Source organism: Triplophysa dalaica, chromosome 8, assembly GCF_015846415.1.
Source record: "Triplophysa dalaica isolate WHDGS20190420 chromosome 8, ASM1584641v1, whole genome shotgun sequence".
NCBI classification, from domain to species: Eukaryota; Metazoa; Chordata; class Actinopteri; order Cypriniformes; family Nemacheilidae; genus Triplophysa; species Triplophysa dalaica.
The window spans coordinates 1,961,055-2,105,233 of record NC_079549.1 but is presented as its reverse complement, the minus strand read 5'-3'; the positions used below and the strand labels follow the sequence as shown (position 1 = coordinate 2,105,233).

Sequence of the window (144,179 nt, the reverse complement as noted above, 5' to 3'; positions counted from 1 at the left end):
TCATGAGTCATGTGATTTGTTTTCAGCGCAGCGCGTCGTTTGACAGTCGCTGGAGTTGAGCGAAAAGCCTTTGATCGGTCATAAGTGAATTGTTTCCTTTAGTTTCTCGACGCTGGTGTCAGATTGAGAAACAAATATGACAATATAATTTAGTGGACTGGACCGAGCTGACATACCGGAGAAGAGATAACAAGCATTCCAACATATAAACTGTCTCGTCCTCAACTCAAATTTGATTTTTTACAATTTTCATTGTTACAAAGCAGCTGTACATGAAACATATGAACTTTAAGCAATACATTACATTTATAAGTAAGATATGAAGAGCAAAGTGAATAAACACACTCCCATTCACACAACATGTCCTCTGTGGGTATATTATGTGTGTACTCATTGCGTGTTTGTTTGTGTAAACTGGCGGACGCTGTAAAATGAAGACGCTGTGCTGGAATGTCATTCTGCATTAGGTCATCATTAAAGGAAGTGAAGTTTACTGCCCATTATTGGACACAGATGAGCCAATCACAGACACACTGCTATAAATGAGTTCATATTCTCAGAATTTACTACTTTAACATAGTAAATCCTTAAGTGGACTACAGTATTTACAGTTTCTCAATTCACCATACTGTAGTAAACATCAACAAAGTGTAGTCTTCACTGTAATATACTACAGAACTGTTTAGTAACATGAACTATTGTTAGCTGACTTGTGTTTTCTGTTCATATTAAAATTGTAACTTATTTTTGGCTCCCGATAGTAAAAAGAAAAGGTGATTCAGTAAAACACATCAGATTATTTATTATTAATAGAATTTATAACTGGTTCCTCGATCAAATTTGTTTAGCGCTCCTTTCCATTCCTTTGAGTGATGCATTGTGGGTAATGTTGGCTGTTTTATGGTAACTATTCTGACATGACTTTTTATGGTGTCTCATATGTTTCTGCTTAAGGCAACATTTTTTTTACCACACGGATAATAAATAATGTTGTTTCCATTTGTATACTGACAGTTTCATATCAGCTTTCACATATTGCAAGTCGTGTTTTATGTGGTCAGAAAACTCTGGTGTCTCTTAGTGAGAAAATAATTGTTGTACGGTCAACTAATTCAAAATAAGTGCAGCACTTTCACAACATACATGATACTTGGCAATAAAACATTTAGAGATCAATGTCTCAACCACAAAAATCAGAATTTTACAAAACAAAATGCCTTGTTGATGCTCTTTGCAAGTTATAAATTCATTAAAACAATAGAATTAATTCAAGCAAAAAAACTGACAAAACATGTGTTGGGAACACTTACAATTTACAGTGTCTACAGACGGGCATTAAATGCAGACACAACCAAAGACAAACATGAAAAACAAGATCGTGCTCAAACAACATCATTTCCAATGATTCATTGGCGTATGTCATATGATTTGAATTATTCTGCTGGCATCCAGTCCTTGGGTATTTGTTTTCTGAGACTTTTAAAGTTTTCAGTCTTTGATATTGTATGGAAATGAGACATTTTAATGGGAAATGAAAACCATGTGAGCTCACAGCTGTGATGAGAAGAGATTGAGGGGTGGGGCTGAGTTGAGGGGTGGGGTTTTTGGGGGCGGGGTTGTCTGGTTTGGTGCCACTCATGGACGGGGACACTAAACAGAGTTGCTCTTTATGGAAATATATTGAAGACATGCAGTAAAATGCTGAGTGTCCTTACAGCGGTGAGGGAGGAGGACACTTCCTCTAGCTAAAGAAACACTCTCTCTGCACCTGATCTGAGAACAGTGATGCTCTCAATGTAATTACATGTGCCAGTCGCTGCCGAATTGATAGCTCATGTAGGTCTGGATTGATCATTAAAACAAATAAATACTAACCATTTAATATAAATAGTAAATATTTTCGGACCCATAAATATCTAATAATAATACCCATGTTTGTATAGCGCTTTATATAACACTAATAGCTTTAAAGCAGCTTGAGAGAATGAATAACAAAAGAGTGGTTCACATTACAAAAAGGCAAGACTTTATTTTAGGTTATTTTTATTAGTATTAGTCAATACATTCGTAATTGTTTTACCCATCCCTTAAACATCCCAGAATTGTTTTAAGTATAACAAATAAAACTTGATTGTCATGTGTTACCAAATAAAATAAAAGAATTCATGAAAACAATTAGAATTTTTATTTCAACATGGGATGCTAAAAAATAGCACCATAGAAATGACAGTTTTTCATGCAGCTAGTAAGCAAACAACATAATTTTTTTAAGGGTTTTATGTTAAATGCTTAAAATGGTCTGTGGATATTCAACGATATAAAACACACCAGTTATGGTTTTATAAAGCGTTAGTGTTTCTAATAAGCGGCTAATGAGTTGCTTAATGCGACTGTCGGGGACGTTACTCGTGATCATGCATAAAAACCAATGCAACATGGGCACAAACCTCTAAAAATATTGATGTAGATTCATTCGCAGATTACTTATTTAAGTTATCAGGGAACACGTTTTCAATAAAGTTTACAAGTGTTGTCGGCGGCTCAGCGGTGGTGACGTTGATATCGAGCGACCATGGTGTTGTCTGTTTGTATCCTCACGTTAGCATTTTACTTCTAGCGATTGTACTTATGCTTCAAAACTCATAAATGTTATGTTAGCTTGTAAAGATTATCTTGATAGACAAAATGTGTGTCATTAACCTTCATAAGTCTATGGGAAAAATCTATAGGCTTGGGTCGAGAGAACCCATTCAGCAATAACCAGGTTGGCCTACAAAAATGTGTCTTCCCTGCGGACAAAATAGTGCAACAGTTTTCCCTTGTGCAACATAGACATTCTGCCAAACATTGTTCTTTGTGTTCTACATAAAAAATGTAGAAAGGCTAAATTGGCGAGACACGTCATAAATAATGCCAACTCTTTTAGTGTACTGTACCTTTAATGAATAATTAAGAACTATTTGACATGATCTGTGTTTCTCAAACAGTTAAGCATGTATGCTAATGCATTACGCTGTGTCTGACACAGTTTCCAAATCAAGTGCCAAAACTTTTCTCTTTGGGTTTTTGAAGGCCATGTGAAGACATGAAGCTCATCCGACGCCCAGCAGGGAGCGTCTCTCAAGCTTTCAGATCAATATCAACTGACATTGATGTCATTCGTTTCTCTAAACTAATGCATTAAGATCCCCACCAAACCCAGCATGCACATTAGGAGCTGATTTGCATAGCAGAAGCTTTGCTGTGAACAGTGAGATTTTGACTTTAAACGCAGATAAAACGGCCAACCTGACGCAGGGAATTAATAATTTTGAGTGGAACATCAAAGGCTCACGTCCTCTCTGCTCCGGTGGGGACAGCAGCGGCCGCGTCTTCCTTCTGCACGTTACGTCCTGTTTGGGATTAGAGACCAATGAAGAAGAAACCATTAGAGAAGATGAAACAGAGTTTCGGAACAGCGGGATGCTGGGTAATTATTTCCTAAATGCACGGCATCCTGATGTTGCGCTGAACAATGTGGCTCCCTTGCAGTGTGCGGTGAACAGGTATGACTGAGATGGCATGCACGCTCTCTCTCTCTCACACACACACACAACCAAAACATATACACACTTCTGTGAAATGAAAAGCAGATGTTTCACCGCAGAAGCACAGTCCTGTACAAACAACACAAACGCATCTCTCATGAGATGTTTACTTTTGAGACTACCGAAGGCTTAGCGTGAAGGATTACATTGTTGAGTTTTTAGATGTTATGCAAAGGGGTAGAAACAGTAAATATGAAGTTAAACTGAAAGGAAAGAAGCGATTGTGCATGGTCATGAAACTGTAAATGTTTAGTATGGTCTTAGTTATAGCTGGTGTGGACTGAAGAAAATAAATGTTTATGACAACTGACAGTTAAGACTCTAAATTCTCGATTCTCATGTGCCACACAGGAAAAATACAAGGTGACGTTTAAATTATTATTATATTATTATTAAAGTATAAATTCATAGGATGTTAACAAGCAGATCATACGGTAACATTTCCCTTGAAGCATGTGTGTATAATGCATTATAAAAGTAGTTGTAAAGCATTGTAATGCACCTTTCAATGCATTGTAATGTCTTATAAATAATTGTCATTACAGTTAATACATTATAACACTTAGCAATGCATTGTTACACTACACATTTTAAATTGGAAGATTTATAATTATGAAGAATTATAATGCTTTATACCCTTTAATAACTCTTTATAATGCATTATACATACATGCTTCAAGGAAAGTGTTACCAATAATACAACCACCTCGTAAAATTGTTACAAATTGTTATGAGATTATGTTGAAATAGCTATTAAGGTTGTTAGCTATAAACACATTATACTGTGTTTCATTATTGCTCACTAACTTGTATCTACATACATAACTGTGTAATGGAAGATGTTTTTTTTACTATATATATAAAACAACTGACCCAATCCAGTGAACAAATAATCTAGGAGAATTTTACAGAATTAGGGGTGCATTGTAAAAAATTCAAATTTTAGATTTTTTTTTACAGATTTATCATGTCTCGTGTATAAAAACCTGCAATTTGCAAAAATTACAGCAACAACATGACAAATGTGTAATTTTGTAAAACAAAACTGGTATTTTACTGGCGCCCCAGAAGGGAGAAAATAACCCTTGTAAATGGATTTTTAACAGTTTATTTTTTTAATATTTTTTTAATTAAAACAACGTAACTGTAAATCACTGAAAATTTACAGCAACAACATAAAAAAAATGTTATTTTGTAAAAACAAAACTGTTATTTTACTGGCGCCCCAGCTGCCGGAAATTGCTTTTTTTTTACCGGATTGTGGGCCAGCAAGCAACCACCCAGAACACCTTAGCAACTGCGTGGCAACACCTTGGTAACCACCGCAACTGACACTGATGCAAGCACCACTGATTTAATCGCATTTCCATTAACCCTATATTTGAACGCCCTTACTGTACTAAAATGACCACACTAGTCCGGTCTTTATTTCTTTGATAAAGATGTAGCACATGTTATAATACCGCACTACAGAAGCGAGCAGAAGACATTCACTCTGTTCCTGTCAACTTAACCTCCCCTTCATAAAAACATTGAAAAAACCCAGACCCCCTCCTCCAGGCTCACCCTTCCCCACACTTCACAATCCCTCGCTCGCTCCATTTGAAAGGAGGAGAGGATAGAGAGACTGCCACTGCTTCAATTACACAAAGACTCAGTGACCCCCAACCGGTTACATTCACTCTTCCTGTGGTTCTCTCCGCAGGAATTCTAAAGACCTTTTAGCCATGCGGACCGAACACGGGCCACCCTTTCCTCCCCTCTCTCTCTCTCTCTCTCTTGTTCAGATTAATCATGTGTGAAATGGAGGCTGCAAACTGTCGATGTCACAGGTTGAGCCGGTGGCAGGTCGGGCCCATCAGCTGGTGGAGCGCTCGGTTAGGCAGGTGTTAATAAAGACCCACAGGTCTGCCGGGGTCAAACACGCATGCAGGCGTGCACAAACATACGAACCCACAGATGCGCTCGCGTGGCTCTCGTGCACACGCATGCAGACACACAGCGGCAGAAAATGCAAACGGTAGTCGTAGATGTTTTGTTAGCTTTCTTTCACTCAGTCTCAGACGGGCCGGAGTGACCCACCCTGATCCCGCAGTAATTTGACTGTGAATGCAGAGGTGATGTATTGTTCTGTAATTGGAGGCCGTGAAATGAGGCCTGAATGCTGTTTTATCACATCTAATTCAGTCATTACTGCATCTGATCACGGCTCACCGGATATAATATTCCTCAACCTCACATCATCTCAAACAAAAAAGGGTGAAGGCCAAAACAAACCTTGAAGTTCACAATGAAATCTGATTTTTGATGGCAAACGATGGCAAATCTACCCATAAGAAAGAAAATATCTATATTATTTTTCCTAGACCTCGGTGAGATTAAAGAGAGAGCAAAATGCACAATTTCGCAAGTGCAAATCTTACATTCTTCTTCTGGAGACCCAGAAATGTCACAAACGTCTCAAAGGCATCCACATTTCTCCAATGGTGTCACAAATGTTTTGAATTAAGCTCCGATTAAAAATCTATATTATTAAATATCTCAGTATGAAATCCAACATTTTTCATCAAATCGTCCCGAATCCAGATTAATTTGACCCTACTGTCTACATTCATTTGACATCTTTTCATGTGTTTTAACAAGTACAGTCACATTTGCTTATATTTTTCAATTTTAAGTTCAATGAAATAACATAACATTTTCTTAGTAATGTAGTTTTGATATTGTTAAGGTCTCATCTGAAACTCCAGTCTTTTGAAAATACGCAATCTGTTTAAGAGAGACGATTGAGATTGAAAAATAGAAAAAAGATTTTTCCCATGGATCCTCTGTGAGAAAGTCACTCTTAACTCATTTAAACTGAGAGTTTAATGAGGTCATTGAAACCTCACTACCATCAGACTTTAAGTGAAACCCGTGCAAACCAAACAGTCAGAGAGAAAAACAGAAAGCGAGAGACAGTTCACAGGCTAGATGACACAATCTGGAGGAAACAGTTTGAAAGATGTTGTTCTTCGCTCTTCTCTGACTCCCCCGAGACGGCGGCGGCGGCGCTTCTCTGAATGTGTCAAATCTCTCTTTAAGAAATTAATTACCGCTCCTCCTCTTTTCCTCTGCAGAGCTTTTGATAGGGCCTTTTTCGGCGCTATCTAAAGAGGCTCTTCCATAGATTTCACTTGGCACCAAGTGCACACAACATTCGGCAAGAAGTAATGTAGATCATTTTTATTCATTGCCTCAAATTGTCTGCAATTATGTGCGTCAGTGGCCACCTGCTTGTTCTGAATGGCAGCGGGTCTGGCGGAGTGTGTGTGCGTGTGTGTGAGACGGGATAACACTAACAAGACGCGTACAAGGCCTCTAGTTGCAGGTGAAATGGCCCTTCTTGTTAGGATAATGAGTGGTCAGAGGCTGTGTGTGCCCGGGCTGCTTGAAAAGCAGGATTATCAGCCCCCGGCCCCCCACAACACACACGTGCATGCACGCAACAAAACCCTGAACAAACTGGGGTCACGACAGACGGCGGCCTCGACACGGCTGGCACACGACAGAACACAAGCGGGTGGCTTTCCAAGCGCTGAAAAAAACCACACACAGATACATAAATCACTGCTTCATTACCTCTGAAATGTTTTCATTTTCCTCTGCAGACTGATGGGAATAATAGAGCCTCATTTCATTATTTCATTACCCTGGAAATAGAGTAAAAATATAGATAGATAGATAGATAGATAGATAGATAGATAGATAGATAGATAGATAGATAGATGGATGGATGGATGGATAGATGGATGGATGGATGGATGGATGGATGGAGGGAGGGAGGGAGGGACGGACAGACAGACAGACGTACAGACAGACAGACAGACAGACAGACAGATGGATGGATGTGATGGATAGATGATAAATAGATAGATAAATAGATCGATAGATAGATAGACAGACAGACAGACAGACAGACAGACAGACAGACAGATAGATGTGATGGATAGATGATAAATGATAGATAGATAGATAGATAGATAGATAGATAGATAGATAGATAGATAGATAGATAGATAGATAGATAGATAGATAGATAGATAGATAGATAGATAGATAGATAGATAGATAGATAGATGATAGATACATAGATAGATAGATAGATGGATGGATGGATGGATGGATGGATGGATGGAGGGAGGGACGGACGGACAGACAGACGTACAGACAGACAGACAGACAGACAGACAGATGGATGGATGTGATGAATAGATGATAAATAGATGGACGTGATGGATAGATGATAAATGATAGACAGACAGATAGATAGATGGATGTGATGGATAGATGATAAATGATAGACAGACAGACAGACAGACAGACAGACAGACAGACAGATAGATGTGATGGATAGCTGATAAATAGATAGATAGATAGATAGATAGATAGATAGATAGATAGATAGATAGATAGATAGATAGATAGATAGATAGATAGATAGATGATAGATAGATAGATAGATAGATAGATAGATAGATAGATAGATAGATAGATAGATAGATAGATAGATAGATAGATAGATAGATAGATAGATAGATAGATGATAGATGATAGATAGATAGATAGATAGATAGATAGATAGATAGATAGATAGATAGATAGATAGATAGATAGATGTGATGGGATGGATAGATGATAAATGATAGACAGACAGACAGACAGACAGACAGACAGACAGACAGACAGACAGACAGACAGACAGACAGACAGACAGACAGACAGACAGACAGACAGACAGACAGACAGACAGACAGACAGACAGACAGACAGACAGACAGACAGACAGACAGACAGACAGACAGACAGACAGACAGACAGACAGACAGACAGACAGACAGACAGACAGACAGACAGACAGACAGACAGACAGACAGACAGACAGACAGACAGACAGACAGACAGACAGACAGACAGACAGACAGACAGACAGACAGACAGACAGACAGACAGACAGACAGACAGACAGACAGACAGACAGACAGACAGACAGACAGACAGACAGACAGACAGACAGACAGACAGACAGACAGACAGACAGACAGACAGACAGACAGACAGACAGACAGACAGACAGACAGACAGACAGACAGACAGACAGACAGACAGACAGACAGACAGACAGACAGACAGACAGACAGACAGACAGACAGACAGACAGACAGACAGACAGACAGACAGACAGACAGACAGACAGACAGACAGACAGACAGACAGACAGACAGACAGACAGACAGACAGACAGACAGACAGACAGACAGACAGACAGACAGACAGACAGACAGACAGACAGACAGACAGACAGACAGACAGACAGACAGACAGACAGACAGACAGACAGACAGACAGACAGACAGACAGACAGACAGACAGACAGACAGACAGACAGACAGACAGACAGACAGACAGACAGACAGACAGACAGACAGACAGACAGACAGACAGACAGACAGACAGACAGACAGACAGACAGACAGACAGACAGACAGACAGACAGACAGACAGACAGACAGACAGACAGACAGACAGACAGACAGACAGACAGACAGACAGACAGACAGACAGACAGACAGACAGACAGACAGACAGACAGACAGACAGACAGACAGACAGACAGACAGACAGACAGACAGACAGACAGACAGACAGACAGACAGACAGATAGATGGATGTGATGGATAGATGATAAATGATAGATAGATAGATAGACAGACAGACAGACAGACGGATAGACGGACAGACAGACTTGGGGATCGTAGGTGACCCACAACACACGGCCCTTTCCCAGAATGCAAGTGCTCCGAATGTAAGCAGTGCTCTGAATGTGAGTTTTACTCCAGATGAAAAGCTGCTGGTGGAGAGACTTTCATTAGCGTGGAGCGCTGACCCGGGTTCAGCTGCTGTGTTAGTATCTCTCTGCTAATGATTTCTACAGCGCAAAACCCTCTGACCTGCCAACATTCTCAATTTCCACAGAAAAAGAAGAGAAATGGGCCACCGAGCGGAGGGGGAGGGGAAACGCGGGTGAGAGGGGGAAGAAAAAAACACAAGAAAGAATACATATATTTTTCAGATTGGAATGGCATGAGAGAGCGGTGATTTGAGGCATGCTGGGAGGGTGGTGCATGCTGGGGCATTGACTGCTTGTATGTAGTTGCAGTATGACACACAAGCCGAGCGCTGCTGTGTGTGTGTGTGTGTGTGTGTGTGTGGATGATCTGTCCAATAAACCCTCTCAACCTTCAGACTTATAGATTACATCATTCACCATGAAACACATACCTGCAAACAAACACTCACAACTGTAAAATACCGCTCTGTTAAATTTAGTTTCCTGTCTGTGTAAGAGCCAACACACAAACGTGCGCACGCACACGCACACACACACAAACGTACACACACACAAACATGCAAACACACGCACACACACACCTACACACACACACACTATTAAGAAGCTTTAGTTTGTCAGTGCACGAACACACATACTCATATGTACTCAATGACATGTACACAAATGGAAAACATTATTTTACAAAGAAAACAAATGGGAAAAAAGAATAGAAGAGCTTAAAATAATTTAGTCTTACTTCTTAGCATTCTTCTTGCACGAAAATACATAAACAAAAAAAAACAATAAAACATAAAAATAACTAAAAACATATCAACAAAGCTCAACCAGACGCAATGAAACGAAACAAATAAAAAACAATGAAGCAACACAAAATAAAAATAAAAAACACACCGACAGTGAATAAAATGTGCAAACCAATGAAACAACAAAAAAGCAAAAAGAAACAAAAAAAGTTCTCATTAAAATACTGCAACAGACGACCTATTTCGTAACATGGTGGTGTCTGTACACACGGGGTTGTCGGTTGTATACAGTATACATTCATGTGAAAGAGAAGGCAGTATGGGTGTAGGGTCCTCCGATCATAATCAGGGTGTATTGTGGTGGGTCGTCCTGGTCGTGATTAGATAATGAATCTCTCAGACACTTAAGGTCTGATTCACTACAACCATCATTATATGCCAGGGCTGCTAGTCCACAGACAGACAAAAAGCTAAATTGTGATTGGTGTGGGATGAGAACCAATCACTGTCTGTGATCCATGCCTTCTCAAAGCTAATGACTCGCATGTTTGACCACTCAGAAGCGCTCGAAGGGGGTCACATGATTTGAGATAAAGTTTTTACCATTTCACGGAAAGCCCTCTAGCTGTGTACAACAGTGAAATCATCATTACAAAACACCATACAAAACACAGAGAGAGAGAGAGAGAGCTAGTTGCTACGTGTATGCATTAAAAAAAATTGCAAAGATACTTACTGAGGACTGCCTGAATTCATTAACCTTGTCATTCATAAATCACAGATGACGATTTCCGAATTGTGAAATGGGGTTGGGGGGGTCGTGAGTGGCTATGATCGGTATTTTGCGAATGGCCTGAAGGCATTTGGACGGACACCTCCCTGGAGCCGTCTGATGACAGCAATACGTCATGACAATTATCCATACTATTCATCTTAAATGTCACTTATGATGTCGAACAAGTTTGAGCTGGAAAATATTGATGATTCACTAACCTAAACAATGAAACACAACTGCGGTGGGTTTTTAGTAGAAGTTTGATCAATTTCTCACCACAAAGCAACTATAAAACAACTAAGCTTCACTTTCAACATTATCCACTAAAAAACCTTCGGTAACACTTCATAATAAGGTGGTGTTAGCTAACATTAGCTCACAATGAACAATTTCGTCTTTCATGATTTATTAAACTTTGTCATGTCAATACAGTTATTCATGTTAGTTCAACATTTGATTTTAATAATGTATTAGTAAATGCTCAAATTAACATGAATTCATATTAATAAATGCTTTTGAAGTTTTGTTTGTTGTTAGTTTATGTTAGCTAATGCAAGCTAATTGCAAGCTAATAAGCTAATTGTTAACAAATACCATCTAATTGTAGGCTAAACCTTTTTGACAGATTATTTCTTGTTCATTATTTTTCAAAAGATCATTTTAAGTGAGTCTTTAGAAAATATAATTAGGAATTAAGTGTAAACTACTAAGCTAATTCAACACTATCACAATGTATTTTTGCATATTACTGTAAATAAAAGGCAACACTTTACAATAATGTTGTATTTGTTAGCATTAGTTGATGCATTAGCTAACATGAACTAATGATGAACTACTGCATTTACACATCCATTTTTAAATTTAATTGTTATCATCAGTTAATGCACTATAACTGAACAAAAATGAATATCAACATCATATAACAAACATCAGCAGAGATTAACAATGACAAAAAACAGTACTGCTTATTGTTAGCTCATGCTAGCTAATTCATTAAATAATGTTCACAAATACAAGCAAGTGTAATCAAATAACGATCGATTTTAATTGTATACAATATTAATGTTTTCTCATTTTATTTCTGTGAAGTGTTTCCATATTTCCGTGATATTTATATCGTTACTTCGCCTGTAAAGCTGTCATGACATGTCCTGGCTGTCCTGTAGAAATGAAGTTATTCAATTACAGTGCAGCTAATGAGGCTGTTTTGGTTGCTCTGCTCTCTCTGAGGTACTCCACAGTATAAACAGTTCACTTACCCCACACAGAAAGGGGCTAATCAAGGGAATTATTGTTTTCCTGCTTCAATTTGCCGGCTCCCAGTTCTGCGGTGATTGGGAAGAAAATGTCCTATTGTTCTCTGCGTTAATGCTTGAACTTTCAGGAAGAAATGACACGAGTCGCTCTTGGATGTACGGAAGTATGTACATTATAATATATCTGCTCTTTTAAACACTTTATTTGCATACTGAATTTCTGATAAGAACGTCCTAGCTACTATTTGTTTTTAATCATTTGACAAAGGAATTGATTAAAACATGTCCAAAATCTGGCAATTCTGGTTGGGCTGATATAAGCAAAGTTCTTTGCATGCATAATTTTGACATTTTTCTGTGATTATATTGACAGATCGTTTTTAATAGATAATACAAATAAGTATTTAGTAAGTATTTAATGAGAAGTATTCGATTTTCAACTATTTCAACTGTCTGCTGTTTTTTTTAAGGGACTTAAGAAAAATCTGGGGGGTGCAATACCCCCTAGACCCCCAGACCCTCCCCTGGTGATGCCTGATGTTTGCTTATATTTAAACATTAAACATAAAAAAGATGTATTTGAAAATCACAAAATTAAATGAATGCTAAAAGGTGTGCCATAAACCAACAAAAACTTATTATTCAGTCAGTCCTGCATCTAACACCCTGTATTTCACACAAATAAATATTTCGCCGGCAGCGAAAGCGTCTGGTTGATGTTGGAATCAACAAAGATCATTTCACACAGCAAGCCGAGGGGAAATCTCCACAATTAGTCCTTTAACAACAGGTTGGGTAGAGATCTCAGAGAAGCCTGCACTTAGAAGGGTACGGCGCCACAGCCAGCCGCAAGAAGAACCGTAAAAAAAGATTCTCTGGAGGAGGGAGAGAGCGAGAGCGCCTCTGAAGTCCAGTCTATCTGCCAATTACCATTTTACTGCTGTTCTTTAGTTACTGTATGTATGGAGGGGCCATTAGCAGGTGTGCCTGGGCTGTGTGACCCGACACAAGCCTTCATCTTTAAAAGAGTCAAACTGACAAGAGATGTGTAGGACCACAACACCAGAGACTACAAGTGTGCAAACACACAAGAAAACAACATAACAGATTATTTATTTCTGAACTATGTACAGATTTACCTATTTAACCACACAACTATGAGTGTTTATGGAAGTAAATGCTACTGGACCTTAAACAATCAATGTTAAATATATGGGTAGCACTTCATTTTACAGTCCTGTTTCCCATGTACATAGTGTCTCCTTATTACAGTATATACTGTATAATAACTGGGTGATAACAACCTGCCTCTTAATCTAAATGTGTACCAATTAGTTACCTTATACTACCCAGTACTTTCTTAGGTAAGTAAACTGTTAGTACAATATAGGTACACGTACTGTAAAATAATGTGCAACCAAAATAGGACGTAATGTACTGTAGGTTGCAGATATATTTTCCATCAATGAATTTTAATGTATTAATATTAAATATTTTTCATATCCGTCAGCACAACATGTGGGTGACCAAGTATATTAGACTTATATTTTATACATATTAGGATAAATGTAGGTTTCGCAGCACCGTATATTTTTGCAGTTACTGAAAATGTGTCATTGTAGCTTCTTAGTGCAACATTCGTACGTAGCCTATATGTTGTATAAACATTGTCAAAATGTAAAGGAAATGTACTGGAAATGATAAAGATTGTTTGACATACTAGTTGATTTTTCATTACAGTTATTCAGTGACTGTTCCAAAGCCGAGGAATGTAAATACACACGCACGCACTCTGTATATAAGACATTGGAGACAGACTGTGATCATGCTTCGACTGTATCTTTTGTTGTTGATGGCTGCGAGATCATGTGATCGACATCATTCACTCAAATTACAGGACTCAGCGGCAGTCCGCTTCCTGTGCGTGTTCTCACACGTGAAAGGGGAAGAGCAAATCGAGATCACTTGCATTCCTTGGCTTGCTGTTAAGATGTTCTACACGAATGTGCTTCTGCAATTGCCTTGGTATTCAAGGCCGTAAAAGCTTTTTTACGAGCGTGTCAAAAGAAGCCCTTCGTCTCTTCACAACGGCGAAATAATCCGCTTATATGCGCAAGCATAATACGCTCGCCGGGATTCTGCCGTGTTTACGGGACGTTTGGAGTCGTCGTCTCACAAATTCATTTGAGGGGTGAACTGCGACGCCGCCTTTCAGATATCCAACAGCCAAAATTTGTGACGGGGCGAGCAAAGGCAAAATATTTTCGTCCTCACAAAGCCACCACCGATCTTTGTCGAAATACTTAATTAAAATAATATTATAGGGGCACAGATGAGACATTGAGTGGTTTCACTCGACGGGCAAGATAACCTTTCAAACCGTCTCCGGGATTCACGCAGTCAAAGAATAGATATATCAGGAGAGTCCCAGATTTCATTAGCTTGGAGAGACAATAATGGTTTTCATTCGTCTTTCGCGCGAGCTCTCTCTGTCATTTTCCTGCCCCTGGCGCGTTCGAGTGCGGCTTGATTGAAAGGAGCCATCATATGCACATCCGTGTTGTCCCACACCATTCCGAGAGCAAACCGTTTTAGATCCTTAACTATAGCCGCTGCTGTGATTGCTCAGTCGCCGGCAATTTCCTAACCAACCACCACCTGAACAATGATGTGTTCAGCCCTCCGCGCTCCAGGCCTTGTGAGGGGAATCATTTCGCAGTTTGGAACGAGATCTCCATAGCAACTCCTCTTTGAGGGGTTTAGAATCACCATCCCGTAATTCTATGATCATCAAGCACAGCCTTTCCCAACCGTTTCTTTTCACAGTGGACACAGGCGGCTGTGGTGGTGAGGGGGTGGCAGGGGGCTTGTTGAAGCTGCTCTGAAATTCTACAGTCTATTTCAGGCAATTCATCCAGCCAGCCAGCCTCCATTAGAATTCAAAATATTTCGACCTTCAATCACGGAGCGTGTTACGCGGAACCGCCGCGATCTCAAGTCAAGACGGCTGACCGTTTTAGTCTAATCACCCGGGACGAGCGAAGACGGAGAGAAACTCCTCAATCGCAGCCTAATCAAAATGCTCACTTTAAACGGTGACAGTCTCTCCGCGCGGGCCGTAAACACACGCCGCTGGATCGTGGACCCCTCCTCTCCGCCGGTGCCTGGAAACGCCGCTCCAAATACAGTAGATTTTCTCACCGACTGCAATCACGTAATTCATCATGGTGATGGAGTGTGTAAACGTTGGCGTGTGTACTGTACGACGAGAGGATTTCTCCTTGATGTTGTGCCGTGACATCGGTGTGTAAGCTAAAAGCTTCACATGTGTGCACAAAAACGAACGAGTACTTACAGTTTCTCTATCCTGTGCATCATAACATTATGCTATCAATTAGAGAAACGAGTTGGAACCGAAACGGAGGCTTGTGCCAAATACTTCATGGGTTTGGATAATCCATTATTTTGTCAAAGTTACAAACTGTGCCTTCTATCAGCACACAGTCTCAGTGCTTATAGTTCACAGATTTAAGGAAGTCTATATAACGCACATCAGCAATATCTCCAACGTGTTGTTGTCCATGGAAATTCACTGTCACATGTCTTCTACGTTATGGATGGTTGGCAGGACATTCTTATGTGACTGCTGGTGGTTCCTTTGTTGATTTAAGATTAGAGAGCCCATCCACAAGTCTCTATGGAATTCGGCGCCCTGGTCCCTTCTTTAACGTGAGTTTAAGGAATTGTTGTTTGTACGTTTTAATTGAAATCCATGCTAAAGTTTAATCTATTATAAAAATAGCAGTGCTAACAATGATGCTAACCTTACCAAGAAACCCTGATATTAACCTATAAAGTTTCCTTTTGTGTTTTGGATGGAGGTTTGCTGGTGTCCACACCTGATTTTGTTAAATAGTCTACTCTGAGAGCGCTTCTTCAACTAGAGACCTTGCTAGTTGACCGACATACATGCCCCATACACTTCTCAAACTGCTCTTGAGAGATAAAAACGAGCTGAATGATATATCAACAGCAAAGAGATGCATGGATACGGTTGCTGTTGCACAGATAGTTATAAGACAAATATCTCTGTTAATTATACCGCCACTTCACAGTGCATCTCCCACATAACGTCTTATGAACTTCCAGAAGCTCAGAGGTATCGGATACTGAAATTCAAGAATTTGTGGTAATTTACTGCAAGAATCAGGTCAGGGTGTGACTCCGTGCCAGTTAGAACATCAAGCAATTGGAAATCAAACGCGCTCGTTGTTTGGCTTAATTCCAGCTCTATGTAAACAGAAAAGGATTTCTCTACTACATAACAGCCATCGTCCACAGTCTGGCATTTTCCAGCAAGCGTTGTGCTGAATTGCCGCGTGCAGGTGCCGGAGCCGCCAGCGATTAAAGAAGGTGTCGGATTGGAGAGGCCAAGCACAACAGCCGCAGACCAAATGATCAGCCGCATGCAGCACATGTGAAAACGTTGAGCTGCTAATGGCAGTTGAGCAAGAAAAACAGTGTGGGATGGAAAGAAGCTCATAATGTGTACCAGACTAAAGCAACTGAGAAGAACGGAGAGGAGGAGAACCGCAGGTCTTTCGGCTGAAGTATTCCATTGGTTAGGTAGCGTGAACCTCTTTCTGAACACGAGGCACGCTGAGGCTTCGGTTTTCAACCTAAAGATCCCCAAACTCTTCTCAAATAGTTTTTGGAAGCTTGCAGTGAAAGTGAATCCACTGTTTACACAGCTTTTTTGGGAAATCATTAGAGGAGCAGAAAATATATCTGAGGCGCTCACGCACACACGCTGGGTAGAAGGTTGAGAAACATTTCCTTGTACTTCAAAAGTCTCTGCGAGAGGTGGCAATTCCAGTCCGACCGCTGCCTGGCTCCAATCGCTCGCTGATAAAGCTGCGCTCTGTCTGGTTACAGCCATGCTTCCAGCAGCGGTTCAACCCATGAAACAACCTCGGCTATCATAGCGAGATACAATTGCTCTGTTCCAAAACCTAGTGAGCTGCCAACAGAGGAAGAATTTTAGGGCGTCTGCTGTGCTGCTGACTCAAAGGCTGTTTCGAAAAAAGAAGGAGTCTCGGACACGACAATCTTAGATTGGATGTATTGCAACAAGCCTACATAACCTACAGTAAGATGTTCATATCTAGTTGGTTAAAGTCTTCCAAGTTTACTACAAATACACGGATTGGGATTGTAATAAGGTTCATTAAAAGGAAGGAAGGAGGCGGGAACCGGCAGACATTAAAATAAAGTTTTAATATAAATAATAACAGCCGGCGGCCCCTCACGGCCGACCGCGGGCGAACAAAACAGATCACAAAACACGGAAGTAAAACACAAGAACATAAATATAAACATAAAACATGTCCGGGCCCGGTCCTCTCACTTAGAAGGTCCGGTCACTCGTTCTCTTATATGCTCCCGATCTCCTATGTGAATTCGAGTGTGCCCCGCCTACTCCACTACAGGGATCATGCAGAATAGTTGTTGTTGTAAAGTACTTCAAATAAATGCTGTGCAGACTTTTTTCCAGGAAGCCACAAAACCGTGCCAAATTCATCATGACCTTTGACCCATCTCAATGCACTGCCATGCCCTCTCTGACCCTCGCCAGACCCCAGCAAGCATCTTTACTGTGCCCAAAATCAATACGGCCATGGCGTGATATGTGAAGCTGTGAAAATGCCCGTTCACAATCCGCATGGTTTTTGTGCAGTTATATGTAGAACGCTCGACACGTTTTGGCAAACGTTCATCTCGATGCAAGAAAAAGCGTGTCCCCACTACCATATAATCAGGAGATAAAAAGAAGAGCCCTGGATGTTAGAACATGTCCCTGCTGACGCCGGATAAAACATTTCTATAATTACAAAACAAAGACAGAAATTGTTAATGGTTAAGTGGTGGAGGAGCCATTTATTCTCAGTGGAATCTGTTCAAGGAAAACAATGGACGAGTGAAAACAGTGAGCCGTAAATTCATAAAAGAAAAGTGTCTGTTTTATGGGCTGGTTTTCCACTTCCATTAACAGGCTTTGTTTATGACGGAGATAAAAAAAAGAAACGGGATATGGCTAAACATACACGCAGCCAAAAAATACAGCAATATCGAAATTAGACCATTTCATCTCTTTAATATGCAACAAGAGTATTGTAGACAAATCTACACTATAGACTAACTAGAGTCTGAAAAATAAGCGCTGCCTCTTGCAAAACTCACTGGGTTGTTGCCAGGGTGTTGCTACGCAGTTAAACAGTGTCCTGTGTCATTGCTAAGTGTCTCTATGACATTCTGTGGAGTTTGATTGATCACCATTTGTAAAACCATGGTTTTACTACGAATACCAGAGTTAAACTGTTGTTATGGCAAAACCATGGTTCATTTGTGGTTACCATGGTATAACTATAGTAACCATGTTTTTTTTTTAATTTGTGGTAAAACCATGGACAATTTTCTTGCATAAGGGTAAAAACAGAGACAAGGTGATTCACAGCGATGCCATATAGAAGAATCGGTTTTAGTTCCACAAAGAAGAATTAAGTCAAAGGTTTTTGAAAGAACCATCTCTTTCTTACCTTTTTATAATCGTAAGAACCTTTACTTCGCCACAAAGAACCTTTTGTGAAACAGAAAGGTTCTTCGGATGCTAAAGGTTCTTTATGGAACCAAATAAGGTAATTCTATGGCATCGTAAAGCACCTTTATATTTAAGAGTGTGATACAAGTAATATGCAGAGTTGAACACAAACTTTCGTGGATTTAGAGTAAAACCTGTCTGATCTCACAGGAATTGGTGACTATTTTATGAGGTGGCAAATTCGTAGGTTGTGAATAATATTAAAATGGACGATTAATCGAAAAAAACATTCTGAAGCCCCTACCTTAACCCAACCCTAAACCTAACCGTACTAAATCAAAAACTAAAACATATTTATGAGAATAATGAGATTGCACGAATTGGCGTTAGATTGTGTTGTTGATACAAATCAAGATTATTCTCAAACACATGCGGCCACATATTGCGATCTGCTGCATCCTGTGAAACATCTTCATTTAACACATTTAACAGCAACACAGTTTATGTCTTTGCATATTCCCTGCGGGGAAGCTTCAACAGTGATTTGTAGTGTGTGAGGAATTTACTTGCCATCAGATGACACAACGGATGAGTGTTGAAATGTCTTGAGTAAACCGAGACAAGGCTCATTTGATTGATTTCATTCGATATTATCTTCGTACATTGATATTCAGAGTTTGTAAAGACATGTTATGGATTGGTACTTGACAACTACAGAAAATACGCATCACATGCTCGAAAGATTGTTGATTATTGCGCACAGCTGACATAAAGCAACACGTCTGCAGATTGCCATGACAACGACAAAATCTGATGGGCTAATGTCATTTACACAGATGAACAGCTGCAAGACAGCCACCTCTGATAGGCCTACTCGGGGCTGAGCCATTCAATCTTAATACAGGTTTATAGTCGCATTACTAATTTAAAGTAGCCATGCTACAACTTTTCCAGTAAGGAGTTACCAAATTTCCTGTGGAAATCCATGCGATTATGTGGCTTTTACTCCTAAATTCTATTTATGTCATGGACATGAAACACATCAGACTACACTTTGCTTCCAGACCAATCAACTCTTGCCATTTTTAATCATGTGCGTGATGTCAGGAAAATGAAATTAGCGACTGACTTGTGACTGAACCCAACGTGGAAGACATAAAAAAATTCATCATGCTAGTCTTTCTGTCAGGACGCTGTAATGCGAGAAAAAAGATAATTTGATTGATTCTTGTGTCAAATAGAGATTTTATAAATCAACACGACGACTCCCTACGTCAAAGATTGTGCCAAAATTGGGGTAATATTGTGTAGTATTGAACCCAGTCAAGCTATAAAATTAAAACCCCTAGATGAGACGTCATTATGCAGACAATTTATATGTTACACATTTTATTAAGATATTTCATAATATAACTGTAATATTACAATTAGTATCATTTTACCAATTACACGTAATTAAAGAAATAAGTAAAATTATCATTTTTGATTAATTCTGTGACATTCCTCCCAAATTATAGTTTATATTTGAATTAGTTTGCAAACTGGTCAAACTACCAAAAATGGGCTTTACGTTGTTTGCAGATCTTGAAAACGCATCTGCAAAGTAGATAAACAACACAATTCAAATGTTTTCACAGGTATTTTAGGAATAATTCAAAAATGCAAAAATGATTAAATATGCCTGCTTTTCACAACTTTAGGTGTCTTTAAATTCTGTCAGTCTTTCACATGACTGTGACTGTAACCCATGTCATTCGTGAGGTTTGTTTCTGCTGAAGTTCAACAGAGACTGGACTGAAATTACAACAATACATGCAGAAATGCTAAATAAATGCAATCCTTTCATTTTTCCTGCGGCTGTATGTAGTGATAAGCTGCAGTTCATCACGGTTTATACTATGTTTAGAGTATGGATTGTGAAGAACACGGTTCAGCCGTCTCTGTGACACCTTCATTCCGGCGTCCAGAGATAATGTTGACCAGAAAGACACAATAAGAATAGTGTATTGTAACCGTGTCTCATGCCCCTCTCGCTCGTGGCACATCCACTAATCAGAGCCCTTCTGCCGTAATGGGAAAGTCAATAGCTGCATACAATCAGTAAACAAATTCTGCTATTTTTAAAAAGAGCCTCCGTCTCCATTTTAGTGCCGGCAATTTAAATTATTCTACTGTGTAACACCTTAATTGTATAAGACAAAGACGATGTCGAGAGCACAAAAGAGACATGAGAGGAGCGTAATTTCTGTGCTGCCATGAAGAGATGACATGTGATAAGCATTCAGCGCCGACCGCTCCGCCGATACCCAATGACAGTTTGTAGTTAGTCGCCATAATAAGGCTGAGACAAACAGTTTGTCTTTAAGCTGTTGTGAATGTCAGCTCTTAATGAAGATAAAGAAATGCCGTTAGGGGCATATCAAAGTCGGGACGTGACGAATTCTCCTGTTGGATTTCATCACCGACAGTTTCATGTTCAGCATTTGAACATTGTGGATCAGCTTTCAAAGATATTGATTGTCTAGAGAGACATTTCTAATCAACTCTTTTATATGAGAATGTTGGAATTGTCTATTTATTATGCTGTTGGTAGTGACTTATGAAATCTTAAATTGACTTTTAACACCAAGCTTGGAGACCATATGTATGTTTGTGTACAGCTGAAAGATGACAAAACAGTAGTTGAGAAGCTACACGGTTTTACGCATTCTAGTGAAAAGCAAATTTTGGTTCATGGCTGTTATGTAAACCAAATGCTATTGTTGTGTAGAAAAGAGAGGGAGCATGTCCTGGCCTAACTTTCAACTTCTATTTAAAAAAGAAATACATCAATACTGGAAATAAATCTGTACTTATTATGCTATTGTTAAAGTAAGCGAATAAAGTTTCTTTCTTAATATTTGCCTCTGTATCGCCATCTCTGTTTGACACATAAAATAGCAACTGACTTTACATACACTGGAACTGTTAAATTCAAGGAACAAATTGCCAGTTGGGTAAATATGAAACATACATTAAATCAACGAGACTGCAAAAGATTTTTACACATCTTATTTACATTATGTGATTTGTTTAAGAGGTTCGATATACAATGTTAAATGTAATGCAAAAACGTTGAAGCTCAATTTCTCCAGACTGGTCAGAATGCAGATAGAACCTTTTAATTCCAAGTTGACAACGTCACAAGTCAAATGACGTCAGAATGACATTTCCCACAAAATCCTTGCCATTATAATCGGGCATTAGGCAAGGAGAATGTTTTAACAATTTTATAATAACAACTCAACGTGTTTTGTTTATTTTTAACTAAAGGTTACGGATTGCTCATATATAACACATTTCTTATCATGGAACATTTTTACATCTTTAGAAAACACCTCTGTCTACACAATTTCGGATGGAATATTTTGGGACATCTTTATATATTGGAAATAAATCTGATCAGCATCACAGATGGTTTTTATTTTAGCACATTTTTTGTAACGCTAGTGATGCACTTTCGTGCTGTATACGGGGTAAAGGAAAGTTCTCCAAGCCCCAGATGTGCTCTTACTCTTTAACATTGACCAAACGATCTTAACCTACTCTCTCATAATGACTCCTGGTCTTGTGATTTTGTGTTAAGTAACATGCCAGCATGCGGTTGCTCATTTTTCAGACATGTTTCCTGCGTGCCGCTGTGATCACGACGATGAAGCAATAAAACTTTAGAGAGTCACAGCATTGCTCACGGTTGCTGTGATAAATGTGTGTGAGAGGGAACAGGTGCGGTCCCATCCAGACCTGGCCAGACAGACGCTCTCGTGCATGACTCAATGCAGAACAGAAAACTGTTGCGTGACTGAAAGCCTTTACATACCACACACACCCCCCATAGAAAAAACATACATTGCATACATCCTACAGACTCGACAACATAGTTCAAAGAACTACATCTAATGCAATGACATTGTGGTGTGGTTTCGGAATAGATTAAGTCAAGACTAGGCCTTAGTTAGATCAAGACCTTTAAGTTGATTTTACAAACATGCAATACTGGTGAACATCTTGAGACAAAACATGGGCACTGATGTATTTTAAGATGTGTCAGTGCATGTTATTTTCAGTTAGGACAGCTCAAAACTGGATTCTAGTCTTAGACTAGGTTAAAAAGGGATATTTTACAGGAAGAAATTTGGAAGAATGTCAGATCTCACCCCCAACTTACTGCCATTGTAGGGAAAATAAAAACTATGGTCGTCAACAGGGGGCGAGATTTGACAATCTTCCAAATTTCTACCTGTGCGTCCAGCCGAAAAAAGAAATATATACCGGTTTCGAACAATTTGAGGGATGAGTAAATGATGACGGAATTTACATTTTTGGGTGAATTGTTTCTTTAAACTCTGTCCAGTAGCTATATGTGTAGAGGAGTGGGCCATCGGGTGACCAAAAGGAAAGAATATTTGTCAGTTTTTAATCACGCTTACGACCTTGTAACATGTCACGTAAGAAAATAGACTGCAATATCTTCTCATGGCCCCAAAACCCTCTTGCACCGTAAACTGTTTCAGGCGCAGGAACAATATGTCTATTTACTCTCAACAGAATACAGACAGACAGAAGCACACCATGAGACAGACGAACGCCGTACCTGGCAGGTGTGCGTGTGTTTGCGCGGGCGAACAGCAGCGTTGGTGGTGCCTGAATTCAGTGTTTTCATCTGGCTCAGCCATGCGAAGTGAAAACCTGGAGATGCAGCGTACCGTTGTGTCGAGCAGACTTCCTGCAAATAGAGACACGGAGCACACAGACCAAAACATGACCAGATCAGACCCGCTCAAACATTACAGACCATGAATCCCATTTCCTCTAAACAACGAAAGACAAAGGGAAAATCATATACATTATGCCTTGAATGTAAAGGATGCCCTGCTACTATTCCAACACAAAGCCTGATAACAAGGAGTTTAATCCCATAATTGTTCTGTTGGGTTTGGGATTCGGGGGTAAATTGTTTGTGCGGGTGCAGTGACGGTGTGAGACCGCGGCCCCATGCCGAGCTGAATGAACGATTTGCTCGGCAGCTGAAGAGTCCTTCACTCTGGAACGGTGACCGCGAGAGCAGCTGTCTCCACCTCACCTGCTGCTGGGAATGTGAATGACTGCCTGGTCGAAACTCAAAAAAACCAATAGGGCTGAAATTGCTTTAGATTGATGACACAGGGCTCGAGGTCTTTCGCTGCCCACAATAACGCATCCAATCTGACAGCAGAATATAATTCAAGGGCACTTTAAGGGTGACCTCTAACGTACTGCAGGAACATCTCTGTAAACAGCTGAATGAAATAGGTTAAGGTCCATCAAAGCACTTTGAACTTGCTAATGGGGAAGACCTATAGAAATTACAATTTCACACTCCTCTAAATGTTTCATTTGCATTGTCTCAACAAGTTTAAAGAGTCATGACCTCCCTTATATGAGACATACAACTCCATTCCAGCAATGGTATATTTTGAGTCAGGCCATCACAGTACTGGTTCACATACAAATACTGTGACATTCAAAATGGGAAACCATCATGGCAGTGGGGAAACCCATTGTGCATTTTGGTTAAGAAAAAAATGCTTCATCTGTATGATAATCTTCATTCTTGATATCGGCCGTGTATTCAGCCTGTACTGCAATCTTAGACTGGACAGAGCAGATCCGTCAGTCATGAGATCTCTGCAGAGATGAGCAGTGGTGGACCACACACATCTGCGCCAGAAATTACAGGAGAGGGGCTCGTCGTGTAGAGTTTGAGCCGAGACTGTGCCGTGAGTCCAGGGATGTTTCACTGAGCACCTGTTGGCCCGTGTGTTTATCTGAGCTGGATCCTCTGCGTGTCACAGACACGACAGAGCCCAACTCTGGAAAACCCGAAGCGTGGCATTAAACATAAAAGTAGATAAAAGAGTATTTTATAAATAAAAAGAAAAGAACTAAAGCTTGTGAAAAATAATATCAGAATCCTAAAGATTAAGTGAAAAATAATGCGCATTATAGTTTCCACCAATGCGCAACAGCGAACAGGACAAAAGCACATGCTATACACATGCAAATTTACAAAAAGTAGGCATGCATTACTGCGCGCAGTGTCACTGTTGCTTTATTGTGACACGAGCATCACACACGCGAGAATAATAGATAACATTCACCGGCCACTTAGCAACAAACACGACATCATTCGCCGTGACCTGCACGCTGCGTGTCAGAAAAAAAACACCAGAGGGTCTTCAAATGTCTAGAAATAATGAAATCATAATGTGCACGAATAAAATCATACAGGTGTAACCCTGTTTTAAATAACGCTGAATGATGCAAAGAGAGAGCAGAACTCTTTTCATGCAAATGCACCTGACACTGGACTTTACAGTTTGTTATCAATAAACAAATAAAAAAGTTGGTAAATTCGGGATTGGTTTTTGAATGGTTTAATTGTGTAATGTCAACAATTATTCATAGCTGTCGTTGTGTAAAATTGGACTTTCACGGGTATTGCAGGTTCATTGTCCATAATGCGCGAACATTGGGAGCTGGATGCCCTTTATTTTGGCCTAAAAACAATGCTTAAATCAAAAATTAAGGTATTATTTGGGTATGAATAAATGATTTAGCAAACCGAGACAGAATTCTTCATAAAAGCTTTATAAAAGGCCATTTTCTCAAATCATTGAACTAATATATCCTTCGATCTAAGACATGTCTTCGGTTTTTTCTAAACCCTAAAAGCAAACCGAACACACCATCAGCAAACTGCAATAATTGTTCTGCTTTATTGGGGACGCACAAAGGAGTTAACCTGCTTCACTGCGCTTTGTTTTGCGCCAAAATGCGTAACATCAAAATATATAAAGACATTCTGCTAAACCCTTTCACACAACACAACACACTGCTACTGCATGCAAATAGATGTTGACGTGTTCTTCAAGCAGGCAGTTTTTGCTTACAGCCTCGAATCATGTTGTGCTCATTGAACATGCTTGAACCTGTCAACGGACATAACAGGCATTTGTTTTATTGTCAAAATCATGAAGTGCGAAAACACATATGCATGAAAAATACTGCTGGTCTCGTAACACTTTTTACAAACAAAAGAAACACATTTAATCGCAAAAGCAACCGTGAGGAGTGACATCCTATATGGATAGGACGCGAGCTCGTATTTGTTTTGACTCTCTTGGAATTGTTAGGGGGGGGGGGACAGCCTGTTTGGGGTGATCAAGTGAAGGACCTGTAGTAGAGAGGGATTTAAAATGAGCCAGATTAGTTAATTATCCACAAATGCGCTTTTCCTCTTAAGGGTGGAGACAAATTAATCCCAGCGGCAAGCGACAAAAATTCTCCCGTGAAACCTCCAGCCCCGCATTTGTACGAGTGCAGGGCTTTTGGATCTGGCCAGACCCTTTTAATGAATAGGTCCGGATTAATCATTCATCTCGTGTTGTTTAGCGCCGTGATGGATGTATATCGTCACTCATGACAATAGATGCACCGCGTTTTGTTCTTACCAAATAAATCATTCACATTGTTTAAGGTACATTGATCAATCTAATGACTTGTAATAGGCTCCTAATTACCACAGAAAAGGTCTGGAATGCGTTTTGATTTTTAGAAAATCTAAAATAATTTTGTATAGCTTTAAAGCCACAAACGCTTTTATTTAGTACAGTTATAAGAATTGAACCTAATTCATAAATATGATGTCCAGTTTATATTGAAATGCGTATTTATTTAATTTAGAAATTTAGGTTCAACAAATGTTAAAATTATATTTACAATTTAATACTTTATTTCATTGTTGATGCTATTTATTTTATATGAAGAAAGCAAATGTATTTAGCTTGTCTGACATTTGCTGACAGATGTCAACAGAAACAACGCAACGTTATAACCTAGCCTATATATATTAATTCCTTTATCATTCGCATTTGCATTCACTGTGCCTGACAAGAAATATTTGTCACTTTAAATCTTGATTTTATTTCCATTGCACTCTGAATTGACATGAAGTGTGCATACATTTATATCTAAATATGTAACCTGAACCTCTGTGAGCTCGAGTCCAATTTCTTTATGCTGAACAGCCGTTTAATAGTGTTAATTGTTCCTCCGTCAATTTGCAGTGATTGCGGAAATCAAGCGATTTTCGAGACTCCACCGCTAGTATTTGAATAAATTGTTTTATATTCCCCAGCTCTCTCCATAGGAGGGAATTTAAAGCAAAGCGCTCTGGAGTAAATTGCATCCAGGCTGACTGGCAGCGTTCAGCCTCTATAATGGAGCATTATTTGGTCATTTTGAATACTGTAATGCACAGCGTTTCGGCGGGGCCATTCTCAAGAAAATTGCTTTAACTTTTAAAAGGACGCCGATTCACTCCAAAGCAGGCCATTCTTACATTATGTCATTACCCTTAAATGTTTTAACAAGCAGCGCAACACACCGCTATAATGCATTGATCTTTTTATATTTAAAAAACATACTGAGGAAGGAAAAAAGGAAATTATCAAGAAACTAAAAAAATATCGTCTAATTGCTTCATATTTGTTCTGCATCCAAAAGCAGACGATTTATTTCATTATTTCGTCCAGAGCATTTGGGACTAAAACTGAAGTTAAAAAACATTTGTAACGCCTTTTTAAATAATTTCCTGATTTTGGGGAGGTCAAGCGCTCACTCGCGGTTCTAAATGTATTTAAAGAAACCTGAGCGCACGCGCGCATTAACACCCCAAACTCTAACCTACAGTACATAGCCCCAATATCCCTCCCTCTTTTCTGCCTCTTTCTCTCTCTCTCTTAACACACAAACTCACACAATTGTCTCGCACAAAAATCTAACACACCTGTTGGGAGATCAGTCCTCTTCATCCTCTTCATCCAAATAATAATCTCGTATTTTGGTGAATTCTTCTAATTTGAAAATAAGACATATTTTTTGCTTTAGTCTTACTAATACACAAAAAAATTTGTAGAAACTTGTACATTCAAAATAACAATATTCTCACTGTATGACTCCAATGGCTCCGTGTTACGAAGAAAACATATAGCCATAAATTTGTACCTAATAATAACGAAACCATACAAAATGTCTCCATACTTTTATCAAACCCAATGACCTTTTTAGCGATAGTAAAAAATAAGAATAAAGCGGATTACATTCAAGTTAAAACCGCGGATGGTTACGCGTGTGAATCTTTCATTAAGAGCATGCGCGTCTGCCTCGACAAACAAACAAACAAAAAACATATTATGATATCATGCATAAAATCGAGATGAGAAGCTTACCGCCGCAAGATGCGCGTTTTAAATAGCAATATAGTCTGTGCAGATACTGCGCCTTGATGGCCATATATATAAAAACGTTGAAAATAGCTGATGCTTATTGCTTGACAGTAGGATCAGTACACCAGTCGTTGATTGACGTACACTTTAGTATTTCTGTCATGGTCGTGTCGCTTATTGGTCGGCTGTCGCGTCGCGGCGCGCCCTCAGATTGGCTGCGCATTGCAGCCAGCTGTACTTCAAAGCACGCGCTCACTATACATCCCGAGTAGAGAGAGAAAGCTCGAGCGCACTGTCCCTCAGTCACACTGCAAAACTGACTCATTGTTCCTTGCAAGGCTGCAAAGAGTTGCTCTTGGAAAGGGCCTGGATATGGCTACGTCTATACTTGGGGTAAGCGCTGTTTAATTTTACTTTGGACAAAGAGGACGTTTGCATGTTCTCTTTTCTTTAACAGTACCGTTGATTTTCACTGTTACGTGTCATCGAACTTCTCAATGACTTTTGTTTACATTTTTCTTACTTCAACCAATAAATGACGAGAGTGAGACACTCTAGCTTACCCAAAAACTTTTTTGCCTAATCGTTTTTTTTTACAAAACCACGTGTACTGGAGCAATATTGGGATTTAGAGGGAAATCAGAATAACTGCAATCTGAAAATGTAACATTAAGAACTCAAGAAACGTTATTGTGATGTAAACAATATTGCTTAAAAATAAGTTACTATAAAGTTGGTGTAACTCGCGCTTGTCACAGTCAAAACAGACATTTCTGAATGACGCATTGAGATGACAACCCGTGCAACTCTGTTTAAAGTTTGCAGAAACTGTCCACGAGTTGCATTTCGGTTACAGACTGGCTATATGCGCTTGCTTTTCTAAACACTCCAAGTCTGCTTTATGGTGTTGTAAAAAGCTTCAACTTTTTATCCACACAGGAAGAGCCGCGGTTTGGAACTACCCCTTTAGCCATGCTGGCCGCAACCTGCAACAAAATCGGCAACACCAGCCCTCTCACGACTTTACCTGACTCAAGCGCGTTCTCCAAAGGCGGATTTCATCCCTGGAAAAGATCCTCGTCGAGCTGCAACTTGGGATCCAGCCTGCCGGGATTCACGATGGCGACGAGCCGCAGCACCTCGGGATTAACGACCACCAACGGCACGGGCAACAGCGCTTTCTGCCTTGCCTCCACCTCACCGACGTCCTCCGCGTTCTCCGCCGAATACAGCAGCTTATTCTCCAACACAGCCAGCGTTTCTTCGCAGGAGTCGGGACAGTCTGCGTTCATTTCCAAAGTTCACTCGTCGGCAGAGACTTTATATCCGCGGGTCGGCATGGCGCACCCGTACGAATCGTGGTACAAATCCGGCTTTCACTCCACCATCTCAGGTGAGGTGGCCAACGGCGCGTCCGCGTGGTGGGACGTTCACACGAATCCGGGCTCGTGGCTCGAGGTACAAAATCCGGCGAGCACTTTGCAAACTTCGCTGCACTCGGGAACACCACAAGCCATCCACTCCCAGCTCAGCGGCTACCAGCCGGACTTCTCCAGCCTCACGCACTCCGCGTTTAGCTCCACTGGCATCAGTCCCACTGCGTCCCACCTACTGTCAACGAGCCAACACCTGTTGACGCAGGAGGGATTCAAAACTGTGATCCCCACGTATACGGACGCATCGGCCACGAACGCAATGATATCAGGTGCCAGCTCTGGCATAGGCACCTCTTCCAGGTCATCCAGGAGATACTCCGGGCGGGCCACGTGCGACTGCCCGAACTGTCAGGAGGCAGAGCGCCTTGGGCCTGCGGGTGCCAGCCTGCGGAGGAAAGGACTCCATAGCTGTCACATCCCGGGCTGTGGCAAAGTCTACGGTAAGACCTCTCATCTCAAAGCGCACCTGAGGTGGCACACAGGCGAGAGGCCCTTCGTGTGCAACTGGCTTTTTTGCGGCAAAAGGTTCACCCGATCAGACGAGCTCCAGAGGCACCTGCGCACGCACACGGGGGAGAAACGATTCGCTTGCCCGGTATGCAACAAGCGCTTCATGAGGAGCGACCACTTGAGCAAACACATCAAAACACACACCGCTGGAGGTGGAGGCAAAAAGGGCAGCGACAGTGACACCGACACGAGTAACCTGGAGACCCCCAGGTCCGAGTCGCCGGAACTGATTTTAGAGGGTGTAAACCCTCGGGTCACGATCAAGGATCAATCTCCGCACCACGAGTCCTGAACACGATTTATGAAAAATGACCACGACTCCATTTTCCTCGCGGCTGAATCGAGAAAAGCAAACGGGTCTGGAGTACGCGTGTACGAAAACTTTTAGTGTTCTGCATTTCTTCGAAAAACGAGGCGATTCGTGCCTCATGAGGAAACAAAATCAGTGCAACACTGGTTATTTCTACTCAAGCACAGACAAACACCTCACCTTTCAGCGCGATGCAGTCTTGACAAGGCTCAGTGTTTGGACATTTGGTTTGGATCAATGCGCAAATGTGGGAGCTAAATAACGGCTGCCGGCGTGAGATAATTCTGTACATATATCCACAAAAATATGTTATTTTTCCCTGTAAATGTTACTTATGATTGTTTTGTGGTGGATCCTGAAATTCAGGGAATTTTCTTTCCTTTCGACGCACTTTGTGGATGTCAGTATGTATGTTACACAGCTATTTAAAATTCATTTAACCTTTCCTTTACATTGCTAAAAATATATAAATGTTTAATTGTATAAAGTCACGCTTAAGGCTTTCATTTTGTAATTAAAGGGATTTAAAATCTAACGCTTGGCTTGTCTGATCGAAATTATTTGGTTGAATATGGAATTTTCGAACTGCTAGTCGAAATTAGAACATGTCAAAATAACCATTGCATTTATTAATATCTTAGAAAAACGAAAAAAAGTATATTCACAAAATATCAATAATTCGCCCATGATTTGAATTCGTTTTCCCAGTGGAATAAATCAATAGTAAATGCCCCGAAAAGGCTTTTTTTGTCAAAATGAAAACCTTGTTAAATAGTATTAATTATGACTTGGAGCACATCGCAGCCCCATGTGTCTTGTATTTGCGATTAGGGATTCGTGTCTTATCAAATATCTAATTACTCTCCGCGACAATCATTTGTTCAGCGGCTCTTTATCGCACATTTTCCGATGGGACTTGGTGACAAAGGACCTCTGAATATTTATTTGAATCGCTCAAATTAACTGCTTAAATTTGCATGTCAAACGGAAAATGTCCATCCAAGAGAGAGCTGAAGGCATAAAGCATCGTTTAGCTTTTATAAAACGCTACACTTGATTTGGTGTTATGGGAACAGTTTTTTTTCTTTCTTGCCTTTTCTGGAAGCCACCTTTGAAAGGGGAGATGGGGAGAGGCCTTATGCAAATGGTGAATTTTAAAATGCTCTCGCAGTCAAATGGTCTCTGGCTGTTATTTGAATATCAGTGGCCCTGTACTGAAAAGGTTCAAGGATGCTCTCTGACTTCTTTGTGTTTATCCAGCGCAGCGTCCGATCCCACAGAAAACCCCGTCGGAATAATTACAGACCGAGCCGCAGCCTGGGAACTCGTTAGAGCCAGACGCCTTTTTGGGGGGGGGGGGTTCAAGGTAAATTGACCAGAAGGCAATAGACTAAAATTATTTTCATTTCCTTTTGTGAGGTGCCGAACAACCAGTGGCCTTTCAGGGGAAAAATACACAAATAGGCCTATACAAAATTTAAAGTCCATTCAAATTTAACGACCTCGTGTAAAACTTCTAACGTTTGGTAAATAACGGATGAACAAATAAATAAACATTTATTGTCTATAAGTAATACAATTGTAAAGTGCAATTGTCAAATAAGTCGGAATAACAAATGACGTCTTGAAACAATACATTTAGGCAGTTGTTTTCTCTAAATAGCAGGTGCACAGAAAAGCAATAAGTCTTTTAAAATTAATGTTGGATGCAACGACTTTATAGCACACAATTCAAAATTTGTGTTACGGAAATGAGCGCTATTTGGGCGTGAAGGCATTCACGAGCACGCTTTACAATTATATGGTCCTATTAAGATTTACAAACGGGAGCTTATACACGGACAAGATCTAAGTGCTTTTCGGTCTTTGCGCCTGGTGTTGCGGACAGTAGCGCTGTCAATCACGACCTTTTGTTCGCGCGTTCCCGGAATGCCCTCTGACTGCGCGCGAGGCAGAAGTCAGCTTTGTTTCCGCGCGGCAGTAAAAGAGAGATCAAAGAGAAGCGCCGCTCCGCCGCAGCGCGGGAAACTCAGCCGTGACGAGTCTGCGAGTTTCCCGCGCTCCTTTTTGATCACGTTATATTTCTGTGTGTCCGAAGATCGATCGAGTTAGTTTATGGTCTTTAAGCGAAATTCTTTAGAAAATTCAATCATTTTAAAAGCATGCTATGGTGTCACTTTATGTATATTTGCGTAATTCGCATGTTCTTAAAAAAACACTTGTGAAGATCGTTTACAAATAGTTTATTAACGCTTTTTAATACTTCAGCATCACCCTTGGATTCATTTGCAGATTGCTAAATACTTTTTTCGTTTTTGTGGGAGTTAGGGGGGATATTTCACACGAATTGGTTGTTGTGATTGTCTGCAGAGTTGGTTTTAAGCCAACAGAAAAAAATATAACATTTTTGTTTGCAGTCGAACAATATTAATTTAGGCATAAAGTTGTAAAAAGGGTTGCGGAAACATTCATTTTAGATTCAGTTTATTGACGTTAGTAGGACTGGAAAATATATTGAAACTTCATTCAATAGCTTATAGCTAATATTAAATACAAAATTCGTTTCATCATCAGTCTTGTCCTCCCACATTTGAAACCACAATATTACAACACAAATTCCATTTTAAGAAAATCTCGTTTCTATCGATTTATTTATAAAAGGAAGAGGGTTGAAATTAAGTTTTGTGGAAATGATGTAATGTAAAACAATGCATCTTAAGCAGTATTTTCGACAGCATTTGATCTGGGTTTAAGGTAAACTAGTCAAATGAAAGCATTATGCATTTTTGAGCTTTATAAATGCCCAAGCCATTAAATCTCATCTACATATTTGCATTAACGTCGCACATTACGTCCACATGTGTACACAATGTAATAAAATAAATCATTTAAACTGATATGTATATAATATCCTCCTGTAAAGCTCATATAAACTTGACACTTTTGAAAGATTAAACGCTTAGGGGAGAACATGTACTGCATTGAAACTACACCATACAAATAAAATCAATTCAAGATTTAAATCACCAGTTTATAATCAGCAGTTTCTGCATTCTTTCAGCGCCCTCTGCTGGCACAGTGTGTAAAAAGGGAACGATCTGAAAACGCCAGATGGTCACTCTTTAATTCAAAAAGGTTGGAACTTGGAAGCAACATAAATTTAAAAGCACAAATACAAATGACACTTTGGAGTGCCAACAAAGGGGAAGGTTGTCAGTGAATAACCTTAAAAAAATTCAACAAAAATGATCAGATCGCATTAGAAGTCTTGAAACAGCGCACAGACTATATAGCGCACGTTTGTCCTTTTTTGTCCAGACTTAACTCCACTTCTTGAGATAAGGGTGGTCAGGAGGTTTTTAAAAACAGCTTTGGTTTATCCAAGACAACAGCCACATAAGTTTTGCCATAATGCGTGTAAAAGTGGTGTACACTTTCAACTACCGTTTTTCTTTTCTTTTCTGCACCCCGAATCCCTGCTATCACTTCTGCTCAGTTCTCTTCTGCCCTGTCCTCGTTCCCTACTGACGCTCCTGTCTACACCTCTCCCACCAGTTCTTTCTCTCTCTCGACTTCTGTCCATTTTCTCCCTCCCTCTCTCCCTGCTGGCACTCCTCTGTCTCTCATTCTCTCTGTGTCTCTCATTCCTCCATCTCTGAGGGCTCCTGCTTCCGTCTCGATTATATCTCCCTCGGTTCTCGTCTCGTTTATCTCTCCCTCTCTCTCTGCTCTCATCTTGTTTATCTCTTCCTCTCTCTCTGCTCTCGTCTCGTTTATTTCTCTCTCCCTCTCTACTTCTGCATTTCTCTTTACTTCTCTCGTTCTCCTCCCTGAATCGCTCTCGGTCGTCCCGTCTGGTTTTGTCCTCTGGTGATCTGTGAGTTTTCTCTCCTCTGCCGTCCCGCTCATTGCGTGTTGGAGAGCGCCGTTTCGACAGACTGCAAGACCGTTTGTGGTCATCACGCTCTCTCCCGGAGGCGCTTTCACTGGAGGAGTCTCTCTTTTTCTTGCTTTTATTTTTGGCTTTCTTTCCAGAACGTTTCTCCGGCTCAGAATCGCTGCTGTCTTCTGAAGAGCTGCTGGATGAACTTTCACCCTTGGCTCGTTTCTTTTTCTGATTCTTTTTGCTCTTCTTCTTTTCCTTTTTACCCTTCTTTTTCTTTTCTTTCTTCTTTTCAAGACGATCAAGTTTTCTACCCATTACAAGAGGATGAGATTAAAATCATTTGCACTACAGCCTTAAAAACCTAACATGTGGAGGTCAATTTTTGACCATTTAAATAACAATTTACAATTTTTAAATCCAAGTAAATTTTATATTATATTTCAAATTACAATATTATATAGCTAACACTAAACAGCTTACTGTACTGTACATTACAATGTATATATGTAACAGGTGTCATTTTGAACCACAATTTCCAATAATATTATATTCCTAATGTTATGATGAATATTATTAATCAACTAGATTACATATAATTTTGTATTAAATCATAGCATTAAAAAATACGTACTCCATGCACTTCATGAATGTGTTACTTTTATCAATAACTGTATCACGTTATTTGTATTAATAATTCAGCGAATTAATTATTAATATGAATTGCGATGGTGTTATAAATACCTAAGCAATTTCTGCTTTTGTTTGGTAGATAGAGACTTTAGAAACACCACCTCGGGATCATCTTCTTCCTCACTCGCCACAAATTCCTGCAACAGACGATCAATAGGTCCATTCACAGACTTCACACAGAACAGGTGAACACTACAGAAACACTGGTTTCTCTCTTGTAATTGCAGCTGTTGGTCTCATCAGTTGTAGCCGTACTCTCAAACTGACAGGAAATGCATGCGAGCCGGCAATCTGATCATTTGGCCGCGTTTTTCTGCGATGACACGCTGAGCTCCAGACATGGATATTGTTAGTCTTATATGGGAAAGAAGCAGGAGATTACCTGTGTTTGATCACTCATGGTGTTGCTCCTCTCAAGAACACATTTCTTTAGCGCAAAGCCGCTGTTTCGCATCTCTGCCATTAACTCGGAGGGGTGCATTGACGGACCTGTTAGGACAAATCACTCTTTCAGAACAAATAATGTTCTCCCCCTCTGAGAGATGCACACTAGCAGTTTTGTTAACAAAAAGACAACAAATCAACTCTCTCGTAACACCGCTGGGTTAAGTGTGCAATACTGTTTGCTAAAGCAGAGGTTTCAATCAATTAGAACACACAATGATAGACATTTTCTGCAGGAGTGACACCTATATGAACTGTTCTGGAATACACACAGTTTTACTGTACTGCTACACAAAACCAAAAACAAATGTCAAACACACAACTCAGACAGAGCAACAGAGAAAATAAATTCAATATTCAATTTGGTTAAAAGAGGCATAAAACCTTTTGGTTATGCATAAAGAGGCATAACACATTTAAAAACGTTTAAGACACCTCTAGAAGCATTAACGTTGAGACTTTCAAAAATATATACATTTACTCATTAAATCAAGATGCAAATGTTCATAAAGAACGCCTTTACATGAATGACGCATTCTAACACGACAAGACCGCCACCTACAGGTATAAAAACTCCCCACAGCTCTGAGCTAAACATTATACTTAGGTTTTGTTTTTCATTTGTGCAGTTGAATATGTCACAAACTTTTCTACCTTGTAAAAACTATATCTTGTCATATTTTTCTCTTTTAGGATTTTCCACAAATTGTGGATATTTGCCCTTAAAAGCGTTGTTTAAAAAATGACTGATTCATATTTAATTTTAGATGTAATTGACAAATTATGCAGAAAGTGTAAAATATTTAGACTTTAGACTTTAGAATTTAGACACTAGATTTAAAGTACTTCAAATACATGTAATATGCATATTAGCGAGAACGTTTGATTTATAGGAATTATTTTATAATGCATTTATACCACTGTTGGGCATTACTAGACATGGGATACATAAACAAAATAAATACATTAACTATCCAGAAGGGTTTGGCTGAAGAAACACACATCCATATGGAGATACTGTGTTGCACTGTGTTGCGAAGACATACCTGCTTCATCACTGGGCATGGAGCTGGCATTAATCCCTGACAGGCCAAAGAGGGGACACTCACGATCTGTGTTCACATGACCCCATTTATGACACTTGATGCACCTCACATTCCGAACCTGAAACAATCAAACAATAACCACAGAGCTCAAACATTTAGTTCAGAAGCACATATCAACGTATAAGCTTTAACTGCTTATTTATGCATACATAGGCTAAAGATTCAAAGCTACTCACCTGAATCCCAAAAGGCTGATCACGAATATTCATGTCATCCTTAGCATATCTGCATTGAAGATACAACATTAGAGATAAGACTATACATTTTTCCACATTCCACAAAGGAGTTTTCCACATAGAAACCATAAAATAGTTAATAAGAAAACATACTTTTCACGAGGTGCCACTTTCTGCCACTCAAACTTGTAATCAGATTCTCCTTCCTGAAGACAAAGCAAGCATCAGCAATGAAGACTGACACAATGAGTCCTAAAGAAGTTTTCCAAGTTTGATGCTGTCAGGTCACTACCCAAATGTAATATGCGGATGTACATTACCTCATTCTCTTTAGTCTCTTCTGCTCAAAGTCAGGAATATGAACGAACAGGAGATAAAGAAGATATGATACAAAATTAAAGTGAACAAAATGTTTCGTTGACTAGATTGTCTACCATTACTCAATAGGTTCTGACATGATAAGGATGAAAAATGTTTATCAGTGAAAAGATGGTGGGGTGATAAACATGTCACCATTCAACCCAGATCAAATCTGCCATTTAAACGTACATAATTAGGTCACATCATCCTGAAAAGATAGCAGTTCTTCTGAAACTTTAACAAATACCTTTGGATGCTCCCGGAGGAGCTTCATACATGAAATTAAGGCCATTCTTCACGCGATCATCACCCATCAGCACCCTGGAAAATAATATGAGCAACAGGTAAATTGCAGATCACTTCAACATTAATGATCATGTTGAGCACACTAACAAACATGAACTGAACTGTGTTTATTCAGGCACCTCTCACCTGTTGTTGTAGGTGTCCTGCTCTTTTACGTAAGCCTGCATCAGGTCCTCCTGCTTCTTCTTGTCGAAGGTTAATTTCTGCTCTGCAATCCATACCTGAGAACCACAAGAAAGAGCTTCATACGTTTAACAACCTTTTACACACCAAAACAAACTGAGCAAACGCAAATCACTAAAACCTATAAAGCGTTCGTCATTAAATACATGCTTGTGCATATTCTTTAAAAAAACTCATCTGAAGAGCTTGTAAATAAAAGATTAAACGTTCAGCTGAATAACAGCCGCGAGCCGCGGTGATGTTTTCACCAGAGCAGAAGTAGCTTAGCCTAATAGCCGCGTCAAAAAACAGGTCTTAAATCGTCCCGCTTGCCTTTTTTATGTTGGATTTTGATGCAGGATGGAAATCCTTCTTGCACATGAAATTTGCAAAAGATTTCCCCATGTCTGACTACCGGTGTTCACGCTCTAAATATAATTTTAAAAAGAGGCCACCGCTCGATGTTGATCAACAGCAACGTCACGCACAGCGTCGCCTTTTATTTTGACATCAACGGCGACGCGTTTCCCGGTTAAGAGTCCCGGCTTTGTAAAATAATGTGATAAAATCAAATTGAATAATTTGGTTTCTAATAATCAAAATAATAAATTTTAAATAACAAATATAAATAACTGATGGATTGGATTTTCGGGCTTGCTTGAAAATGTAAACACATCCAGAGCCAAACGTATTAACAATGTTTTATCTTAATGCGTAAATACAATATAAATGCATTTCAAATGAACGTATAAATACAATATTAATGGACACAGTCATTTTGATATGAGTGTGTAAACAAAAGTCACTCACACCTGACTCGGGAGGAAGTGCCGCGTTATCCAATAAGCGACTCTTTCGTCATCTGACTCCGCCCATGTATACTCCACCGCAGATTTTACACTCATGTAGATGGACACGAGTCCAGTGTCTGACTGTCGCTCAGCGCTGTTGTATCATTAGAGATCAGAGAAACACCCATGCCGAAGTCTGCAGTCAGTTTTGTTTACTAGGAAAAGGAAAGTATACATATGTGAAATCTCACCAGATAGTACGTCTGGCATTTGTTAAATTGGACGAGGTAAATCATATTTTTAATGCATTATATATTGTGCGAATGTGCTACTGCTAATGTTTACTTATCTTTATGACATTTTATGTTATGACTTACTGGATTTAACTGTGAAATATTAGTCACGCTTTTAATTTTAACCAGGGGTAAAATATGTTATTCATAGGACAAAGATTTAACAAATATTGTTAATCGTGCATCAGCTGTAGGTGTTTAACGCAAGCCTTAATTTTTCACGTGTATTATTTTCAATATTCATGAATCAAAGACGTCTGATCATGTTTTAATTAGTACATTAGGTTGAATACATGAACTAAGTTCTATTGATTAGTGATTATTCATTAAACAGATATATAGGGATTGTTGGGGTACCATTTCAAGTTCATTTTATATTGATAGTGACCTGCAGATTTTGGACCTACAGATTAAAATGAGGAGAATTCTAAAGGTCTATTTACATGTTTGTACAGGATGCTGCCAAACTCTTGTGACACATTTGTAGCCCTGCCTCCATCAACAGAGGGTCATAATATAGTCTTCGGAAAGAACTCGGACAGACCCTGCGATGAAGTACAAGAAGTGGTGTACTTCCCCTCCAAGAGCCATGAGGATGGAGAAAAAGTTGAGGTTTGTCTTTAAAAAAGCATTATGATATTCTCACAATCATCTGATTATAGCTCCAAATACTCTTGAATGTTGTTCCAGACTGACTGTCTGGAATTTTTGTTCTTTTTCAACTCAAAAACGTGTAGTGTACATATATAGAGATCGAGCAGGCAGCGCACACATACGCTGTGGTCCTGAGCCGACCCGCCTGGCTGTGGGGGGCAGAGATGGGGGCAAATGAGCATCAGGTGTGCATCGGGAACGAGGCCGTCTGGGGGAAGGAGAACGCTGATGGGGATGAAGCTCTCTTGGGCATGGATCTTGTTAGGTGATCAAATAATCGCATAATATTTCTACTAACAAGTTAAGGTAATTCAGTTTCTCATTGCAACTTCAGGCCAAAAGTATCAAATACCTGCACTTTCAATTTTTATTTAGGTTGGCCCTGGAGAGGGCTGACACAGCCGAAAAGGCTCTAGATGTAATAACAGAGCTTCTGGAAAAATACGGCCAGGGAGGGAATTGCATGGAAGATGAGTCCGGGTTCACGTATCACAACAGCTTCCTTATATCAGATCGTACTGAGGCTTGGGTGCTGGAGACAGCTGGGAAATACTGGGCAGCAGAGAGAGTAAAGGGTAAATACATCAACATGTGGCATGCCCCAAATGTTTGTAATTCCAGCCCGAGTGTGTCTGATCATGGAAGCTAAACAGTCTTAATCTTTGTGAGCTGTTGGATTGAATTGAACTTTGATGTTTGTCTGTCGTATAGAAGGGTATCGAAACATCTCCAATCAGTACTCCATCACTACCAAGATAGATAAGGAACACCCGAGGTTAAAGGACTACGCACGAGAGAAGGGCTGGTGGGACGGAAAGGCTCAGTTCAGTTTCACAGACGTTTATTCCATCCAAACGACAGCCCGAATCGAGGCTGCAGGTGGCCGATACTGTGAGGGACGCAAACTTCTGGAGAAGAGCAAAGGTGAGCGCCGGCGAAACTGTCATCGGATTCATGCAAAGAATGTTCACATCTGCTCTAACGTTTACGAGTGAATAGTTGGTTTAGTTAAATGTCTAGGACTTCACTGTATGCCATTATATTATACAGTAAAGGTTAAATGTGAACACACATGCTCATTCTTTTTTTTACGGTTCTACACTTTGGAATAAGAGTAAAGTCATGTTAGGCTAATAAAAAACAACCAAAAAATTGGGTTAAAAATATATATTTAATGTGCATCTGTTGCAACTTTATATTATTCACACAGAATATTATAAAGTGATAATATAACATTTTTCAAACAGGTCACATCACTGCAGAAACCATGATGGATATTTTGAGGGATAAGGAGAGTGGAATCAACATGGAGGGCATGTTTATGACCACCGGCAGTATGGTGTCAGTGGTCCCTACAGACCTCGATCTGCCCGGCGTTCACTTCTTCACTGCGACTCCAGACCCCGACAGGTACACTAGGGTAGTTGATACTAAACTGTACTACAGGGATATTTTTATTTTGTGAATGGCATTTGTAAGCACAGCTTTGACAGTATTTTAATGGATCAGCTTTTAGTCAGAACCCATACAGTATACAGAGACCAGGATGCCTAGACTTGAGGTGGGCTCTTTTAATTTTGGAAAGCTCTGCAAAACAACATGCATTTTTTCTCTTAAAATTTAAAATAAAAGCGTTATAATTATTGTATTTTTATTAATGCTGTCGAGTTTTATGTGTTTGTTTGACAGGTCTGTTTTTAAGCCGTTTGCATTCGTGCCAGACATCAAGCAGCTGAAGCACACGTGTTCTCCGTCTTATGGAGAAGAGGATCCTGTGAAGAAGAAACCTCGTTTTCAGAGCAAACCGAACCGCAAGCACCCGCTGTTCCTGAAACACGAGGTGGTCGCTGCCATCATCGACAGCACCAGCGTGAGCCATTATACATTGGATAAACTGTTGTAAATGTTCCACAAAAAACAACAACTCGGAGAATGTACACTACCGGTTTTGATCTGAAAGTGTATGCTTAAATGAATGAAATTTGTTTAGTAGACAAAAATATAATTTTGTAAATAAACCATAAACCATTTTTTCCATGAAAAAACTAACATTTTATCTAATAAAAAATGTAATTCTTTGACTGAATAATGAAGAAAAAGCAGCCAATCAGAGCACAGAATTGATGGGAAGTCCTTTAATATTGTTTTAAAAGCATTGAAGCTGCTTGATAAAATAACAAGTAACAACATAATTTCCATAGTTCCCTTTGTTTTATTTCATAATTTCATAATGATAATTAATGTAATTTTGATGATTTTATTACTATTCTAAAAAAATATATCAAAAATACGAACGCATAATTCTCCAAAAATATTTGACCAGTAGTGTTTTTAGTTCAATAAAAATTTAAGTCGGAAAATGTGCACAATTTTTGTTCAGTTAGCACCACCATACCAAATATTTTCAGGCTTTTTTATCCAACATTTCACCCATCTTCCATCGATCAGTAACTCCAAACTTGCTGTATCAGGATGCTCAATGATTTGATAGTGCCAATGTACATGTTTATCTAAACAATGATTTAAGGAAACACTGACAAACGTTGTAAGGGATCTAAATAAGATGGTATATAATTAACTTTAATATTAATGATTTCACATTTTCCCCATTCGTCAGTTAAATGACATTTTCTCTGTGTTTTGTGTTTGTTCAGGAGAGAGGACAGAAGATCGTTGAGAAAATGAGAGACCTGGAGAAGCAGAAGCTGGCAGAGATGCAGAAATATCTGACTTTGGGAATTGAGGACAAAACACTACTGGTTCATCTCTTTACAGACACTGTAACCGAGGAGTTTAACATATACAGTAAAGCGTGAGAATGTCATTAAAGGATTATTAATGTTTCCCAACACAAGTGAGAGCTGTAACTAACTACAGGGTGTCAGTCATCGTCTGTGAGTTTATAGTAATTTAAAAGATTACATGTGTTTAATGTTTTGCACTGAACAGAACACACAACAGAAGTCTGTTTCATCATTGTGGACTACCTGTCAAAAACGAATAAACTTTCAATTCAGATTATGTCTGTATCCACTTGGAGAAGTATTTTATTGTGTGAACTGAAAGTTGGCAGGACTTAAAATATGCAACACAAAATAAAGCATTATTTCGCTTCTCCCTCAAACACAAATAACAAAATAATCTCATTCCACACGTCATGGTTCCGCATACATACTGGCAGGTTCGACTTAAAGACAAAGTAAATAAAACATTATGCAAACATTGACATCTGCCACATTCCACAATAAGTTTTATTAACAGTACAAAAGCTTACTAATTATTTTTCAAGAAAAAATAAAACAAAAGTCACAACTTCCCCAGGTAAAAAAAATGAATGAACCTGATTAAATCATTTCAAAACACTCTCATCTTTACATTTAATTCAAATAGCATCTGTGGTCTTGAAAAGTAGTTTGATACTTTGGTTAAATTCAGTTTCAGATACATTCCCTCGGTATATGATTTCATATACTTGTCTAATATGACCTTTCCCGAAGGAAAATAATACAGTGTAGATATTACATTCATAAATGTTGTTGTACATTAGTAACAACAATTCAAAACAAAAAACTACAGTGTCTTAACATTTCAATTATGTTAGGTAGATTCAGCGGATCAAATGAGCCAAATGTATTTTAACATGCACCGTTTACATCATATTTTTATGAAATGTAACTTCTTCTCCATCAACCCTGTGTTATTCTGTATATGTGAGGTAGGTAAGGCCGTGCGTCCTAAGACCAAACTCATTTACATATCGTTATTGCTATTAGTGCTGTAAGATAAACAGTTCACTAAAAGAAATGCCTGAACCATCGACATCTCCGCTACGTGAAACGGTAGTGCAAGGCTTCGTCCTGAAACTCGTGCTCACTGGTGATGTGCTGAATGACTCCGCCCTCTAGAAGACGTGAGCCGTACGCAACCGCCTCCCCGCTGTCGCTGGCCAATCCAACACTCATCAGCCAGCAAACCAGATCGCTGCCCAGAAACGTCTCTACGGTGGTTCTCTCTCCACACCTGCAGAGCAGAGCACGTGTCACCCACTGCACCCAAACCCCGACAGACGGACAGAAGCAGGCAGCAGACAGACATGATAGTAAAACGAAGACATTTGAACCACAAACAAGAGTCATGCATAAAGCGGAATCGTGCAAACATGTATTAGCGAACAAACGTGTTAAGTGAATCATCTGAATTAGACAAAATCATTCTTGTTACGCACCAAAAAAACACACCAAACACGTAAATTCATGCAAAACTGAAGTTTTCTGAGGTTGTGGAGAAAACAGCCGTGAGGGTCTTTACCTCTTCTTGTTGACCACATCTTTGATGCACTGGTCTCTGTGATATGTGAGGAACTGACTGCAGGTCAGTCTGATCTCCTCAGACGCGGCGGGGCCTGTGACCTCCGGACTCAGACTCTGCCACAGGCTCACTAACCTTTACCAACACACACACAACTTCATGAACTTTACAGTTAAGATCATTCAGTCATATCACAGGAACCTAAACTTTTCTTGATATATAAGGCCTGTTCACACCAAGAACGTACATATATTTGGCAAACGCTTTTATCCAAAGCGACTATACATTTCTGACTATGCGCAATCCCCTTGGATCGAACCCATGACCTTGGCGTTGCGAGCGCCATGCTCTAACCACTGAGCCACCGGAAATAAAATCTAATCTAAAAAAATGAATTCTCACATCCGGTGAGATGGCACCAGGATTTATTCACTCGCTTGCTCATTCGCTCCTTGGTGGACTAACCCTAACCCTTAAATGTATTTATTTATATTTGCCAATCATTTAAATTAAATGTAAATTAAATGTAAATGTTTATTTATATCAATGTTTTATTTTTTTCTTAAATAAAAGCGTATGTTTTAATAAATACAAAATTAAAATGCACAATACACAGTACGTCAACCCAAACTTTTATTCTGGATTAATTGTTTGATAGCGCTAATTTATATATATATATATAATACATAATCGTGATTAATCACATCCAGAATAAAAGTTTGTGTTTACGTAATATATGTCGGTGTACTGTGCATATTAATTTTGTATTCATGAACACATACACATAAATGCATATATTTAAGAATAAAAAATATATATAACAATTAATGACGTTGTTATATTTTAAATTATTGGTAAATATAAATAAACACATACATATACTTGTATATATATTTATGAAATATTGAAATGTATTTATGTTTATAAATACAAGATAAATATGCACAGTACACAGACATATATTATGTAAAAACGAACTTTTATTCTGAATGCGATTAATCGTTTGACAGCCCTAATATATATATATATAGTGATTATATATTGAAAAATTAGGGAAATCTTTACCTCTTTTTGAATGGAGAGATTATCAGATGCTTGTCAAGGCCAAAAAATGCAAATGACATCAAACCCTAAAATGGAAAAGAAATAGAGAAGTATGCATCAGACAGAGAAGTATGTTTCTGTATGCTGTCTGTCTGTAGTATAACACATTATACATTACCTGACCATAATTAGCCACAACACAGAAGAACTGCAGCTCTAGATAAAGCCGACCTGGAACTTTATTAAAGAGCCACCACAGACAACTGAAGAGATTCTGCAACAAAAACAGAAAGTGAGCCTAGGAGGAAGGATTTCATTATAATTTACTTTAACTAACAGTATCAAAGTTTACCATCATATAGAAATGTTGTAAATTGTTAAAATTTCAATCTATTACCATCAGTTTTTACCTCATAGTAATTGTATGGTAAAACAGTATTTTTAAAGAGTAATCTTAATGCCAGCGGGTATAATACGTTTTTTTAACATTTAATACAGAAGTGACTGTGTACTCACAGCGAGCAGACTGACAGTGAGTAACAGACACATCAGCACATGTCTGGTTGTCTGTATGTCCGTGTTCTGTCTGTCTGCTTCTTTCTGTTCTTCTTCCACCAGCAAACAGCCGGTGGATGCACATCTCTGACCGCACTGACCTGAGAACAGCAGTTAACAGTAAACATTAGTAGGGGTGAACCTGAATAGTCGAAGATTCGATGCTTCTATAGGAGGAGCCTGATTCGAATGCCAATCTCACAGTCGAATATTCACAGAGGTGTTATGCAATGGGGCTCATGTCATTTTGGTTACATGGGCAGTGGTGTAGCAGATGGGCACGAGCCGCGCTGGCAAAAATACTATTTATGATGTATAGAAACGGGACATTTTTAGGGATGGGTACAGAATCCCCCTGAAAAATAAATAAAGTAACATAAGCAAAATCACCGCATAGAGCAAGTACGGCGCAGACTTTCAGAGCTTGACATTCTCTTTACTGAAAGTAAGCGTGAGCGTCTGGAGGACGGAGAAAGATTACCCCGGAAAAAAAGTGAAAGAGACTTTTTGAATGTTTAAATGGTAAGATGCTTTATTGCATTCCTGCTTTACATGCATTTATAAAGTCTCTTTATTGGTAGTTCATTGGTAATGAAAGTGCTGAAAAAATAATTCATTATTATCAAGTAGTTTTAAAAATAGTTTTGAGGCGAGATCTGGTCTAGTATTTTATAGCTTTGTTATGTGATGTTTAAGGAAAATTGTCCATTAATTCGACTATTTGTGGCATGTGTTTTGAATATGTTCCCCTGCATTTCAGACATTTTGACTCAACACATTTATTTTGCACATTGTCACTTGAATCTGGCTTATTTCTTTTTTTATTTGTATTATAAATGTATATTCTGTTCTAAATAAATTCTTTAAATTAATGTTTGATTGTTTTTTGGTGCATCAATGTTACGCGGCGCTGTACCCTTGCAATGGTGGATTCACATGGTAAGATGTGGAATTGCCTGCTGTTCACAAAAAGATCAAACATTTTTATCGTCAGAATCGTGCCCGTGGAAGTTGCAGGATTTTGGATGCACGAGAACTGCGCTTTGTCGCTTACCGCATGTTTCCCTTTGAAAATAAAATGAACAAACGCGACTGCCACATACCGTGTGAATCCACCATTAACCAACCGGTGTAATCCCCACATGCACGCACAATCTGAGACAGCAAAGCATGTCCAAACATGAGACTAGCGATTTACACTAACAAACAACACCGAACTGAAAAATAGATGACAAATGCATCCGTCTCATGCACAATGATGAAATAACTGAGGAATATCAAAGTGGACACGATTTACCTGATGATGTAGAGGAACGCTCTCTTGTGCTGGTGATCATGTCCGGCATGGGCTGTACTCGAGCACACTCGCATTCACACATCTGACAGTCTAAAACACACACACGTACGTTATTTGAGAAGCAGTGTTACAGTTGTGGAATCAGTTGCGGTGTCGGTCGTACCGGCGTTGATGCTGCCTGCTGTCGAGGGCTGCTCAATAGTGTTCTGTGTGTTTGTGTCGCAGGCGGGGATCAGATCCTCTTCACTGTCAGACCGCAAGCTGCGCTCAAGCATCTGATGATCCTGCGTCTGTCTGCTGAGTAAAGCAAGAGAGACGCCACACACAGCGATGCTCACACACAACACCACAGACGTGCAGATGACCTGCAACACATTCACAAAAGCATTACAACACCACTACAGCAACAGCAGGAAAATCTCAAGTTTATCTCATAGTTTGGAGGTCGACGTGTTGATCCGCGTGAAGAAGGTTTGGTTTAAGTACCTGTGTCTTCCCGTAGAAGAACGCAGAGTCTATGGTGTCCGGCATTCTCTCTCCTGACAGGAGAACGATGCTCACGACTAACACAGGCAGACTGCAGGTCACACAGACAGAAAACACATCCACCAACACTCCATTTAATTTAAAGAGGAAAACATTGTGAGAGAAAAGTCTTCAATAATGTAAAGTAAACGTGCCGCTCACCCCCAGCCAGCGATGAGAGCCAGTCCAGGTCTGACCTTCACCTCCTCACTTCTCCTCATGAGGAGCATGGACAGACTGATCAGACCTTCACAACACACACATATATACAATTATTGAAACCTCATCATAATAACAAAAAAGTTAATTTGTAATGTCAACTTTTGACCACCGTAACGCCTAACTTCTCAGTTTTGTGTGCATGAAGTTATGTAGAAAAAGTGCTTTCTTAAGTAAGCTAAATGAAGAATGATCTCTACTGGGTGGGTTGCACGAACAAAAATGAGGGATCTAATTTCACTTAAATAGTTAAATTAAATTAATTATTGCACAACAACTGGCAGTGAAAGGATCCAAAGAAATACAGTACATACAAAATTGTGTTTTTATAAACATCATAAAAGCTGTAATTTCTGACTGAATGAAGATTGTGTCTAGTTTAGAAGCAGAGTGTGGCTTTATAAAATATGTATAATATGTATTAACATGTAAACATAATGTAAATTATATTATACAGTATGATATGCATTTTATTTATGTAAATATGTGTTAAATATGCATATGAATGTATTTGCATTTGTATATAAATATACACAACACACACACACATAATATATGAACTGAGGAATGAATTAATTGTGGGTAATGGATCTGACCGTACTATTTTGTGCATACAGGTTTAGGGTTTAAGTTTAGGAATGGCATCATTGAACACTGTGAAACGTAATACAATAATAAAATGTCACTGATTTGACTTGTATGAAAGCAACAGTTACATGTAAAACCTGTGTTAACAGTCGTCGCAGATCGGATGTTTATATTATAATAGTATGTTGTGACACAGGTAGTGTTTATTTATAATTTTTGTCATCATGCAGCGAGACAGGTGATGTTCTCATGACTCACCCGGCCAAACATAAGTGCTGTAGAGAGAAGAGTACAGTAGTGTAAAGCTCAAGACGTGACCCAGGAAGTTCTCGCCCTTCACCACAAAGTTCCATGATATCATACCCACACACGCCAATAACTGCACACAAGACACAAAGAAAATCGATTGACATTCTGTGTGCAATTTCACACAAGCTTCTGTATTCCTTTCGCGTTGTGTTGGCTCACCTGTGCCACAAACAGGTTTACAGTGAACATGTGGGGAACTCTGCAAAACTTACGGCTCAACAGCATGACTGCAACGCTCCACACCTGTGGTGGCAAAAATCACACAGAGCAACCGTGTATTCAGAGTAGGTTTCGGTTTTCAAATACTTTACACTTTCAGTAACAATCTCCAGGAACCAGTTTAACCGCTCTACAACCTGAATATTGTATCAACTTGAATTTGGATCAACACATTTCTGGTTTATCTTTTGAAGCTATACAGAGATCAGAACCACAAGAGGAAGTCAAAGTGCGGTGACTCAACATCTGTGTTCAGCATTCTTGACTAAATCTCTGCCAGACACACACTCAGTGTTTGACTTTCATTGTGAAGCCATCCGAACGTGACAATTCCAATAAGATTAACCAGATTTCCTGATCTGCTGGTAGTTTCCCTGAGCGTAAATCAAAGACTTTGTTCCTGTTTGTTTGTCATCATCACAGATTTCCCACAGCGTGGGAGTTCATTTACTCACGAGACCTGCTGGAACACTGATAAGAACACAGATCTACCTTCATCCCATAATAATCATCTGCGTTACAGCCGTGGTGGCAACACAAACATGTGCCTTCACCCACCGTACAGTTTATCCACGTACTTTTGAGAAAAAGCAGAACAAGAGAAAACTGAAGAAGTGAAAGAAGGGGAAGTGAAAACGGAGAGATCTGTGCGCTCACCAACGCAAAGAGACTGACGATGCTGATGTTGAAGCTGACATTCTGGAGCGCTAAGGCCAGCACCGTCGGGTCCATCCAGGGAATGGTCAGCAGCCAGGCGGACACATACATGATGGGTGCGGAGAGGAACGTGCTGATCACCATCCCTGAGGTCACCTGAGGACGGATCACTAAAGATCAGCATTATAAAATCATGCACAGAAGCTTTGAAAGCACTTAAACATGTCTCGGTATAGAAAACAACAAATCAAACCAAGTGGCATCTGCAAACAAATGCTTATTTAGAACTAACTTTACTTTGACGTTTCTTGGTAAGGACATTCAGAAAGTGTCCAAAGTCCTCATTTGTTATCTGTTGCTTTATCATCTCATCAAAGATAAACATTCTGCTTGATATGCGTGCAGGCTTGTGCATGTGCTAATCTCGACCCATCCAAGTGTCCTCCAAAGTCCCAGCATTCAATGTGTGGGACGCCATTCGTCGTGTCTAAAGATCCGGCTACGCCAGACCAAGTGCCTTTGGTTTGATATTTTGGGTGATATTTAAAACAGGCACATACCACTTCCAGTTCCATGTTGTAGTGGGATGCATAAATGGCCACGCTGGGTGCCGTAGGAAAGACTCCATATAGAAAGGCATAGTTTGACAGACTGCTGTGATTCATAGAGCTGCTGTTTACACGGTCCAGAACCTCAAGCATCTCTCTGCAGATCAAAGGCATCACCAGCCTAAAGAAATCATTGAGAGAAAGCATCAGAAACCTCACCTTCACACTCTTACAACATCTCATCTTGAAACAATCAAGCAAGGTCCACTGATGATGTCACGTAGCTCAATGGCTGTTACAGCATGTGTTTGGCCTTCCAACAACTTATTTTTGATGATGTTTCAAGCCATTTATGTAAATGTCCACTTTGCATGTCAAAGTATGCATGTACACACAGACTACAGGACTACACACAGTCCAACAAAGTTCTCAAACCACACCGTTGACATGCATTACAACTTGACACATTAACGGATTCACAAAACAGAAAAGCAGAAAACTCCTACAAGAAAAAGTTTGGAATGTTTTGAAATCCCGAAAGAAAACTTCTTAAGGCTGTTCTTGAATGTTTCACTCAAGATTGATTTCCAATTATTGAAACAGATGAAGATGTTCTTTTGACATCTTTTGCTCACACTTTGCAATTTCACACCTGTGTAAAGAATGTTTGTCAACAGAACTGTTAACTCTTCTAAATTCTTCAAAATATCTAATTTTGTGTTCAACAGAACCAAAAATTACAATATTTTTCCTATTGTGGCAGTGGATGATGCCCCAGAACTGAAAATCGCTAACATGCTGTGTTCATCGGAACATAGAAATTTAAAGAGGTATGAAACAACCTGAGGGTGAGTAATGATTTAATGTTTTGGGTGCACTGCCCCCTTAAGAAAATATTTCAGAACTTCTTAAGAAAAACATTCTTCCTGCTTACTATGATTTTTCTTAAGAACATTTTTCTCTTTTTGTCTTAAGAACAGTTTTGTGTATCCCGCCCCTGAATCTTAAATATTCCATGCATACTGTTCAAAATAGGATAAAATGATCATTAAACTTAAAATAAATTTATGAAAATATAAAGACGTGTTTAAGCTATCAATTTAATTACAACAATGACTGTATAAGTCTACGCAATCGTTTTTCTAATTTATATATTCGAGTTTCTATATATTTTATTATAACATATTGTTTGCACAGCCTAAAAAATTTACCAAATTAACATTTCACTGTAGGTTGTACACATTTATATTCTCATGTATATATACAATACAGAACATTATCTATTAACGTGTAACACTCACAGTTTAGCAGTGATGAGCAGAATAAGGGCCACAACTGTAGAGCGTGTGAGTTTCTTCAGCTGACCAACCATAGACAGACCCAGATAAAACAGCGCTGTCCCTCCGAACGAGTTTGCCAAACCATCCACAAACTCCTCCATGAAGGCTGGGATCTTCTGTCCCAACAGAAAGTGAGAAATCACCCCGATCACCACCATAAAGACAATGGGGTTCCTGACCACCTGAAGAACCACCAAACCCAGGACCTTCAGTTTGCTCTGCTGCTGATGTTCGCCCGTCCTCCATCTCTGAACCTCACAGAAGGCAAAGCCCAACGGGTTCAGGATCATGAGGGAGACGGGAGCAACCAGGTAGATGTACTGCAGATACTCTGGATGAGTGTTTCGGTATAGAGCTTCAACTGGTGGCCAAAAGAAATCGACATTTGTTAACAAAAAACACTGTCATGCAAACAAGGGAGCATTACGGCATTATGCAGTTCTAGCCATGCATTCAAGACTTTAATCTCAAACTTAACTAACAGGCTGTGCAACACATGGATCATGTTTTCGAGAAAGTGAAAGAGTCGTGTAACTAATACCCTCAAACGCTTCGAGACTTCATGCTAGAATTCATTTGGACGCTGGTTGGTGACACTTAACTGCATTCGTTGAGATAAAGTGTGCTGTCTTTATACTCACCAATGGGGTATCCCAGAGCAAAGTCATTACTCTGTGTGGCGAATATAGAGAACAGGCCGGCCTTTGAGAAGCGGCTCTCTCTGTTTGCCACCAGCAGCGTGATGCCACAGACGAAAAAGAACACAGTCGCTTTCGCCACCAGAATACTGAAGAAAAACGGCCAGATGACGTCTCCAAAGTCCAGAAGCACCATGTTCTTAAAAAGCAGAGCCGGCAGTGCAAACTTAGACACGAAGTTGCCCAGTCCTTTGGCTTGTGTGGCCGAGATGATGTTTGTACGACCGGCCACATATCCGCACAGAATGATGCCGAAACATTCAAGCAGAGCTGGGAAGAGTTTATCTATAGACATGCTGGGTGGGACAGGTGGGACAGGTGGGACCGATCCATTCCGGCTGTTGACAGACAAACCCTCCATTCTGTCGGAACGCAAACTACAAGCCCCTTATAGCAGCTCAAAACTCTAAAAAAAGAAAGAAAGAAAAAGTACCTGTGAGTCATTTTTTTTACATCTTTGGCATGTTAATGTGACACAAAAGCAAGTCAAAAATCATTTAAAGGGATAATTCACCTAAATATAAAAACTGTGTAATCATCCATTCACCCTCTTGTCTTTCAAAATCTGCATACGACTATTTCTTCTGTGGGACACAAAAGATATTTTGAGAAATGTCTCCGTGGTTTTGCGTCAATCCACTGGAAGCCAATGTTTGGTCAAAATATATATGTGTTCTGCAGAAATGTGGAATGACATAAGAGACAAATGATTTTCAAGTATTTATTAGTTAAGATAAGATGAAATTAAATGTAATATATATATAATGTATATGAAATATTTTTGTAATCTATATTTTTCTAACGCACGTGTGTCTGAATCATAGTAAGCGACCGGTATGTACTGTATGTCTGTATGTAACGTTACAGAATATATAATATACCACATCCGTTTATCTTAACGTTTAGCTCTTCACTTAGTTCCGTGTTGTGTTTCTGTTTGTGAGTTGTTGACAGACTCACCGGATCAGCTGATTCCTGTAAATCCCATCCAGCAGCACTATTGGGGCACTGATCCGATCCAGTGTGTGTAAAACTCACAAACGCACGGGTTTAGGTGACCTTGATCCGTCATCTCTGATCCATGTCTACTCCCTTCTGTCTTCTGCTTTGTGTGAGTCCTCCTGTCCAAACATGTGCTTTGCATGTTATCTCACAGCACGCACACACGCGCTGCTGTCATAATGTGATCGCATCATCGCACGCAAGTTTATTTCACCAATCACACATGGCGAAGACTGCGCATGCGCATTTCATCGACTTTTCACGTGACGCTCTGAGCCGAAGCAAAGAGTATTGGATACCAAGAGGAGAAACTCTGGTGCTTTTTGGGAAACAGCGCGGCCGCCATTTTGGGGTGAAAATACCGGATGTGGTTTCTAGAGAAAAAAGTATTTTGTCATCATGTATTATTATCATTCAGGTTAAATTTCAGCTGTCATGTTATTATTTTTGTATCAATGCAGCTGATATCGCGATACCCAAAAACCGAGTCGCTTTCACCCCAAAATGGCGGAAGCGCAGGCCGCTGTTGTTTTTCCATTGAACGTTCTATTGAGTTTCGTCTCTTGGTTTCAAGACTCTTTGGCCAAAGCCAATCTGAGCTGCGCAGACCGATCGAGGTATGACGTCTTACCCAGAGTAAATTTAATGTAGACTAGTTATTTAATCATTTTAACACATAGTCTTTAAACATTTACTATTTAAAAGACATCTAGGCTACTGTCTATAAAGTCGTTTTACATATGAGGATTTCTGTGAAATAAACGCACACCAGAAACAACCATTCCTAACAAATGGAGGGAGGATAGTTCTTCATAGAACATAAAATTCTTGTAATATTTAAATTCGCATCTGCCCCTTTCTAAGGAATATTTGTAGCGTTATGTGAGATTTCTTAAAGCACTTACCTGACTTAAAAAATGCTTTAAGAATTCAATTTGGGATATCACCATATTGACAAAACTAAAATCTTAATACAATATCAGCCAGTACAGTTATTTATAGCACGGTTGTTGTAAAATGGAAAACTAGCCATATGCATAAAAATGTTGAAAAAATGAAATTACAGGCCTGTAAGATGTAAACATTAAATACAATTTATTTTATTTAAAGCTAAAAGTATATAACCCCAACCAACATCAACAGTTTCACGAGTCAAAGGTGACAGTGGCAACTAACCAAAACACAAGAGGAGGGCAGTATATTACCAGCTGTGGATCTGTGCTTTGTCTTTTAAAAGTCTACAACACTTCTACAATTTATTTTGCTACATGTCGTTCTCACCCATAATGAAACCAATCTTCAATGAACTACACATGTTGTTCACAGGTATAAAACACAAGGTGTGACTGATACAATGTAAGAACCATGACCACAGATCACAGTTGAAACAGAAACATACGTAATCATTATAATTTTACCAATCCACTTTTTTTGATCACAGGTCACAATTATGTTTAAAAAAAAGTGGACCTAAATTAGTTTGTGGTACCAAGTATGACTATTAATACTGTGTTACTCATTTTTATCTTAAAAGAGATCATTGGTGCATAATAGTCCTGAATCTGTCCTACAAACATGACTGAATCCTTAAAGTCCTGAATTAAAATGACAATTCTTATTTTTTCATGAAATATTGCAGCGTTTATAGTAAACAGCTTATCAATGAGGGTCATTTTCTTTTTAAATTCATGTACAGTCATAATCCTCAGTTAAAGTGTGAAAATGCACTTCCGCCCTGAAAGGACGATCCATCTGAAATGACGTAAATTAGATGGCTAGGGCGGAGCATCAGTTAACTCCTCCCCTTCAAGTGTCAGTCTACTGCCAATTTAATTTCAAAATCAATGCAACAGCTGTTTTACACATCTAATTCTCAATGAAAAACGCAGGACACACCCACTCATTTTCTCCTTTGAAATTCCTTTCCACTCGGGAAATGTGTCGCAACTTCCGGTTCACAGGGTCTTTAAAGTGAACCACATTGATAAGCTATTTACAATAATTGCAATATTTCATGAAAATCTATAAGATCATGCTGTGGTATTTTTTCAATTTAAAATTACAGACAATTGTCAGAAGTTGCCACACAGCATCTTAAAAAAATATTCTGTATTGTAGAGACTTGAACTATTATGACCTGAGCTGATAGGAAACCATCTAAACAGCCTTCCAAACAAATAATAGTGCAATCCAAGAACCAGAGTTTTACATAATGTACAACATAAAGACAAGATGCACTTTCGTCCAAGCGACATTCATCTAGGAACTGGGGGTAAGGGGGGTGCACCTCTGTCTCTCAGAACTGAAAACAGAAACAAACAAATATCAGGGATGTGGATCAATCGGAAATTAGAAGATTCAATTGGTTGTATGCAAACTGTTGTTGTTCATCTTATCTACTGTAAAAGTTGGAAATATATCATACGTTGTGCTTATTATGAACAGCACATAATGTACATTTGTGACCCTGGATCTCAAAAGAAGCAGAGGGACATTTTTAGAAAATGTATGAAAAATACATTGTATGGGTCAAAATTATAGATTTTTCTTTCATGCCAAAGACCATTAGGATATTAAGTAAAGATCATGTACCATGAAAATCTTTTGTAAATTTCCTACTTACAGTATAAAAACTTTATTTTTGTGAGTGGATGCCCTGCCACAGTGACCCAGATTAACAACTTCAAAGGCAATTTCTCAATATTTAGATTTTGTTGCACTCTCAGATTCCAGAGGTTTAAACAGTTGTATCTCAGACAGATATTGTTCAACTCATACAACAATAGAAATCTTAATAATTCAGCTTTCAGATTATGTAAAAATCTAAATTTTGAAAAATTGAGACTGGTTTTGTTGTCCAGGTTCACATTTGAAACAGCAAATAAAATTAAAAAGTCTTGATATATTATAACGCTACATTAAATGCACACACCTTTGCCTCCGGCCTTGCTGGGGTAAGACTTAAGGAATGGCAAATATGGCTCTGGAGGAGGTAATTCAGAAAGGGGATGGAACGAAAACCTCATCCCCCATTCATCTGTATGACAAGAAAACAACTGAATACTGTATGTTCAATAGTCACACACTGTAAATGAAATATAAAATGTAATGTAAATGTTTAGTGAGTCTGTGAATAGACTTCAGCGGCAGTTCTACCTGTGGCAAGAGGCGGAGGACACTGAAAGCCATTCAGCGTGTCAGGGGGTGGTGGAGGTGGAAAGCCAGATGATCCAGGGCGGTCTGGGGGTGGAGGGGGTCTGCCGGATCCACCTGGTCGCCCTGGAGGAGGTGCCGGAGGAGGAACCCCGCCTCTGTTTCCTGGTGGAGGTGGAACAGGACCTGGAGACCCGCAGCAAAAAAATGACTCGTATTCAGAAGTTACAGATTTAATAAGTTACTGCATTACAGGAATGACCCCCCCACACACCTGACCGTACAGATGGACTCCGGCCTGTTGGAGGAGGCGGTGGGCGCGAGTCATTGGACGGCGGGGGCAATGGGTTGGAGCGTCCAGACGGTGGCGGAGGAGGGTGACTGTTTCGTGGAGGGGTTCTAGAGCTCGGCTCATCTCTGGATGATGGGGGGATGGGCGGCAGGCTCCCTCTTCCTGGAGGTAGAGCTGGAGGTACATTACCCGAAGGTCTCTGTGGTTTGTTGTCTGCCGAAGGTGGTGGCGGCAGCGGTGGTCCATCCCGAGAGAAAGATGGTCTTTGACTGCCTGTGGGTGGAGGAGGTGGGAAGTCATCTGAGGACCTGCCGGGGATTGTGGGTAATGGTGGACGGCCACTTGCGGGCATAGGTGGTGGGGGAAAGGAAGCTTCCCTCGGGGCTGGAGGAAGGCTGGGACGTCTGCCCGGCTGGCTGGGGGGCTGTGTGGAAGGCGGTCGACCTCCTCCCGGCAGGGGTGGGGGGCCGCCAGGAAAGCCGTGCTGTGGTGGGCGAGCAGAAGGAGGTACAGGTGGGGTGCTGGTTCTCCCAGGTGAAGGTCGTCCAGAGGTTGGGACCGGGGGTCTGCTTCCACCTGAGTTTCCGGGTGATGGGAATCTGCCGCCTGTGGGAGGCATCGGGGGTCTTACTGTGTACAGTAAAAAAAAAACAAGGCAGATTGTATTTTTAATTCAACAAATTTAGATTTCTGCTTTTAGATTAATCACATGAAGAAACATTAAGAGTCATATTTTTTTATAAATAATACGATTTTTTAATAAAAAAAGGCCACTTTTCAGTATTTATATTATTTTGTATGCTTTAACATGGTCTTTAAGAAAATTAAGCTTGTTCTGGTCATTACTGTAATGTTTAATGTGAAAAAACGGGTTATGGCATGGTACAATATCTTTGACATTGAAATCAACTTTCAATACAATTAAAGCTACTGTGATGCATAAATACTTCAAAATGTTATTATTTGTATATTTCTATTTCATTAATGATAAGTCCTAAAACGGACTTTTTTTAACATCCAAACTATCTTTCTTATACATTTGCAGTTCTTTATGTACAATAATTTCTAAAATATTTATATGATTTGAATGATCACCATTGTTGTCTCTGCTGCCTGATTTTAGCCGAGGCATTCCACCTTGAAACAGACCACCCAGTCCACCTGGAGCTCCACCCCCTCCTCCACCTCCACCTCCTTCCCCTTTGGGCTCTGTATAAACAAAAATATCATAAAACAACAATAAACTTAAGACCATCATCATTATTACTATTGCTTTAAACTGGCTCCCAAAAGTAAATTCCAAGTAAAGATTTTTTGTGATTATTGTGGTTTAAAAAGTGTATTGTTATGTGAAATGAGTAGATGAAAACGCACTGTCAAGTGTTGGTGCGCTACGATCATTGGTGACTGTTTTCTTCAGCCGAGCTCCTTTGCCGATGTCAGAAAGTAAAGCATTTCTCCCCTGCTGCTGAGAACGGTTCAGAGGCGGCTTCTCTGTGTTTGCCTGTGGAAATACATGTCAACATACGAAGGCCTATTTTGCGATGAAAGTGGATTAATAAACCAAATTATTTTACTTCAAAGTGTTAAAAAACAAAACAGATCCGGTAGGGTAAGGTTTGAGATATTAGATCATTTGTAACAGGTGTGCCTCACAAGGGTTGTTGCTAGAAGGGATACAGCTACATATATATACAGGTAATAAACCCCGCCCTCTCCAAATGGTTTAGGAGCCAAACGGTAAAATCCAATTACACTTCAAATTCATTTTTTCCAAAGAAGTTTTCTGTTATTTTACTCAGTTTTTAATCACGTTGATTGCCCAGGGGCCCTTGACTACCATGAGCCCGAGGGGGTCCTGGGCTTCAAGGTTGCTCCACCCAGTTTGGAACAGAAAACCCAACAACAATGAAAACAAATGTTTATCTATCTTTAATATATGGGCCCCATAGCCTATACAAGTTCTATGTGGATACCCTGTAAAAATGAAATCATCAACAAATCATGGCAAAAGATGTTTTTATGTTATCTTTAACTTTGTTATTTAAATTAGAGAACATTTAAATAGCATTTTCTGAATCTTTTGTTGATAATTGATGTTTACAGACATGTGTCACAGGGGCATTTTAAGGGTGAGACATCATGTTTTATTTATGTGTTGCATTACATACGTGTATATGTGACAGTTAATTAAAGTTAATTTGGTCCTTTGTTGATTTTAGCTGTGTAGCTTATATTAGACTTCTATAAACCCTGTACAGATTATTTTTAGCGTAGCGCAAGCATTTGACGCAGAGCGAGAATGGTTTTAATATTCAACATCATTTTAACTTTCACTTTCTATAACTGTGCATGTGCAGCTAAGAAAAAGAACTGAAAAATTGTGGGAGGGGGGCCCTTGGAGGTAACTGGCCCGGGGCCCTTTGAAGTCATAATCCGTCCCTGAATAGGGGCAGCACCTTGATCCCTCACTGCACTTCGTGCTCATTACTGCGCATACTCTGGCTGCGTCCGAAATTGCATTCTGTGACAGTACGTACTGAATTTGAATAAGTACCTACGTGTCCCAAATCGCTCACTTACGCACTATTCTACTCCTTTTGTAGTATAAATAGTGTGAGTAGTACGTTCACATTGAAAATCCTCAAAGAAGAAGTGTACTGTAAGTACCCGGACGATGCACTTTTTCAACCGAAAATATGAAGTGTGGAACTCTGGACACTTCACGCACTCAATGGTCGCAGTTTCGCTAACGTAGCAGAAGGGAGGTGGGGCTATCAGACACAAAAATGTCCTGATAACGCTTCAATCTGTTGATGCAACATGATGAAAACTACATTAAATGAACAATGCACAAGTATATTTTTATTCACACGCATTGTGACGTGTGATTGACGTCATTGGCGCTCGTCTGGGAAACCGATATACTTCCGGTTAGTATAAAACCGTTTAGTATTCCATCCGGGACGATACTACTCTTCTGAAATTCATATACTAGATGGTTGAGTGCATAGTGATTAGTTTAAGTGCGATTTGGGTCACAGCACATGGTTATGGTCATGTGACTCGTATGCTCTTTGACCTATGAGGTATTAACATCAACCTACACGTGAGCGTTGATAAAAACATAATTTAGTTACAGGAAATTTATTTATTGGCACTAACATTAAAATCGTACATCCGTCTGTTGTTTTGCTTAACATGTCAGCTCCCATTGTCTGACCTTTTACGCTCAATTTATTGCAATGGTATGAAGCGGCTGTGGCGACACTCTATGGTTTGTAATAGTACCAAAGTCCATTTGTCTATTTACATTTGACATTTAGGCATTAGGCAGATGCTATTATCCAAAGCGACTTATATTGCATTATCCTATACATTTATACATAGGTATGTGCAATCACCTGGGATCGAACCCACAACCTTGTGTTGTTAACACAATGCTCTTACCACTGAGCTACAGGAAAGTCTATGGAACAAATAACGTGTGTGAGAGAGAAAGACAGATGAGTAAGTGTCTCATACCACTGATAAGGTTGGAGGAGGTCCGGGAGGTGGTGGAGGAGGAGGTCCAGGCATCTCTTCTTTATTGTTGTTTCTTATTTTACTTTGCACCTACAAGACTGAGTGCACACAGAAACAAACCTGTTAACAACAAATCGAACAACAACTAACCTATTGAAGACATCTGCTGGAGATAGTTTATCTCAGTGCAATGTCTAATTTAATTTGGTCATTCCCTGTATGCCCCTAATAGACAGCACAGTACTTTACAGCTCTGCAAAAAAACTCTGTATGTGTATGTATCATGTAATGTATTGTAAAGGTGATGATGTAATGAGGTCGCAGGTGTGTTTCCAGAATTATTTAGAACACCTTCGCTCACAAATCAGCCAACCTACATGTGTATGTAAAATAAGGCCAGTTGTAAAATCGAGTGGCAATGTTTTCAGGACCTGAATGCTGATGTTCATGACTGTGGATGTTATAGTCCTAGGCAGTCAAATCACAGCATGGTGTGTTTCTTGTGTCTTTTTTTTCAGAGCAACTTTAGACAGATACTGACATTCTTACACAAACTTCCTGAACAGCTTCTGAAAAACCACAGAAGCCTCAGAGAGCAGTCGCTCCATTGACATTAAGATATATATATATATATTCCATATCGCCTTACACAGGGCTGTCACGGTATTTTGGACACTTAATTTTTCAGATGTGTATGATTTGTGGCACCATTGCTTTTTCAGAAGAACTTTAAAATGTAAAAAAATGACATAGAAGTCCAATGATAGAACGCACAGACTGTAGGACTGTTGTAAAGTGTTGTTAATCTGCCTTTCAGCTGATCACACTTAGCCTGACAACAAAATACAGTAAATATATAAGAAACTGAGAAACCAAGAGATAATGAGTAATAAATAGTTGTATTACCAAATGTTGTATGGTTAACCGTCCTCACGTTCTGTTAAAGTAACATGTTGCCAGATCTGCCAGACAAAGACTAACAGAAAATAAACTAAAAAACTCCCAAAAGGTTATATTTTATAAGACCACAAAAACTCAAATGCCTGTAACTGAGCATTAATTTTACAAATAAAGTGCCGGGCTTTATGAGCTAAAGACCAAACGGGCAATTCCATGAAAATGTCTACCTTACCATTAAAAAAGAGTTTTCACCAGCGGTTTTTACTATGGTAACAGCACAGGTTTTAACATTTGGTGTTTCAAATACCCATGTGAGATCTCTCTTCAAATTTGAAAGCTTTTGTTTTATTTTAAGTGCATGATTTTTCATAGTCAGGTTAGTGCCATTTTCAGGATTGTCACATCCATAACGCTACAATGGACACAAGACATTTAATATAAAGTAACTATTTTATGTTCTATAAAGAGGTATCTCTTCTCCATTCATTGGGTACTGCTTCAAGATTTTATTTTACAGAAATCACACAAAGTTTATCGTCTTCCAAAAACTGAATTCTTTTTTTATCACATCCATAACGCATGTTTATTTCCCTTTTTTTGAATAGATTTCTTTTCATAGACTGATATTTTCTGATCTCTTTAGATCAACAAGGGTTCCGTAAAATATAAACAGATGGTTCAATATAATCGTAACAAGTTCATTCTCTGAGCATTTTTATGTCACATCCACAACACAAAATGTCCCGTCCATAACGCTGGAAATGGCCATATATCAAGCATTAAAAGCGGTAAAAAATAAATGAACATGGCAACACTTCAGAGGAGCGCTCCATGATACAGCCTATCGAGAACAAACAAAACAAAGCACGCCTGTCAGCAGTAGTTTAATTTAAATTAAAGTAAATTCTCTAGCCGAAAAATAGCAGGCTTATATTCTTATTTACAGCTGCAAAACGTTAGAACAGAGTTGCCAGTGTGTCAATCATAAATTAATCCGTGACTGACTATACCTGATCCGTACACACGTGGAATGAAAATTTAGTGAGTTCACTCAACACGATGAAAGACACCAGGCTCACTGGACTTGCACTAATGAAAATTTAACCTGAGTTTAAAATGAACTGCAAGGAGGTGCATAAACAGGGAGGAGGCGATTAAGCTTCAAACAGCTATAAGCAATGTTTATCTCATATATATATCTTATATTAAAAACATTTTTCTGGCATTTCTTGAGTATTTGTTATTTGCATGTGTGAGAACTTTATATTGGGTGGGGGATTCTGTGCGTACCCTGAGATAAAATCCTGCAGGTGCCCCTGGATCTGACTGTTCCACAGGGGCGGACTGGCCATCTGAACGGACACTTGGGCCGCTCAGATAGACGTATTATAAATTTGAATGCACGTAACACGAATGCAGAAGACACGTATGCATCCCAGCCCTCCCTGGACATACTTAAGCAAGTAGCCCCCCCCCTCGACAGAAATGGTGTAGGGCCTATGTGGGCCAAAACCGCCAGAGCCGATTTTTCTTCCCAGTCTAACCTTGCTGTTCCATCACTGTAACATCATGCAAAGACCTTTAAACTGTGAATATGGTGATGGGTCACACAGCTGTTGAATACATGTATCTAGTGCACAAGTAGCTTTATAATTCATTCTGACTAGTGCAGTAATAAAGAAAATGCCATTTTGTTTATATAGAGTTTATGGCCCGGTTTCATATACAAGCCTTAGCCTAAGCCAGAACTATGCCCTAGTTAAATTAGGCTATTTAAGTCGCATCTATTAAAACGCTGTCGAAAAAAAAATTACGGACATGCATCTTGAAACAAAACAATGGCAATGACATATTTTGGCACCCCAACTTGTAAGTCTTGTAACTTATAAGCGTCTCCTAAATGACTAAATGTAAATGTAAATATTTTGAAGATCTAAAGCTGTATTTGTGATCTTAAATCGTTTGCATTTTAAAAATATGTCTTATTTCTCTTTGTCAATCATTCTATGCAATGCACTTTGAAAAGCCTTCTGTATGAAATTTCCTTTATAAATAAACTTGCCTTTTTGCTATTATTAAGACTTTTTTCTTTTTTTAATTCAAATATTTGCATTCAGATACGATTTTCCAGTTCTCCGGGACAGCTGTAATTTTTAATGTGCATTAAAAGCATGTTTTTAAAAGTTAAAGGCATTAAAAGGGTTTTTTCTCTTATAGATTACTGCTACATAAAATACTAAAACGATACCCAAATACACTAAAACAAACATGTTTATTTCTGTCTTTTTCAGAAGCTGTGTGAAAACCAAGACTTGGTTGCATTTCCTCTATTGAGTTGAGTTTCCTTCTGTGGTGAAACGCTGTCAAAAACATGAAGTACATGAAGTACAAAGTACATTAAACAAGAAACACCAACTTTATGTTCACAGGCCTTCATCAGAACATCTCTCTCATCATTCCCTCAGCAGCTATACATCATCATTTACACAGACAGAAGAGAGAGTCACGTACCTGTGTCTGATCATCTCAAGGCACCCGACCCAAAGTTCTGCACGGCGATGAACTCCACTTCCTGTCTCCGGCTGCAGACCAATCAGAGATCTGACTGTTGCTTCAAAGGCTTGTCATGCAACTCAATTGAGCTGCACAGCGACTGCGACCGCACGCGTTTCCTCATGCACATGTATGTGAAAGAGTGAAATTAGTCAGTCAGGAGGTGTTATGAACTTAAGCAGAACAGGAACTAAATGACTCATCTTGAGAAAAATAGAACTGACCGTCGTCCTGTACAGACCAGCCATTAGTTATTATAGTGCAAATATATTTACATAAGTAACAATAATGGATTTAACACACACTTAAAGTGATTGTTCACCCCAAATGTAAAATACTCTCATCATTTACTCACCCTATTGACATTTCAAATGTTTCTTCTGCAGAACACAAAGAAGATATTTTGAAGAAGTTGATAGCAGAAAACTGTTGGTCCCCGTTGACCTTAATTTGGTTTTGTGTCTATACGATATAAGTCAATGGGGACCAGCGGGTTTTAGTTAATATCTTCTTTTCTGTTCTGCAGAAGAAAGAAAGCCATACATATATAATAAGGGTGAGTAAATGATGACAGAATTTTCATTTTGGTGTGAACTATGCCTTTAAAAACAAAGTAACTGTGCAGCTATTTTGTCTCTTCAAACGTATCTTCAAATACGTCAGTGCCATTGTTTTTTCTCAAGTAATGTTATTTTATAATGCATTTTATTGGCGTGGCTTAAATATAATAATTTAACTAGTCCTGGTTTGATCTAAGTCTTGTTTGTAATACTGTATATCGGGCCATTATCCCCCAATGTTAAATATGTGGCTATCCAGTAGTTTGAGAGTTATGACGTGTTTCACAAGAGCAGGTGTTTAAAGGGCACACCAGTGTTGACATCTCTAAACCAGAAAACCTCCGGTTCCAACCCATCCGCCTCAGCAACTGAGCCACTCTACCATGACCTACACTACTACCAAAAGATTAGGGTCACTTTCAAGAATAATTATAATCTCATCTAAACTATGGAATGGCAAAAATGTAATTTTGGAATTATGTTGTGAATGATGTCATCCTCTTCTGTGTCAATATACTTTGTCTATAATATGCAGACGTCCTATCTTGTCATTAGCTGTTTTTTCCTTATTATTTAAAGTCCTGCATTTTAACCTTTTTTAAATTGAAGCTTTCTTAAGATAGAAATTAACATGCGGGCAAAGTGATGTTTGTCTACAAAAATAATTAGCGGCATTTAAACAAACACCATCAGAATAAAAGGCCTTAAATCTCAAGAGAAACAACACAAGTGACCCCAAACCTTTGTGTACATCGTATGGTAAAAATAAATAAGTAACTGAGATGAAAAACAGAGGTTCATGTATGCTTTAGATATATCACGAGAAAGTCTTAATGATGTGCAACATGTTTGTGTGGTTTTTCTTAGACAATTGTCAAATAGTATGCAATTCCTCTTTTTCTGATGGACAGAAGTTACAAGCTAAACACAGCATGGATACAACCAGCTTTACAGTATCAATACCATGGTTATCAGTACTATGGTCCTTTAAATACTCTATGAAACCATGAAGTTACCAAGATTTCAATAGAAATGTAATAATAGGAAAACTTGGTTTTATAGTATTAATAAAATGCCTCTGGTAGTAGGAGAACAGTGTTTGTCAGGTCTCAGGTTCTAAATGAAACATCTGTCCGTTATCATAAATCAGTCATTGATTTAATTTCTTCAGAGGAGGAACAGCAGGGGGCAGCAGTGAGTGAGAGGATGTTTCTGGTTTTCTGTAAGACTGAGTATGTGCTGATGGTGTAAACGTCACAATTTTGCCTCATGCTTTTCATTCACTACTTGACTAATACACTTAAAATTAAACATCTCATACATTTATTTATAAAATGATTATATCGTCATCAGATTAACCATAAACATATCTGAGATGTTAACTGGCAGCCGGATGCCACTTCCTGAATTACAGTACAAAGTTATGTGTAGCCTACTGTTGTTTGAAACGTTTACTGTTGCATACTACATGCTGGCACTATTTACTGTAGGCCTATACTGTACATGTTTCACACTAGCATTCTGAAGAAGGAAAATGATGGCAAGGAGAAGAGAGACAAAATGAGGACAACGTGAACCCACATAGACAACTCTGCCAGGAGCCTGGCATATCACCCCCTACCACCCTTGGTGCCAGCCAACCAGAGATTTACCACAGCCCACAGACACACGACCCGTCGTCACGGAGAAAAGTCTTGGGTATGTGTGTGCATATCGTCAGACAGACCTCGATTAAGAGCATAATACAGAATCATATGCATTACAAAAATACAATACAAATGTGAAGCCACAGAACACATATCATTACTGTGAATATACAGTGTTAAAACGAAATATGGCCTATATTCTATTTTATTATTAAACATACATTGTATATTTTCAATGGTGTTAAAAACAGCAAAGCAATGCATCATTGGGGGAGGGTGATAAATGTAGGCTATAAACTTATTTTTAAAACACTAACGTTTCATGCATTTACATTTATGCAGAAATAATAAACATTAGGTTAATGAAAGATTTTGCTCTTTTGTCATCAAAAAACATGACAAATGGTTTCAGAGGGCAGTTTGTGGACCTTTGTTTCTGACCAAACAACATGATATTAGAAGATCAAAATAATTAGTTGTACTTAGGCTATATATCAATTTGGCAAACAAAATAGACGTAAATTGTAGGTTACAAAATAAATAATTTTTCTTTACCGTTGAATAGAAGGGATTAAAGTTCACATTAACCATCAACTGTCAATCATCTATGTGTCTTGTGAAAATGTAGCACAGTTGAGAAACATTGACTGGTGGTTACACACATCTGAAGACAGTGACCTCTGCTGGTGGGGAGTTGTATTACAAGCAGATGTTCGATTACCACCAAAATTCACAGATGATGAGAATTCACGTTTTTGTTTTGTTGTTGATCATTCTTTTAGTTTGTGAGTTGAGGTGAGTGTTGTTAAAACTCTCTGTGATACTAGCAACTATCTCTGTAATCTGCTGTAAATGTTTTTTCCTCATTATAATACTGTTAAAATGATACTTGTGACAAAATACTGTATGCAGTGATCGAAACATTATGCAGCATGCTCAAATCTGGGAGTTATAGGAAACATAATTTTAATTCATTACACTGTGAATTATATAGTGACTTGTATTTTTACTTACTAAAACATATATTGTGTTGTATTTGACAGTAAAATAACAACATTGTAATACAAGATTTTAGAGATATTCAGCGTAAATATTCATACCTTTACCTTCAAAAACTACATTTGACATTGAGCGTTTCACCATTCATTATTACAAATTTACAGTATGTGTTATAGCGAACAAAAATGTATATCGTAAATCATAAGTACATAAATGAATATGCATGTAAATTTACAGATGTTTACTTCATCCCAATTACAAGCAATTCAATGAAACGTACAAATTAAATCACATTTATGAAAAAGGTGTGATTATTTTTTTGTAAAATGAAGTGTTTCTATTATGTGGATGAAAAAAGTACACTTTTATATTGAATAAATGTGATTGTCTGAGGCTGAAAGAACAAACAATTGCAGCGTTTTTTTAGTAAACTAATAATGACAAAGCCATCTATTACCCTTACTGTACAAGGATTTAGTTTTCCATCGTAGCGTTTCTTATGGCTAACAGTGTATCTGCAAAGACACATGCGGAATATAAATGCGGGTGCACACACAGGGTGGAAAATTGTGTGTCCTATTCCATTACTCCACAAAGGTGATTGACTGCATTGCTTTAGATTTGGTTTCCCAGATTTCACAGCTGCTCGCCTCCTACCAGCTCCACACACCCACTGCCCTTGATCCCACACCTTCCTAAACCACAATAACACCGGCCCACCCTTCACAGTAAAATTACCTGCCAAGCCCAAAATCTGGAAGATCAACCCCCACCCCTGTGCTGTGTAAAATCCTCCCCCATCCGGCCGAAATGGTGCTGGAGCGAGCCAACCGCAGTCCACTCATCGTCCATTCATCTTACTTAGGGCCGGACTGTCAGATTTGGCAACCTCTGAATTAAGAGACATCAGTACCCCGTCCGCCCCCCCGCGTGAAATCCAGCCCCCCGATTGCCACCCCTGCAAATATTAAAGCTATTCGACCTTGACTGAGGACAGGAGACCCCCACTGAAAGAGTCAAACACGCAGCTTTCCACAAGAGCCCTTTACATCCCAGCAGGAGCAAACCGACCGCCCTTCTCCTAATCTGCTTCTTACACTTGATTACCGGCCTTTTAAAAGCTCTGTCGAAACACTGGGACCACGCTGAACATCTGCTACCGACGTGCTGGGAGAGTTCCATCTTCCAAACATCAGCTTCAGCTCTGTGCATTACAGCTCGGTCTGTGGACGCCGAAGTGAATTACATTACTTTGTTGTTTGATTTTCTGGCATTAAGGTTACAAATACGTCACGAGGATATTCCATTATTTAACTGTTTAATCTCAATGAATCATTTTCATTGTTTTTCCCAACCTGCATTATTTCCTGAGAATGACCCATATATGCAAGAGTCGACAGAGGAGAGTGTTTGAGGTCACTGGAAAACCATTTCAATATTTATGTCTTTTGAGAGAGCGCTGTGTGGAAATCAGCCCACATACGTCACTTATTTCACAGGTCAAATACAAATACATATCCTGTGAAATTGTGATTTATTATTGTGCTCAAGTCGTGGTGTGTGTATGTGTGTGTGTACGTGTACGTGTGGTTCCAGCACTGTGGGATCATGAGTGGTGTGGAAAGCACATTTTAATGCAGTGCCCGACTCATTACTAATAGAGATGAATTACTCATCTATACAGGAACTCTCTCAATAAATGATTGTCTTTTGGTGTATTTTGTCTAAAGGCACTGCTGTGAATCTGAGGTGGAAATATAAGTAATCTATTCACTCTGGAGACTGAAAATGAAAATATGTTTCTAGGTAAAACTCTTATGATTGTTCCATTCTGTGAACTACGAACAATATTTATCCCAAATTTCTAATAAAGAATATTGTTTCAATTTGCATGTATTTGCTGAAAATGAAAACTGGAGAAACAGGTGAAAATAACAAAAAAGATGCTCTGTATTTTTCCAGACCTCAAATACTGCAAAGATAACAAGTTCATATTCACTTTAAAACAACACAACAGTCATATTTCTACATGTATTTAGGAAAAGGTTAAAAGTTATTATTTTATGTGATAATCTGAATTTTGATCACAGTTTTCACGCATCTTGTCATGCTGTCAGTCATTGCTGTTGGATGACTTTAAGTCAATCCTTTTGATTTTATTGAAATTCAACAGACACTGAACTGGAATCAACACAATACATCTAGAAATGTTGATTAAATGAAAATTCAGAATGGTCTAATTTTTTTTTCGCGGCTGTAAACATTCTTGAATGCCGCCTGTCTTAAAAAGATAATTCATCCAAAAATAAATCAATTCACTGTGATGTTGTCCAACACATGTATTGCATATGAGCACGAGCAAAATAAGATATTTTGAGAAATGTCTCAGTGGTTTTGTGTATTTAAACAATCAAAGTTTGGGGCCAGTGTTGTTTGGTTCCTCGAAAAAAATAGGTTTTGTTTTTTAGGTGTTGTACTGAAGAAAGTCATAAGTTTGGAGTAACATGATAGCTTTAATTGTAAAAAAGACAGCAAAGTGATTTTTCGACTGATTTTATATTTTATTGGGATTTCTATATTGCATTTGTGTGTAAAATTTCCATAGGAATTGTGAATTTTGAATCTCACAGCACTGTGTGATAAAGCATCAAGCTACACACAAAAAAAAACACAGACTGATGGAGGTTTGTCAAGCATCATGTCTTTTTACGGCAGGATCTGCGACGGTCATTTCACGGTTACCAGCCCGAACAAAAGACGATAATTTAATGGGATTTCATGGAAAATAAAGAACGGGCAGCTAACAGAAGGGTCATAAATGAGGGAGAGCCGTGTGTCCAGAAAACAATGCAATCTCTACAGAAGATCTGATGTGAAACATCTGAAACACAGCCCAGACACAATGCCCTACAGCTCTGTGGAAGGGATGCGCTTTGACTCGTGATGACGTACGGGTGGGGATATAAAGGCTTGAAATATTTCAGTCACTGCAGTCATTCTGGATTAACTATGCAAATCTCTTCTGATGTATTTGCATGTACATTCAGCAATTAAAACCGGCCGTGAGTGGGAGGAGGGGCCGCCTCAGGACCACTGATGTCTCTGTTCATCTTTAAATAAATCACTATGACCGAGACAGACCCCGGGGCTCGGTGGACCTCAGCTAAAGTGTCACTTTAAATATTAAACATACAGTTCTGCTTTATTTAAAGTCATGTTTCATACAGACACAAAGCGTTTCATTAGCAAACAGTGCTTCTTTCTCTCATAAGAATCAGTAGGATGTCCTTCACCTTCATTAAATGTCGACCATACAGTAGACCTCTGGAGGTCAAACTTGGCATTATATAAGTTTTATTTTCTGTTAATTTTGAGTAATATTTGAAGAATTTTTAAAAAAATTGCACAGTAGGACATGAAAACCAGGTTTAAAGATGAGGTAAAATGCTATTTCATGCATCCTGACTTCTTTACACTATTAAACGTGCTGGCTTCTCATGCTTAACTAAACAAATTGGACATATGACATAGAATTTCTGTGCTGACGGAAGTGTAGCCGTGTAATGTACCTTATTTTTAGATAATAAGCGTATTTGGGGCTGGCTTGTTTAACATACATGTCGGTTTGTAATTTATGACAACAAAATTCTCTACTTAAAAGACATTTTGTTTAGCCATTTTTCTAATTTTCTTTAGGGTTTTGAGGCGGACAATTGCACTCAATTCTAAAGTCTTAGATTATAGTTGCATGAGATTATGTGATTTTGATCAAATGTAAAAAAGAATCTTCCTCTATTTCATGTGATTAAGAATTTAAAACAACTCATAAAATAAAGTTCCACAATCTATAAAGTAAAAAATCCAAATTATGTCCAAAATATTAATAAATCTTTTAAAAAATAATTTACGTGTGACTCTCGAATATAAGAGGCACCTGAATTTACAGTATCTTAAAGTGGGTTAAACATTATTTCCCGTAACCCGACGGATCAAATTTTTAATGATCAAGTTTATGGTGATGTGAATCATGGTAAGAAGATTAGGTGGTAAGGTAGGATCACAATTTTGCATTTTTATGTTCTTATGTACATATTTTTGTTTTCTTAACCTTAAAAGTTGCGGATTGCGGCTTGAAAAGAACATTTTTGTTTTGCGTTTAATAAACTGATGAAGCCAGAACACAGTTCTAAAAGTACAATTTAATAAATTAATGTCTTCATGCTCAAATCAATTACAAAAACAGAACCAAAAACATCAAGAAGTCACATTAAGAGTGCAACAGGTTTTTCTAAAGGCAGATTTAAAGATCATGACACGGACTGTAAATATTGTGTGTGAATATGTGTTTACTGCAGAAGTCTTTTGACTCTCATGTGGAGGTCTTGCTGGTAAAGGCAGAGTCAGATAAACCTGACGGAATAAATTAAAAACAACCAGAAAATAAAACACATTCAGAATCTGAAAAATCACTCCTGACACTTTATCGGCTGATCCATGCACTCAGGATTATGAAAAAACAAACCTCATATTCAAGTACAAAACCTCAGGTTGATTGAGATAAATGACTATTCAGATCACATGAATAGGGTTATTACGCCTGCACAATTTGACATCATCCTTATTTATGGCTCTTCAGATAAAGTGTTTCCAAAAATGACTGTGTCTTATCCAAATTCACAACGTTTTACAAAAAAGAAACAAAACGCCTGTTTGTAGTACGGCAGGAACAACAGAAGCACAATCCGTCAGACTCCAGCAGAAGAGCAATGTTGAAGCACAGCGCGCCCACCGTCAGCTTTAACAAACCCCGACAAAAATGGGGAGGAAGACATGCAAGATACAGGAACATCATCCATCAGAGGAGGAACAGGGGTGTTAGTAAGTACTGGTCCAAAAAAAGTTCTATATTACAAGAGTCCTTCATGTTCAAGTCCAGACGGAGTAAAAGAGAAGAGCAGCTGCTAGAAGAATCTAGAAGAAGATGTCTTCATTCTTGATGAGTAACTCCACCACCTGCCTCTGATAGCGGATGTCGTTCAGAGATGTCATGGCGTCCAGATCGGGCGCTCGCATCAGGGTCGGCCCGAATACGATCCCCAGATTCTCAGCGTTCATCAGGTTGTCTTTTTCATTCTCTGTTACCCTGCACACACACACACATTTATAGTAAGTGTGTTTTTGGACATAAAATATGTTACAGTGGAGATTAAAAACATGTGAGAGAGATGTGAGGTTTTGTCTGGATTTACTGGCTGATAAATCAAAACATTGAATGTTCCCTCATTTGTGTTATATATGTTTTACGAACTTCTAAAAAAAAGAAAAGTCAGCGCACAGTCCATAGGGTTGGCAATCCAAAATCAATTCCAGTTAGGAATCGGATACTTGAAATTTGAATTTTTCGATCAATTCCTGTGTGCATATTTCTTTGAGAAATGTGCATGTGTTAACTTGTGATCTGCTGATATCTCAATAAAAGCCTGTGAGAATTAAGCATATTTTTACTATAGTAAGCATTGTTTAACTATAGTATTTGAGGAATAGCACAGCAACCACAAATTTAACATAGTTTCATTATAGTAACTACAGTTTAACAATGATGTATTTAAACTACGGTAATACAAATTGTAAGGGTCTATATTTGAAAAGCAGTCAATAAGCAGGCTAATGACCAAACAGGATGATATCTAAGTGTTTTACTTCAACTGTGGAATTGAAACTGGGAATCGGTAAGAATCGGAATTGCTAAAATTCAAACGATACAAATGAATTCAGGACCCTTTAATGATGAACATGTTTTCAATTTTAAAAATCAAACAAATAAGATATAACATGTTTGATATACAAATGTCCCAAAATCATAAAGAATTAAAAGAAAGTAATAGTTAATAATACTTTTTTTAAATAATCAGTTTTATATATATATTTATTTTTTAAATATAACAGACCTGTGCTGAAATGTTTCTTACCTTTTTAAATGTGCCATGAGATAGCGCAGAGTTTCGCAGTGTGAGGGTGGAAGCTGTTTCAGAGCTTCATGAAGAGCTTCCAAACGCTCATCAGGGTCTGTGACCTCTGAAACACACAAACACGTATGACAGGGTGAGAAACAAATCCACCACATCAACACTCACACTTCTGAGAGAGTGTAAACAACAGGAAGAAAAAGTGTTTTTAAGGGGAGAGGTAAACATTAACTACATCTGTGCAGACACAGAAATAGTGTGTATGTGTGGACATGTTTTTATATCCCGATGGGGACCTAAACCGTGAATGCACATCAACACATGGGGACTCGTGTCACCGCGGGGACCAAAATTGAGGTTCCTCCATGGGCAAAAAAGCTTATAAATTGTATAGAACAATATAAAAAAATTATATGATCTTTAGGTTAAGGGGATAAAATATACAGTTTGTACAGTATAAATAACATTACGCCTATGGACTGTCCCCACGGAGATAGTATACCAGACATGCGTGTGTGTGTGTGTGTGTGTGACTCACTTGAAGCCTCGATGAAGCGTGGATAAGCGTCGTATGTGATGACAGGGATGGGCAAGTCCCTGAAGTAGAGTTTAAGAGCACCTGTGATGATATTGATGTCTTCATACGTGTTCACAGAGATATCAGCTTTCTCCCCGTCTGAACACAAACCATTCAAACACACACACTTAGAAATCCACAGATCAAAGAAACGCTGAGCTTCAGAGAGATCTCAGCCTTTACTGTACATCATGACAACTGAATGAACTCTAGAGCAGAACTTTGGATTATTCGGAGTATTTCTGTATCGTGATGCTGATGTGTTGACAGTATTTCAGCATTTTGATCAAAATCTGCTTTTGAGCTTTAAAATGATAAAAAAAATTATCGAAAATTTATATTGTGAGTCTTATTGTGTGATAACCCTCATGTGGTTCAAACCCTGTATATATATATATATAAAGAAGATATTTTGAGAAATGTGTGGTTTTGTGTTCATATAATGGAAGTTCAATGTTGTTTGGTTAGAAATATTCTTCAAAATATCTTCTTTTGTGTTCAGCCGGAAAAAGCTAAATGATTGAAATGACATGAAGGTGAATAAATGAAAGATTGATCATTTTTGGCCCCTTTAAATCCCTTCTTTCGATATCATCATGTTCCACAGCCCCTTTTCAGTCTGTAATTTACTGTCTCTCTATACCTCCTTCATTACCGCCCCCATCGTCTGTTATTCTCTCTAGCTTATCTTCTCTTTCCCTGTATGTTTGCTACTGATGTCACTCGAGTGTCATTATGAAACAGTTTTGTGTGTGAAGGTGAACAGATGGGCATAATTCCGCTCACAAATGTGCAACTTTAAGGTTTAAGCAGCTAAGAGTTTATTTCACATTACATAAACCCACAAGCTCTGCATCTGAGTGACCTGAAAACACATCATTGTGTTCGTGTTGAATTCATCAGCATGACACACACTGATATGCGTGTAAAGCATGTGTTTGTGAAGGAATGTGTGGGCAAGGATGTCAAACGATTAATCGATTCCAGAATAAAAGTTTGTGTTTACATAATATCTGTAATATGTATTGAATTATACGTATAATGCATATTCATTTTGTATTTATAAATACAAAAACATACACATAAATAAATATATATATTTATGAAAAAAATCAGATGAATTATTTATATTTACCAATAATTTACATTGCATACAAACGTTTATACACTTTTATATTTTTTTAATAAATGTAAGTTAATATGCACATTCCACAGACATGTAATATGTAAACACAAACTTTTATCTGAATGTGATTAATCGCGATTTATCGTTTGACAGCCGTATCTTGAACATAACAGAATATAAAAGCCCTCACCTCTGTCAAACGTCAACTTCACATCTTCGATTAACTCACTGAACCCAGAGATGCGATACAGACCCTCTGACTGCAGACCTGACACAGAAGATCATGATAAACACTATTTTATAATAAATAAAACAAGCAGCTCAATATGATTTAATAGCACATGTATGATACCAACAATCATTTTGGAGAGCGAGAAATGTAGTCATTTTAAAGGGAAACTTCACCCAAAAGTTTTTTTTACTCTCCCTCAGATTGGTCCAAACCTGTATAAACTTTGCTGTAATGATGAACGCACTGGAAGAAATTTGGAAAAATGTCATATCTCGCCTCCCATGGAAAATAAATACCATGGGAGGCAATGGGGGCCAAGATCTGACATTCTTCTAAATATCTTCCTGTGTGTTCAACTTTGTTTTTTTAACAATCTGAGGGCGAGTAAACAATGACTTGATCCTCATTTTTGGTTGAACCATCCCTTCAAGATATCGACATCTGCCAAAATGTTTACATTCATGCGTCTCCGGTATAAATCTGTAGTACACGTTCAATGAGCTGTTTTCTCACCCCGTGACTCGATCTCTCGTATGCACATGTCCACCACCATGGGTCGCTTTGAGTTATGAGCTTTGACCAGTGTTGTGAGATCACAGCTGTACACCTTCTTCACGTGCTTCAGATCCGGTTTACAGTCGTTGGGAACCATCTTAGAGCACTGCTTATGAACATTCAATCCACAATCTGAAAACAAAGAAAACATTTCCCTTCACGTCACATTACTGTCAACACAGCTGATTCATGTCATTATTTCATTATTCCTGACACAATGAAGTGCAAACGGAGCAATAAATCCAGCACTGTTCAGCCATGTGCTGAAATCACAGAATTAATGTCGCGTGTGTCGACAGCAGCAGTTTTACAGCAGATACTATCGATCCTGAGATTGAAATGTTCGGCTTTAATTAGATCCTGGTCATTTTTCCCAGCATGCCGAGCTTAATCGGTGACCTCTGCTGACCTCTGATCAGTGATTTCAGAAGCTCTGATTGGCTGATGGCTTTCACCTTGGTGATGACTGAACAAGGGAGGACTACAAATGGCTCCTTATGAAAAATGCATGAGAAGTTTCAGGCACCTAATAGCTTCATAACCCTAAAAAATAAACGTGCGCTACTCATACGGGACAAATCACAGATGAGATCTCTTTAAAGGGATACTTCGCTCTTTCAAATGTATTTGTTCTGATGAACACAGAGGAAGATATTCGATACTCGAAGGTGAGGAAATGATGACAGAATTTTCATTTTTGGGTGAAGAACCCCTTTAATATCTCTGTCATAAGAGTTTTACAAGAGATCTCAACAATGAAGACTGAGCTCAGATTTGACTGGTCTGCAAACAAAAGTCAATATTATAAAAGATCTTAAAACATTTCTCATCAAATTTACCCAAATCTAGGTTATTTTACTTCTACAATATATTCATCTGACGCCTCCATCTTCATGCGTTTCAACAATCCCCTCAATTGCTTTTGGTTTTCTCTCTTAAGCAATTCTAACAGGCACGTGTTATACTACTTTTATACTTAAAACACAATGCAGAATCTTCTTCAACACAACATTTTCTCTGGGGCTGAACAATTAACACAAGAACAGATTTAGCAAAACACTTAAATGTTCAAATGTCTCTATAAACACTAACAGTAAGAAACACAACAAATTCGGATTTCTATACTTTAAAACAGTAACCCACCCTTGAGTCCACCCAACCGGTCCAGACAGACACAGAGCTCTCACAGCTTATGCTAATGTAGGCAAATGAGCTCATTAATATATAATGTCAGCTCAAAACCGGCTAACTGCTTTAAAGCATGTGTCAGAGCAAAGCACAGTGAAAGACGGAAAAACAGACACAAATAAAGAGAGATGAGCCAGTCGAGCAACACAGAGAGAGCTAAAGACAGATGTGCTTAATGTAAGCAAAGAGGAAAACCTGGAGGAGAGAGAGAGAGAGAGAGAGAGAGAGAGTGGTGAAGTGGACACTGATGTCCTGAGGGTTACGCCAGACCTCATTCTCCACATTAAATAGGCCAACGGCTTAACTTTACTCTTCTTTAAGGCTTCCTTTAAGATTTTAACCTTAATTATAGCTTCGCTATTATAACCCTCAAGTGTTTTATATTCAATTTCAAAATCATATTATAAGATTCAATAATTTTTTATTTTAATTTTACATTGTTACATCGACATCACAGAGTTTGGTATTGCAGTCTAAATTCAAAATGTTGGAGAGACATGTTTAGCCAAGCAACGCTTCTTCTCGATTTCTTTTGCTTGTTATCAGTAATAATCTACAGGCACTCTATTGTTTGTGAATGTGTAGCAGAAGTTAAGGTAGCGGTCACAAAAGTGTGCATGCGCAGAAACCTTTGTTTATGTTGTTAAGATGAAACCATGTATAGCAGTACTTAAAAAATAAAATTAAAAAAATTATATGTTAATAAAAATCTAACAAAATTATTGTTAAAAACAAATTTATAAATATTATGACAAGCTACTCTGTTACGAATTTCAGTCTACCTGCTTTCAATACAATAACTGGAGTTACACAATTTTTTTTTAAACCTAATTTTTTTAATCTTAAATTAAAAGCATGTTATCATAAATATATTAAACGCAAGACCAACACACAAAAACGAACTGTGACATCAAAGACCCAAAAATAACATACACTGCATGTATCTATTGCCGGTGGCTGGTTTTCCTCGGCTCGAAACGATGCATATTACGCATTATTTATTTTTGTCTTGTGCACCTAGTGTAACCTAAACCATTCAATGCAAATGCAGATTTATCTGCTGACACTTATGGTAAAGATTCGATGCCTGGTGATAAAAAAGGCCCCTTGAGCGACCGCTGCTCTCCTGAGACTTCAGCCATGCAGAACTGTAATTATTTCTGAAGAAGAAGAGCGAGGCGTCTGATAAGCCGAGGAGACAGACGCTAATAGAGGGCACATCTCCAATGCATTGTGTCTGTCAGCTGAGGTCTTCTGGGGTCTTGTTCAGCAGAGGTGACCCCCGGCCCTCAGGTGACACACGTATCTATCCTTCAGCTTATCTCTCTGTCAGATCTATTGTTTTAACCATATAAAATATCCTTTCTTTATCAGACAACGACACTGGAAAACACTTTACACCGCTGATATGCTAATGCTGACTTTTAATAAAAGCAATAAGCCACTTGAGACGAGCAGTGATGCTAAGGGCTTTGTTCAGGAATCATGTCATCCTTTATCCTCACAACACACAAAAATCACTTTAATATAATAAGTGTTATAGAACGCAGTTTGCTTTAGGTTTAACTGTGAAAAAGAAACTATTTTAATACTAAAGACCATTAGTTATAATAATTCGATACGATGGCTTTACAGAATATCACTGTGGAAGTGTTTTGAGGCAGTACCCTGAATTTCCCCTTTCTGTGTGACCCAGTGCCGCTATGAGCTGTGAATCTTAATGTGAGCGGGTTGTGAGCTCTCAGCGGCTCCTCTCATTATAAAGACATGCCAGCTTTGTTTTCAGTCTCTGCCATGATGGACTTGGCTGGGGAGGGGGGGTGGTTATCCTCTCATGAGGCAATGTGGCATAACATGCCCAGGAACTGGGGCTGGCACGCTGGCAGCTGCCCAAATATCTTACGCGCACACACACACACACACACACACACACACACTCAGACTCAGACAAAAAGCGATGGAGAGCACAAAGCTTGTCAGAGCACAACGCTGAATGCAAATCTCCACATCAAATGAGATTTCCCTGCCCTACTTTCTGATGGCATGAGAGAGAGAGAGAGAGAGAGAGACAGAGAGAGACAGAAGAGAGAGAGAGAGAGAGAGAGAGAGAGAAAGAGAGAGAGAGAGAGAGTTAATGGGAAGAGGTGAGAAAATGAGATGGAAACAAGTAGCGTAAAGGGGTCTCAGAATGAGGGGTTTTTGAGCGCAAGCTGCTTTCAAAACAGCCCCATCTATTATTCATGAAGCTGCTTTATGGAAACATATGTGTGGCTCACATTATCCTATAAATAAATGATTAAAACACATGAAAAACACCACAACATCCTTCCGCACAGACACACTGCTGAACAAAGCCCAGATTACCAACTCATGCGATACGAAATGGAGCCTTAGGTTTAAAATCACAGAAATGAAGAATGATGTACATGTGTGCACTTACAAAGTCAACCTTAAATGTAACCAGCAACATTACTGAAACTTGAGCATATTCCATTCTTAAAATCAATTCAATAACAGAGAACACTGAGGGGAAAATTGGTGTGATTGATATCATGTGCGCATCCATCGCTGTTCATGTATTGTGAAAGATTAAAAGTTTGTATCCGTCATGCGTTCATTTATTTCTTGTGCATGTCGGCCAGTCTGTGTTCATTCCACAGGCAAATGAGCATTTGCACATACACAGTGACCTATATCAGATCTACACACACTACCACTCCATTATGTGATGTGTGTGAATAAACAGCATTAGCATCGGCTGAAATAATAAAATCCAAAATCTGTCTGACTACACTCAGAGGAAGTCATTTTACACACTATAGAAAAGGTTTTGAGCTGGGTTATTGTAATTAACTCAAACAAAAACTATAATATATCCTGTTGTTAAAAATCAAATAAATATAGGCCTAAAATTCAACTGTAAATAAATAAAAACTATACTTATATAGCTTTGTTAACAAATAAATAAAGTAAACGTATATAGCTATATTAAAAAACAAATAAATTAAACTTGTATAGTTATATTGAAAAACAAATAAATTAAACGTATATAGCTATATTAAAAAATAATAAATTAAACTTATATAGCTATATTAAAAAATAAATAAATCAAGCATATATAGCTATATTAAAAAATAAATAAATTAAACTTATATAGCTATATTAAAAAATAAGAAATAAATGAAAATGGAAAATGGAAAATGACAAAACTGCTAAAACATAAACTAAAATTAACATAAAAAAACTACGCTGATGTTAAAGACACTTTTTGTTTTGCACAGCACAGTGTTCCTGCACACACTGTTTTCTCAGATAAAACACTACAGTATATTAAGTATGCTGTGTCAAAATGACAAAAACTACAAGATTCCCACTCACGACACTGTTAACCTTTTTCTCTGTGTTTGTGTTCATTTACCTGCACACTTGACTCCCTGTGCGATGAGACCCCACATGAAGTTGGCACAGTACTCACACCAGTGTGGCCCTCTGAAGGTGTGCACCTTGAAAAAAAAAACATAAAAGACAATCATATATAGGACAATAATACACAACTACAGATGCTCTTAGCCTCTGAAAGCTGCTAATAAAGATTAATGTACAAAAAAGCCACTCAAGCCATGTGAAATCCAACTGCTGGTTAATCCAATCACAAGAGAGAGAGAAAGAGAGAGAGAGAGAGAGAGAGAGAGAGAGAGAGAGAGGTCATTAATCAGCAGGAAAGCCCTGCTCTCTTGTCTCCACCAGGTAACAGCTCAGCCAATCAGAAGCACATAAACACCTCCTATGGGACGGGACCATTGGTGCAGCCCCCCCCCCCCCCCCCCGAGTCCCTATGAATGCTCTCATCGTACGTGTAGCTGATGAAATCTGTGTACATTAAACTAACATCAACAAGAGAACTGTCCCATTTGCATATAAAACAGGCTTCATATAAATGATTTAATATTTATACAGATCAGGATGATATTTATACGCTGTTTATGACAAGACAAAGACACGGCAGGTTTCATACCGTACATCAAAGAAACTGCCTCCAGTCTTTTCTCTCCATTTCTGTTATTGTGTGGCTCTCTGGAGTACTGAACTGGGTTCAAATATTTTTTGGTATACAACCATTAATGCTTATGTTTCTTAACAAACCATTTTATAATATTACTCAATTTCATTTCTTTATGCATTTAGCGGACGCTTTTATCCAAAGCGACTTACATTGCGTTTTACAGCACATTTGTTACCAAGTATGTGGGATCAAACCCATGACCTTGGTGTTGCTAGCACCATGCTCTAACCACTGAGATACAGGAAAGCTACTCTTACGGTATTTGGTAAGAAGCTTTAAAATATTACAATATTTACAGTATATTAAATAAAACTATACTGGGCACCAAATAAAACTGTATTGGCTGTAAACGCTAATGGGGTTTTGATTCAAACTCCCTTCTTTAGTCAGTGTATGTTGAACCATTTGTAAAATTAAACTGACTCCTGGTGAGACCAAACAAAGCAACCATTACAAATCTCAGACTCTGAAAGCATCGCTTTAAAGAATAACAACCACGAGAGGAGAGCTGAAGGAGCTGAACCACGAGACGGAGAGATAAATGAGCAGAACGAGTGTTTGAGCAGTCAGCAGTTTGTGTTGTTCAGATCTACCTCTGGGGGTGGGGTGGGGGGGGGGGGCGTTTGGGGGACTAGTACCTGCTGATGATGTTAAAGCCAAACGGGGAAACACGGCTGTGTTTACCAATCCACTATCAGGTCTTAATCTCTCCATCTGTCTCTCTCTCTCTTTCTCTCTCTCTCTCCATCCCCTCCTTTTCTCATACGCGCATGTAAAAATGCATTTTGAAACCTAAGGCTGAAATGGCTTTAAATAACTCATTTTAACAGATTGATAACTCTCACGACCCGTCTCCTGAAACCTGCAGCAGCTGCCACGGCAACAACACATCCCCGGTGATGTATTTAAATCACATTTGGGTAAAATTTGCATAACATCCCTATATTCACTCCAAAAGTGAATCACACCTAACAAGCGTTGGCAACCCGTTTCAATGAACTAGTAACATTGAGAGAACTGAGACTATTCTTGAGAGAATGTTGAAACATTAAAAACAATAACAGAACACTGAAATAATGTTATGATGTCCTGATTAAATAAAAATTTCTGTTAGATTTATGATTGAAACAAGAAAAATAACAACACGTTGATGGACTTAGACTAAACAAACAATTAGTACTTAATTCAAGTTATGAAGAGTTTGGTTCCAAAATGAGATAAGTTTTACAAAAATCATGTTTTTTATTATGTCTTCATGTTTTTTTAGTGTTTGTTAGCTGTATTTTTTGAGTAATTATGGCTTAAATCAAAACAAAACAACTGAAGTTTTATTGACATTTATTGGAATGCACAGTAAAAAACAGGATTATAATGTATTTTTATCTCATTTTGGAACCAAATTCTTCATACATTCTTGTATATAGACATTTGCTTGTTTTTGCTTTAAAGTGTTCTTGCCAAGTTATTGTTTAGATATTTAACAGTTATTTGAACTGAAAAACAAGATTAAAAATGCATTTATCTGGAACATTACATTTGTTCAAGACCCGAGTCTTACCTTGAAGTTGTGGGCTTTCTCGTACTTGGGTGCGCGCTCGTTCTCCTTCAGCGTGGCTCTGCGAACCAGCGACGTGAGCTGTGAATAAGCAAACAGTTTGAGCGGTTGCCAGATAGTGGCCGGAGGTTTCTGAGGACTTATCTTCATCCCCAGAGCCGCCGCCACGATCCCCTGCTCCCTGCTCTCCGCCTTGGCCTTGTGCACCAGAGACTTTTCCTCCTTACGGAGCGCGTAGGACTCGCGGGACGGCATCTCTCACAAAACGATTCCACGTAAGAGAGACCGACAGACTCAAAAACAAACTTCCTAGGACTCTTTCAAAAGACTATGCTCTACATCGTTCTCCGGAGGTCTTGGAATAAAACAACCCACTGAAACTACACCGGCGATGTGAAGCTCTCCTGTTAGTCCAGACACAAACGCCCTGCTGTGCTCGAGTGCGTCACAGACGGTGTGTGCTGTCGTTCTCTCTGGGCATCTATATGCAGATGAGAGGAGTTGTTGAGTTAATCCCGTCCTGCCTGCGAACAGTAGATATCCTCTCTGGAACGCTGCCTCAAAGAGAGCGAGTGAGCGAGAGAGAGAGGGAGAGAGAGAGGGACGAGCGGGGGAGGACCCAGCGACAGTCACACTGAATTATACAGCTCAAATCAACCAATCCCAGTTTAGCTGGCCACGGTTTATCAGAGAGCCCACCCTGCCCCTAATGCAACCGCTTCCCCCACTGACGGTGGGCGAGAGAGAGAGAGAGAGAGAGAGAGAGAGAGAGAGAGAGAGGGAGAGAGAGAGAGAAGGGGTAGATGATAAGGAGTGGGGTGGTGATGAGAGGTGAATGAGTCATGGCCAAGCTCTGAGCTCATACCACGCTAAAAAAGCACAAAGCCTCGATCATAAAAACATCCATCAGGACAAATCAGAAAACATCAATTAACAGCCAAACAGTAGGTTGATTCTTTGAGTTTAGAACGAGGACATTCATTTGCATCACATTTGCAAATGTGGACAGCACACAAGGGCTAAAGATAATATGTGGGATAAATCATTAAAATCAAGCAATCTACGTTTTCCTTTTCTTAAAGCATCACAACAGGTCTCCAAATCCTGACATGTGCTCACACTTATAAAACAACGCCATCAGAACAATTCCTGCAGAAAAGCTGGATTGAATTTCACACACTGTAATGAAATCAACCTTTACACACCACCACATCATAAACCTCTCTCTCTGTCTCTCTCGCTCACATCTTCTGATACTTCATCCATCATAAACATAAAACCATACCATCAGTCAAACGATTCTGGATTGTTCACAAACAAATGATATTAAAACAGCAAGCAAATTGCCACCCACATATGAACATTTTCTCATTATTGAACCCACTTCATGCCATCCCAGATACTGTATATGATTTCCTCTCTTCAGATGAACAAAATGCCATCATGTTGCCTTCTTATATAAAAAATATGTCCCAAAAAACACACAAAAGAATCCATCATTAAAACGACCCAAATGACTCTAGTGAGTTAATAAAGGTCAAATATGGTGGCACGTCAACTCTTTTTGGTCTTCACGTGTCTCATGACTAATTGTTATATCGTTGCTGTCAGACTGAAAGCTTATATCGCCAACTTCACAAAAAAAAGCATGCTTTGATCAACTAAACTTGGCTCTATACACTGCAGAAGGCTTTGTGAGAGATGTTTTTATGGCTCTTATGCTTTTTGTTGTCCTTATGTTTGACCCAATTGCTTCCATTGTTTCCCACCTCTGTAAGTCGCTTTAGATAAAAGCAACTGCTAAATGACTAAATGTAAATGTAATATACAGGAAATTTCTAAAAATAAAAACAACAAAAATGAGTACTCTAATGAGTTGGTTTCAGTCCAACAGCGATGATATGCATGTTTCAACACAGGACAGACACAAACAGATGATTTTCAACATTGGATTACTTTAACGGTAACTAAGCATTACTTTGATTTTAGTCGTTTTAAATTCATTTGTGAATGATGAATGTTTGTACTTTTTGGAAGCTCCAGAATAAACTAACAATGGCATTGTAAAATACAATTATTATTTGTGTTGAAATTATTATTAAGTTTTACTGTGATCTTTAGATACAAATGCTGCATGTGACAAAATATATACATCATTTTAATTTACTTAAATAATCTCTCAGTTCTGCTTTTCTCTCATATCAGTCTAATTATTCATCCTCTGAAGACAGAACACGGGAACCGCACCTGCCAACACACACAAAGACACACACACACTATGTGCTTCCCTTTGATCAATACCAGAGGACTCAATTCTCTCCAACCTCACCGCGCAAAGACCCCAAATGGAGGCTTGGATGATGGACCTCCCACCCGCTGGCTTCCAGATCAATAACCAGAGACGATGAAACTGCTGGAGCTTAGATGAAACACTCAGCGTCAACTCTCGAGCGGTGCCGATCCCTCAGAAAACCTGAAGGAACCTTCACACCCTGACCAAAACCTGAAGCAGATGGGTTCACGTGGCGATCCGGATCCTTTCATATACGCACGCCCGCTCCACGCGTTGGCAACGGGGGTCCGACGACTGCAAGGTCTGTCTGGCAGGAAGTGGGCTTTCTGTCCGATCTCTAATTGACAACATTGATCTTCTGGTTTCTTAAAAAGTGTTTGCAGCAAAACGATGGTCATAAAACCGGCAAGGAATAGATAATTCATGAGCACTTCCTTTCTTCTCTTAAAATGACACAAGTCATCTGTCTGTGCAATCCCTCATTGAGTCTGACACCAAAAACACCTGACGGAGATCAGACGGACTAAACACAATTACTCTTATGAAGGGTTATTAAAGGCCATTTAATGCTGAAATAGTTTTCTACAGCTGTTTATTTATATAAAATGTATTATATGTATTGCTGTGAAATGGTGTAATATTTTGCTGTCCTTGTTAAAGTATGACTTCTAGTCTATATTGTCACTCACCTTTGCCACATAAGCTTTGCTATACCACACGACAAACACGACTCAACTGACAGTATAACAGTGTTGTTTTTACATAAAATGTTTGCAAAATAAAACTATCATCTCTCTTCCTGTACTTCATCTATGGACCCGCCGCTCAGAACGACCGCTTTCTCTATCATTTTCCATAATAACATCATGATTTTGCTGTGAGGTTCAGCATTTAAAAATGCTTTCGATCATTCAGATGGCTTCGTTCCATCAGTGCCCTTCAACACATGCTTGAGTTTGAGAGAAGCTCTCTCTCTCTCTCTCAGTGTAGTGGTGATGTGGGTGGTTATGTTATATAACGTTATGTAAGGACACTGATGCTGAATCTCCATTTATGATGAATGAACGCAGACAGGAACTAGGAGCGAGAGTGCTTAGGCCAGGAACACTTAACTGATTCACAACCAGCATCATCCTCAAAACTCTCACATGCACAGAACGAAACAAACACTGTTACTGTAGCAGCACGCATCCTTATCTAAAGCATCATTAAAAAGATTTGAACCCTAAAGAAATGAATAGTGCTTCTGATAAATATGCTTGAAATTATTTAATTTCAAATGACATAAAAACCTCAGTTAAAATGACGGATCATGAGATTTGATCTACATTAATGGCATCTGTAACTTAAAACATTCAGTTAATAATATGCATTAATCCCAATGTGTGTCAGTACAAGGCCACATCCAACCCCTATAGATACACTGATGTGTCAAATATCTCGGAACGGTCAACATTTTAGTTGCTGCACAGCCTATTTTTGTAGAATATTAATATTCCATAAGAACTAAACTCATCATTACAGGTTTTTTAACTATGTTAACTTTCACTGACAAAAAACAACTTTAATTTTATGGGAAGAAAAAATATATATTTCTGGCACCCAAGCTGTTAGAAAATTAGTTTTTGTAAGTTTTTAGAACTTTTGTCAAAAACACATCGAGTTACAGGAAAAGACCGCAAATAAAAAAAAAGGGTATAGTGAATTTTACAGGAAAAACTGTTATTTAACAGAATGTGTCTTTTGTTGTATTGTGTTAGTTTATGAATTATAAGGATTGTGTCTAAACAACAGCATGCAACATCCAGTAAATGTGTTGAGTGTGAATATATGGGTTTTTTAACTTTTGTACAATGGCAATGTCCCTCTCTATGCACATGGTATGGAATAAATAAGCGTTAAATATTGAGTTTCTCATTCTGTGTTCTACAGCAAACTTTGAATTCTCAGGAAAATGTGAATTTGAAGTCACAAAGGGAAGTAAATGGCAGAATATTTGTATGGGTAGACGACTCCTTTAGTGAGATCAGATGTTGTTGTTTGTACTATGCAGCAGAGAACATGCTGTACTGTAATGAAGAACACACCGGTGTCTTTCTTCACCTCCATCTCTCTCTCTTTCCCATCTTTCTCTGTTCACTTCCTCTGGCTGTCACACTGTGTACTGCAGATCGATCGTATTACACAACTAAACTATATTCCCGTATCCCACGCATGACAGGACAGCACACACACACTCACACAAACAGTGATAATGACCCGTTAACTGCACATTAATAAGTTTTGAATGAAACAAAAGGCCAATCAGAGTTTAGTATTTAACAGAATCATGTAACAATAGTCTTTAAACAGGTCATATGCTTCATATGATAAAATGCCTTTCAGTTTCAGCCTTTCACTGAATGCAGTAAATCTCATTGAGTGTCCTTTACAAACTGGGTTAACTAAAGAAGTGTCTCAAACTCAAAACGTTAACATCTACTAATCACTAATGTAAATAAAGCAACTCAAACCACATACACAATAAATGAAGAGGTGATGGATTTAAAGAATGTGTGAAACAAGAGGCTGTAGTGTCAGTATTCAAACATTGACAGCTAATAATAACAACTCTATAAAAACTGTTCAACTTACTGGACAGTCCAAATAAAGAAACAGGATGTATTTTGTAAAGTAAAATAGTATACAAATCTACATAAGAATACAAAATAACCACAACGTGGAAAATAGTAAAAAAAACTGGGGTTTTTAAAATGACTGAATATTGGTTTATGCATCAGTCTGGTCAATCTATTGGTCTATTACTGGAGTACCTATAACATACGTATGATAAGACATTATATTAAAAGTGAAGAGCTTTACTCCCTCAGAAACACGTCGAGTGTGACACACATTCCCTGCGTGGATAAGCACGGCCTTTCCAGACCTCTGAACATCCTCCGTGATTTCTGGAGAACTTCTAAAAAAGCACCTTTACAGTCTGAATCATCCGAGCCGAAACCATTCGTCACACAACTCCTACACAACAAGCCTCTTCACTGATGCCGAGTGTTTATCTCTGTAAGTCACGCTCTCGGACCGGATCTAGACAGAGCGCTTTAAAATAGAAACTCAAGTGTAATTCGTGATTCATGAACGCACTGTGAAAAATTGCATAACTGTGACTGCAGTCCGTAAGTGAAAAATGAGGACGAGGGAAGAGAGTATTAATCAAACAGAATAATAAAATGATAAACATTTGAGTAAGGCCTCGAGGACATAAGAAAATAACACGTGAAAGATTGTTATGTTTTAAATGATGAAACTGTATAGTTTAAAATAAATATAACTTTTGGCCTGTTATGATTGTACACACTGAGTGCAGTATACTTGTATCTTTTGGTTTACTGATGCTGTTTTTAGCCATCTGATAATCTTCTAACAGGCCTAATGATGCTGAATAAACTCTCACTGCTGGATGCTGCCAAGTTACACGGCCGCACACTGTCATCCATCCAACAGCCAATCAGCTCTCAGACATTCGGTTCCTGCGGAGAGCTTTGTTCCCTATCAAGAAGAGATAACGTGAACGTTACTGTCTGTTAACCAGAAACGCTCTCTCTTTGTCTGTATGTGAACGTCTCACTGCGCGTCAAAAAACCAAAACAAAGTAGCTGATTGGTTCAATCGAAGCATTCTCAACCGATTCAAGTTAAGTTTCTGTCAATCAATTTTACACGCCAAATTAATTTTACACGCAGAAGAATCCCAAACGTTTTTTAAGTAAGGTGATGCATTTTAAGTAAGAAATGTGATTTAAATGTTAAATAAATACGTTATATTTGGCAGACTTATATTCATGTTGTATATGTCATCAGTTTGTGTGTTCTTTGAGGTTCTCATAATGCAGTCGAGTTGTTTTTTAGTGTGAACAACTATTAACACAAACTGATGAAAACCGTTCAGATGTTGGTACTTAAATACAGAAGTCAGTAAATGCTGCTCTATTGTCCAATATTTATAACTACTTAAATTAGAGCTTATGAGGGGATGTGATGTGTGCAGAATTCAGCCCATATTTCAACAGTCAACTAAACAGAACAGACAGTGATAAAAACATCGACTGCTAAGAAAAAAAGCGCACCTAATAGAATAAGAGTGTCTTACATGAGCACTCATGAAACATGTCCTCAATGTTCTCAATGTCCTACACCGACAGACTCTCGCTTCACTGCTGCTGGTGACCGGGAAAAACCAGGCCATGTTACACAAACATCAACTGATCCGGAAAGACATTTAGCTTGTGATGATGTGACGCTGAATCACAAGACTTTAGTGTAAAAGTACAATTCATATCTGACGCTTTAAAGTTAGAGAAAAAGATCCGGCAAATAAATTCAAGCATACTGAGCAATGTTACTGTATAAAACTGTTAATGGAGCAGTTAAAGGGACAGTTCAGCAAAAAATGAAGATTCTGTCATCACCCTCAAATTGTTTCAAATCTGAATAAATGTCTTCGTTCTGACGAACGCAAAGAAAGATATTTGGAAGAATGCTTATAACCAAACAGGTCCTGGCCCCCACTGACTCCAATAGAAGGAAAAAATGCTTTATGCTCTGTTAAACACAAAAGAAGATATTTTGAAGAATGTATGAATGCAAACAGTTACTGGTCTCAGTTCCATTGTGATTTTCCCCACTATGGTAGTTATCTCGAGGGTGAATAATTGACTCTTTTTTTTTTAAAGTTGTCCCTTTAAGAAGCTTCTATCAATTTTCCTCATTTTTGTTATGAAAGCATCTCTGATAGGTTTTGCAATAAATAACTCATCACAAGAAAAAATGTGTATTGTATTAAGGTTCAGTATACGCTTCAATAAAATGTACGTAATGTAATGTTGTAAACAATGTAGTAAAAGCAGCTTTGTGAAAAAGAAGTCGCCAATGTGATTAACATTGATGTATCTCTATTGGTAAATACCAAGACAATCTGCACGCCAAAACAAACATATTAATCATAACATTTATACCCTTGAAACGTCTTTTTCTCCCTGTGTTAATATACTGATTCAGGATCAGTGGTGAGCTGCTGTGACTTTAATCATCGCTGATTGTCTGATTACATTCATGAATAAACATGCAGATATATCCAGTCAGCTGCTTTTCATTCAAATCAAACACAGCTGCACGGCCGGACAAATCACACACGCACACTATCATCATCAAACACAATTTCAGAAATCTCACAATATACAAAACAATAGTCCCGACCCAAACTCACACCACTGGCTCGATGCTGACATTAACAAACTTTAAATAGCGCCATTGTATTTACATTCACAGAGAGGTCAACTCACATAGGTTTAATATTTCCACTTAACATTACAAGAAAGTCAAAAGAATTGAAGGACTGATTATGTTTCTTGTAAGATAAAATGATACTGATGAGAAATGCCGAAGTCATACGTGTTTTGTGAGCACCACAGCTCAATGTTCATAGCACTATTACCATGTCACAACACCACCAAAAATGAAGCGATTCCACGAACATTTCATCTACAAACAGAACAATTCTCATATGGTTTAGTTATCCTCTTCATTACACATGTCAATGTGAGAAATCTCAAAATCACCCAAATGGACAATTCTTGTTTTTATGGAATATTGTTTATTATACAGTAGATGATTTATCTGTGCATGCTGTTATTTTTTCAATCCATGTGCCCTCATGATCATTAACCAAAAAGATCTCCCCTTCAACAATGACAACTTTTCTTTTCATGACAGATGTCTTGGTGCACACTGGAGACTGTATTGACTGCTCAATGGTCTGGCTACTTACAATCCAATCAATTTCCGAAGGACGAAATCAAGTCTCGTCCCGCATTCGTCACAACAGCAGCGTGCGATGATGCTGAATCATACAGAACAATGACACGCTGCTTTTCCACATTTACGAAAGCAACTCAAAGAAAGTTCATGCTCTAGGTAAGAACAGAAACACAAATTCTCTGAGGTTTTCTTAAAAAGTAATAATTACAATGGCCTTAAAATAACATTTTAAGCAGTGTGTAACGTTGCTGTGTGCGAATGCCAAGTTGTAAAGCCGAAAGTAAACTAATAAGAAAGTTATTGGCTTGAGAAAAAAGGAGTCGACTCTGAATCACGCGAAAGAGTCGTCTGAATTTCAGCTCCGTGTCAGATTTGCATCGCTCGCTGTAATGTCCATCTATGTTCCATTCGTGACACCACGACGCAGTACGCGGTAAACCAATCACAGCTGACTAGACCATCTGACCAATCAGATCACACTAGGCTGACAGAAACGAGGGGATTAGACAGATGAATCCCCGAACGAGTCAGTCAATAAGTAAGATAATAAAAACCACCTACTGTTAGAAAATGAAAGTGTTTTTACACCTTGTTTGTACGTGAACTTACATGCTGGACACTCCATAAACAAAAGTAGGGCCTTACTCTTTAAAACTACAGCAACTAAAGGTAGTGACAACTAATCGTATGCAACATCATGACCCATGCTTGTTTTCCATCTCGTATCCTGCTAAACACAAACGCAACAAATAAAATGAGGTTAAGAATACCAATGACGTCTGGAGGAAGTCTGGTGCACAAGAGCATGATGGGACTGAGTGGTCATATTTCACAGCAGAAATCACATTCACTCGACTTGTAACCCAGCGGCACATGACCGAGGAGAAGGTTATCTGAGGGCAAAACTGGGAAAAGCATGCTAGGAAATCTGCATCTCACCCTCTCCTCCAGGTCCGGCTCTTTGCCATCGGGCACGTCTTTGGTGACGGGCGGCACTTTCTTCAGCGCTGGCTCGCGGTTCAGGGTGGTGTAGCCCACATGCTCGTATATGGGGTTGATGGTCATCTTCGATATGTATTCGGCAGCTTTGGTCTCGATATACAGCGTGATCAGACCGTCTGTTACCAGGTCGTGGATGGACTCGAAACGTTTCTCCCCGACGAAATGCTTCCCATCGTAAAAGAGACGGAAGTTTCGGGTCTGATTCCCAAAGCTGAGAGAAAAACCAAAAGAGAGAAAGACTGTGTTGGACCCAAGCGCTATAACAGACAGCTGCGAGACCATCCAGAGAGAAAACATGAACAGGGAATCACACACACACTTAACATCTAGGGCTGTATCATCTTTCTGTGATTGGGCTTTTAGTTTAGAGAGAATGAAGGCGGAAGATATCATATCCTGATCAATATGAAGACCGGATACTCTAATATACACACACACATGCACACACACCGTTCATAACACTTCATAGGGTTGAAACATTGGAGGTAACGGAAGAAACAAGAAATTAATTTATACTGTTTTTCATTATATAACCTTTTTATTGTATATGATTGAATGTATTCATGTACAAACACTCAAAGAATTTGTTCTGGATCAATATGAACGATCTCTTTGTAAGGTTCAGATTACAGTATCTATGATTTCTATTGGGTTAGGCAGTGTTCACACTTGACTCCTTTTTTGAAGCTGTAAGCGTCTATTTTACATTACAATATATGAAGTAAACCTTGTTTTCAAAAAGGTCGTAACGATTTTTTTAAAAGCCAGCGGAAGCACCTTTTTCACAGCTAACCAATGACAGAGACCCGTCGTTACCATAACAACATGCGAGGAACATGATTGGTCGAGAGGGCTCAAGCTCGAAAAAATTATAAAAAGTTTTGTATAAATGTAAGTTTAATTTTCACTTTCAATAACTTCTGATTGCATTTATAGGGAGAAATTTGTAATGTAGGTTTTAAATATGTGATTGGTTATTGCAAAGACGTTCTCAGTTTATAACTAAAATAGACTTTCGTTAAGCTGCTTATGAAGCCTGCCTGTCTGCCTTCGTGCACAAATACCATCTTTCGTAACCACAACGCTGCAAATGTTTTTTTTTACAAAACTGACCTTGTAAACTTTTTCCTGTCAAAAAAGAAGTCGAGTGTGAACACGGCCTTAGGGTGCATATCAGCTTATATTCCAAAACGTGTAGCCGTATGACTCTCCATATATAGAAATTGATATAATGATCTTACTGAATTTGAAACTATATCCGCATCAAACAATATATGATTTAGTTAAACATGACCAGACGTGGTAGTGTTGTTAGGAGTCACAGGACATGACATGTCAACTGAGCAGAGTTAATGTTTTATAATGCTGCTGGTTCCTGTTTGACTTTCATTACGATCCCATAGAGACAAAACCAGATGTACACACACACCCAAAATCAGATGCTTACAAGGTCAAACCTCCATCACACATGGACAACAACAACCACACACAAATTGTGTAAAGGAGTATTTCACAGTATTTTCTCACTTTCATGCCATCGCAGATGTAAATCACTTCCTTTCTTCGATTAAACAAAAACATGTCTGAAACGGTCATGTAAATCAAAATTTACACTCAACATTGCAACAATTTTATTTATGCTTTCTCTAGTTCTGTTCGGTTTTATTTTATTCAATTGGAAACAAGTCATACTGAAAAATGGACAGAGGCTGTTTCAAAGCAACATCATAAACAAACATTACTGCGGTCGATATTTTAATTGCAGACTCGATCGGGACAGATTACATGCATTGTTGCAGGGAGTGGGATGAAAAATCTACTTCAAGTCTAATCTCATTAAGACAGTGTCGCTGTGTGTCGATATTCTCTTGCTACGAGGTCTTCAGAAGGCGTTCCTTGCTTTGGTGGCTCTAGTAACATCTACAAACAAACCCTGCAGTAACTGTGATGAGAGATGGATGACACGAGCTCCGCTGCTTTGCTCCTATTGGTAGTCGCACATCATTTGCATAACGTTTGTGAAATCTCCACGTAGTTGCATCGCTAGAAAAGCCCACTTCCTGGATTATTTCACTGAGGGATGGATGTGCCATGGTGAGACACGTATGAAAGCCAACATGACGTAATGACAACATTTTACGACAAGTCCAAAAAGCGTGTGTGTGACATAAGGTTCCACCCACAATGACATGAAAACCTTAACGCTCAAAGTCCACCCCACATTTAAATACAACTGTAAAACCACGTCCACAGCGACATCATCACCGGTTGAATAATAGTTAAAAGTATACCTGCTCCAGTCTATTAAACATCTTTCAACCCCAGAGCGAACACTGTAAATCTTTGCCGTGAGTCTACTGTGCCTTTAGTTTCAGACACACAGACAACACACAGATGCTGAGAATGTGATGTCATTAGAGCCTGTTGGCAAAAGAGCTCTTTGATGTTAAAGCTCTTGAGCACAGAACAGACGCTGTTCTCCGAGGAACCACATGCCTGAGGAACAGCACTACACACACAGAGAATTGGACTGGAAAGCCGGCACGTGTGGTGTGTAGCAGTGTGTGTCCGTCTGCTCAAGTGAGCAGATTAAAGGGATTACCTCCACAATTTCAGTCTCCGACACACACACACACACGTTTTCATGATGAGGACTTCCATTGTTTTAACAGCGAGCTGAAATTTCCTCTAATATAAAACTAATGCACACTGAAATTATTTTAAATTTTATTAGCAGCACATTTTTTATGACGTTTATTAATCCGTTATTCTCAGAGGGGCACTGACGGGTCTCCAAAATGTAAATGTAGACTTCGGGCTTTACGGCTCTTGTGGGGATCATTTAATAACTTATACAAAACATCATTTCATAATATTGTAAAATCGACGTAAAATATAAGCTTTTTTATACTGTGACACTGATGTACGAAACTGGTTCATGTAGTTCTGTTAAATTAAACTTGTATTTTCCATTCAATTTTATTTATTTCAATGTTTGGCAGAAGTGATGGATTGTTCAATGTTGCCAAAGAGAAGCCTAACTGCACGACGGTTCACTTATTTTTTGCAAGAAATAAACAGCCAATGTTTTACTTATTTCAAAGATAGACACAAAACCCGATCCTTAGTTTTGTGCTGGGAACATACAAAAATACAAACTATGTGTAAATAGATTTTTGTTTGTCATCAATCACATAAATCACATTTTTAGGAAGAGTAGCACAACTCTCTGGAGTCATATATGTGATATTGTTTCAAATACAACTTCAAATAAATGTATAAAGTACACTTTGGTGTTGTGCAGTAACTGAAAGCTGGTGGAAAATACTGATGAAATGTACCGTAGAGCTAAGGTGTATGTGCCGGGCTGTCTCTGACTCTCTCTGATCAGATAACTTCCCTCGGCCACACTGAGGAGCTGGTCTGCGTCCTCTCTGGAGATCATCCCATGATACCTTCACAAGGAAACAATCAGAAACAAAACATCTCAAACAAAATTGGACTACAGTTTGGTACCATGTATTTCTATACAGTCTGATAACACACATTAACCTAGAAGATACTCACTCTCGTCCATAGTATTTGGGCCGGTTTTCCACCTGTGGAGAGAAGAGATATCAATAGAAATAATACAATTACAACACAATCAAAAACGTCATCTGGAGAACACACATCACCACCACGGAATTATACAGTTCTATCTGCATTCTGAGCCGTTTTGAGATATTGAGCTTCAACGTTTTTGCATTTAATTTGACCTAACCTATTTCTTGTTTAAAAACGTGTAAACAAAGTGTACACAACATAAACAAATACGTGTGATATTAATGCCAGACAGAACATTGTCATTTCAAGGCAGCAGTGTTTGGTGTAACTAGTAACTAAGTAATTTGTTTCTGTAATATAATTACTTTCCCCATGAAAAAGTAAAGTACTCTTATTTTTTCTGTATTTAATTACAGTTGATATAGTTTATTTACATGAATTATAAGTCGTTTCATGTCTATCCTTGAATCACTTAACTAATCAATGTTGATATAGGATATAGAAAGTAATTAGTAATTAAACACCTTTGGAGAGAGTCATTTGTATAGTTATCTTTTAACACTATTGAATTTGTAAATAAGAAACTAGTCATTCATTTCTTTTTCATAGTTAATTTTAGGCCATTGCACATCAAGTGGGAAACTTGCGTCCGAAACTTCTGCACTTTAAAAATAAATACGACCTCACTTTGTGTCAATCACACGTGATTTTTTCCTTCGTCAGAAAATAATCGGACTGGGTTTGATTTTCTGCGTTTTTCGCATCCGTAGCAAGCATTTTGAGAGGTGTTTTGACAGTTCGGAGACACCGTACAAACCAGCGGCAAATACGAAAAAACGTATACAAAAATTTCGGTAACTATTTGCCCAGCACTGGTGAATACATCATCAGGGTCTGGATGTCATAACCTTCTATAACCAACAACTTTAACAATATCTTCTGGTTGTAAAACTCCATGAAGCACACAACACCTGTATGATAGATGAACTAAATGAATGCATTAATAGGCTACTGATGTAAAGAAACACAAGCAAATGTACAGATGTACAAAATAATGTCCAACAGAGCGATCCAGATTTTTCTACAAATATCAATCTGAGGTGAAATTATGTATGAAGAAAGAGAATATGGAATTATGGAGCTTTGCTGACATTCAAAAGGAAACAGCAGCATCTTTTGGATGCATGTCCGTTGGTGACATTTAACCCATGTTTCCACAATAGCAGCTAAAAACACCCAAGCTGAACAGATACATTAACATAACAAACCCCACAACACACTCCTGAAGATTAACCCTGAGCGAGAGAGAGAGACACGAGAGAGATGAAGAGAACTAAAGCAGATTGACTCATTTAGAAAGCATCTAGCAGCTTTGTATTCACAATACACTCTCATCGTCTCATCGCCCCTTCCCCCAGCCTCTCTCTCTCTTCAATGTATCCCAGTGAACACAGACGCGGGGCAGAAGGATGTAATGTACGTACAGTATGTGTTTGAGCAGCTTCAAAAACAACCAAAACAAAGAAAAGACATGCTATAACATTTACAAAAAAACAATAAGAAGCACACTCCCCTCAAATAGTCTATTTGACAACACTAGTGTTTTCTATCGTGATGAAACATACAATCCAGACGACGAGAAGTGTCAGTGAATGATAGAGTGCTGCTGGGTTAATGGGATGGAATAACACGCGTTTCCTGATGAGAACACATGCAGCAAAGGGTCTTGTGAAGCGAGGTTGGGTGTCATTGTGTGTGTGTGCTGGAGGTGAGATGACCGACAGGGTAATAAAATCAGCTAATGAGGGGAATCAGCAACACTGTACAGCCGATCAATCACTGAAAGCCTGAGTTTAACAATCACACACCACACACACACGTGTGTGCTGAGCGTGCACTTATGTTGAAGGCATGTGATTTTGTCTGGGGTTTTCTATCAGCTGCCCCAAATGACCCAATCCCAGAGAAATGAAAAAGATGTTGCTTGTTGGGTCCAAATAATAATATGTAACCCTATTAACAAAGTTCATTTTTTTAAAGGATTCTCCACGTGTAATTTTGTTCTGCTGAAATCATCGAGCCACTATGGCTCAAAATGGACAGATGTTATTTTCAAAGGGGTTTCTTAAATATGTTCCCATACATACCATTGGTTGGCCAGGCATGCAGCGCTCACACCATTGGCTGAGGCAGAAGACAACTTCATGCATGATTCACTGTCAGCCATAATTCATTATTTGTGAACACACAAATCTGTCTGATAACAGGGTGATTCTCACCAAATCCTGGTTTCCACAATGTCAAATGTGTTTTTTTTAACTTGCATCATCAACTTGTCTTTTTGGGCATTAAAAATGGTCTGACATGGTTGAAAACATTCATTTGAAAACGATTTTGAACATTGTTTTCAAAATAATATGAAGAAAAAATAATTAGAGTTCACTCTTAAAAAAACATGCTTCAAAATGAAGAGTTTGGTAACAAAATGAAAGGCCTCAAAAATCATCTTTTTTATTATGTTATCATGTTTTTATTGTGTTTAATTGTGTAAGTTAGCTGGGGTTTTTTTTTGTTATTATGGGTTAAATCAAAACAAACCAACTGAGTTTGATTGATATTAATTGGAATGCACAATAAACAATTTTTACTTAAATTTAATTATTCTAATTTTGGAACCAAACTCTTCAAATGTTCTTTAATGCCATAGAAGAGGATTTTTGATTCCACAAAGAACCTTTAACATCTGAAGAAGCATTCTGTTTCACAAAAGGTTCTGAAGATTATAAAAAAGTAAGAAATGGTATCGCTGTTAAGGAACCTTTTAGGCACTTTTATTTTTAAGAGAGTAACAGCCTAAACATTTCAATAACAAATGTTTTAGGGTTAATGTACAGGCAGACGGTTGTTATCACACTAGAAGCCCAAAGTCAGTGTGATCTTGTATCACTTTTATCAGACTGAAGGGGTTTATTTCACTGTTTGTACATAATCCGGCTTATTACACGCCACGGCTACTTGCCACATGAGAAAAAAATAGACCCGAAATGTGAATTTGAAGTATTTTACTTGCAAATTTTTACCGAATGCAGACCTCCCACAAAGAAAATCCGTTTACTTTCGATTTTATGATAAGAAATGACGTTCAAATGTCACGAACAGGCAATTTGATTGTATCATTTGTAAATATAAGTTAAAATTATAAGACATTTTATATGTAAAAAGAAAACCTGTTAAAATGATTCGGTACACCCGGGTTACCGTGTGTTATTAGTTTTGAGCGGTTGTTATTCTGGGAATAACAAACCTGCAAAGGTTGTGACTGGCTAATCAGAATCAAGCATTCTAATGAGTCGTTTAATAAAAAAAAAGAGAAGAAATGATGACTAAAATAAAGGTGCAATAGAGGAACCAATGCAGGAAGAAAGGTTCTTCAGATATCAAAGGTTCTTTCTACAACCATTTAGACAGAAAAGGTTATTCTATTAGATCATGAAGCACCTTGATCAGACAGAGTTTAATTCTGTGGCTGTGTAGACAACGCTCCAGAAACAAATTTGAGTTAAGTGCCAGTTTATTGTAATTTCCCGGTCCTGTGGCCTTCTCTCCTCCCCTAGCGCTACCTGTATCTCTCTACCTCCAAAATAAAAGGTGAACAAAGAGAAAATAAATGAGTTTTAATCAACGGACAATGATGTGGAGATGTAACTGATGGTAACACAAGACTATGAAGTTACTCAAGTGAGTGAAAATGTCCTCACGCTCCGCCGCGGAGAAATGAAACATCCAGGGAGTACCTTTTGCCATCTCAGTGTGGACAGATGGTCAAATGGGCGAGGAAAAGATGAGTTATCCAATAATAATGCATCAGTCTGCACAAGGCAATGGTGTAATGATGTAGTGATGAGTGTGGAGGTGTGGCCACTGATCTGCATGTTATGAATAAAATGAAAAATTGGGGGCTGTTTGAAGAGGATTATACAGTGTTAAACCTCTTGCCAGAATAACCCCTCCACAGAAACAGATAAGTGGCCAGCAGCCCAGAGCAAGAAAACGGCCCGGAACGAATCCTTAAGAAGCTCTTGAGATAAACATGAAGAGCGACGGGCATCTGTTTAATGTTAATCCCGCACTAATTATGAAGAGGTCCGGTCAGCGGGGGAACGGGGGGATACCTGCTGAATCCTGCTAACAGCAGGAGACATAAGACATAACCCACAGTCAGCACATCAACATCCTATTGAAATTCCCTCCACAGACACGGCCGTCTGCGTCTCTACAGTTACTGATGCACTTGTTCTTTATCATTCAAAGAGAACATCACAATAAAACACACACACACACACACACACACACACTGTAACACATGTACAAAATGACGGCTGATGCATATTAAGGGATCACAACACATGCGGTTGAAATATCTCTGATACACTGCTCATAAACGGTTTATGTTCAGACCAATAATCTATATGTCTGGAAATATTCATGTATATTTTGCCAGTTGTTTGCATTCAGGAAAACACAAGTTCTATATTAACTGAGAAATCAGGCATGGATCACATTTTTATTACTGTAAGATAAACAAGTCTTTGTTTTTAAAAATTATTTAACTTGACAGGGATATATTCTGTATCACCTTTGTGCAAGTTTTCCTAAATCGTATTGCACTTTAAAAAACAAAACAGCATAAAATCTCATTAGAATCACAATTGAAGAACTAGTTTAAAACACACACACACACACACACAAAATCAAAACGTCTAGACACATTACACTAATGGATATTGGGGGAAATGTGCTTAATTGTAATGACAAAAATGCCACACTAAAAAAATCTAATATAGGCTTCATTTTCGTAAGAATATTTAATTTTCGTCTTTTTATTAGGGGTGACCTTGAGATATGAGGTATATTTATACAAAGATATAGGTTAAAAAAGACTACCGTAAACGGTGACCATTAGACCTCATAATTAATATTCATCAGTTAAGATGGCAGAAAATGGCAGACAGGGCAATGAGTTTAAATGTTTCGCCCCAGAGGGGGTAATTTTGCTCCCATATCTAAAGCAGAGATGGACCAAAGGCGTTTTCCTGCAGAAATACACGAGTATGATACAGATGAATAATTCAAACCAGTATCTCACGCTTTAATTAAAGCCGCTATCTCTCCGGCTAATCGAGGAGCGCTGCCGTGAGTGTGTGTGTGGGGGGGATTCTGTACCGCTTGCGTCTGCTGTGTTTATATTGTATACTGTGCCTCTGGAGACTACTGCCAGTCTAGACCATAACGCAATAAAAAAATGCATTTGTAATTCAATGAAGACGGTTGACCTAAATAATATTCTGGTTGATCTTTAACCATTTACTCGATAAAACAATATCAACAAACTACATGAACTGGGAGCCATAACTGAATGAACTACTGAAATGCCTTAATATAATGTTTATAGGTACGTTGAACAGTTTAATATTTGTTGATTCGTACTATTTATATAAATTATTCATTTTCAATTCAACACAAGCATTGGAAACCAGTGTAATAAGGGTGCTGTATATGTGCTGCCAGACAGCTCAGAAAGCACAAGTCTTTTTTTGGCCTGCACTCAAATCCATTTGCCACTGGGTTGTATTCAGACATTCCAAGGATTGGCGTCTGGCAAACCTTTCCAATCTCCATAAAATGAAAACTTCACCAGTACTCAAAAACAACCCGACAGGGCCAAATAGCCACATAAATAACACTGGGATAACAGGTTTTGAATAAAGAAATACAGAATAAAAACAGATGTATTATTATATAAACCTATGGATCTCAAAACTAAAGCTACTCCAGTGGGCCTGTGAAGATATTATCATCTTTCTGACTGTTAACAAATTTGCAATTTAAAACTATAGATTTTTAGGTAGCAGATTATTTTCATTTTTTTATTCCTGTGTCTGAAATAGCACATTTCACTATACATAGTGTGCAAAAGAGTTGAGAAGCGGCTAAATTCATGCTATAAAATAAATTTCAATTTGACCTGGTTTCTTTCAAACGAAAGTGATATAGCTACCAAGAAACATATTTCTCATAGTTACATTTTATTTGCTGAACAATACATAATTCAATTATTTTCATGGTTGTTCTTAGTACACTATTGGTGAGCAAAAGAAAGGGCCACGTAAAATGAAAACAGGACAGATGCAGTATGTTAGAATGATTGTATTCACCCACACATACGATATAAAACATACTAAATTAACGTTAAGGTACTTCATTTTATCCAGTATGTACCGTAATAGTATGCAGAATCTGTTTCGTTGTCATTGTCACTCACCTCAGATATGCAGGTGACTCTGCGTGGATGTGGCGCCTCCTGCTGGAGCTGATACACTATTACAACAACACAGGAGAATCGTTTCAGAGGGATCTCATAAATTATAATAAAAAATTAAATCATACATCATCATATCCAATTGTGTATTCTATATAGTTTAGCACGTCTGGATGAGACTTTTGTATTTATTCTACTCTTCAGACTGGATCATGTTAGCAGGCATATGTGCAACTTGTAATAAAGTACTATTTGCACAACGCTATATTAAAAATAAAAATAAATACTTACAATAGGACTTCCACACAGGGGGTCGGTACTCATCATTATCTGAAAGAAGAAAAGAGAGATTATTTAACACAATGCCATATAAAAATGCTATTCATCATAAACGTCATATTTGCTTACACATCTTAAAATAACGTGTTGAGTTTACCTTACTTTAGTCTAAGCAGTGTATATCTTATCAAACACAGATATTTTTATTTACACCTTTATTGTACACAATAAATGTTTATTAAAGCCAAAGCAAACAGCACCAGTATGGCTCACATGTCAACTTTGTGTTATCATAGTTTGTGTACTGATGGTGTGACACTGCCCTCTGCTGGACAATACAAAACATGTAAGTATGTCTTCATTGGTTTAAAACTCTTTCACTTTGTTTACCTACAAAACTGTTGTAAAACTATTATTTGCCAATAAAAGCTTAAGGAAACAAATATTAAAGAATGTTACACGTGCATCCACAAAATCGTCCATCCTCACCAAATAGGGTCGCAGGGGTACTGAAGACTATCCCAGCATATCATGGGCCATAGGATGGGAATCATCTTGGACCGGGTCCATAAATTACATATAGTATATTTATAAAATGGTAAAGCGGTCCTTTAGAACAGTAATATACGTACTGTTAAGGTACATATTTGTATCAATTATGAACAGTTGTTCCTTTGGGCCACGCCGGTTTATACCACGATAAATGGTTTTATATCATCTAGAGGTATTTCAGAGTTCTTAAATTGTAGTGATTGGGTTTATAAAATGAATAAATATTGCTGGTGGTCAGATCACAAAATCCAGCCGAACACTTCTGCACGATCTAACTATACATACTCAATAAAAAAGTATGCTATATGCATATTCATTCAGCACAAAGGCGTGTTTAAACATGAGTTTGCTATGATTTTGTGAGCTGACAATCAATAATATTTGTTCATTTTATAAGTGCCAGAAGTAATTTCTTAATCTGTCATTCCGTAACCAAATCTAAAGCGCTCAGAAACATTTCCACATGATATAAAACCCATCAGCGTGATCTCAATCTTAGTTGTTGGACATAAAAAATATAATAAAACCACACTTCCATAACTAAATAATAACCAATTTACACACCATTCATTTAACATGGTGCATCAGAATAATTGAGCTGCTAAAGCATATGTACCACATGTACAGGAACTGACAGCGAGATGCAGATGTCTCTTCGATGTGTTCATTCTAGGATTAATGAACGCTAGCAGGAAAACACTGTTGCAAGACCCAGCAGTAAGCACTTCATGAACAATAGAACAGAGAGAGAGGGAGAGGCCCTTCAGATTACTACAGTCTTTAAAAAGCCTTCGCCCCCCTCCATATACTGCAGCCCACTCATTACACTAACTCACTCTCACTCTCTGAGCACACCTTCCTCTTCCTTTCACAGAAAAAACCCATGAAATCTATTGTTTCTTACATAAAAGTGCTACCAAGCATAGAGCATTTTAATATATTCAATACAGAAAATATCATCAAAAATGCTGCAAGGGTCTGTAGACACTTCTGTTTGAAACGTTAATGATTTTGTCAACAATATATCTTTATTCTAACAGGCACACGAGGCCTTTCGTCACTCGTTATCTTTGCGTCTATGATTCAGCATTAAATATTAATAGAAAACGTCTGCTTCCTTATCCAAAGATAAAGAGTTCCAGGGAAGCGCGCACATTTCTTCTCCCTCACCAACAAGTGTCTGAGACTGTGTGCTTTGAAGGATCCCACATTAATGTGTATGTGTAACATTTGTGTGTGTGATGATATCTAGAGCAGTCTGGTTTAATGATTGGTTATCTGTTGTCATGGCCATCTTAAATATGTATAATTTATCTGACGCGAGAATCTGTTTTGACCATTGCGACAAACAAAGCAAACACCGAGGACGACACAAAGAAAATAAAACCTTATATCTGAATTTCATTGCAATAACAATCATTTTAGACTGCGATATGAAATCTGTTATTTTTGAAACATGAAATATATTGATGTCATCATTTAGAAACATGACACGCGACACGTTTAACCACAACACGCACGCACCAATGAAAACATGATACATTGTGTACATGCGGTGTTACAATGTTACGCACACTAATGGCAATAGCGGTCTCTTTAATGTGTCCTTCATGTGTGTTTATACATACAAACCGCGATCTCTAACTCATGTCGATTTGCAAACTCCAAATAAAAGCGATCACATGAGATCGACTCACCAAACACATGGATGGCCATTGCAGAGATCCGGTGGACAAAGGTTTTAACAACACACTCGATGTTCTTCTGTCCACGATTATTCCATGAGGAACGAGTCTGATATTCGCCGAAAACGCGACAATGTCACGTGCACTTTCAACGCAACTGGTCTTGTTTAATTGTCTAACGCGACAGTCCAGCACAAACGATGAGTAATCTGCCGTCACAAGCTGTTGCCGAGCAACTTTGATCCCTGACTAACAGCGAGGATTCAAGCGCGAGCGCACAAGATCTCACGCGCATTCGCGCATTTATCAGAGAGGAGATCTGTTTCAGGTCTTTTGCAGATTCAGTCCGACCATTTCTTTAGCACTTTCCGTCGGCTAAAGCTCTGATTCACTCCTTACATCCCAACACTGAAGTCGCCATCTTGTGTGAGCACATGACCCACATGATCCACACACGCGCTCATCTCCAGGGGCCGCAGCCTCCTCACGCCCGTTACTATGGAGACCTCTCCTATCAGTGATGCTGTTCATGCTATAAATAATAGACTTGGAAACCTCAAAACCTGCTACTGTATTTAATGCGTTGTGGGTAAATGGTGTTTGGTTCTAAACGTGGGCAAAATTCAACTTGAAACTATCGTGTATTTTTTGTATATTTGAAAAATGTGCACTGTGTGAACAGCATGGACATTTATTTTTAACACATGTACTTTGTGTCCTATAAATTATCAGATTGATTCATTTTAGCTTATTTTAGTGCTTTGCTGTCATATGGAGATTTGTATTAAGAGACGCAGTTTAAAGTCATTTCATATTTAAAATAAATGATTGTTCTGCATGGCCCACATTTTTGTAAAGTATGACTTAAACATGCTTAAAAGCTTCATCAAAAGATATTTTTTTATGTAATGATGTATGATTATATCAGAACAATTTTGTAAAACAGTGACCTCAAGATCTTTATAACTTTGTTCAACTCGTCTTAATAGTATTTAATTATGTTAGGTTTTTTTTAGAACTAACCTGTTTCTTTTTTAAATTAAAGTTTATCAATTGGCCACAAAGTAATTTTTACTGTTGGACGTCACTTATCTATTAGCTTTAATGTTCTTTTTAATAAAGAGACATTCTTATAATTAATTAAAAGTATAGAGCCCTGGAAAAAAGAGACTATTTTAAAGGTCCCAGTCTTTGGCTATTTTAGAGGCTTTGATAATGTTTTTTGGCTGTTTTACAATGGGTGTCATGTTTCTAAGAAAAATAACGCTTTATATTTGATATATTTCAAGTCTATTATTCATCGCTGTCCCACTTCTACCAAAACGACTGGATTTCTTTCGGTCTATATAAAGTCCCTACTTTCGAAACACTCTGATTGGTAAAGCTGACCAGGTCTTTCGTGATTGACATCCGCTTCTCAGGCTGTTGTGATTGGTCGGAGCCCCTCTAAATTGACGTGGATTCATAAGCTTTGGCTTTTTCAATAAACAGTAGCAATACGGGCAACTTCACTTTATCATTTAAAAACATGTGGGTTGCTCGAAGTGTAACGTAGGTCTGCTAGTACATGTGCAAACGTCAATCTTTGTTAGAGATCCCAAATTTTTCCTACTATGACGAGGGAAATAACACAGTACCTAATGGCATCAGTTATATTACTTAATACTAATAACAGAAGGGTTAGTTTTGCTTTTTTATATTGAACCCGAGTTGGATGATAAAACAAGCAGATTGACTAGGAGACTGCAAACAGGACGTCAGAGGACGTTTCATAGAAGTGTTTTAGAGGTATGCGCACACACACACACAATATTAGTGTATTACACAGACCAGCTTTACAGACCGAACACTGCTCCAGCGCCTCTTCCTCTTCTCTAAGTAAGGCCCCGCCCTTTTTTGGCGTATTCCTTTTGGGGGAGGTTATTAAAAGCACACGGAATAGTGACATCATGTACCCGGGAAGTAAAGGGCTGTAGTCCGATCCAGCCGTTCTCTGTAGTCCTTAAAAAGTGAATTATGTTAAAGACAATATCTCGTGTGGCACTGAACTTTGAGCTTTATCATTTATCAGGTATTATTTATGCTCTTACAGCAACATTATACACTAACTTAAGGTTGAAAAATGGGATCGCGGGGAACGTCTTTAAAGATTATTTTCAGTTTTCTGAATTCTCCATTTATTGGTATGTGTTTAGGTAAAACGATTATATTTATATTATTCTGTGCACTAAGAACAATATGTCTCTCAAATTTCAAATAAAAATATGTTTTCTATTTGCATTTATTTGCGGGGAAAAAAATGGAGAAACTGGTGAAAATAACAGAAATATGCTCTATATTTTTTCAGAACACAAATAGGCTACTTCAAGGAAAAACATGTTCATGTTCAGTAATATTTCCACATGTATTTAGGAAAAAGTTTTAAAACAGTATGTTATAACCTTGATTTTGATGACAGTTTTCATGTGTCTTGTCATGCTGTCAGTCTTTCACATTGTTGTTGGGTGACTTTATGTCACTCATGAGGTTTCATGTAGTTAAAATTCAACAGACACTGGACTGGAATGAACACAATACATCTAGAAATGCTGCTTAAATTAAAATTTAGAATGGTCCCTTATTTTTCTTCCCGAGACTGTATGTCTCAACCTTTATCTAGTGAGAAAATTAATGTAATGTTTTCAATCTTTAATTTCCTGAAGGAAACAAAGTTTATACTGAGCATCTAAAACATAAGGTGCTCAAAAGGTTCTTCACAGCGATGCCATAAAAGCACCAGTTTTGGTTCCACAAAGAACCATCTGACCTTTTTATAATCTGAAGAACCTTTTTCGCCACTAAGAACCTATTGCTAAACAGAAAGGTTCTTCAGATGTTAATGGTTCTTTATGGATCCAAAAGGTTCCTCAATGGCATTAAATTCATTTGAAGCACATTTTTAACGAGTGTGTGATGTGTCAAAAACACAACAGAGCAGCTTCAGAAAGGTTTAACTGGGTTTAAACAAAATCTCCAATATCCCCAGATTGTTATTGTGTTTTTCTTACGTGCAGGAGTGCACACGCTACAGGAAGTTCAGACAATAGTCACCAGCAGAGGACATGAGCTGCTCACACCACATTCATTGTTCGGCTCTCATTTCCGTCTCTCGAATAAAAAGTGAATATACCGTCTTGCGGATTATTACAAGATGAAAATAGTGTGTCTCGTATAAAGGGTTATGAGATAAAGGGTTATTTTCAATACTGAGTATCTCAAAAAGAACAGAATGTCATATTGTATTAAACTATATATGATCTGGTCAGAAATATGAAATGTCAACTGGATGACATTGTATAGTGGAAACTGGTCGGGAAACAACCTCCTGAGCTTCATTTATGCAAAGGGACATTTCACTAAAAAATCTATATGACTCTGTTTTCCAAGGAAAGGTGTAAACACAAGTCTGAAGGCAGAAACATGCTTGAATATGACACTGGCAGCCTCACCACAGATGCTTTTATTCAGACAAACTAAAAGGTCATTGACTTCACACTAAGATCAGCGTTCCACAGCCCTGATCTGCTCAGTCACTGCATGCTTGACCAAACACGATGAGGAGTGAACGCCAGCAACACAGAGATGCAATAATTTAGATAGATAAAAGCTAGATATTGTCAGGGATGTGTGTAACCTCACAAACACACAAACTGTGACTGAAGTGACTGTGAAATTGTGACTAGGTCCTCTATGATTCACGAGGAACACAAACAAAAATATATTTCACTAACACAGATGAGATTTTTCAGTAGGTTGACAGTCTGACAGATGAACACTTTTCTATTCCACGAGACCACATCAGCTGACAATGCAGAGGTATGCAGAAAATAAAAAATAAAGAATAAAGTAACGTTTTACATTTCTCACATGATTGCATTTTTTTTCTATTTGTTGCACTCTTGCTCTAATAACAAATAATCTTACAAGTTAGACTGTTCATTGAATGTCTTCCAAATTCCATAGATGCCAAATTTAAGCAGTCTATAATAAATAGTGCGAGTGGTGTGCTCATATTGAAAATTCCAACAAGATGAAGTGCAGTTCAGATACTGCATGATACACTGAGGTTGCGTCCCAAATTGCGCTTTTACGCACTATTCTACACCATTTTGTAGTATAATTAGTGTGAGCAGCACGTTCAGATTGAAAATCCTCAAAAAAGAAGTGCACTGTAAGTACCCGGATGATGCACTTTTTTTCGACCCAAAATATGAAGTGTGGAACTGTGGACACTTCACGCTCTTAACGTCGCAGTTTCGTTGACGTAGCAGAAGAGAGGCGGGGCTATCAGACGCTGTATATAAAAAGTATATTTTTATTCACACGCATTGTGGCGTGGGACGTCATTGGCGCTCGTCTTGGAAACCGATATACTTCCGGCTAGTATTAAACCGTTTAGTATTCCATTTGGGGGCGATACTACTCTTCTGAAATTCATATACTAGATGGTAGAGTGCATAGTGATGAGTTTAAGTGCGTAGTGTATAGTACGTCATTTGGGTCACAGTTTGAGGCTGCGTCCTTATACCCCCTTGCGGTCTTGGCCAATGTCTTAAAAATGCAAAAGTGCAGTGCCCTTTACCCACACTAAACCCATGCTATCTTGAATACTACTTCCAACAAGTGTTGCCAACTCTTTTCAATGGAAAGTAGCGTAGGCCTCCCCGAAAAGCCGCTAAATGTCGCCACATGCTAATTTGCATATCAGCGACGTCATCACGTAGCCTCTGACAAGCTAAGCGCTTCAGGTCTGCTTCACATCTCTACTCTCTGAGCTGTCGTATGAAGTATTATATTAAAACAATTCACCCAAATGCACAATAAAGTTATCTTAAGTTCTATAATTTTTTTATACTAAATTATTTTTGTGTTTCTGTTTGCAGAGAACAAAACAACGTTGTAGTGAGTGAACTGGACCCCTTAAAACTACACACCAGCAGTGATTTTCATCGAACAGCTAAATTTCATCAGGTCTGTAATCATAAATGCTCAAATAAGGTCAATAAGTGATTAGTTCTTGGAAACACTGTTTGTAGATGCAAACTGCGAAGATGTTGCTGAAACCTTTCAAAGTTATTAATTACTTTTTAAGGTTATCTATTTATTCTATGTTTGGCTAACATGTTTTATTTTTGGGTGGGGGGTTTGGGGTACAGCTGCTTTGATACAATTGCCTACAAAAAGGGCGCTATAAAAAATAATCTGAATTGACTATATAATTACACATTACATGTAATGTCGTAAAACTTAATTTTATCAGTGGAAACTCCAGGGTTATGAATTTTGTAACACTGCTTTTTATCACATAATAAGAAAAAACACATTAATTAACTAATAATAATGTAAAATGTTTGCAGTTCCTAGTGTGTCCTCTCGGGTTAGAATAGAAATACTACATGCTCACTTGGAAAAATCACGCCCACTAACACTTGGGCCAAAAACAGGAAACACGTCATGAAAGTAGTCAAGTGCAAAGATCACAAGTGGGTATTTGAACGCAGCCTAAAACTCAAACAGACAAAAAAAGTGTAACTCTGGGCACTTGAAGTATTCAAAGGTTGCAATTTTGCTATGTAGCAGACGAGATTAGGGGCTATAACCACAAACACAGTTTAACAGACTGTTTTTATAATGTGTGAGCAAAGTTCGCCTGAGGAGACAATATGCTTCTGAGTGGTGGCTAAGATCGTGTTCGACAAACCAGATCAAGAGTACAAGTATAAATTGATGTTAATATATAGTTTTGCATTGTTTTGTCACAATTCACACAATCTTGCTTTATTTTGGAAATCATGTTTTCATCCAGTGATAGAAAGATACAAAATAACCAAATATATTACACAATTAAATATATAACACAATGTAAATGAATGTTCTTTAAATAGTTTAGAATAAAACCTAACAACAGATAAGCATTATTTTTCTTCATTTCATTAATATGTATGCTAATTTAATCCTGAAGCGTGTTAATAAAAATACACTTTGGTCTGTTTAAAATCTTCAAAAAATAAAAATATCCATTCATTTTACTTGAATAGGTTGTGCACATTTATGACATAAGTTAAAAGGGAATCAGTCAATAACAGGATAGTTCCATGAAGAACAATCTTCTCAGGCTCCTCCACAAGATGGCAGGATTTACACACGAAAACAAAAAACAGAGAAAATGATCACACACCCTGAGTAACTTTTAAAGAGCTATGAAAAAATTTATTACAACATTTTAGTCATTTGTATATTTTATACATAGCTTTTACAAGTTATAAGTTTACCGCCAATAATAACACAATAATTAAATGATCACATCGTCGAGGTGGACCCAGAGTTAAGATCATAACCCTGTAGTAAAGCTGCCATGTTCTGGCTTAAACTCTAAGAGTAACAAGATGCTGAACTGCAATAACCCAACAGAGACATTGGTTGAAACATTGTTCTTATTCTCTTAGAATTATGCAGGTTAGCACATAACAACTGTCATATAAATTAACCTCTGAAAACAAAAATAAGTTTTAAATAGCGAAAAATGCAGAAAAGTCTTGTAGAACTACACAGTAGTAAGCCAAAACATTTAAGAAAGAGAGAAGTGGACGCAAAAGTCTTACATTTTTCACAATAGTGACTTATCAAAGTTTAACTTACAAAGAAATCTTACAAGGAGAAGCTCTAGATTCTGTTTAGATTTTTATTCTAAAGACAGATCTTCAAACCGCTCTAAAGGTTGGGAGAGCTTTAAAAGTCTGTTCAGGTGATTTTTTTTATCCTTTTGACTTTGTTGTTATGATCCGAAGACAACATAGTACCAGTAGAGATCACACACAATAATTCCATCAGTAATGGCATTTACAATGCTTCAATAACTACGTTGTAATCAGAAAGAACTAAAAATGTTTTTCTTTTCTCTCCATGTTTGTAAGAATCAAAAACCGCAAATACAAAGTCAGCCACTTTATAAGCAAGCGGAATGGAAACCACATTTAAATAAAAGCATAAAGCCTCTTATCAAATAAGCTTCCAGTATCTGGAAATATTTTACTAGTTTCACATAAAATGTAAATATAAAAGAAAAAATGAATACAAACTGAAACTTGCAATAAATAACTTATAGCACACAGAGAAAAAAGCGTTTGAAAAGTCCACTGTCCAAGAAACGAATCTTCATTTTAACGGTGTAAAAATGTTCCCAAAAACGTCATCCAGAAGTTTCACACAACGGCAGGTTTCGGTTTCAAGACTGATGGTCAGTTCGGATCAGTTTGTAAAGCTACTCCTAAAAGCTGCTGGAAGTGCTCAAATGTCAGCAAGCAAATAAAAAAACAACCTCTCATCTCTCTCCTCATGTGCAAAATATAAAAGGCAAAGAAATTAAAGTGACCAGTTTTTCCATCTTTAAGCCTCTGATAGTGCTTTTTTAAGTCCATGTTTTCTCAATAATATTCAGGACACATTCAAACTAGACAATTCTTCATTCAGCGCTCTATAAATACACACACACACATAGAAACACAATTAAACAATCAGTAGTGATCTCCCATGATCAGTTCTTTGATCCACTACGGTCTTCTCACTTTGTAAAAATTGCACTGGATTAAAAAGAGCTCAGATCAAATTAGGGGAAACCAGATCGTTCTCCAGACAAAACACGGCTGTCAAGAATTACAATGACCGATCAGCTTCCTGAAGACTGGGTGTGAGCGGCGGAAGCCCCGCCCACTTGTGGCTCCTCCTCTTCCTCTGTGCTGGGCTCCAGAGCGGGGCCGGATGCGAGCGCTGCCGCGGTTGCCGTGGACAAGCTGACGCCGTTGGATGTGCTGATGGAGCTGTGCTGAATGGCCTCGTTCTGTGGGCTGCTGGGAACAGACATCTCCCCGCAGCTGTCCTCCTTATCTGGCTCTGCAACACAAAGCACAGAAGCGACTGAAACATCAACAGACACAGCGAGACTCAAACAGGAAAACTTGTGAACACGAACGTATGATCTTTATCAAGTACGCTTTTATTTGGCGAGACGCAACGCTTCTGTGTGTGACCCCTTTAGAGAAGGTTCAGTTCTGACCATGCAAACGGTTGAACTTTTTCAGCTCTGGCTGCAAGCCTAACGCTTTGTCTTTTATTAATCCCCGTGTTTGCTTCGTAACCTTTAATTAAAGTTACAATGTCATTTTAAACCAACATCATCAGGGTGTATTAGAGGCTATAGCATGCGGCCAGACTCCTGCACCCCTCCCTCTGATCCCCTTTCGTTCATGCCAACTACTGCAGCGACAGATAATTACTGCACCTGACTTTAATGATACACACACAGGAGAGCGCGAGAGATGCGCGGTCCAAATGCCACCAGCTGTTCTGCAGTTGCATTGCATTAATTGGCTCCTGATGAGGAAGGGAACGAGAAAGGCCCGTTCTCGCTCTGACTCATAGCGAAACGCAGACTGGCGTGATAATTAATATGGCTAATGAAGCGAACGCCGCTGAAATGGCACTTGGTAATTAACGCAGGGCTATTCCATTGTGCGTGCGGTTTGCATCTGAATCGACTGGGCTGCGATTGAGCTACACGTGTATGCCACAGGGTTGTATACACTCTCCCCTGCCCCGCACGCGTGAGGTCGAACACGCCATAAATCTGAAGTGTTTTTTCTCTCGGCGTCTCTGTATTCAGGCTTATGTAATCACCCCTAATGGTATTAAACCGAAAAGGGGTTGATATATTATCCTGCACTGAATCTCTGCTCACCTCCTCTCAGATCATCTCCACTCCGAGCAGATGGGGCTCATGCAATGCCAAACTGAAGCATGGCCTGTCTTGTTTGTGGGGCAGCTCGGGTAAGTATTCCCACCTGCTATGGAGGCAGTGCTACTCGAGAGATTCCAAAAAACATGCTTAACATGTACGCAATGTTTGGCCAATGCGAGGAAAGTGTGGTCATGTTGGACATACTCTACGCTGCATGAGCACTCTTCCATGCAAATAAGATGGAGTCCATGTCAGCTTTACAATCCTCACGGCGCAGTTTTGTGTTCAGTGTGGATCAGATGCTTGTCGCTGCCGACGATCACATCACGTCAAGTATGAACACGCTGTGACTTAGGGGACAATTCGACAACCCTTCTAATGCCGAAGTTTTTGAAACCGGTACTGTTGTCATCTCTGTGTAAACTAAAAAAACTTACATTTATAAAAAAATCATGTGTATTACGCTCTGTAGCGAAATGTATATGTACGCAGGTACATAGTGTTTCTTTACAAAGTAGACATGCACCGCATGTTCAGTGACCGAACATATTCAGCCGAAAATAGCATAAAAGGCATGTTTGGTGATTGACCTTTTGTGGGCGGAGTTTGGATGAGAGACGTGAACTGAAATGGTTGTCAGTCAGAATTGCATGGATGTTTTTTTTTCTTTAAATCATTTTGCAGTGTAGCCTATAATAATCGAACAGCTTTCGAGTATTCATATTTTTATCTTATAATGTTGAATGACAGTTTTTAATTAAGTGTTTTGTTGTAGGGGTACAGAGTACAGTACATTCCTTCAGCTGTTAGTTAAAGGCCTATTAAATATTTATATAGGCTATTCAAGAAGTGATTTTTTTTATTTAGCCTACTAGTTTTGCTAAATTTTATTTTACGTTATATTGTATTATATTGAAAAGCAAGACAAAATTTAAAAAGCACATTTTCACCATTCAGTTTATGCAATAGTAAATCCATCAGTTAAATAAATAGAAGAAATAGGAAAAGTGTTTCACTTTTTATTCTGCATTGGCCAAGAATTTTCCTTTCGTTGCATCCCTATTACAAAATGTAGTGCATAAGGGGCCATTCACATTTCGCATCTAAATCCAAGTGGATAACACAAGCTGCACTGTTTTCTCCTTCGTTCCAAAACTTTTTGGAGCTTGCGCTTTCCTGTTGTTTGCAGATGCCAAGCAATTATCATCTGTGTACCCATCTTTGCTGAGCTTGTCTATATTACTCCACAAAAGGTGAAGCTGATTGGTTATTTCTTGTCACATGATCTGTAGTACACGTGTGGCATTCTGAGTTGAAATATTTTCGATGCGGCGACGACGTGGATAGAAAAAAGAACATGTGAGTTGTGACATGCGTCGCCCTACGCTTGCCGCGTGTCTACATTTGAAATAACGAATTTGCATGCACAAAAGAGGCTAAATTTGAACGGACCCTAATACAGTTTTTAAGGTTAGGTGGAAGTATTTTGTAAAGCACTTGCATAGATTATGTTTCAGGCAGACAGAAACAGATACAGAGCTTTACATTTAATCCAGACAGCATCACAGTAGTCTGGGAACCGGACTCAAGCGTTAGGGAACCGAAGGTGCTCCAACACGTCACTCAGACTGCACTTTTTCATCGTATTAAGAACGCTCTCTGACAGGCGATGACCATCTGCCGCTCTCTGTCCCGCGATGAATGTAGAACCCTCTGACGTTATTTACAAATCCGGCAAAGACCGAACGGCGTTCTTCCGAGCGTCCCATTTGCTCCGGAGACTAATATATGACCCCTCACGCTGCTCTGTGACATCTGCGGCGTAAACAGGATTGAGGAATGGTTTCGATCATCTCCGCACTCTCATCTGCCTCTCAAAGACCTACCAGATGACTGTAAATGAAGCCGCTCCCCGACAAACCAATCTCATCCGCCCATAATATGCATGAGACCTGTCAGTCAAGCTGCTTAACAATGCCATCGCATAATGAACTGCGCGGCTGAAGCGCCGCATCCCAGTTTCGAAACTGCGCTTCTGTCAGGCTCCCGGCTATAATACACTCATTTTGAAGGCAATCATTGTCAATACAAGTCAGTGGTGGCTTACGGAATGACGGCGTGCGCAAAATCGGCGACGTACCGGCAGCAGCGTGAAATCAAAGTGGCCAAAGTTATCTACAACAAAGGGCTTACACACCATCAAAGCGGTATGGGCAACCATTTCGTTTTAGTGTCTGCTGAAGGCCGCGGAAGATCTGCCAGCAGATGCGCACGCACACGACAAACGCTCCTCCATCCCCGTGACAACAGCTAATTGATATGAAGTGGCTGCATATGGCAGCCGAGCCGCAGATCTGCACATTTCACAAGGCGTCATTAAGGCATAACGGCCGAAGACGCACGTGTAACTGAAGCAGCCCCCGTTTCTGAATGCCTCTTTATCACTCATCTTAAAGAGGACGACGCCATATACAGCAGGGATCATTTTGTTTTGGAGCATCACTGGTGAGCAAATATACGAGTCCGTGGTCGTTCTACAGTAATAATGGGAAGAGATGAATCTATGTTATTTTGCACACAGGGCTAGTTCATATTTCGCTCTTCGCATTTCATCAAATACCCTATGGAACACTCATTAGGAATAACGCTCATCTGTTATAGTCAAAAAATAAATTGCCAAAAAAAACTTTCACAGCCCATTAAGCAGACCAGACAGTCCAGAGATTTGAGCTTATCTTCATAGAAAGATCGACAGCCGGCTCAACCAAACATCATACAAATACGAAAAATTACGTGAACACTGAAATCAATCTCCGGCTACAAATGAGTTTAAAGTAATTTGCAATGTATTCGACTTGACGTAAAACACAATATTCAGTGGAAAATAATGTAGAGAAGAATTTCATTGTGTCCATAAGGATTTAAATGGAAAGTGGGCCGTGCTAGTCTAGGATACTAGTGATACTTGCTCATGTAGTAAACACACCACTGACCCCCTGTATTAAAAGTATTAAATTTTGACACATAAATCATCCTGTTAAACATGTCAGGAACAGCATAAAAACACTATCAACCAATCATTTCATTTCATCAAAAATATAGATGGCTCACGGTTTTCATTATCCACATGGACGTGGTTACAACAACTAAAATAAATGTCCACAGCCAGAAAAAAAAATATATAGAAGATTACGAAGACTTGTTTTCCCAAGTAACTCATGCCATCCCAGAGGTAAGGGTATATGACTACCCAATTAATAACAAAATCATATGACAACTAGTCACGAGACACGAAAGAGCCAGTAAGATATTGACTTGTAACCATACCTTAATATCACTATAAAATGTGCTTATTTTGTGTATATAATACTAAAAAAGATTCTCTCACAAACATATTTAGTGAGAGAAAATGTTTGCTCACCCACTGGAGTCTTTTGGATTGTGAAAGGGTGTGCTTCACGGAGCATGGGTCCCATGTAAGACATGACGTTGTTTTACAAAAAAAAGATTCTTTGTGTCATACCTATCTAGAACGGCACGAGGGCAAGTATCGTGGTGGTGTGGTACTCACGCTGGTATCCTGATTTCTTCTGTAGGAGTGTCACAGGACAGTCCTTATGTGCCAACAAAAGCTGTTTCAGCTGAGCAACTTCATTCCTCAGAAGAGTCACTTCATTCTTGACACAAAGAAAAGAGAAAGAAACATGTTATCTGTCACAGCGAGGAATCCTTAACTCTTCATTTTTTTGGGACACAATTATAGATGCTTAATGGCAGACTCCCAGGAGAGAGAAACAGAGAGAAGCCCCCATCCCTCCCGCCAAACGCTGTCGCCCATTCTGGTGAGATTTACTCACGGCTGCCGTTAGGACTCCCATGGGGCCGCGCTGTTCTGCGTGTGCTAAAGACAGACTGTTTAACAGTGAAGGTGACTTAACAGAGAAACAGGGAGAGGCCGCAACACCCCGCCTCACATTTAACCGCTTCCTCCGTTCCTCACAAACGTGGCCGACATTTAATGTAGCAGTCTAAAAGCGTGCCAGTTTATTTCATTCCATCTGTTTCATCGTGGCAGAATTGGCAGGGTGACCAGCAGAGAAGCAGATTTAAACACAGATGCTCTGACACCGAGGTCCGCGTCGACGAAATGCACACTGCCATCGTCCATTATGACCACAAAGCAGCTCTCTCTCGCTTTTTCTGGTCCTTGGTATTCCACATGCCATTAAAATTCACTGTGTCCATCTGAACCTCTTGACCAAAGGCGGCTGTAATTTTGAAATGCATATTTACAGTAAACAGCTGCTTGTGAATTTTAATTTACATTTATTTACCAGACGCTTTGAGACAGCACTTAACATTTTGGGTAAGTTTCAATGGCAACCGACATACAGGTGCTCTCGCCCTGCTATTCAATAATAAAAAAAACTATAAAATCGGATGAATCTGAATATTCCCATCTCCTGCTTTCAGAAACACGGCAGATGAAGAAGAGCGAGCCCTTTCAGCCCATTAAAGTGTTTAATGTTATCACAGAGCGGCCATGTCCATAAAGACGGCACAGGGGGGATGTTTGGCCCGAGTGTTGCCGTGTGCTGGTCGGCAAACCCTGTCACCTCATTAAAAACCCTGTTAAGGATGATGTTAACGTAATTGAGCATCATTAGAGCTCGACGCTCTGATCAGCTGGGCCAACGGGGCATAGAGGGACCATTACACCAGCCCATCAGCGCTGATAAATGCCTTCGTATTAAAAACCAAACACACTGTCGCGCTTCCTCTCGGTCTCAAACGTTCTGGTATCCACCCAACAGCCTTCTTCAGCTCTCCATCTGTTTTATGTTAGTTTATCCGTTCACATAAGCCACAAACGAACGGCCCCACCCCCGCGCTAAACCGTCGCGCTTTGTTTAAATGAACAAATAAAAAAGACGGCGCGCAAATCAACAGTGGCACATCTCATTAAATTGTCTGGAACGTGCCGACGCCGAGCCGCACTCTCCGTTATCAGCAGAGACAACGGGTACGTGAACTGTTTCGAACTTGTCAGTGGCGGATCCTAATTGCCTGCTACAAACCGGGGGTTGAGAACAAGACGGCTTTCCCTGAGAGAGTTCCGGGGCAGCTCGTGAACGCTCCGACAGAAGAGACGACACGCTTGTGTGCCGATGACATCTGGAGGAAACGTCTTTATTGACAGGGCCATATCCATGTGCGGGACTCCAACGAACACGGTGTGGCTGTCATGCAAACGCACTTCTTAATTTCTATTAATGACTTCATCACAGTCTTTGTCTCGCTATCAGATGTGCACGTGACAGGCGCTCGAGTCGGGTGACTTTGCATCTCTTAGGTGTGTACCTGTAGCTGCCCGTTCATGGAGCTCATGTCATCGGCTTTCTTCTCCAGATTTTGCACCCAGACTTTCCTCTTCTGCCTGCAGCGAGATGCGGCGGCCCGGTTTCTTTCCAGAAACTTCCGTCTTTTCTCGTCGGGGTCATCGCTGGTGGTTCGCCGCCGCCGACCGCCTGTACTGGTCGTGTGCTGTGCTGGTGGGGCTGGAGACACCTACACGCCAATCAAACAAACATGTGCAAAAATAAAGGTATTAAAATTACACGAATAAGTAACTCACAAACAAGTCTAACGGATACAACAGTAATAATAAATATATTCGCAACAAGAAACTACCACAGCTAAATAAAACATGTTAAAACTGCAATTCGTAATTATTTTGGATTAAGAATAATAATGCACCGATATATCGGCCAATAATCGTTATCGTACGATAAAAGCATTTATAAGCCCATAATTTAAATGCTGCCGATGATCAGGGTTGATATATCCTGTCAATTAAAAGACGACAGAAAAATGCAATGAATTTGTGCTCTGAAAATATTAAAGGAGTATGTCACGTTAATATTTACCCCATTCACTTTCCATAGTCATTTTTATTCCTACTATGGAAAGTCAATGGGGGCAACTGTTAAAGTGAACTACTCCTTTAAGAAACATCACCAGTTTGATGTTCAATATTATAAGTTGAATTAATAACTTTCAGAAAGTTAGGAAATATTCATTTAACCTTCAGAATCGGTATCGGTGGTTGTCACTCTGCACAATTCTGTGCATCTCTAGTTAAAAATCAACAAAAATCAGCTATTGAGCAAATGCATAAAAAGTCAGGGTTGAAAATGGACCCGGTTCACATTATGATATTTATTTTGAGCTGTAGCTTATCATTTCTTATACCACGGGGCTGTGGAATGCTTCACTCTGATTGGCTGACGAATGTCATGCCGTACAGACCAGATGAATAACAAAAGCGTATTTCGAAGGTAAGGGCAAACCATATGGGCTGTGCTGTCTGTCTTCCTCTCGCTCTCTGATAACTGCATACAGGCTCAACAAATTGAGAAGAGATACTTAAGAAATTAGTTCTATTAAGTTAGCATCCTATTAGAAATTAGCGGATTACAGGATAAATACCTTAAAAATGTCTTGACAGCAAACATCAGATCAACGTGGTATAAGTGGAATAATTGACTCCAGTATTATTGAATTCTTAGAAAATAAAGCATCCCCATCTCGGGGTGTGTTTCTAAGAAATCGACAGCCCCATGTCAATTATTCCTTACACATCAACTCGATTTTATGTTTCAAACAACTCAGAGAGAGTTTACTTTTTGCGACACAGAGGCAAAAGACACAGATTGCAATAAAGTTATATAAATCATATATAACGCTTAATTTATATTTAATGCCTAAATAGCCTAGTGTTCCTTTTGAAAAACATTTGCCGGTGAATATTAAACTCTGCACATCCTCCCAATACATACAGGAGTTTCTGTAGTAGATGTAGCTGGTTGCTGTAGTGACTGTGGGCGGGGCTCCTCTGGTGGAGGCGGGTCTGGGGGAGGAGTTTGGCTGGCTGAACTGCTCTGGATGTCACCTGCATCTCCATTGGTTACCTGAGGGAGTTGTTGACTGAGAGCCGCCTTTAGCTTCTGTAGATGAGAAAGACAGGAGCGAAGCCAAACATGAACACTTGAAATGTATGGATTAGCAATCTGTCATGTCCGCATTTGAATCAAATCAGTGAAATCCACACACATAAGCCACCAAATCATCTCTTTCATTGTTTTATTCACACAAAATCAAATCTCCGATGGAAAGCCCAATGGATCATTAAAAAACACTGCATGGAAAGACAGCACAAACAATGTGATTGGCTGGCTTGACATTTTTTCAGGAGTCAGGGTGCACAAGTTTCATCCGTATGCCAGAAAACACACGTCTGGTTAAAAAGTACGAGGCAGACACAAGCAAGCTTGTGTGAAACTATTTGCTTTTTTTAAATGTTGTTCATGTTTGCAGTGTAATATCTTCAAAATCTATTCAAACCTTTTGTCAAACGCACACTTGCATAATCTGCATTACGTCTGATTTTACATCCACCCGACTCTAAACGACACATTAACATTCATACCAAACTCAAGCTGGTCAGCCGAAAGTCAAGCGGGCCGTTCCTGTAAAACCGGCTGTTCTTATAATCTGCGATGTGCACCAGACGTTACGCCGTAAGTAAAAAATCTGTCTATGTGCCGCGCATTTAACTGTCAAATCTTCCTCTTTTCAGCACTTTTGTAAACCTGCAGGAGAACTGCAGTGAAACGAGAAAAGCGCGGCGCTCTCTCGCTCTCTCAGGGATCAGGAGGCTAAACTACATTAGAAAGACGCGAGGACTGAAGATTAGAATAATTAACTTCCGCAGAAAACCAGAGGCAAGGATTAAAACAACATATTCATCACAGCTTTAAACAGATGCTTCCCTCAGAGCTCTTCCACAGGAGGAAGAGCTGTCGTGGCTAATTCCCTGTTCCCTGGAGACGTCTGTGATTTTCTCTCGTCTCTTGTTAAATCTGCCTTTCCCTGGCGTACTGTAGCACATGCAGCACGGAGACCTCATCGCTGAGCACCGCTCACTATCAGCATCCCCCAATAATGACAACGCTTGAAGACATAAACATAATAATATACAGCAAGTTCTTCGGCATCGTTATGATATTCAATTTATAACTTTATATGAACGTTGCTTGTTTGAAAAGACTTTACATTCTGATTCAGAATGTTCATTGCAACATATAAAAATACTAGTGTTTTCCACACTGGCTTTCACTAAATAATAAGGAAGAACCATATTCATGCTCTTTTTCATATCAATTTAACAATAAACAGCTCAATTAAATTGTTTTGCAGATACTAACAACAAGATAACAAACACCTCCATAGCAGGCGGGGTGTGTAACTACGGCCACAACGATACGCAGATATTCCATTCTATGGAGAAACAAGAAAAGAGCTTTATTTTACCAGACCAATGTGTCTAGCAAATTAGTGTATAGAGTAATACGATTCTCCAACTCCACGTTTCTGCATCACTAGAAGGGAATTATTCACATGAAAGCATTCATACAGGGCATGCGAGAAAGAATAAGAGAGAGAGAGATAGACGGAGGGTCTGTGAAGGATGTGTGCGGGGCCAGTCAGATTCATATTTCATATCTGCCGTCTCAGCCCCATCAGAGCAGTAGCCCTCCATCTCGAGGGTTTTTATCAACCATCTGCTCCTTTATTACTTATCTTTATTTTGCAACTAATTAACAGCATAATCTTCTAAATTCAGCAAGTTAATTATCATTATTGTGCTCTTTGCAGCATCATCAGTCCTTGTAAAGTGCCGTGTCTGTGTAGCTGGGGAGCGAGCGAGAGAGAGAGCGAGCGAGAGAGAGAGAGCGAGAAAGAGAGAGAGAGGGATGGGGGTGTTTGCGTGATGAGGGCTCATTAGATGTTTTCTGATGACTTGAGGTTTTGTGTGAAGTGTGGGAGTCTTGTATGTGTGTGATTGTCTTTTATGTGTGTAGATGTATGATCATGTGCTCTGAGTGTGAGAGAAAGGGCGCTTCTATTGTTTTAATGCATGCAGCAGTTCATGGCCACTTCAGAGCTTGGAAAATGTTTGTTTCAAGAAATGGAAATGTGAAGCTTTCAGAAAATGTTGTTTATCTAAATACAAGGTAAATCAGATACTATATTTTATATATTTATTTTTAAAAAGTTAGATAATTTACAATGATGCAGTGTATGTCGTAAAATGTTAGTGTCAAACTACCAACAAAAAACATATTTTAAATCTTTAATGAAACATGTTTAATGAATTCACATTTTATAATTATCTCAGCAATATGGAAAAACAACACATTATTTTATTATAAGTAAAAGAAGCTCCTACTGACAAATAATAGAGAGGCTGTTTTTGTAGGCTAACCCGGAAGTAGGGCCGCGCTCGTTCCCTCGACTGAAAGCTTATGAATTTAAAAAATAAGATTTGTGATTAAAAAAGGTTTATGATGTTTTAGACGTTTTGTCTGTCACGATAATCATTACAAATTAACACAACATTTGTTACTTTTGAAGCCAAAATACAACGGCAGCAGTGAAAAGCTAACACTATAAACACACTACACTTAAGGTTGTTCGATATCGCCACCACAAAGCCTCCAACAACTCTTTCAAATGTGTTCCCTGGTAAGTAATTACTCTGTGAATTAATCAAGAGATTTGTGCCCAAGTCGCATTATTAGTGAGCTTCATATGCGCGATGGCGTCTGATGTCCCTGCCAAAGAAACTTGTTAGCTGCCGCCGACAAAATAAGGCTTTAAAATAATCACAAGCAGGTTATAATTGGTGTGTAATAGAATAAAACGTTTTGTTTACCACCTATGTTAAATTTACTTTTGCAAGTATATACTCTCCCTTCATTTCTCCCACTTCCCCCTCACTGATAAAAAGCCCAGTATTGATTGGCCACTTACTCAAGACATGTTACAAATCTGATAATACCGTGGGCGGAACATTAAGTCACACTGAGCTTTCAGAGAGAGGTGGCAGAATTACAGGTTATCAGACCAGAGGAAATAACCATTCCAATAATTAGAAAAATCCTCATTTTCAAAATCGATAAAAATAAATGTTTTAATGTATGAATCTGTCTGTAAATGTAGGGTTGCATTGGACACACACTCACACACACACACACACACACGATCCAGACAGAGGCCCTCTAGTGCCATTATAATTGAACTACAATTTGCAATGTTGTAAAGATCTATTTTTGGGGCATTGTTGTGGATTGTAAACCCTCCAGCTCCTCTGGACTAGAGAAAAATCAGTTTGAACTCAAACATACTACGAGGCACATGTGAATTCATATTTAATGTTAGAGATTTACCATCTTGGCTTCTGATTGGACAGGCTTCGGAGAGGAGGGGCCAGGGATTCCAGGGACGCTAGGCACTATGGTGACTGGTCTGACCAGCTGAAATCACATAAATACAGAAGCAGTTAGAACAGTAAATGATCAATATTTGTGACTCTCATGCTAAATGTAAAAGACAAATGAAATCAACAAGAAACACAAAACTGCCCCAGACAGATTGTGCCCCTTCATTGACTCCCATAGTAGGAAAAAAACAACGGTAGTCAACATTTTTTAAATGTTTTCCTACTCAATAGGGGGCAAGATCTGTTTAGTTATACGCATTCTTCTAAATATCTTTGTGTTCATCAGAATAAAGAAATTCATACAGATTTGGAACAATTCAAATGTGAGTAAATGATGACAGAGTTTTCATATTTAGGTGAAGTATCCCTTTAATCCTCATACAGGGACATCATAAAAGACAAGCACCGCTTCTTTATAAAACTCAACAACATCTAGGAACATATACAGAGCAAACTGCAGCCATGTTTCAGATAGAACCTTCAAGATGAATACATTGCTCTAATCTGGATTATATGAAGGTTGCTCTAAAAGGTGGAGCTACATTTCACAAATATAAGTACTTCTTATATTTGCAGTAGCCAGTATTTATATTTTGTGGAAAATGCAATCCCAGAATGCGCTGCCATGAGCTCAGTATAAAAAATGCATCCATTCAAGATGGTGGAGACGTTAAAAAAATATATGAATAATATAATATTTTTGTAATTGAAACACACTGTTGTTTAAATCCATTATTGGTTCAAGACCTTCATGTAATGTCTTAGTATGGAAGCTTTATGAACACATGCAGGTGAGAGAGGAGTTTGTGTGCAGGACACTCACAGGAGCAGTGGGTATGCGGACGCTGGAGCTGGCGATGGTGGCTGGGATGGCGACTGGCATGGTCTGACCATTAGGCAGCTGCAGAAGAACCGGAATCGTGCCTGACACCGGACTGAGGACAGAAGAACACACACACATGATTCAAAACAAATGTAAAATAACACTAGATTTATTGAGCTCCAACAATGTATCATATCATTCAAAATAATTGGAAATACAAAAACAAGCAACATATCACACTTTAAAGTCAACATGAAGCTGAATTTGCAAATAATACATTTCTTTGTTCTGAATAACACAGAGAAAGATATTTGGAAGAATGCTTATAACCAAGCAGATCTAGACCCCCATTGACTCCTATAGTAGAAAAATTTACTTTATCATTTTTTGTTGTGTTTTGAAGAATGTAGGACAAACAGTTCTGGGGCAGTTTTGACTACCATTGTATTTTCATGTTGACTTTTAAGTATTCAACAAAACAAAAAATCAAAAACAACATTTTGTAAAACAAATTGTCTGGTGCATAAAACAAAACAAAAGGCTTGAACAAAAAACCTCTACTGGTTGAGCACTTAAAAAAATTATTTGATGTGAAAGAAAGATAATACGGATCACAAGGAACTGAAATGAAGTCATAAATTCTCCAAGTAAATGAGTGACACAAACGAAAACGCCAAATGAGTCATGTAGAAGAAAATGATGGTAAACTGAGAGAGAAGCAAAATAAGTCACGTTCAGAAGTTACTTACACTATCGGCCTACTAGAGGATGGGACCTGGGTTATAACAGAGCTAGATGTTGGAGATGGGAGAGCTTGCTGAATAACAACACCAGCGTCAGAGCTGGCCAGAAGTACATTGGGAACTTGCAGGGAAGCAGGACGAACTATAGTGGATGGAGGCAGAGAGGTCGGCTGCAAAGAAACCTCCTGAAAACACCACACGAGAGCCAAGCTGCATCAACCGCTCACACAGCACTAATCTAACTCAACTCTTCCTGAGAAAAGAAGAGCCTCACACCAATAGAGACCTGTATATTTAAGAAGCCCTACAGCTGGTTCAAGACATATTCTCTGTTCCAAAACCTACAAACAGCTGTGATCACACACAGGCACCTATTGTGTAGACCGCTCCGTACACAATAAGCAGAGAAACTAAGCCATTAAGATATCCATCACAGACAAAGCAATCCCAGAATGCACTGCAACGAAGAAAAATACAATTTTCATGCAAGACCTCAAAGACAATATTTCACTCAGTACACACACAGTAACTCCAACTAAAAAAACCATAATTTTTCCAAAACTTGTGTGGATTTTGGAGTACCTGTCCATTTTATATTAATCACTAAGTAGGTTGCTGTCTATTTACATAGCGAGGCAACTTACTGGATTTTGGAACAGAGATATAGGCCGTTTCTCAATTTCAAGAACGCAAAGAACGGACTTGTGTTCTCGTGGAGATCGGTTTTGCGAGGCAGCCTCGGAAGAACGAACTTGGATGGACACGTCGCAGTGACTTCTGGGAATTTCAACGGGTTCTGTATGCGCGCAAGGCTGCATTCGATGCATCCTTGATATCGAGAACACATCCAACTACTTTCATGCGTTCTCTGTTCTCGAGTACTGAAACCGGACTTTGACGGTTATTGATGACGCAGAGCGACAACACGAAAAAACAAGACTGCTAAATAACACATATTGAGAAACGGCCATAGTTAAAATGATTATATTTTGATATAAATTGTGTTGCTTTTGTTCGAGAAATATCTAATACAATATTTAGGTACTGGGTTTTATGAGAACAGTTCAGTATGCTGCAAGTTTTCAAACCAGTTTCAGTTTCACAGATACTGACTGAGAATAATCGGCTGTTACATGAATCTGGGCTGCTAACACAAAGGTAACATTTAGAATCACAGGTAGTGGCCACCAAGAACAGAATAAACAGCTGACATCATAATTCTAGACAACAAGAGCCTAAGATCACTGTTGTGCTGTGGATTTACAGTGTTGTTACTGTAATGCATTCTGATTTAAATAAAGATCCCTCTCTAAATTAAAAACTAATTCCTTTCTGCCAGTGCTCATAGGATTCAATAGGGCAGACCCGAGTCTCACCTTGTCATCAGTGGTAGTAGACTCAGGGTGAGGGAGCGGACTGACTCTCTGTGGCACCTCAATTTTGTTACGAACAACAGGAGTGGCAAGAGGAGACAAGTCCAGAGGCAGCTGCAATTTGAAGAAATCATGTTTAGTTTCGTTTTTTCTGCCGTGTGAGGTGTCAGGGCTCTACATGCTATGAAAAAAATATATCTGTGCTAAGCATGAATGAATAGTGTAGCACACATGCGATACAGTTTGGCAGGTGCATTAGACAGAGCCGCAACATTAAACACTGCATGAAATGTCATTTTCATGATCACATGTTATGTACTCTTTAAAGGAAAGGTTCATCAAATAATCAAAATTTTGTTATTTTTTACTTGATTTACTATATGGAGCAAATATATTACAGTACACAAGAATTTTACTGCAGTCTAATGAAGTAAATACTGTATTTTACTACAGTATTTTTATGGACAAAAGTATTTACTACTTTATAGTAAAGCATTGAAAATACAGAACGCGAATTTGAGAAAAAAACATTTATCCATTTGTATAACTTCAATGTCGTTTTTACTTGCTACATGTCTATTTATGTGATGACCTGCACCTGTGTTTTTTAAGATGATAGCTTGTGCTACAACTGTTTGGCCTTTGCTACAAAACTTTAAACCTCTCTTGCACTGGTGCTATGTGCAAAAAATCTTAATGGGTGTGTATATATAGTTAGTAGCATTTCAAGGTTCCCAGCTAATACTGATAACACACCCCTAATCGGGGTATTGCAAATCATATTAAACACTATTAAGTTTATGTTTAATGCAACACTCCTTGATATTTGAAAAGTATTTTAAACAAATACATTAGCCATATAATAAAAAGGATGATGTACATCCAAGTTTTTTTATTGCAAAATAAAGCAGGGCAGGGAGCCAGCTGAATGTACTTATATAACTTAATGCAACTTTTTAAAAGACATTCATTTTAATTTCATGTTGACTTCACGGAACTGTTTTACAATGCCTAACCGTTTACCTTTTTAATGTCATCCTCTGTGGCCTTTTTAAAGTCATGCTCAAACGGGCTGGTGAGCTCATTGAACAGCCCGACCTCCTCGCAGTTCTTGAGGAAGCGGGTCGGTGTTGGTGTCTGGTCTGTAACAGCGGCACAAAATAAATAGTTCAGTTTATTCTTGTTTTGAGAAAAAAAAAATGATTATTTTTAGGCTTACCAGCGATGATGACAGTGTCATTGCGTGCTGGACCAAACCTCAGGGTCATCTCATGTTTGTGTTTATGCACTGCCAGGTGGTCTTCATTTGTGAATCGCTGTTTACAAGACGGACAATTAAAGATGTAGTATAGAATCATTAATCAGAAAAAGCAACAAGTAAATCTGATCAGATCTAAATATCATTGTTCAGGAACACAAGGTATTTCACATGCCTGTCCACAGCCAGGAGCAGTGCAGAGAAATGGTTTATCATCACTCATATTCACAGCTTCAGTCTGCCACCTGATAGGAACAGAAAAGTTAAACCAAAGCTGGAACATTTTGATAATCCAATAATAACATACTGTCTCAATGTTGGTTAAATTAACGACAGAAGCATCTCTCTCTATATAGCCTAATGTATATAACATGAAGAACTCCATTGCAGTCTGTATGTTAATAACAGAATCATTCGTATGCTGTAGTGAAATGCGAATGTCACTTTATTGCCTAGAAATTGTTGTGTAATATTTTGTAAGTTCATTTTTCAATAGATTCATTGTACTTTCACATAATAATAAATGACATGACTAAGGGTGAGGATGCTGTTCAATCCGCTCAACCTATTGTCACATTCTCCCCTGAATGTCATTCAATTACTATGTAAATCTGTATTTTCATTAAGACAAACTTGAAGTAAAATGCACAGACAAGCATTCCCTCAGATTACACGAACATTGCAAGTGACACTGGGACTGCATCAGTACAAAACATCTTGTTTACATCAGTGTCAGCAGGCTAAGCACTGCTAGCGCCGTTAGCCTCTCTTTCTATTCATTTAAATGGGACCTCGGCTAGCTGCTAGCATGCTATTCACCCGTCGCTACCCAACAAAGACATGCCGACAGACCGTTTATGTATCATGAAGCGCTTTTATTATGTTGGATTCGGTGCGTCCTCGGCCTACCAACTAAATGCTCATTTACAACTAAGAGTTTGTACATAAATATTGTGTATTGATACGCTTACTCACCCGCGGGCTGAACCCTTCAGAGCCAATTTAAAGCCCACTTAATACAACTATCGCGAGATCTGTGAGGCAAAACTCTCGCGAGACATTAGTGCAAAAAAACGAGAGAGTGGTACTTTGTTGACCCCTTCAAACGCAATGGATGTATTTGTTGCTTTTCTGTCGAAGAAAATTGACACGCATTAATGTTCACTTATAAAGTTGAAATTTTTAAAACAAAACATTTTAGTTTTGAACTTAACTATTTCTGATTATGTACAGTAACTTGTTCATAGGCCTATGGCGTTATGGAATCTACTGGAAGATATCAGACCAAGAAAACAAAAAACACAGACACCATTGTCTTACGGTAAACTGGGATCTGAATTTATTCAATGCAATTTACAAAAGCAATTTCAACCAATTGGAATACATTTACAGTCATACTGTCGACCAGCAGTTTTACCTCTGAAAACATCCGAGAGGACCCATAAAGTCTACACATACACAGCACTAAATTTCCCCAATCCTGATGTACAGAGAAGTGCTAAAGTTCTTCATTCAATAGTGAATTTCATGTTGGTTTCAGTAGCACCAGTGGAGCGGTTGCCTCTATAATACAATGGGCTTAGACACGATTTAAGGTTTAAACAGTTAAACAATTTTTTAATTGTTAAATGATTTTTCACCTAGTCGACATTGTAATTTTTAATCTTTCACGGAGACCAACAGCAGACATTTTGGTATAAACGGCTAAATATGTAGTCACGACTGTACTTAAAGCAATACACGACTAGCAGATTTTTACATGGCGAACAGAATCAAGAAAGCAACCATCAAACAGAAGAGCCCCATAGCTTCAGACAGAGCAAACCCCAGGATGGCATATGAGAAGAGTTGCTGCTTTAGAGACGGGTTCCTGCAAGAAAAGAAACACACCATAAAACAAATTATTTTCATACATTTTTAAATGGACGGAGTAGTATGACTTAGACAGTATTTGTAATGCTACAGTGGTAATTACACAACTGTTATAGATTTACAAGTTCAATTCCATCATTTGTTTTCATTGTCGAACATTAACAGCCAAAGAGGCACAAGGATATGATTTACCATAAAACATACAAGCACCAGGTTATCATTAGTGCCCCAAAAACTGGAAAAAAAGGCTCTCACATTTCCGTGTTAATTTTTTTATTATAATGATGAACTTTTTAAAGGTCGTGTTAAAACAAATCATCATCAGTCACAATCTGAGCCAAGCATGAGCTGAACTTTCTGACATGGTCCTTTTGTACATGTAATAATAGTTTTACTTTGTGCGCCGTCGAGCAACCAAATGATCGTTGTGTGCTTTTTGCTGTTATTTTACAAAACTGTCTGGTATTTTAGCAGTACTTTGTTTTGCTGCCATCCGGCATCGATATGCTCCATTACTCCTGTGTTATGTGTGTGTTTATGTCGCGTTCACAATGATGCTACGGCAGTAGATGTGGCACAACTATGACTTCGGCGATCACAATTATTAATAATCGTCTCATCGAAATTGTGTCAAATCATCGCAATTATTGCACATCTTTATAGAAGACATAAGGGGGAGCTCCAGTGCCTGCATATTAGATATTTTAGTGTATATTTTGTAACTAAAGTATGATAATACTGGTTGTATTTACCAACAATCACTTCATTTTTATTTTATTTTAAAGCATATACCTATAAAACAACCTATAGTACAATTTAATATTATTTAAGATACTCTCAATGTGAAAACCAGCCTACCATAATTTAATTAACATAAAGTAAAATTTAATTGTAGTCTTGCAAGTGAGACAAAAACGGACCCGAAGCTTTTCTATGACTGATAGCATTTTTATCCGGGCTTCAATTCACTCCGGCTTAAACTTCTTTAACATGTATTTGCTGGCTGTATTATTGACATGTAAAAGCTTAGACCTTTAAAATATGATGACCCCATTTTTTCAGAGTTTTTTTTTTTTTATGAATATATTTTGAAATATTTGAATAAATAATCTGTCTATTGATGTATGAGTTGTGAGATTATGACAATATCTGGCTGAGATATCCAAAAAAATCCAAATATTCATTGCCTTTGAAGTTGTTAATCACCATGGCAGGCCATCCATTTACAAAAATATTTTTTTACATATTTAAAGGAGGAAATTTACAAAAGAACTTTTTTTTAATCACTTTACTTAATATACTAATGATTTTTGCCATAAAAGAAAAATTGATCATTTAGACCAATACAATGTATTTAAGTCTTTTACTAAAAATGTTCCTGTGCTACGTAGGACTGGTTCTGTGATCCAGGGTCACATACGGTCGTTTCAAAGCTGAATTAAAAATGAATTCGAATTAAATGTAAATGCCCTAAAACAGACAATTAATCGCCATAATCGTTAAAGCAATGATTTATTAGACAATAAATCGTCAACCATATTTCCTAATCATATCAGCCATTACTATGACGATAAGTTAACAATCCCCAACCACTTTGAAGCGCTACTAAACTGCTGTGGAAAAGCAAACTGATCCAAAGTGAAGTGAGCAGTACTGCGCCAAGTCATATTAAACCTGACAGTACAATGCAGTGGAAATGCGCCATTAGTAACAGTTTACAGAGGGGACAACAGTTTACATGATAAATCATAAAAAACATTCTGTAAACATATCTCGTATAAACAAGATCCGTGTCTGTCTGGACACATTTCTACTGTCCGACAGCAAATAAATCAGACATCACAGCAATATTAGATTTTGGTTAAAAGTAGTAAAACATAGATGCTGATCCAGAAGAGTGTGACATTTACCTAGCATATCCAATGATAAGGCTTCCAAACACCGTTCCAATTCCAGCACCGGATCCAGCCACTCCCACAGTGGCAGCTCCTGCTCCGATGAACTTAGCAGCCGTGTCAATGTCACGGCTCACAGCACTGGTCTGGAAGTTTCTGAGGACCACCTGAGTGAAGGGCAACTGAGGCAGGACAGCAGCACTGACCTAAAGTTCAAACAGAGGACTTTACATGACCCCGCTTCTCTCCATCAACAACAACTACTGTACATCAAACTGACCAATATGAAATAACTTTATGAAACTAAGTGACACATCATTATTGCTCTTGCAACACTGCATTGTCTAAAAGAAACAAAAATGTATCCAACAATGGCCCAAAAATCAGAGATTGCCATTTCTATCAAGGCTAAGATCAATTATTCTTGTCTATCTACAAGCTATGACCCAAAGTCCTCCAAGTAAATGTTGTAGGATAAACTGAAGGACTGACAGCCAAAAAGAAAGTCTGATGCTCACCTCTGGTTTGACCTCTGGTCTGGACAGTACAGCAGCAGAGACTGGCCTGTAAAGGGCTCGGGAGCTCGCACGCACCTTTAGAACACAAAAACACAACCACTGTTATGATGGTATTATAGCATCACCTACACATCTAGCAAAAACAAGTACAACATTTGGAGAAAAAGACCTTTTCACAACATCTTCTCTAAAGTGTGTATTCTAAGTCTTTCTGCTGGATAGCTACATTAAAACTTACAACACTCTTTGGTGTTAATAATCAAGGTTAACAAATGCAGTGCACATGGCAAAGAAGTAAACACAGGACATAAAAAAAGATGGCAGACACTTGTAGCCTACTTATCATACCACTTGGCAGAGAGCTGAAAGGTCATGAGTTTAAATGCCACAAAACACACATTACATGGAAACCTTGATAAAGACACACAGCAGGTCACTGTGTGGAGGGGCTGCACCTTGCTTTTGGCCAACTAATGTTAAACTGTCAAAACTTATTCGACTCCATGGACTAGTGCACTTTACTCAGTTTACTGTACGCAAAGTTGGTTGAGTGGCGTCCATTATAAATTACAACTGCAGCAACAGATAATGCAACAGCTTTTGACCTGAACTAAACCATCTCCCGACAACTTAAACCAAAGGTCAAACGTCTAATGCACGTGACATTAAACGTTAACCGCTTAAGATCTGTGCTGAAATGAATGAAGTTCATCCTGCAGGCCCAACACGAGCGCTTTACAGAGCGAACAGCAGAAAACGACTGATTTTAAAAGCACTCACCAGGGCGGGTGTGGACACGAACTTTGCACAGGTGAACATTTTGAGGTTTGGCTGATTTTGAGCGGCTCGGGATTTCTGCAAAGAGAAAATAGGAGGTCAGAATAGAAATTAGATTAATAGCTTCCGGAAAACAGCGCTATCGCCGTGTAACGTAATTCTTCAAACATTGTTCAAAACAAAAAGCGAAACGCTGAGTTCTTACAGAAAGTGGATGAAGTCTAATTTAGCTGTTGAATGTAAATCTAACGTCCCTGTTCCACTCACCGAAGGCAGAGGTCGTAACACTAATAAAGCTGCGCCTGCGCACAAAAGCGTGCCCGTAAAATCCCGGATGTGAGCATGACGTCACTACAAGGTTATTTCAATCGAGCTTTATTTGACAACGTACAAAAACAATTTACACAGAACGCTTTCGATTATCACTGTAAACATACTTTTGATAGTATAATTACAAGCTATTTTATTTAAACTTACCTTTTGAAATTATGATTAATGATAAGTTGCTGCAGCTTATAGAAAATAATTGAAATTGCTTAACGTATTTTGATAGGATAACGTAATGTAAAATATACCATTACGAATTGATCACATGACTTTTTACGTTGATAAATGTTTGTATCACTGTATTGTTAATAAAACATAACAGAAATCACAAGGTGATTACATATTTTTGGATAAAAAAGCAAATATATGTTTTTTTCATAGTTTTTATGCAGTTTTTATAATTGCTTGTATTAATGACCTAATTCTTAGGACTGTATTTTAGATACTAGGAATCTAAAAGCATTCACAAACACAAAGCTTATGTTACTGTTCAATGAATAAAAATATCAGTTCTACAATTTGACTCAACCATACACATACGGATAATTTAATATAGCTATCTGTGTCAGTGAGGTTCTTCCAGAAGGGCTTTCACTGAGCTTCCACATAAAGTTGTGCTATATCACATGCAGTATTTGTCAGGTTGAATATGATGAATTGCCAGTGGGTTCTGTGGGGTGTGCAAAGGTTCAGGTAATGAGGACCCTAGCATGAGTCCTGATGAGTAGCCGGTGTCTCGGGTGTTAGAGGCTCTGTCTCTCCATACTCGTAGGCTACAGAATCAGTCCTACTAATACAGGCCAAAGACCTCTGACACATACTTAAAACATGCTAGTCGAGTGTCCAGAACACATCCAAAACCACTTATTTATTATATCTTACATAGGGATACTTCACACGCACGCACACACAACAGGTAAAATTGCAGTATCTTGAAAATAATAAAAAATCCTGCATTAAATACTTCCTAACTCCACACATAAAAAAGTCATAGGGTAGCCGACTTGGTACTTGATTCCAAAAAGAATCGATTCTTCAATTCGAGAGTCGACTCCAAAGGTCAGAATCCACTCCACTGAAGGCCTTGACATATCTGGGTGTTACATGAGCAAGCCTGTAGCCAACGTGCCCATTAACTTGACTACCAAATTACTGTAAACCCAGATTTTTATGAGGTTACCCCTCTAGTGAAGGAAGGTTGTTCTATCAAAGTCCCGCCTTCCAATAAAAAGAGGCAATCATTAAAGAGTGATGATTGTCGGAGAGGTGCTCTGTAGGACTACATCCTGACCATTTTTCAGGATGAACAGAAGCACTCTAGCCGAACAAAGTTGTCAAACAAGAAAGCTGTTTCATATCTCATCTCCTGTTCTGTTGCCTAGTTGTTAGAGCACTGTGTTAGGGAACACATACCAAAATGTATACCTTGAATGCCAGGACCTCTTTTATGTAAAGTAAAATGTGCTATAATTATTTACATTGTGAAATCAATTATGTATTTAATATGTACAATCATGGGTGAAATAAGAAATTGTGTTATGGGCTAAAACAGAGGCATTGCACGTCATTCATATTTTAATAATCATGTGGATGACACAATGTAATGATAGCAAGTGCAAGAACCTTCACTATAATCTCTATGTGAGTACAGTCGCATATAGTATAGCACAGATTGTGCTTTTCTATACAGAAATGTTCTTTAGAGAGCTTGGCAGTCCAGTAGACGCTCACTGTGTCCCCTGTCCACCAGAGGGGGTCAGTGAGCCTGATGTGCCTCTAGTGGCCTGTTGTTGCCCAGGCACATCAGCCATAATAAATGCACTGCATAAACTAATTTCACAATATCATACAAACACATCACTCCTATTATCTGTGAAAAATGTAGACTGTACTATAGACTACAGACAGACACTTTATCCTGCAATGCAGTGAACACAACTTTACCTTTATTTTCTGCATATAAAAATGCAAAGTAACAACACTCATAGATCCATTTGCTACAATGTAACATGAAAATCCATATTGCTGTTTTTTGTACATGCAGCACGATAATTTCCTAAACATGAGATAATATTCCATTCTGTTTTTATTAGGATTATATGTGTTCAATTGATTTGTTTATGTTGCATTAAAAGAATGCATGCAAATCACCACCCAACAATGTACAGAAAAGTGCTATACGAGGTCGTCTATCAGACGGATCACACACCTGGGAACAATATGACGTTTAATCGCCACACTTGCAGTCAGTACCACTTTCGCTATTCATTTATTCTCTGTTTACCCTCTTTATCATTTTTTCCTTCTTCTGTGTCTTTATTTTCAGTGTTTTATGATCGCCTCAGCACTCCTCCGCCTCATTCACATGCTTGACTGTCTTTACTACTCTTCCCTTCCCCCTCGGCGAGTGGAACATCTTGAGTGGGTGTATTTGCATGCGGCCCTCATCAGACGGCACACACTCACACGGGCGGCTGATAAAAGGCATTGACCCCCTTAACCTTTATGAATTACAATTTGTGCCAGCACCACATCCTGTCAGACATGTACGCACCTATGGAGCGGTGTGTGTGTGTGTTGTGGAGTTGTTGGAGAGGAAAACGCCTCGCGCAGGTTCTGGTCAACACCTTTGACAAGCTGTGAGAGGCATTCAGTACACTGACAGCACAGCAACAGCAACAGAGACACAGACACACAAGCACGTGCTACATCAATATATGCAGACAGCACATGCAGATTGGGCTACACACAAACATTCCCAATAAAACACATATTTATACAACACAACCCTTTTCTGTTGAGGCCAGTTGAGCTGTGCGGTCTATTGGAGAATCAATTTCCCAACAGCTATTTAAGCCGGGTTTTTAATATCCTGTTTGAAAGAATGTCACAGTGCAGTAGTAGCTCTAAACAACAATTCACACATTATTTATGTGATCTTAACATTAAAAATGGTAATTATTAGATTTATGAAAGAATTGCACCAGAAGTAGCTATGACATTTTCCCTTTAAGTGTAATCAAATTCCTTCCTTTTCCAAATAGAGACCATTTATCTTGAAAATTGGTATTTTTTTTAAATGGTTTACCTTTGAATTATTTTACAATATAATTTTATTAAACTGACATTAAAATGTAATACTATTAACAATACATTAACAAGTATCATGAAACAGATGTGTCAAGATCACTTTCACAAATACACCATATTTATTGAATACAAAAGAAGTCTATGACATGTTCTTATTCAGGTAGCTAAAATGTGTGTGTGTGTGTGTGTGGTCCAGCTGGCTTTTTCACCTATACCATGTGGTCTTACTAGACATGATTCCATCCTGTTTGAAGTCATTCAGAGATCTGAAGGTCATTAGTATTCTCAACATTGATCGTCTGCTGATCTATAACAGCACTGATCTCTGCTGGGTCAATCTATTCTTTTTTTTTCAATTGAATGGACAATATGCATTAACAATATGCCACACCTTTTAACTAGTACACCTAGTAACACATGTATAGCTTTTACTTTGTAAAAAGCCAAAAACTGGAATCTCTCTATTATTGGCCATTGTGGAAGTCATTATTTGTATGTGTTCTATAAGTTCCTGAGTTACTATTGTGTTTAACAAAGCTTGTCTCACTACACAAACAATGATTTTCATATTTAAAATGTGATTTACTTGTAGTGATTAGAGGATATTTTGTTGTGCGGCATAAGTTGGCATAAGGGCACCTACACATACCACAGACTTTATGATTCATTGAACTCTGTGAATCCATTGATTTTAGTGGAGTGCATCACAAGGACATAGAGAAAACATGTCATTACAAAAGATAAAACATTTGAACTTTTGCCACAATGCAATTATTTCCAATAAGAGAGGCCTTCAGCCCTGTGTTTTTTTGGCTCGCTTGATTTTATTCAGGTACATCCCAAGGTACATCTTTAAACTAACCTTTTGCTCAAACTAGACTGATAACTGCTAATATCTTAGCAACATGCTAACATCAGACTTAATATTCATGAGGATTTAGATCCTTACTTAGATTGGAGCTGCCTATGTATGCAGTAGGCCTATGTAGGCATATAGATATATAGTGTAACACACTGGGACACAAATTCAGCTGGACAATTGATTGTTTTATCATCATTTAACACGCACACACGCACACCTGCATACACACGCACACCTGCACACACACACACATGTCTGGTTTATTATCTCTGTGGGGACAGTCTATAGGTGTAATGCTTTTTATATTGTACAAACTGTATATTTTAACCCTGCCCCTTAACTTAAAGATCATCGGACCTCAATTTTGGTCCCCACGATGACAGGAGTCCCTATGTATTGGGGTGCATTTAGATTTAGGTCCCAACCGGGATATAAAAACATGGCCGCACACGTATGGTTTATCATGGGGACAGTCCATAGGCGTTATGATTTTTATAAAGTACAAACTGTATATTTTATACCCTAACCCTACCCTAAACCTAAAGATCATGGGAAACGTTTTGCATTTTTAGATTAGTAAATTAGTAATTTAATTAAAAGTAACAGTTTTTCTACTTCGATCAGCTCCAACTCCATTAAGATGCGATCAGCTTCCATTGTCGTTTGCATACACAAAACATCGGCGAAGAAAAGCAAACCCGTGAAAACACAAACAGCCAACTAGCGTTTCGGCGGTGTAATTGCAGTACGACGCAAAATCGAAAACTTTGCAGAAGTAAAAATCGCACTTTACTGTATACGTTTTTTTGATCCCCATGGTGACACGAGTCCCCATGAGTTGATGTTTATTCAGGTTTAAGACCCCACTGGGATATAAAAACAAGGCCACCACACACAAGCAACCCCCCCCACACACACAAACACGCACACCTACACACACAAACCCCCCCCCCACACACACATCCAGACAGAACCACTGATGAATACACACAGGACTCATAAACTCGCACATGACTAAAAATCCATCCACAGTCTATTAATTTTGGTTTGTCTATAATGTGATACATTATAAATGGATGTAATCTGGCAGAATTTCACCCCGGTGACACCAGCAGTCTATTGACAATCCACAGAGTAACTGAGAGAGGCAGCGAGAGAGGGGTCGGGAAAGAGAGACAAGTCTGTTTTCTCGTACAGACGTAAAAGATTCCCTCAGGAGCCATGAAATGGGTTTTTGACTGGAACCTCGAAATACTCAGGCATAATAATACGAATATCACAGAGTGAATCATCAAGCCAATCGATGTGCAGAATTCATTAAGCTTGAGCTTGCCCAGGTGAACAGATAAAATGACCTGGAGAGGCGGAGAGATGTTGTCAAATATGTGTGTTCGTGTTCTCTATTAAGTGTTATTGGAATCAAATGAGCTGCAAGGTGAGGAGAAAAAAGAGCTCATGGTTTCGCTCTCATACACGCTGCCGAATTGCTCTTCTCGGTTTTAGACCCAACATATCTGCTTAACATTGAAAGCATGTCGTTCTAATTGCTTTTGTTTCATTTTTATCTAAATATGAATAGAGCTTCATATTCCATGTGTATTTTGTTCTATTGCTTTAAACGTGGTCCTTTGCACATATTTATGCATTTGTCTGTATAGTTCTGTGTGTCTGGGTGGTAGCGCGGTTGACGGGGGCAGCCGAGCGATGATTGGTTTACAGATGTGCACTTCCTTTCTGGTCTCCAAGGTGAGCTGGATTTACGACGGTGCGGTTTGATGGGAGAATTCCTTCCCTGTTTAATCTCAGCCACTGCAGGATGATTAAAAAAAAACAGATAATGGAACACATATGACCTCTCCGGTGCTAAGTGAAGGGCAGATGATCGCATTAACACACACTCATGGAGATGATTCTTCTGTGGACATATGCAGAGAAAAAAATACATACAACTAAGATGGAGCTTCACAGGAGTGTTGTGATTTTCCTAGACATGCACACGGCTGAAATGGGAACACACAATTCCGACCCTCCGATGTCGTCAAAGACATTGCAAATGGCTTGATTCGCGTTGGTCTGAACTCTGGATAGCAAGACTAGATGTCATTAACATGCCAATCTTAGTAATAACCTGTCGAGCTTCTCTGATTTTTAATGGCCTAACCTAATGTCAGAGAGAGAGAGAGAGAGAGAGAGAGAGAGAGATGGGATGAGGGAGGGGGGCAGTGTGGAAGCCCCGTGCTGCAGAATGTCAGCAGCAGATGCCAAACTCAGCAAGTTCCGGAATGCTCAATTAGTCGCTTTTATAGGCCCCATTAATAAGCATTAATTTTCTCTCCCCAGCTTTGAGCCCAGGCGGTCTGTTTCGCAGAGACACTGGCGTCTCACACAGTCAAATCCTCCAATACATCAATAGGTTCAAAGGCCACAACAAAACTGTGAAAATGAAAGAAATAAAAAGGAATTTGACTCTGTGGTTGTGTAGTGGGATGTTGATGGTGGTCTTACGGTTCACGGTCAGGGCAGGAAGAACAAACATTGTTCTGATCCTTAACTATGAAGATACCTTATAAAGGGAATGGATGTGGGAAAATGGAAGCTATGGAAAATCAATAGGCCTAATAAATTGCCCATTGGTTTTCAAACAAAGAGGATTTCAACTTCCAAAATATGAAATAAAACTGCCAGGAAACACTGTGTAGTGCATGTAATATAACAGAAACAAATGATGGTGATCCCTTTACGATTTCCGAAATGACTACAAAATCATGTGCTTTAACTTTTAGACCAAACTCAACACTATGGAAACTTGTCAGATCTAGCCCCACTGGCCCCCTACATCACGTCTGATTCCATCCAGTTTTATGAGTTTCTCACTATTCTGGGTGTGTTTCAACCCGACTCCCTTCACATTAATGCAAGCAGAATAGAGAATACGGGTGGTCCCGAAAACATCGGTTCAGCATCACCTCTTTTAAATCCATCAGACTGTCAGAACCTGCAGCGGCAGTGACCTCTCGTGACCTCCGAGTGTGAACACTCAGGACCACACTTTGTTGTTGATGGAGGGAAGGCTCACCTCAGATCGGCCACCAGCCAAGAAATCGCTCGCTCTGCGATCTGCTACCTGGACTGAACACACACACACGCACACTAGGTGTGCACATACTAATTCCAAACAAATGTGGCTTGTCTGGAGTTTGTCAAAATCACTTGGCAGGCCTTTCATAAGCTCAGGTGAGCGCCCTGTAAAAGCTTTTATTTCAAGCCCCAGGACAGATTTATGTAACAAGCAATTACAAGCCTGGAAGGTCACAAATGACTAGACCTTCATATATAAACCTACAGTGTGTATTTCAACCCTCGCATTTAAATTGTGGGAAAAGGAGAAAGATCTCAGATGCACCAACGCAATTTCATGACATTTTATAACTATGTTACAATGTGGCTAATTTGTATGAATTTGTACAATCTCTTTTGTTCATTTTAGTTTGATCTGCTTTCGCCCCAAGTGATGGTTATGTTGAGGGGTGTGGTTGGGGAAGCTTCATTCTTGCTGTTTTATTCATACAATATCACAACATCATACTTTTCTTTAAGATCAGGTTGTAAGAACTATAACTCTAGAGTACTAAAAAGTTAGTAAAGAATGATTGTTTTATGCTAAAACATTTACACACATGATCTATCTTTACCAGCTACAGGATAGACCTATATGTTCTCTGAAAGATATCCAAATCGTTCTTGCGGTAACGTTAAAAACACATTTTATCACCACTGTAGGCTATCCCATTGCTAAACACGATATAAAAACATTGGCATCAAAAACGAAGTAGGATGTTTCATAACGTTTTCATAAATGAATGGTAGCGTTAGCAAAACATTCTTCGATTTTAAATGAAGTCAGCAAAATAAGCAAAAATAACCAATAACTGAATGCAAGCTCTGTGTCGGAGAGAGGGGATTTTTACAATGAAATCTGCATTACGAATAATGTCGGTAATTCGCAGAAACGAGTTGCAATTAATCGGGTGGTAAAAAAAGAGCGGTCCATTCCAGCGAAACCTGCAGCAGCAAAAAATTAAACACCAATCAAAGTCCATTTCTATCATCATAATTCCTGATTTTCAGCAACACCTTTCTGCACCAAACGTTTAGCCCGGTAACAAATCTCCGATTTTATTGACTGTCTCAATTTGTTGCCTTTCATATTTCATATTTATGGCTCTCCCCGACACAATCCTGTTTTTTAAATAGGTAACCGTGCCATTTCTGATACGTAGCATAATTTATTAGACGTGCAGGTATGAGAGTGCTGGTCTGAGACGCGGTCTAATTGATGGCAGGCGAGTCTGAGGCGTGCAGAAAATCATATCCCTCCTACCCCGCCTCACCGTACCTATCTGCATTACAGCACACAAACCTGGGCCACGCTCCCCTTCGCAGAAGGTGAACCATTAATCCAGGTTTAATTTTCTGAAACAAGAAACCCAGGCTGTAATTAGCTTCTTATAAAAGCGGCGCTTAGATTGGCTCAGTATTTTTAGAGCGTGGAGCCGTGCTTTATGTCGGTCGGGAGGGCCGTAAGTTATGGTGCGTCAGGATTCTATGTATTCTAATTGAACGGAGACCGCTTAATGGCTGTGGAAATTCAACTGCCTGATGCTGGGATCCCCTGAGGGCCGTTTGAGCGCTAACACTCCACACCACCAATAAACCCCCGAAATGGGCCGATATCACAAAAAACAATAATAAAAACAGGATTGTGCTATCCAGGCGACGGCAAATTCAGTCCTGAGTTAACGCCTATGCGAAAGACGTTGGAAACGTCTGGGAACATGTTGGGCGTCTGTTCATGGGCGAAAATGCTAGTGCTTAGCAAAGCGGAGCCTACACAGCAGTACGATGAGGCCATAACATGCCCTGACAGAACAAGCTTGAATCACCAATCACAGATAAAGATCTTATGATAGGCTAAAGTCCCCTGTGGTTTTATATTGTTTATATGTCAACCCGACACAAAATGAATCATTTCATACTCATACTTCGTACTCATACTATAATGAAAAAATACCAAATTCGATACTGAAGACCGATACCCCATTTGACATAACAACAAAAAATTTGTGTTAAAATTTACTTTGAAACTTTTTGAAAAGCACATCAAATTGTTTATTTTCTGTTCATGTGTTTTAGGTTGATTTGTTTGTTACTATGAAGCTATTCTTCTTTTATTAGTCTCACTGTGTTTTGAAAAGGTACAGGCAGCGGTATCGGCGATTAACAGAAAAATGATTGGTACTCGTACTCCGTCATTAAAAATGGTATCTGTGCATCCCTATTTCAAACCACTGCGTAGTATTTTCCCAATAAAACTGTAATTTACCAAAGACAGTTGCAGTTTGAAACTGCCTCTGTTGACGACATCATAACCCTGTAACAGATTTGAGTCATAGATATGTAAGGATGGCACATAGACTAAAATGACTAAAATGAGGCATATATCTACCTAATCAATGGTTGACGCGATTGAATGGAGGCGGGGACTAATTAGCATATTCATGGTTCCACCTATAAGGCACTAATGCTGCTATCAGTAAATCTATTCCTACTTCAACCTGGAAATAATTTATGGAATGGTTTTAATGTTACTAAATCCAGACGTTACTTCCTGGTTGAAGTGGGAATGATCAAATTTCAGAGAGCACTTGAAGGCCGCATTAATGAAGCAAGGGTGTAGTGGAGTTACATTCAAGTCATTTTAAGGCATGAAGAAATGATCATCACAGGAAATAACTGTAAAGTGGAGGCAACATGCTATTTCATGCATTCTGACTTCTTTACATGGTCAACTCGTCAAAAAACTAGTTGAACGTATGACGTAGAATTTCTGTCCTTGAGTGAAAAAGCAAGCGCTAGTGTAAAAAGGTTTACAGTTTAGCTGTGTTTGTTTGCTCACTGCTATCGGGCGATGAATGTATATAAACGGTGGATAAAATGCTGGATTTGGAGGTCATTTTGGAGGTCAATAACTGCATTAACTCATCTACTGCACTGTAACTTTAATAACCGCATCAACTCATCTACTGCACTGTAACTTTAATAGCTAATGTCTGTAACTAATGCACACTCAAGTCACTTGCACTATTGTATAGTCTATATTGTTATATGTTCATAACCTCCTGTACATTAATGTTCACAGTATAAAGCCTTCTGTTTATATTGTTCATAGTACATACCTACTGTCATATTTTCCTAGTACATGCCCATTGTAAAGTATTTTCCTAATATTGTATTCTGTATTTATTCACACTGTATATCCTGCACTTGCTAATTGCACTTCTGGTTAGACGTAAACTACATTTCGTTACACTGTACTTGTATATGTGTAATGACAATAAAGTTGAATCTAATCTAATCATTTAAATGGAAAGATGGAGCGGTTTCATCGCTAAAAGATGGCGGACATGAACCACACGTGATAAATCAAATTTATGACTATGAACTCATTTATATGAGATTGGCAAAACTACGTGTTACCTCATCTTTAACATATGCTATTTCTATGCTTAAAGATGAGTTTTCAGTGATAAAATTATCGAATGCAGTGGGACTTTAAACAATAGAGTCATTCGTTTTAATGCTTTAAACAATGACCACAGTGACTTCTTCCATTTTCTGTGTTAGTGCCAAGATTTTCATAGACAAAGTATCTAATGTTAAATTGGGGACAAGACCAGAGTGGTTATCAAAAATATTTCATATGAATTACAGTACATACATAATTTTTCTGAAACACCATGCCTGAATTAAAGCAAACTGGATTAATTCTATTGAGTTGTGCTGTTTTATGCTAGTTGATATTTTAGTCTTTCTTGTTTCTATGGTTTCTTGACTGTAGCTAACCCTTTCGCCGCTTCAGTGACTTCACAGAGCACAAACCAAAATTTCAGTTTAAATGTAATCCTAGACATGGCACAGCTGTCCTTTAAAAGGATATCATTTTAGTCAAGCATAAACGCATTCCTCCCAACTGAATGTGTTCCTTAAATTGATGTATTCACCCTTATTAAACTTCTGCGTGTGTCTGTGTGTGTTTGCGTTTGCGTGTATGCATGTGCACCAGAGTGAGGCAGCGTGTGTGTGTTTGAAGGCACCACGCTGAGAATAAAGCAGATGGTAACAAACATCTCTCGAGTGAGAACAAAACGGTTCTCCATTGATACCGCTAAGGCCTGAATTGTGGGATTTCGCAGTAAATCCCTTCTGTTCAGTCTGTTTTTTAACCGTCTATATTTTGCATTAGTTTAGATGGACAGTTTTTCTCCTCCATCCCATGTGTCAGCTGCTGTGATAAGCAAAGCTAACATTCTCTAATTCTTGTAGATAGAATGACATTTTTTCAATTTGGACCCGGAAACTGCCTCCATGATGAACGGCTGAGCGCCTCATTTCCTTAAACCATTTCTTCTTAACCTCTCCTGACAGTTTAGATATTGCCTACCTGGTAATTTGCTCGACAATAATTGTTGGGGAGAGATTTCCCGTCGCCTTCACCCGCCATCCTCACCTCCCTCTGTAGGTGACAAAATGCAATTACAGACACGCGCATCCCCTGCGTGAGCGGCCGCGCAACCGACATGAAGCGCACGGAGGGTCCCGCTGCCATTGATGGAAGAGCAGCATCTTTTACACACATTTTGCCACAAATAAAAGTTTAATTAAGAGATCCGAAGGCGTTTTATTGATTAACGCCGTGTTCGTCCCCCTCGGGTTTGCCTAATTGTCGGCGGTCTGTTTATTGATAAGACTGCTGGATGGATACAGATGCGAGCGCACGCTGATGGAGAGATCATATTGCGCGTAGCACCGGGCTACGGCGGGACCAGCTGTTGCCGCTCGCCCCCGCTGGGACGGCGCGTTTCACCGCCACCCCCGGGCGCGCTCACTGCTGCGCGCACCACGGTTAATGCGCACGAAAACATTTTCACAACCTCCCTTAACAACGGTATGAGTTTTACAACCCGTCGCGGGGCGCGCAGGCTCTTAGTCTCACACTTAAAACGTTAATCATCAGTCTAATTGCTGCAACTACTAATTTGGGTTGTAATCCTTCAGCAATTATATGTTATGCTCGATATCCGGTTTGCTCATTAATTAACAGGATTATTAACCTTTGCATAGTGCCCGTTAGGGATTTGGCTTTCTAATGTTGGTGTTCAAGTGTGTTGGAAAGGCAGAAGAAATGAGAAGAAAACAAGTCATTTAGTCATAATCAGTGGCGCTGAGGTGCTGAGTGTCCTCTCGGCAGGCCCGCCGTCCGTGGAACGATGCAAATAAATGACAGAGAGGCCTGAGCTAAATTAGAATTCATAGTAGGCCGACATCCCGGCCTCCACAGGCGATCGGCAGACGGGGAGGACAAAATGATGCCTCTACAAGGCTACCGAACACAGGGGGTGCGGTAGAGATGGGGAAGGAGAGAGGGGTGATGTGTCAATGACAAAGCAGTAATTAGAACACGGCCCAATCCAATCTTGAAAGTGAGGACATG

At 38.8% G+C, this 144,179-nt stretch overlaps 8 protein-coding genes across 13 annotated transcripts; 2 read left to right on the top strand and 6 right to left on the bottom strand.

The window, feature by feature from the left end:
- The first annotated feature begins 28,397 nt into the window (after positions 1-28,397).
- sp9 (sp9 transcription factor) lies at positions 28,398-30,951 on the top strand. Its single transcript, XM_056755790.1, has 2 exons — positions 28,398-28,553; positions 29,100-30,951. The coding sequence occupies exons 1-2, from the start codon at positions 28,533-28,535 to the stop codon at positions 30,396-30,398; spliced, it is 1,320 nt and encodes a 439-aa protein (XP_056611768.1). The 5' UTR covers positions 28,398-28,532; the 3' UTR covers positions 30,399-30,951.
- A 1,932-nt stretch (positions 30,952-32,883) lies between these two features.
- Positions 32,884-38,077, bottom strand: cir1 (corepressor interacting with RBPJ, CIR1). The gene is made up of 10 exons (XM_056755871.1): positions 37,880-38,077; positions 37,511-37,605; positions 37,326-37,399; positions 37,039-37,058; positions 36,872-36,924; positions 36,719-36,767; positions 36,483-36,600; positions 35,375-35,481; positions 35,044-35,129; positions 32,884-34,609 (listed from the first exon to the last, which is right to left on the bottom strand). Exons 1-10 carry the CDS (start codon positions 37,949-37,951, stop codon positions 33,853-33,855), a joined length of 1,431 nt encoding a protein of 476 aa, XP_056611849.1. The 5' UTR covers positions 37,952-38,077; the 3' UTR covers positions 32,884-33,852.
- Positions 38,078-38,484: 407 nt separating this feature from the next.
- Positions 38,485-42,305, top strand: scrn3 (secernin 3). The gene is made up of 8 exons (XM_056754826.1): positions 38,485-38,624; positions 39,086-39,242; positions 39,368-39,549; positions 39,660-39,859; positions 39,996-40,208; positions 40,532-40,694; positions 40,974-41,154; positions 41,939-42,305. The coding sequence occupies exons 2-8, from the start codon at positions 39,087-39,089 to the stop codon at positions 42,098-42,100; spliced, it is 1,257 nt and encodes a 418-aa protein (XP_056610804.1). The 5' UTR covers positions 38,485-38,624; position 39,086; the 3' UTR covers positions 42,101-42,305.
- A 212-nt stretch (positions 42,306-42,517) lies between these two features.
- gpr155a (G protein-coupled receptor 155a) lies at positions 42,518-52,786 on the bottom strand. Of its 4 annotated transcripts, none has more exons than XM_056754823.1 (17): positions 52,552-52,785; positions 52,106-52,266; positions 51,535-51,997; positions 50,855-51,254; positions 49,566-49,734; positions 49,006-49,161; positions 48,289-48,372; positions 48,079-48,199; positions 47,176-47,260; positions 46,975-47,065; positions 46,652-46,853; positions 46,489-46,578; positions 45,153-45,292; positions 44,815-44,910; positions 44,658-44,722; positions 43,593-43,727; positions 42,518-43,304 (listed from the first exon to the last, which is right to left on the bottom strand). In XM_056754823.1, exons 3-17 carry the CDS (start codon positions 51,950-51,952, stop codon positions 43,112-43,114), a joined length of 2,445 nt encoding a protein of 814 aa, XP_056610801.1. In that variant the 5' UTR covers positions 51,953-51,997; positions 52,106-52,266; positions 52,552-52,785; the 3' UTR covers positions 42,518-43,111. The 4 variants fall into 4 exon arrangements, with proteins under 4 accessions (XP_056610801.1, XP_056610799.1, XP_056610800.1 ...); XM_056754821.1 differs by having other exon boundaries at positions 52,106-52,175; XM_056754825.1 differs by having other exon boundaries at positions 43,162-43,330; positions 52,106-52,175; positions 52,552-52,786.
- A 1,415-nt stretch (positions 52,787-54,201) lies between these two features.
- On the bottom strand, positions 54,202-63,151 carry wipf1a (WAS/WASL interacting protein family, member 1a). The gene is made up of 8 exons (XM_056755915.1): positions 62,975-63,151; positions 59,564-59,661; positions 57,413-57,542; positions 57,134-57,247; positions 56,021-56,668; positions 55,750-55,932; positions 55,526-55,630; positions 54,202-54,895 (listed from the first exon to the last, which is right to left on the bottom strand). The coding sequence occupies exons 2-8, from the start codon at positions 59,615-59,617 to the stop codon at positions 54,849-54,851; spliced, it is 1,281 nt and encodes a 426-aa protein (XP_056611893.1). The 5' UTR covers positions 59,618-59,661; positions 62,975-63,151; the 3' UTR covers positions 54,202-54,848.
- Positions 63,152-70,400: 7,249 nt separating this feature from the next.
- chn1 (chimerin 1) lies at positions 70,401-103,397 on the bottom strand. Its single transcript, XM_056754952.1, has 13 exons — positions 102,985-103,397; positions 100,748-100,786; positions 100,460-100,515; positions 94,159-94,190; positions 93,933-94,046; positions 90,529-90,802; positions 81,487-81,564; positions 79,284-79,368; positions 74,636-74,809; positions 74,081-74,158; positions 72,726-72,863; positions 72,191-72,296; positions 70,401-71,364 (listed from the first exon to the last, which is right to left on the bottom strand). Exons 1-13 carry the CDS (start codon positions 103,001-103,003, stop codon positions 71,193-71,195), a joined length of 1,365 nt encoding a protein of 454 aa, XP_056610930.1. The 5' UTR covers positions 103,004-103,397; the 3' UTR covers positions 70,401-71,192.
- Positions 103,398-108,988: 5,591 nt separating this feature from the next.
- atf2 (activating transcription factor 2) lies at positions 108,989-127,310 on the bottom strand. Of its 2 annotated transcripts, none has more exons than XM_056755392.1 (12): positions 127,263-127,310; positions 126,463-126,532; positions 126,249-126,345; positions 126,053-126,171; positions 125,033-125,143; positions 123,663-123,841; positions 122,914-123,025; positions 122,038-122,124; positions 118,585-118,752; positions 117,107-117,313; positions 115,317-115,422; positions 108,989-110,901 (listed from the first exon to the last, which is right to left on the bottom strand). In XM_056755392.1, exons 2-12 carry the CDS (start codon positions 126,508-126,510, stop codon positions 110,678-110,680), a joined length of 1,458 nt encoding a protein of 485 aa, XP_056611370.1. In that variant the 5' UTR covers positions 126,511-126,532; positions 127,263-127,310; the 3' UTR covers positions 108,989-110,677. The 2 variants fall into 2 exon arrangements, with proteins under 2 accessions (XP_056611370.1, XP_056611369.1); XM_056755391.1 differs by lacking the exon at positions 127,263-127,310 and adding an exon at positions 127,140-127,168.
- A 288-nt stretch (positions 127,311-127,598) lies between these two features.
- Positions 127,599-131,690, bottom strand: atp5mc3a (ATP synthase membrane subunit c locus 3a). 2 transcript variants are annotated; one of them, XM_056754877.1, is made up of 5 exons: positions 131,617-131,690; positions 131,353-131,427; positions 130,573-130,647; positions 130,070-130,260; positions 127,599-128,157 (listed from the first exon to the last, which is right to left on the bottom strand). In XM_056754877.1, the coding sequence occupies exons 2-5, from the start codon at positions 131,389-131,391 to the stop codon at positions 128,043-128,045; spliced, it is 420 nt and encodes a 139-aa protein (XP_056610855.1). In that variant the 5' UTR covers positions 131,392-131,427; positions 131,617-131,690; the 3' UTR covers positions 127,599-128,042. The 2 variants fall into 2 exon arrangements, with proteins under 2 accessions (XP_056610855.1, XP_056610854.1); XM_056754876.1 differs by having other exon boundaries at positions 131,555-131,672.
- Between the last annotated feature and the right edge of the window lie 12,489 nt (positions 131,691-144,179).

Coding starts and splice junctions, on each gene's coding strand:
- atf2 (XM_056755391.1), bottom strand. Junction 126,346..126,462: donor CTGCTCCTGGCTGTGGACAG/GCATGTGAAATA, acceptor TCTTGTAAACAG/CGATTCACAAATGAAGACCA. Junction 115,423..117,106: donor CCATGAACGGGCAGCTACAG/GTACACACCTAA, acceptor CTTTGTGTCAAG/AATGAAGTGACTCTTCTGAG.
- cir1 (XM_056755871.1), bottom strand. CDS start 37,951: ATGGGGAAATCTTTTGCAAATTTCATGTGCAAGAAGGATTTCCATCCT. Junction 36,601..36,718: donor ATCAGCCTTTTGGGATTCAG/GTGAGTAGCTTT, acceptor TGATTGTTTCAG/GTTCGGAATGTGAGGTGCAT. Junction 34,610..35,043: donor CAAAAGCAGAAATTGCTTAG/GTATTTATAACA, acceptor TGTAATGGGTAG/AAAACTTGATCGTCTTGAAA.
- chn1 (XM_056754952.1), bottom strand. Junction 90,803..93,932: donor ACATACACCTTAGCTCTACG/GTACATTTCATC, acceptor TTTTTCTCTCAG/CTTTGGGAATCAGACCCGAA. Junction 74,810..79,283: donor ACAGGGAGTCAAGTGTGCAG/GTAAATGAACAC, acceptor CTTTGTTTTCAG/ATTGTGGATTGAATGTTCAT.
- sp9 (XM_056755790.1), top strand. CDS start 28,533: ATGGCTACGTCTATACTTGGG. Junction 28,554..29,099: donor TGGCTACGTCTATACTTGGG/GTAAGCGCTGTT, acceptor TTATCCACACAG/GAAGAGCCGCGGTTTGGAAC.
- wipf1a (XM_056755915.1), bottom strand. CDS start 59,617: ATGCCTGGACCTCCTCCTCCACCACCTCCCGGACCTCCTCCAACCTTA. Junction 57,543..59,563: donor CTCCTCCAACCTTATCAGTG/GTATGAGACACT, acceptor GTATTTCCACAG/GCAAACACAGAGAAGCCGCC. Junction 55,631..55,749: donor TCCTCCGCCTCTTGCCACAG/GTAGAACTGCCG, acceptor CTTGTCATACAG/ATGAATGGGGGATGAGGTTT.
- atp5mc3a (XM_056754877.1), bottom strand. CDS start 131,391: ATGTTCACCTGTGCAAAGTTCGTGTCCACACCCGCCCTG. Junction 130,261..130,572: donor GACCAGAGGTCAAACCAGAG/GTGAGCATCAGA, acceptor TTTGAACTTTAG/GTCAGTGCTGCTGTCCTGCC. Junction 128,158..130,069: donor CTTATCATTGGATATGCTAG/GTAAATGTCACA, acceptor CTTTTCTTGCAG/GAACCCGTCTCTAAAGCAGC.
- gpr155a (XM_056754823.1), bottom strand. CDS start 51,952: ATGGAGGGTTTGTCTGTCAACAGCCGGAATGGATCGGTCCCACCTGTC. Junction 45,293..46,488: donor GCGTTCCTCTACATCATCAG/GTAAATCGTGTC, acceptor TGCTGTTCTCAG/GTCAGTGCGGTCAGAGATGT. Junction 44,911..45,152: donor TCACTGTCAGTCTGCTCGCT/GTGAGTACACAG, acceptor TTTTTGTTGCAG/AATCTCTTCAGTTGTCTGTG.
- scrn3 (XM_056754826.1), top strand. CDS start 39,087: ATGCTGCCAAACTCTTGTGACACATTTGTAGCCCTGCCTCCATCAACA. Junction 39,243..39,367: donor AGGATGGAGAAAAAGTTGAG/GTTTGTCTTTAA, acceptor AAAAACGTGTAG/TGTACATATATAGAGATCGA. Junction 39,860..39,995: donor GGCAGCAGAGAGAGTAAAGG/GTAAATACATCA, acceptor TCTGTCGTATAG/AAGGGTATCGAAACATCTCC.